The sequence below is a fragment of the Cupressus sempervirens genome, chromosome 10, assembly GCF_028749045.1.
Source record: "Cupressus sempervirens isolate cs-2001-9-10 chromosome 10, ASM2874904v1, whole genome shotgun sequence".
NCBI lineage: Eukaryota > Viridiplantae > Streptophyta > Pinopsida > Cupressales > Cupressaceae > Cupressus > Cupressus sempervirens.
Window position 1 is genome coordinate 510,280,269 of NC_143127.1, and position 144,179 is coordinate 510,424,447.

At 36.0% G+C, this 144,179-nt stretch overlaps 5 protein-coding genes across 5 annotated transcripts; 1 reads left to right on the forward strand and 4 right to left on the reverse strand.

The window, feature by feature from the left end:
• The first annotated feature begins 21,085 nt into the window (after positions 1-21,085).
• Positions 21,086-107,057, forward strand: LOC149534897 (Ribosomal protein L31). The gene is made up of 2 exons (XM_089806792.1): positions 21,086-21,468; positions 106,828-107,057. The coding sequence occupies exon 1, from the start codon at positions 21,226-21,228 to the stop codon at positions 21,454-21,456; it is 231 nt and encodes a 76-aa protein (XP_089662918.1). The 5' UTR covers positions 21,086-21,225; the 3' UTR covers positions 21,457-21,468; positions 106,828-107,057.
• LOC149534898 (uncharacterized) lies at positions 66,497-68,081 on the reverse strand. The gene is made up of 3 exons (XM_089806090.1): positions 67,851-68,081; positions 67,343-67,748; positions 66,497-67,211 (listed from the first exon to the last, which is right to left on the reverse strand). Exons 1-3 carry the CDS (start codon positions 68,079-68,081, stop codon positions 66,625-66,627), a joined length of 1,224 nt encoding a protein of 407 aa, XP_089662216.1. The 3' UTR covers positions 66,497-66,624.
• On the reverse strand, positions 68,129-69,191 carry LOC149534899 (uncharacterized). Its single transcript, XM_089804388.1, has 4 exons — positions 68,953-69,191; positions 68,598-68,814; positions 68,341-68,489; positions 68,129-68,251 (listed from the first exon to the last, which is right to left on the reverse strand). Exons 1-4 carry the CDS (start codon positions 68,995-68,997, stop codon positions 68,240-68,242), a joined length of 423 nt encoding a protein of 140 aa, XP_089660514.1. The 5' UTR covers positions 68,998-69,191; the 3' UTR covers positions 68,129-68,239.
• LOC149534900 (uncharacterized) lies at positions 74,204-75,557 on the reverse strand. Its single transcript, XM_089806091.1, has 3 exons — positions 75,513-75,557; positions 74,965-75,370; positions 74,204-74,830 (listed from the first exon to the last, which is right to left on the reverse strand). The coding sequence occupies exons 2-3, from the start codon at positions 75,314-75,316 to the stop codon at positions 74,376-74,378; spliced, it is 807 nt and encodes a 268-aa protein (XP_089662217.1). The 5' UTR covers positions 75,317-75,370; positions 75,513-75,557; the 3' UTR covers positions 74,204-74,375.
• LOC149534901 (uncharacterized) lies at positions 75,412-76,514 on the reverse strand. Its single transcript, XM_089804685.1, has 2 exons — positions 76,055-76,514; positions 75,412-75,913 (listed from the first exon to the last, which is right to left on the reverse strand). The coding sequence occupies exons 1-2, from the start codon at positions 76,197-76,199 to the stop codon at positions 75,486-75,488; spliced, it is 573 nt and encodes a 190-aa protein (XP_089660811.1). The 5' UTR covers positions 76,200-76,514; the 3' UTR covers positions 75,412-75,485.
• Positions 107,058-144,179: the final 37,122 nt, after the last annotated feature.

Below are 144,179 nucleotides of genomic sequence, written 5' to 3' on the forward strand. Positions count from 1 at the left end.
AATGTAGTGTTTTGAAAGCAATTTGTGGCACAAACATATGTCTTGAAGCAATTGGACAAGGGACAAAGCAACCTTGCCAATACAAACACTTGTGAGGTTTCAAAGTAAAAATCCTATGAAGACTACCATCATGTGTGTGTTTAATATATTTTGATGGGTCCAACACAAATTGAAAACATGCCAAGCAATATATACCCAAAGGTCATGGTTCATTACTCAATACTTTGGCCCAAATTGATGCCCCCTCTCCTCACACAAAATAGTTGCCCACACTAGTTATTGGATTTTTCATAGAAGTGTTATTAACACAACCAAAGGGACACATATGTGTAAAATATTGGGGTGATCTAGGTAGTCCACTAGGATTGATCCTTGCACCAAGATATCGAGTGGCTAAAAAAGGTGGCCTCTAAATTCTAAAGTGTATAGTAAGGGTCTCGTTTGTAACTCCCCTCTTGCACTGGTACAAGATGAATGCCTCACGACTACAAGAGTACCTTAAAAATACCCACCCAATGATTTCCTTATGGTCCCAATCCCACAATTATTTTCACTAAGTGAAGTCAAGTGTTACACCCCCTAAGGCTTTGGCCTTTGTCAAGGGGTTTGTGATTATAATGGGTTGGGTTAGCTAGGTTTTTCTTGTTCCCACTTTGGGTCATTCATATTGATATCTTTTCACCTATAGTAGACCCTCTAAAGGTATGACTCTCACTAGGAGATTTTAAAAAATGGATCCACACCAAGGAGGTCAAGATTTTTGATTCACCCTTTAGGTGAAGAGCATACTCTCATATTCCCTAATGTTTCCCCCAAACATACCAAGCAAGTTAATTAAAACCACTAAAGAGTGGAGCATACACCCATTTTTGTGATTCAATGAAGGGTCAAGATTTTTGATTTACCTATGGTGTAGGGGCACCTTGAGACATAGGGCCCTCACCAATAGAAATTTTGTTGTACTATGATCTAAGAGAGCTTTATAACTAAAATAAAGGTCTAAGGACCTAGTTTTGTGTTTCAACAATATTGGTTAGGGGATAGGAAGTTTAAAGAGTCCTAGGATGGGCCTTAGAATTAGTAAGGTAATCCTTTTCATGAAGTCCTGGGATAGGTCTCTAGCCTGGGAAAGGGTCTGTAACCTTAGAAAGCTAAGAGTTAGCTAATTTGGCAAGAAAAAGATGCCAAAAAGATGTAAACAAAAAGTTGCAAGGCACAAAAGTTGCAACTTTGCAACTATTGCTAAACAAATTTGCACAACCCCGTCCAAACATGGTGGAGACCAATGGAAACCCTAGTTGTGAAGGGAAAAAGACCTAAGAGGCAGTATATAAGCTTCTAAAACTCTAATGTTGCCAACATGTGGGTGTCAGTGTATGGATTGTATGTTGTAGTGTGGTTTTTTAATGTAAAAAGACAAAATAGAGAGCAATGAAAGCTTTGAGTGCTGAATTAATTGTTGTAATGGCTTAGCATTGTCATTTGTCTTGTTTAAAGTAGTTTTGTTTCAGCAGGGTAGGTATGTGTATGTGTGTGTGTGTTTTTTTTCTTGTTTGTAAATCTTTTTGTTTTTGCCAGTTCACTATCCTAAACCAGGCAGTTGACATTGGAAGACATGTAACTCATTATCTCACCATAGAAATAGTACAACCTCTTGGGGATAGTGAGTTTACTCTATGTACTACTAGCTTGTAGAAGGAAGGGCCCTCAAAAGCCATGGAAGCATTTTTAATCTCTTGCCCTAGGCGAGCCAATGCATGCTCGACTAGGGAAGATTGATATTACAGAGCTTATAAACATCAAGGTTGTGAAGATCATCAACAAAATGAGTATGTAGTAGGAAGGGTAGTGAGTTAAGACTCCTTAGGAAGAAGGAGATATTGGTGGAAATCTTGTAAGGCACTAAACCAATCCATACAACAGACAGGCCTAAGAAAGGTCAATAAACCCTTAAAAACCCTCAATTTTGTACAAAGGTGTTGTATGACCTTTTGGAGACCCAAAACCTAGAAAATATGTGTTAGTGAAATGAATAGGAGTCTTTGAAGGAATTTTAAGTTGGTTAGTGGAAGAAATTTAAGGAAATCCCTGATTTCTCGGAGCAAGAGGGCTAATTGGGGCTCTTTTCTAATAGCCCTATTTTGGTGGAAAAGTGTGGAATCGGTAAGGAAGGTAAGTGCCTTGAGTTGCCTTGGGAAATGAAAGAAGAGTGTTGAGAGGTCTTACATCATCTCCATGACCCTAGAAGATGTGTGTCAAGATTAGCCAAGAAAGACCTAGAATAATTTAGGAACCTTATGTGTTCTCCATCTAGCATGAAAACCTAGCAAGTGGATTGAAGAGGATTTTGTTCAAGATAGAAGAGTGGGGTCTGGGATTAGGGGATCTCTACATAAGAGGGATCCTATAGATCCATTTGGTGGACTTGGAAGTCACCTTAGGTCTCAGTGGGAAATTAGAAGCATGAACTAGTGATTAGTTCATCCCCTCTCCTATCAAGTGGTATCAAAGCCTTATAAAGGTGTGGGAAAAGAAATTGAAGAGCAAGGTGAATGTCGTCACCTACTAAATCTAGTAGATCTAGCAAGATGGTGACCAATGCTAAATTTTCCAAGAAGGTAGAAGAACGGGAGGAAGTCAATAAGTCTATGAGGGAATGATTAACACAACTTGAACAATTGTTAAGTGATGTCCAAGACACAACAGACAAAGTCAAGGACAAGATGGAACAGAAAGAAGAGCAGGAAGCCAAAGATAAGGAGATTGAGTTGGAGGAAGATGCCCCAACATCAGACCTTGTTATACCAGAGGAGCCTTTCTTGAAGGCACTAAAAGCAATAAATAGCAAAGCCTTGGAAGACATTCCTTTGTTCAATGGCAAGATGGATTTAGATCTTGTCGTGGAATGAATTGAAGGAATGAAGAACCATTTTGAGTGTGATGGTGTCTCTAATGCTCAAAAGGTCAAGGTGGAAAAGTCAAGGTTAAGAGATACTACTCTAACCTAGTGGAAATTTGTCCAAACAAAAAGGGAAAAAGAAGGAAAGAGCCCCATTATCACTTGGAAAGGAATGGTGGCTAAAATCACGTAGGCTTATATCCTTGAAGACTATGAGATACAACTACATAGGAGAAGGTAGAATCTTAGATAGAAGGAGATGGATGTGCACTCCTACACTAAAGAATTTCAAAAACTATGCTTAAGGTCCAAGGTGGTGGAAGATGAAAGTATTAGATTGGCAAGGTATTTAAATGGGCTCAAGTGATCCATACAAGAAGACATGAGTCATGTCACCCCTAAAATAATCCATCAATGTTACCAAATTGCTCTAAAGGTGGAAGAGAAGGGAAAGAGGAAGCAAGATCGTACCTCAAAGAATAGAGGAAGAGGTAGAGATAGCAGAGGACATGGAGGAAGTTACGGAGGTAGAAGAAATGATAGTAGGTCCCAAGGTGAATCCAAGATGATTGAACAAAGTGGAGAAACCAGTCAAAGAGGTGGTTCAAGTAGAGGTAGAGGATTTGGAGGAAGAGGCGGATCACTAAAGGAACGAAACCATCTTATTTTACTACTATGAAGTGTTACCACTGTCATTAATTGGGGCACCCTACCAATAGGTGTCCTAAAAAGGGATCAACATCACAAAGTGAAAAGAAAGTGGCATTGTACATGAAGATACTTCAAGTATGAAGTCACCTGATATATAGTTGGATTTAGAGAGTCATGAGAATTTGATGATAAAGAGGATTCTAATTAAGGAACCAGTTAAAGGAGAGCCCAACCAAAGGAGGTCGCTCTTCAGGGTGAGGTGTAAGATTATGGGGAAGGTCTATAAAGTTATCATAGACTTAGGATCTACTAATAACATAATTTCAGAAGAGGTCATAGCCAAGCTCAAGATTCCCAAAATACCTCATAGCACTCCTTACAAAGTCACTTGGTTAAACAAAGAGCAACATGTTTTAGTGAATGAGCAAGCATGGATTGAGTTCACCATAAGAGGATATAAAGACAAGATTTTATGTGATGTTTTACCCATGGATGCCTGTCACCTATTACTAGGTAGGCCATGGCAGTTTGATAGAAAAGCCATACACAATGGTGAGCTCAACTCATACAACTTTAAAAAGGATGGAGTCAGTTATAAAATTCAATCACTACTTGAATCAAACAACTAAGAAAGTGGACCTAATGTACTAATGTTGAAGGGAAAAGAGTTCATGAAAACTCTTGACAAAGAAGAAGGAGTGGGTTATGCTATTGTGGTGAAACCCAAGGAGGAAAGAGAGAATAAAAAGGATGACATACTTCCTAAAGTGAAACAAATTTTGAAGGAATTCAAGAGCATCATATTAGATGGAGCACCTGCCACCTTGCCACCTCAAAGAGCAATCAACCATCAGATAGATTTGGTCCCAGGGGCATCATTGCCAAACAAGAAACCTTACAAGCTAACTCCTGAATAGAATAGGGAAGTTGCTAAGAAAGTACAAGAATTTATGGATCAAGGTTTAATAAGAAAGAGCATCAGCCCATGTATTGTCCCTACTGTTTTGGCACCAAAAAAAGGAGGAACATGGATATTTCACATAGACTCCAAAGCCATTAACAAGATCACAATCTGGTATAGGTTTCCCATACCAAGGATCGAGGACCTAATGGATTGCCTAGGAGGGGCTAAGTATTATGCCAAGATAGACCTTAAAAGTGGCTACCATCAGATAAGGATTAAAGAGGGAGATGAGTGGAAAACAACTTTTGAAACCACTGAAGGACTCTATGAATGGCTAGTCATGCCATTTGGCCTCTCCAATGCTCCAAGTACATTCATGAGGCTCATAAATGAGGTGTTGAAGGACTTCATAGGTAAGTTCTTCATAGTCTATTTAGATGATATATTAAATTTTATCATGAGCAAAGAGGAACATTTAGAGCATATTAAGATTGTGTTGTCTAAGTTAAAAGAGGAACACCTAACCATCAGTCTAGACAAGTGTAATTTCATGAAGCAGGAACTAATCTATTTAGGCTTTGTTCTATCTCAAGGATATCTTAAAATGGATGAGACTAAAGTTGCAGCAATATTAAGTTGGCCAACTCCCAAGAAAGCCAATGAAGTGAGGATTTTCCATGCCCTAGCTCAATACTATAGAAAGTTCATCAAGAAATTTAGTGGGATATGTGCTCCCATGATGGATACTATCAAGGGTGGAATGAAGACCAAATTTGTGGACACTTATAGCAGACAAGGGATTTGAGACATTGAAGAAATAGGTAGTTACTAAGCCTATCCTGAGGCTACCAACTTTTAATGAACCTTTTTTTGTGGAATGTGATGCTAGTAACATAGTAGTGGGAGGAGTTTTAAGTCAAAGAAATAGATCAATGGCTTTCTTTAATGAAAATTTTAATGTAGCAAAGCAAAAATACTCTTCCTATGACTTAGAACTTTATGCACTTATTCAATTCCTTAGAAAATGGAGGCAGTATCTTTTGCCTAAGGAGTTTGTAGTGTTCATTGATAACCAAGCTTTGAGTTTTCTCAACTTCCAAGACAAAGTGAACCATAGGAATGTCAAGTGGGTGGAGTATTTGCAGTCTTACACCTTCACCACAAAGTACAAGAAGGGGCAGCTCAATAGAGTAGAAAATGCCCTAAGTAGAAGGCTACCCATTGTTCAAGAAATCCAAGTGAGGAGCATAGGATTGGATAACTTCAAGGAACTGTACCAAACTAATGGAGACTTTGCAGTAGCATACAAGGTGCGTCAAGAGCATCTAAATCACTTTCATTGTTAGTTTGCAGCATATACGTTGCATAATGGGCTACTCTTTAAAGGAGGGAAATTGTGTGTACCAAAAGGATCCATGAGGGAGAGCCTCATTCAAGGAAAACATAATGGAAGTTTGAGTGGCCATTTTGGCTTAAACAAGTCCTCAGAATTGGTCCAAAGATACTACTATTGGCCTAAAATGCAAAGAGATGTCAGAACTTATGTTGAGCAATGCATCATTTGTCAAAGAGAAAAGGGTACTTCTACAAATGTAGGACTTTATCAACCTCTTCCAATACCAAACATACCATGGGAATGTGTAAGTATGGATTTTGTCATTGGTTTACCTAGAACAAAGAGTTTGATAGCATCTATGTGGTAGTGGATAGATTTAGCAAAATGAGTCATTTCATTCCATGTAAGGTCACCTATGATGCAAGTCATATTGCTTATTTATTTTGCAAGGAAGTTGTGAGGATTCGTGGCTTGCCAAGTAGCATTGTATCTGATAGGGATAACAAATTTATGGGACACTTTTGGAGGTCCTTATAGAAAAGACTAGGTACCAATCTAGCCTTTAGTTCAGCCTACCATCGTCAAACTGATGGTCAAACTGAGGTGGTCAATAAAACACTTAGAAATTTGTTGAGATGCTTAACCAAGGAATATGGTTTGACATGGAACTTAGCCCTTCACCAAGCAGATTTTTCCTATAATGATAGCATTAATAGGACTACTGGCAAGAGTCCCTTTGAAATTGTCTATGGGATACATCCTAGGGGTGTATGTGAATTAAGAAGTCTAGACAGTCAAGTCCCTAATAGTGGCTATGTTAAAGATTTCAATCAATCTATGAAGGAAGTGCATGATCAAGTGAAATAGTTCCTCATTGAAAACACCAAGAAGATTAATGACAAAGCTGATCTCAAGAGAAGAGAGGTTTAGTTTGGTGTAGGGGACTTGGTCATGGTTCACCTAAACAAAGCAAGGATGGAAAAAGGTATTTCCATAAGCTTCAAATGAGAAGACTTGGACCATGTCCTATACTAGCCAAGTATGTTTAGAATGCTTACAAAGTTGGATTACCAAATGATCTAGCTATCTCCCCCAGCTTCAATGTGGTAGATCAGAATGTGGCAAAAAACAAGAAGGAAGCTTAAGCAACAAATTTGCCCACTATTCCCAAGCTACAAGTAGAGAAGATATTGGACTCTCGAGTTCATACAAAGACTAGGCATGGAACATATAAAGAACATGTTGTCAAGTGGCAAGGTAAGCTAAACTCAAAGGCTACATGGATCCCTAAGAATCGGTTCAAACTTCAGGGCATAGATCTCCACTTTTTGTCTCCAGAGGGGACTTAGCTTCTTTGACAGGGAGTATGGTGCAGGGGCACCTTGAGAAATAGGGCCCTCACCAATAGCAATTTCATTGTGCTATACTCTAAGAGAGCTTTGTAACTAGAATAAAGGTTTGAGGACTTAGTTGTGTGTTTTGGCAATATTGGTTAGGGGATAGGAAGTCTTAAGAGTCCTAGGAGGGGCCTTTGAATTAGTAAGGTACTCCTTATTGTGAAGTCATGGGAAAGGGTCCCTAAACTTAGAAAGCTAAGAGTTAGCCAATTTGGCGAGAAAAAGATGCCAAAAAGATGTAAACAAAAAGTTGCAAGGCACAAAAGTTGCAACTTTACAAATATTGTTGAACAACTTTGCACAACCCCTTCCAAACATGGTGGAGATCAATGGTAACCCTAGTTGTGAAGGGAAAAGACCTAAGAGGTAGTATATAAGCTTCTAAAACCCTAATGTTGCCAACATGTTGATGTCAGTGTATGGACTGTATGCTGTAGTGTGGTTTTTGAATGTAAAAAGACAAAACAGAGAGCAATGAAAGCTTTTGAGTGTGAATTAATTGTTGTAACATCTTAGCATTGTCATTTGGCTTGTTTAGAGTGGTTTTGTTTTAGTAAGGTAGGTGTGTGTGTGTGTGTGTGTGTGTGTGTGTGCGTGTGTGCGTGTGCGTGTGCGTGTGTGTGTGTGTGTGGGTGTGCGTGTGCGTGCGTGCGTGCGTGTGCGTGTGTGTGTGCGTGTGCGTGTGCGTGTGTGTGTGCGTGTGTGTGTGCATGTGCGTGTGTGCATGTGCGTGCATGTGCGTGTGTGTGCGTGTGTGTGTGTGCATGTGTGTGTGCGTGTGTGTGCGTGTGTGTGCGTGTGCGTGTGTGCGTGTGTGCGTGTGTGCGCGCGTGTGTGTGCGTGTGAGTGTGCGTGTGCATGTGCGTGTGCGTGCGCGTGTGCGTGCGTGCGTGCGTGCGTGCGTGCGCGCGCGTGTGTGTGTGTGTTTCTTTTCTTGTTTGTAAATCTTTTTGTTTTTGTTGGTTCACTGTCCTGAACCAAGCAGTTGGCATTGGAAGATATGTAACTCACTATCCCAACATAGAAACACTACAACCTCTTGGGGATAGTGAGTGTACTATATTTACTACCATCCTCCAGAAGGAAGGGCCCTCAAAATCCATGGAAGCATTTTTAAGCTCTTTCCCTGGGCGAGCCAGTGCATACTCAACTAGGGAAGATTGATTTTACAGAGATTATAAACAACAAGGTTGTGAAGATCATCAACAAAAAAAGTATGGAGTAGGAAGAGGAGTGAGTTAAGACTCCTTAGGAAGAAGGAGAGATTGGTGGAAATCTTGCAAGGCACTAAACCAATCCATACAGTAGACAGGCCTAGGAAAGGTCAAGAAACCCTCAATCTGTACAAAGGTGTTGTATGGCCTTTTGGAGACCCAAAACCTAGAAAATTTGAGAGTGTTAGTGAAATTAATAGGAGTCTCTAAAGGAAGTTTGAGTTGGTTAGTGGAAGAAATTTGAGGAAATCCCTAATTTCTCAAAGCAAGAGGGCTAATTGGGGCTCTTTTCTAGTAGCCCTATTTTGGTGGAAAAGTCTGGAATTGGTAAGGAAGGTAAGTGTCTTGAGTTTCCTTGGGAAATGAAAGAGGTTTTTTGAGAGGTCTTACATCATCTCCATGACCCTGGAAGATGTGTGTCAAGATTAGCCAAGAAAGACCTATAACAATTTAGGAACCTTATGTGTTCTACATCTAGCATGAAAACCTAGCAAGTGGGTTAAAGAGGATTTTGTTCAAGATAGAAGAGTGGGGTTTGGGATTAGGGGATATCTACATAAGAGGGATCCTATATATCCATTTGGTGGTCGTGGAAATCACCTTAGGTCTCAGTGGCAGACTGGAAGCATGAACTAGTGATTAGTTCATCCCCTCTCCCTATTAACCTAGAAGGTGAAGAGCACACTCTCCTACCAACAATGAACCCTTACTTCTAATTTTTATGTGCCTAATGAAAAGAAACAATGAGTTTAATGATGCACTTGAAAATAAAAGAATACACAAAAACATTTTTTTGTTTTTTGTTTTGCTTTGGCAACCCTGCAACAAATGTTAGTAGCTTTTTTTTTTTCCAATTTTTCCTTTTAGCAAAGCAAACAATAACACCTACAAAATAAGTGTTAGAGTACAATAAGGTTAGTAAAATCTGAAATATACCTTGCAAAACTACTTGCCAGGACTGTTAGGAAACCAAAAATTTGAAATAGAAAGCTTTAAAAATAAAAAATGCAAACTAAGATCCAAACTAGCTAACTGAAATAGGCTAGGTGATACTTCTGGTTGTAATAGGATTGTACAATACTTTGTTGTATGCCCATGTGATAGTTTTTACCAATGGGATACTCTGTATTAAATAGTGTGATAACATGCATAATAGAAGGGTGACATAATACACTGAGCCAGCATGACATAAAAATTGGAAGTGTATCGCACCACTATCAGAGAAAGTAACATATGATATTTATGTCTGTAAAATAAAAATGCCCAAAATAACAAGAAAAAAAGTGATGGAAATGCAAGATAAAGAGCTAGACAAGGTTATCCAACCCTATGGTGGGCACCAAAAATGTGTGCTAAAAATGTGTCACACTTCTCTAAGATATTACATCCAAGTGATCCAATAGATTATGAATCTCAAATGGAAGCTTAGAGCTCTCTATCCATCACATGCAAAGGTGCAAATATTGGAATGGTGGTTCTGAAATGAACCAAAGCTACGTAACCCTTACAAGGTGCACCATACAACAGGAGATTCAAAGAGTGGAGGCAATGAGTGCCAATATCCAAGAATCTTCAAGTGAGTATGCAATGCAAATGAAAAGTAAACTAAATGGAGTGCAAGATGCAAGCTAAGATAACAAGTGTGAGAGTTACAAGCCTTCCTATTTAAACTATGTGAGCTATTCTAAAGCATAAAACAAAGCTAAACTATATGTAAATAAGCTACAATGCAAGTGTGAGGGTGAAACATGAAAGAATGAGAATGTTCCAAGTCTTCAAAAGCACCTAGAAATTATGTAGCATAACATTGGCATGAGAATGTAATACTGAAGAATGAGGAGAGAGCCCTATCTTTTTTAAAGAAAAATGAACAGTTGAGATTAAAAGCCAAGAGAAGCTCAATAAAGGGTGGAGGATGTATCTTGAGTAATCCATGTGCACAAGCATCTCACCTAATCAACATCAACGGTGGAGTTAAAAAAGGTGAGAGATGTGTGGAAGAGAATGAAGATTCCATCCACCTTGGAAAGTGTGCAACTCATGTGAGACAAAAAGCCTTTTTCTTTTATTTTTAAAATATGAATAACGTTTTATGTGTGCACACTTAGGATAAGTGAGAAGTGGGACTTTTTATTTAATTCAAAAGGAGAAAGGTCTTTTAATTAAATAAGAGACTTAGGATAAATTAATCAAACCATAGGTTATAATCAAATAAACAATAAAGTGATGATTTGATCAAATATAAGCAATAGATAAATTATGTACAAATGCTAGAAAGGGGGCTCATAATCTAGAGGACCATTTTTGGGTGATTACAATTTGCACTCAACACCTCCAAAAATTTTATACTTATTAAAAGTACATTATATTTAGGATATACCATTTTGTATTTTAGTTTATTTTTTATGCATTACCTAGTGAGTACAATAGAATCCAGAGCACCAAATTTTTGTAATGCACTTAAAGTATAACATTTTGGTTGTTATAATAAATTTGAACATTCTTCGAGACATTTTGTAAAATATCCTTGTATCATAGAATCTGCTTACCAAATATACATCTTACCTTGTGCATTTTGAGATTGAGTGATGTCAAACTTTGTAAATGCTTCACAAATGCAAATGAAGGATCAAGTGTGGTAGATAGTAAACTTGATTTTCTAAATAGAACATCTTGATCTCTTCCTAATTTTTTATGTGTAAATAATAAGCAACATAAAAATTAGGCTAACATAGGAGCTTCGTAAGCTAAAGACCAATTTCATTGACATGGATAGAAAGATTTGTAGTATTTCCAAGTTTAGCTTGTGTGGGATGCATAGTTTGTCCACATCCATTTGCTTGCTTCAAAATAAAATTTTGGGTCTAGATGTGCACAATGAATGAAACTATAAATAACTCTTTAAGTTCCTTACTAATGCTTGGGCTAATTTGATGACCTAGTTTGGGTGCAAAATTAAATGATATTAAATGATCTATTTAATGATGTCTTGTTTATTTTTGGGCTTGATGTTGCTCAAGGCTATTGGTGCCTTTGGTTTAAACTCAATCATTTCTATGTTAGTGTTAAAGACTTGTTTTAGCTTAATTCTTCTAGTTAGGATAGCTTTATTTTGGAATAGTAGCTTTATTGCTCCTATGTTAGTTTATATAGTTAGTTTGGTGGTTGTTTTTATCTAGGTTACTTTATTGAAAACTGATTAATAAATTGTTAGTGTATTTTGATATTATTGGTGTGTTGTTGAGGTGTTATTAACATGCTTTTGATGTTATTATTTGTAAGACTTCTAGGCTTGATGTGTATGGGTCAACACCCTTGATTTTATTGCTTTTAAATATTAAAAATATTTAAAATAGGCTATGTCTAGGAGGAGATGGCATTGCAGAGAAAGTGTGATGAGAATATACATAAGCCATATGAAATATAGGGAAAGCAAAAAAAAACACATTGAAAGATAGATCATGAGAAGATTTACTTAATCCCATATATACTGTTACAGACTAAGACAAAAAAGAGAATAATAAATCATGTGTCGAATCTATAATGAAGGATATACTAGACATGTTGATTTAAACTATTGCAAAACTTTACCACTCAATAAGATTTAAATTCATTAATCTATATGACATCATAATCTAAATATTCATAATTAATAATCAAGGAATATTTAATATGAAAAGCCACACCTATAGAATCAACACAATCGTAATGTAGCAAATCCTCACCATGAGTAACGATGTCACCATGGAACAAATAACAAGGTAAAGAATTCTTGTTACCATAAATAAGAGAGGCTAAGTAATGATCATTATAAAAGTATGCCATCATTATGAGAGGCATGACTATACAAAAGATATCATGTATATGACTTACATTGGATGTAAATGACAAATAATAATCACTACCATAAAAAGAGAGGCTAAAGAACAATAATAAGAAAGTATATCATCATGTATAAAAGAAATGTCATGATTATGCATAAGAATCACATTGAATAGAAAAGAAGCATTGTAAGACATGCCATTATGTATAAAAGAAAGTGTATCTAAAACTTTACATAAATAAGATAGGTCAATTTAATCAAATATTGTAATAAGCATAATTAATCTAAATTGATTAAAGTAGTGAACTCATTATCATAATTATATATCTTCACATTTAATGTAAGAGGAGATATAATATTTAGCTTTGAGAATGATAATGTATATTGATGTTAATTTCATATTCAATTTTTTTGTATTGGAATAGTTCAACCAACATAGAGAATGAAACCATAGAATCACAATATAAGTCAACAACCAACCCTCAAAAATATGCGCAATTACAAAATTGAGGGAGGTGACCAAAAAGAAGAAAAGGACTTAGTTCTATCAAACTATACAAAGACCAAACATAAGTGCCTTATACAATTCAGTACATAAACCAAACATGACAAAATTTTGAAGTTGTTTTGATTGAATTAAGATCTCTACACACCATAATCCTACGGGAAAAAAGAAAAGTTTTTAGGGTCCATAGCAAGGTCCGCATGAACATGATTATTTGTCACCATTCCATCCATGCCCCCTTTAGAAAATTGACTATGTTCACCACTTTTGCTAGTTGAATCTAGATGCCATTTTTCTATGAGCATGTTGAGATCTTCTATCTATATTAGGGTAAGAAAACTTTGGTACTACACAATGTGTTGGGTGACCTTCACTTCATTTTTATAAATCTGCAAAGCTCCATCGTACATAAGCTTCATGAATTTGTACTTTGGAATCTCCAAGAAAAAAGAAACCTGAGACATTATGTAAAAATGGATGAGTTTAAGATTAAACTTAGAAGGACATCTTCTGTCATTTTGAAAATTTTCCTTGTTCCTTTCTTTTCAAAGAAGCCATAGGATTTCACCGTTTAGAGTAAACCAAAATATGTTAAGATATAGATCAAAAGATTTAACGGAGTCATTCAATATCTCACTCCAAGAAAAACTAGGTTTAGTATTCCAATCAATACGAGACCCAAAAAAATAGCCCAAATATTTTTGGCATAAATACATTCAAAGAAAACATGCTCAAAGATTTCAGGTTTGTAACACAAACTACAAACCACAGGTTCAACATTAATGGAGAATAAAATAGAACCAATAGCAAGCTTCTTAATCAACATCAACCATCTAAAGTGGGTGATTTTAGGTTCACAAGGCCCACTCCAAAAATACTCAAAAAAAAAGAAAAAGTGCCAGTTTTAGAAAGGGCATTCAAAACCCCAACACTTGGACACACACATAAGCACATATAACTACTTAATAGAAGTATTAGGAATATAGGTATCATCGTTCCATTTTCCATATCTAGTATATGCATCACAATTATGATTAAACCAATCTTTTCTTTACTAATCACTTTGGAAAAAAGAGTATATGTCTTCTTTTAAGATCTAGGAATGCCATATTTATTGGAAATCTCATCCCACAACCCTAGCCTATTGTTTACTAGCAGATCACTAATGAGAGAAATACCTTTTTCCATTCTGTTTCTTAGCAAGTTTGAGTTAGAGTAAGAGGTTTATTATTCAAATACAAACCACACCAAATTGACCTATCAATAACAACATGTTTGGGAGGGCCCCCAATAACATCCCTAGAGGAAATTAACTCCCTCACTTGAATCCAAGAAACTTAGAAAGAGTTGAACACTTCAGACCCAAAAATTTTCATCTTAAAATCCCCCATGATGATATCCCAGAAAGGAATGTTAGACCACTATTTTCCTTTTTTAATCACAGACTGCTCAATGTTATTTCTCACAAGAATCTTCTAGGGCTCATTACCCCAAAAAGCCTTATAAATTCACTTTTTTGCAAAGGAGATCCCTTGGGCCCTAATATCTTTTATCCTAAGACCCCCCCAAGTTTTTTGAGAGACAACACCATTCTCATTTAACATAGTGCCTCTTTTTTGAACCCATACCATCATACCACCAATTTTTTTAAAGAATCCTTTCAAGCAAATTGGATTGCACTTTTGCAAACAACCAAGTGGAAGCAAAGTAAAGATGATGGGAAGAAAGTACCTTCTAGACAACCTGCACTGTCCCAACAAGAGAGAAGGAATGAGTTTGCCATCTAAAATGCTTCCTCCTAATCTTACTATATATCCTCTCCCACATATCTGAAAAAGAGGGCTCTAAAGAAAAGGGAATACCCAAGTACCTGAAAATAGTTTTAGGCTCAAACCACGTCTAACCCATACTGCTCAACCAATTAGGGGCCAAATCCAACCAACCAAGGACAAAATATTTTTGCCAGGCTACTTTAGCTCCAAAGGCAAGGCAAAAAAAATTAAGTCTGGTGAGGGCCATAGAGAAATTCACTTCAGATAATTCTAGATAAAGAGTAGTATCATCAACAAATTGAGCATTAATCAATTCTTTAGAGTTTGGGAGAGTAATGCCTTTGATAGGGAAACCTAGAGAAGTATCTCTCAGAATGTAGAATAAAACATTTGCAACAATCACAAAGAGGGAAGGGGCAATAGGGTACCCTTGTCTAATAGATTTCTGAAGTACAATAGGATTAGATAGCTCACCATTCACATCAATAATAGTAGAAGAATTCTGAAACAAGATCTCAATCCATTTACAAAAGTAAACTAGGAATCCAAAAGCTTAAAGCATACCTCTGATAAAGGGCCACTCAACTCTGTCATAGCCTTTCTCAAAGTCTAAAAAAGTCATGGCCACATTCTATACTTTCACCTTAGCCCAGTTCATAGCTTCCCAACAAGTGATGAGATTCTCCATAATATATCTCCCCTTTATGAAACTAGTTTGAGTAATTGAAACAAAGTTCTTAGTAATATTTGCAATTCTTCTAGCCATTTTTTTTGCAATAATTGTATAAGACGATTAAGCAGAGTGATAGGCCTCCAATTCTTAGCTAGGGACTTATCCCCACTTTTGAGAAGTAATTTGATGACCCCTTTGTTCACATCACTTCCAAGAGAACCATACTCGAAGGCATCACTATAGAAGATCAAAAGTTCTTCACCAATTTACTCCAAATTATCTTTGTAAAATTCAATTAGGAGCCCATCGAGTACTGAACATTTGTCATTAGCCATAGCTTTGATGGCTTCATGAATCTCATCTACTATTATGTTTCTGCTAAGATTCTCCCTTTCCATTTCTGATATCTTATTGGGAATCATTTGCAAACATTTGTTCAAAGCTTGTTGTTGTTGTTGGCCAAACTTTGAGGAAAAAATATTAGAATAAAATTTAAAGAAAGCTTCTTTAATTAGAATAGGGTTAGAAGTTCTCCCTCCCTCCACCTCGATATCTTCAATCACTTATACCTTATGTTTTTCCATAATAATATTAAATAAATATTTTGAGCCTATATCCCCTTCTTTTAGCCAGTTCATTTTAGCTCGGATCCTTTGTCCTTGGATCTTAAATCTTTGCAAATATCTTAATTGTTGCTTAGTAGAAATAAGTTCATGTTCTAAAGTAGGATCTCCCCCTTTCTTTTGAAGTTCAAGTTCTATCTCATATAATCTAATTTGAAGGTCATCTCCTTCCTTACTCCTGTCCCTAGCTCTCTTTTTCCCATAATTTGGTAGATTTTCCTCCATGCCTCCATTGATTGAGCCCATTTCTTGACTAACCTCTATGATTGATTGCACATTTTGGACAAGAGCATCACCATACTAATAGCATCCTTAGTATCTGGATCTTTTAGAAGAGAGGTATTCAACTTAAACACTTTATCCCTAGAAGCAGACCTATTGCCTAGCCCATTGTGATTGAAAAGAATCTTACTATGAATGGAAGAGGATCAAAGATAGAAGCAGGAGAGTGCCGCAAAGTAGATTGAAAGGAAAAAAAAGAAGAATCGCCATATATTCTATCTAGTCTAAAAAAGAGTCTATTATTGCCTCCTTGTTTATTACACTTGGTGAACCATATATCCTTGAAATTATCCCTCTTCTTCTCAAGAGGATGAAGCAGGTTAAAACATCTTTTGAATTTTAGCCAAAAGTATTGCTCATTACCTTTCCAAGAGTGCTTTAATCCTCCCTGTCTATCACAACTATATTCCACCATATTGAAATCACCCACAAAAATCCAGTAGGCCTTAGGTAGCTAAGTGGAGCACCATTCCCACAATTTAGCCCTCTCCCTATAATCATTAGGAGCGTAGATGTTGCATAACCCAATTACTTCCTCATTCTCTTTAAAGATCACCCAAATTACTCTTTGACATGGTGAGCATCCATGGTGCACAATAAGTTCAACCCACTTAGGACTCACAAGAATGACAGCACCACCTTTCCCTCTATCATGATTTGAGTGAAAGCCTATGGATTTATCCCAAAGAAATTTTAGCATACAAGATGCTTGAAAAGCAACCACCTTAATCTCTTGCAGATAAATAATGTCTTAGTGCTGAAGGGATGGGGAGGTCGCCTTCTACCCTAAGTTCTACTCTCTCTTCTAGAACTCCTTAGACTGACTATTGAGCCCCTAGGATTACTACCTAGCCCTAGTACTGGAAGAACTAATCTCTTCCCCTTCTCAAGGCTTCCTACCCACCGAAAAGACTATTAAACCATCACTTATCATGATTGATAAAAATCAATCATGCACTCTCCTCTCACTTCTATCTCTTTGCAAGTTTCCTAATTGAGACATGCCTTGCTCACCTAGGCCTTGCTTGAATTTAGAGCTAGCTCTACGACACACATATACAAAAAAGAAAAGAACATATGTACAAAGGATTATTCTTGACTCCAGAAGTCTATTTGACTAAACACAAAGATCAAGAAGAATCCATTTATTAAACTACTCCTACGCAACACAATTCTACTCTACTAAACTCTACCAATAGAAGATAAATTACGAACTAAAACTGATTAACACACTTGAAATCTCTTTACTGAATTCACAAAATCATATTACATCCATGAAAACTCTATCTACTAGAAAAATAACTCTCTGCTAGCTTCTACAATACTAATTCTCCAACTCTCTATCTTCTCCCACTTTCTTGTGTGATTCGAGACCCTTCAGCTTTTATCTCCATGCCAACTTGTTCAACAAATCATCAAGATTCAATGTTTAACCACCTTTTTCAGTCTCTACAACTTCTTTCTACTTCGTAATAGCTTCTTGGCTAATGTGTCCATCTTCTTTCTCCACGTATTCTTTTTCCTCTTTTGACTTTTTTTGGGTGCAACATTGTGAACAAGTCTTTCTTGCCTCTTCACACTTCTTTCTTCTTTAACTACATTCCAAGTTGCAACGTTGCACCTGGCTATCTTCTTAACACTTTCGCACCTTTGCGACTTATTCGCTAATTGTTTGCTTCATCATTGTGATGCTGCAAACACTAGTCATGGCTTATCCTCTAACTGTCTGCTCATCGTTGCGACACTGTGAATACTAGTCGTGGCTTCGCACCTCTTTTCCTGATTGCTTACTCTACCATGCAAATGTAGACTTGCATGGCTTCACAACTATTCTCCTTAACTATCTCTTGACTCCTGCAACCTTGTGAACAATGGTTTTCTTAAGCTGCGACCTTGCAAACTTGTTTCATTTCCTTTGGTTGCTAGTTTGCTAACTTAACATCTTCTATTCATGATGAAGCAAAACTATCTATTTTGCCTTTAGTCCTACCTTCACTAGCTTACTTCGTGGTTAGTCATTGATAGTCACGACCATGTGCCAACCTTTATTTCCTTTGATCGTGGATTTGTTGTTGCTTTGCTGACTTAACATCTTCTATTCGCAACAATGTGAAACAACATATTTTTCCTTTAGTTGTTGCTTCACTACTGTTAGTTAGACTTAACATTTCTTGATTGCGACAGTGCGAAATAGTTTGCTTTGTTGTTCATTGCTGCTTCGTTACGGCTACGTTGCCTTAACCACTAGTGGTTGCGATGATGCGATCCATTGTCTTTCATTCCTTTGCAACTTTACTGGCTTCATTTATTGTTAGTTATTTCAAGTTGCAATCATGCATTGAGCTTACTTTTTTATTGTCTCGCCAGTTCACATGGTCATGGGATTATGTTGCCTAACTAACTATGACCTTGCAGATGTCGAATGAATGAAAGTTTGAAGTCTCTGTTGGCTTATTCAATGGCCCTTTATTTGATGTGATCCACTCCTCAATCACAAGCATGGAAATGAACTAGGGCTTGGAGTAAAACCCTAGGGTGCTCCACACCATGGAGTTTATTGCACCATCTTCTAATAGTGTATTTTCTATCTGCCATTTCCATTCCTCTAAAATTTCAACTTTGAAGGTTTATCATCATGGGGAGATTATTTGTGGGGAGGCCTCTGATTCTTATATAACTTGTTAAAGCAATTAGGAATAACATTATTATTACTGTCATTATTAGGGAGCGACCTCCTCTCATAAGTTTTTATCTTTTTCCTAACAACTTCAGTAAATTCCCCCCCCTCCCCTCCTCCCCCACCCCCGCCAAGTATGAGTTCAAGGCCTTTTGGGCCACAAGTGAGAAAGCATTGTTCTCCATTGGATTAACAATAGTACTCCTACGAGTACTAGCCCTCTCATTAATAGACCTAATAACAAGTTGGTGGACATTCAATTGAATGGGGTTCTTACCACTATTGCTCTCATTAGGAACTGCTAGAGCCACCATGTCGTGGGATGAACCTCACAAGAAATAGGACTAGATTGACCAAGAAGGATAACCTCAAAATCTCTATCATATAGAGGGTTATCCAAAGAAATAAAACCACCAGTATCAACCATTTCCACATCTGAAGGAACCTTCAAAGGCTAAATTGGTATACAATTTTCAACAATATTAACATTATCCTTTTTATTCTTATTATCAGGAATAGCCTTCTTGCTACCAACTTCAAAAGAGGAGATATTAGCACTATCAATATTAACTTTAGCCTTATCAAAATGGGTTTTGAGAATCGTGCAATTCTTCTTAATATGAGCATTACATCTGTAATGAAAACAAGCATGGAGATTACCCAATAGAGACACATCCCATGAAGTTTTTGAGAATCGTGCAATTCTTCTTAATATGAGCATTACATCTGTAATGAAAACAAGCATGGAGATTACCCAATAGAGACACATCCTTCTAGGTCAAGAGAGATAGTATCTAGATATTCAATATCGAGTGATAGGGAAACTAAAAAACTCGCATTAAGATGCGTAGGGTGACCCTAGATTCCTCAATCTGCAACACTGAACTTAGAGGACTTAGGACATGCAAGACAAAAGGCCATAACTTAGCCTAAAGATTCTTAATTTTCACCCAATTTGTAGTGGATCTTTCCAACACTTTATCAAAGTTTCCATTTGGTGACCAAGCATACGCTTGGAATAGGCAATGACCCACACTCCAAAACCCTTTCTTGAGAATTCTTTTTTGCATACTGTGACTTTTCAAGAAAATAACAAAAAGACCCTTTTGTATCATTCTGCAAAAACTTACATATAATCCAAATTTCTTTCCCCAAATTGAATTCAACCAATCATCAAGAAATTTATGAGATGGTAAAGCCTTAATGTCTAAACAAACAAAAAAAATAGCAATATTCTTTAAACGACTTTGTTTTTCCCTAACAACTTTAACCATATCTTCATTGGGAGATAGGGTTAGGGTTTTCAAATTGATAGAAGAAGTCCTACCATCTCTATCTCCATGCTCAACTCCATCTCTATCTCTAGAATCCCATCTATCTCCATTGGTTGAGGATCTTTAGCCTCCGCTAGGGACTTTTGAAGCCATTTTCCTTTCAAATCCTCCATCAAAACTAGCAAAGGCAGGATAAACTGGGATTCAATCTTCAATGAGAACAAATTTATATGAAGATTTCTTAGATTTATTTTCAGTGCCTGACTTACCATCATCGTTCTCAACAATATTAGCGATGCCATCATTTTTAGAACCCTCTGTATTATCATTGCTTGGTAAGATAGGATCACATACATCATTAGACCACACAACATCCCCCGACGGATCACATAATGGATCTGTATTATCATCCATCACCTCTGGCTCACACACGCAAGCCAACGAAGGGGTCAAACAACCCAACCCAAACTGCCATGACATACCTTAGAAAAGTAAAGGAAAAAAAACAAACGAAGGATGGGCCAATAAAAGGAACTCACAAACACCCAAGTGAAAAAAGATAACAAAAAGAACACAACAAATGCATAAAAATGAATGGACTAAGCCACACAAAGACACACAGGGCCACTGTGACCAATCGACACTCTTACACAAACTCTAATGAGTTATAGTTGTATAGAGTTGCAGACTAGTCCTCTCTCCGTGATGGTTCCAATGTTGTGAATGTTCAGAAAAGGCTCACCCGTTAATGTCATATACAATTTTTAAGTTTAAACATATGAATTTAATGATCTTTTATTGATATAAAATTGTAATAGAATAGACAATATACTTACTAGACCTGATTAAAATACTTAAATCTAATCTAAGGTAATAATAAAAATAATCTTGATTTTAAAATAATACTAAATTTGTCAGTATGAATATAAATGACAGTACAATTTTTTTTTCAAAATAATATACAGATAAAATCAAATAAAAAATATAAAAAATAAAAATAAATGTAAACGAACATTAAACCAACAAAATTGCTTCATGCCAATATGTGATGCATAGCAACTCCCGGGAAAGAGAGAATTTTGCGAGTTCGATATTTGAACAAAGCGGAGCGATTTTTGGAAGCGTTCAATTGCAGGAGGGGGTATCCATTTAATCCTTTAACCTTACTGACTATCGAGGAGGGCGAGAAAAAAAAATGAAGAAAGGGATACATCCTGCGCAACAGTGGGTAACAATGGTGATGCCATCTGGAAAAATCATACGCATGTTGGCCACTAAATTCACTAGTGGCCCTAAAGTCTACCACTTGAAGTCCCGCCGCCAAATTTCTGAGACAATCGGCCAAATAGCCAAGTTCAGGCGTCGTTATGGGGGTGGTGTCGAAGAAGAAGAAGAAGATAAACAAAAACCTCTGCCTCCCAACTAAACGCACACACAGGTCAGCTTGCTCCCTCTCTCCCTCCCTCCCACTCTCTCTCGGTTAATGCCACTTTGTCTTTGTAGCATTATCAAGTTCCAACGTCTTTCACCTGCTCAACTTGGTTGATTGCTAACATTAAAGGAGTTATAAACTTACCTGGACGAAATGAGTATTAAGGAGACTATTCATAATACGAGAGATAAGCTCTTCAAAATCACTACTTTTTAAATATGAGATAGAGATTGCTTTAAACTACACCGTTGGATCCGATCACACAACTTTAGAAACTTTATAAACTTTATAAACTGTGAAAACACCACTCACATGAAAATGGACTCATTGTATCAGAAAATTCTTGTCAGAGCTGCACTTGTCATAGAAGTACAGGGATCGATTTGGTGGGTTGCACTTTTCCTTTGCTCAAATAAACAGTCTGCTCATTACCCTTCTGGTCTACAAACTCCAAGCAGTTATCTCCTGTTCAATAGTCTTATTCGATAATTTGAACCAACGAGCAAACAATAGTTTATCAAGCGTTTAACATGCTTTATGAAAATTGAAGATGGGAGTCATCTTGCAAAGACTGTCAAATCAATGATCTAGAATGAGATATATGACACATTTTCCCACTGTTTCTGGATTAGCCGTGCTTGGTAAAATAAGCATAACAAAAGCAGTTAATCCAAAATTATTGAGGAAATTCTTTATTGCAAAAACGGTTTTGAAAAACCTTAAATCCAAAATAGATAGGTAGCATTTCAAAGTCCCCTGAGCTCATTGTCCTCCGCATCAGTACATATGGTGATACCCTCTACCATAACTTTTCGTGACAAACACTGAAACCTCAAGCTTCTCTCTCACACAGAAGAATGTATTACAAGGAATTTCACCTCGAACTTCTCCCTCTCAATCTGTTTCTTTTTATTATTATCAAGGTTACTTCTGATGGAATGCGAGGCTCCTTCTGAATCTGATATCAACCTTCAGACCTCTTCGACAAGGTTGCCACTGATGAAGTGTCAAACTCCCTCTTTATATAGGACACTCATTATCTCAATCATCAAAGATATTCCTTTCAAGAGCCTCACTTTATCTAGCCTTATCAAAAGATGACTAATGAATTCTAGATTACAACTTCTTTAGAGCTACTGTCATAAGATTGAGTCTGCACAATATTTGGCAGCATCTGTAAAGTACCAACCTTCTTTTCCTACAAGAACATCCTCAGACATAAAGGAAAAGATCAGGGCAAATAGCTCTTTATATTTCATATGCAAATAAGAGAGAGGCTATAGCGAGTACATAAATGTAACACATAAGGATAATAAATACTTTTATGTATATTAACACCCTGGATAGAAGTTGCTTCAATGAAGGTCCATCAAATCCTGAAAATGTCTCAACATAAGCATTTGTCAAACAATGGCAATGGGACATTGATTATTATTCCCCCACAATGTAAAATTCCCAAACTCATATCGTTGAACAATTTGCATCACATCAAATATGGCAAACTTCTTTGTGTTTAATAGATCTGAGAACCTTAGTCTATTTGACAGTCAATGTAAGCAAATCCTCTAGTTTCTCCCTCTGAATGTTGATTCCTCCTCTTTGAAGAAACTAATCACAATCTGTATAGACTCTTCCTCTTCGACAGATTTCTCGACTCAGTCCTTAAAGAAAACATAGGCAGGTCCCTATCTCTTCAATTTGAAGACAACCATCCTTCTATCATATCCAGTTGTCAAGACATGTTTCTGAATGAAATCCAAAGTAATTTTGCTCTGTAATATCCCAGACCATTTTTAACAAAAATTCAATTTGTGTTGCTATTTCACAAAATAAGTATATCATCGACGACTTTGAGTGCATTTAATTTTAGAATTCATCAGCTCAGTCTCAAATTCCATTAGTTCTGAAAAAGTTATTTGGACAAATACTCCTTATTGCTAGACATCCACCAAACTGGCACATTAGCTAGAATTCCTTACTCCCTCCTTAGGAATTTTATTAATTCTAGATGATAGTCTCATGGGTGAGTTGGTTTAAGCTACAAATTATACATGTCCAAGCCCATTTCCCATTGTGAGAGTGATCTATAATCCTTATATCATTTCCCAAAAATTTGATTACATAATCTGTAATTAAGTTGGATGACGGTCAACTTAGCTATATCACTTTTTCCAGACTTATCTAGTATCTTTGTGTTCACAGTGTTATCAGAATCATTTATGGGAATATAGAAATATTATCCAAGGCTTATCAATCTCTCTGTACTGTGTACTTTAAATAGATACCTGTCAGCATATTTATTTCCTCTACTGCAGATGAAATGAACTTGTGAATGCCTTAATCAGTTTAGTTACAGTTTCTTCCAATAGTTGTGTTTGATATTCACAATACTCCTTTCTGTGTAATGTCCCCTTGTCTGGGCCTATAGGATTTGGGACCGATTTTCCAATATTGATTATAAAAGACTTCTTCCTAGTTAATGACTCTACTTAAAGTATGTTTCTTAGATATACTCTATTCTGCAACTATGGATTCAATTCCCATTATTCCTCATGTTGACTGTATTAGAAGACCTTCATTATGTCGTAGTCTTCCTAAATTATGTACTAATAATATTACTGCTAAAAGACTTGGCTCAACACTTCCAGTCTTTCTTTTCCTAACTGGTGATTAATTCCTTCGTTTTGGAATATTGAGACATGTTGCCAAAGATATGTCTTAGTTTCATTCTACTTCTAATCGCACTGCTTCATTAATATTACCAATCAGACTTGCCTCTTTAGGACGACCATCTTCATTACTCTTATGTGATTGGTATGGACTAGTTATATATTTAAATAACTGATTGTGTCATACCTTTTCATAATAATATCAATTTATTGGGATTGCTAATAGATAATATGGTAGTTGATTTAAATTGTCATAGTTGCTACTTAGTCTTTTGATCATCAGTCATTTTCTTAATGTGTCATTCTTGATGTATGTCACCTTACTTTCTATCGCCAATTACTCCCATGTACATTATTCAAAGGCTGTATATTCTTTTACTTTAAGCGTTGCTCACTATACATTTTACCTTCAATGGTTGGCTCGTATATACATATTAAATGTCTGGACCACTTCACGTGTGAGTGTATAATTGGGTACGCACAATATGAGTTACTTTCAAGGTCATTGATTGGAGGATGCCCTTAACTGTTGACCAGAATCAGAGTCATTTGCTCCTTGGTATTGTTCTACACAATCCATTGGAAAAATACTCTAAGAGACCGTATTTCCTATTTCCAGACATGTGCCTGTATTCACCTTCTGTCTATTCTTCCTTCAATTTTGCTGTGATGCCTGCCTGATATGGAATATAAATATTTGATTGTCTCATTGATGTCTTATCTCATTTCTCATTAAAATATGTGAAATTCGCATGAGGGGTTGTAGTTATTAACATATTTTTCTTCCCTATTTCTCACCATATTCTTCCGCTGAGTCAGATCTCTTTCTTCGATCCACTTTACTTTTGGCAAATATGATTTACACCCTTACACAAACCAATCTCTTGGTGCATCTCGGGAAGAATCTCCCAGACATCATCATCTACTTTTTAAATTGCTGCTTCGCTGAGTCAGCAATGAGGAAGAGAAGTGGAATATCCTCCTGCAATTTAAATCGATTGTTTAGGTGAGGCAACATATGCAAACCCCAGTCCAAGCCCTGTTCAAGCTCTAGGAGTGGGAATTTTAGCGCCTTGCTTCCACATATTAGATAATAATCATATATCCATATGTGTGGAATCGGATCATCATACGCTCCCAGCACAACAATCAAATGATTCACATTTATAATCTTTCTACATAATAGACTGCAGGGAGAAGAAATGCGCATTATACATGATTGATCAATAGGGTTGTATATTAATAACCCTAAATGGTGGTAGACATTAGGTTTGAACAAACATATATATTTCTTTGTCAGTCCAAACTTAAGTATATCCTTATCCCATCGTTTCATTGGGATGTTTCAATAATTTCTTAATCTTTGATTGCAGATTATATGGAACTCTCAGTAAAATATCTCTAAATGTCTGCTTGGGGATTTCTTCCTGGAAATTCATTATTCCTAGTTTCTTCTTGATGGTCTAAACTCTTTCCAAAATTTGGAGAATTGTATTGTGTACTGTTTTTCGGGGGTCTTTTATTATGTTTCATCTGCTCTAACTTATTGAGGTTGCTGTGAATATGTGTCGAGGTTGGTCTTGGGTTTGCGTTCTTTGGCTGAATCTTTTGGGGCTTGATTATGCGCCTGCCCATTCCAACCAGATCGCTTATCATTCAAGCTTTGTTTTATCGTGAAAGTCCGAAGACCTGGGCTTCCAAAGTAGCAATCTCCATCCCAGTTTAGTTGTACACTTCAAACTCACAATTTCCTTGTCTCCTTGTCGTACAAACAAGTCCACTTAATATAATAAATCATGCCCTCCATCAGTCTCACTGTGAACATGAATTGAACCTTTGTTTTACGTTTCCAAACCCCTTTTTTGGGATGCTGCTTGACTGTATCTGCGCTGGATGAATTGTCTATGATGTGGTTTGATAATTTTATCTGTACTGTAAATGTTTCTCAGACTTCCTTATTGCTTAAAGTCTATTTGACTTGATGTCTTTCAGCCCATCCAAATGTCATTCATCATCTCTCCTTTTCATATTAATTCTCTTGCAGCCTGGCTCTGATATCATGGTAAGTTTTACAGGATCGTTTTCTTCAATGTAATAACACTGTCATTTATTTCTGTGTTCAAATGTAGATTAAATGTTATATAAATATGCATAGAAGAGATGTGTCTCGTGAAGAGACATGTCTCTATGGTAATTTATAAATTAATCATCAATTAGATAATATTAACATATATATATATATATATATATATATATAGATATACAAGGGTTTGTCTAATTGATGATTAACCAATAATTATAGAAGGATTATCTCTAGGTCAATCCAATCTGACTAAAGCTACAACATTAACAAAAGGTCCTTTCTCACGGTAGGATGAACTGAAATTTGCAATGTATTGGAAATAAAGAACCACTAGGGCTAGAGTTAGAACATGGTACATACTTAAAAAAACATTCACTAGCATTAACTAAAAAAACCATTCACTAACACTAACTCTAACATTAGGATATTTTGATATATTTTTAAGAGAACTTGAAGCTCCAAGTAGGCATAAACAAGACCAAACTAGAATTTTTGTTTACCTTGTCGACTTTGCCTTTCACTCAAATCCTTTCTGCTTAATAATCTTCCCCCTGTTATATTTTTCCTAGAGTCTTTACTCATTGTCTCCTTTATATAAAATTATAAATCTTTAACCATAATCATTAATTCTAGAATATTCAACATATGCACAAAACCTGCAAGCACAATGGCTCAATGAGGGTTTGAACCTTGGTGGCAGCCTCACCACCAAAGTGTTTCAACCGCTGCTCTACATGAGTCACCCCTCAAATTTTTCAACTTATGGGAATACTAAATCCTGAATAATCCTTACAGCTATCCCTTAAACTGTAATGATCTGGGCTTAAAATGATCAAAATAATTAAATCTCCACTTAGGGTATTTTGTCAAACAGTTGGCATGTAACCCAAGTCTGAAACTTTGATACTGCTGCCAGTAAATCCAACTCTAGAAAATGCAAAAATATGGCAAAAGGGACTTGCAAATAATGTGAAAGTATTGGAAGTAACAGTCCCGAATTTATATTTTCCTTCAACAGCAGACACATACACAATTTATCTATTTAAATCATGAAGGAGTAAGCTCTGAATGAAGTCCAATGTATTCAATTTGGTTTACATTACTACGCAAGTATACAAGCACAAACAAATGATAAAAGGGAACCTTATAACAATCGCAGCTAGTTGGGTTTCCAAGGTCTGCGTTAAAGACTTCGGTTTTGGTAGTGCCAACGCCCAGTCACTCTCACGTCCACACAGTTCAGACTTAGTGTCACGCCCTTGGCCTGTGACCTCCCTGCAGATGAAAATGTGGCTGCCGTAATCAATCTGCCTGCTTTTCTGATCGTCCACTCCTATCTGCTATCGCTGCACTGAAGGTGACCCGTGTGAAGTGTACCCGTGGCAAAGCTTGGAGTGCCTGTCTGCTGCTGCTCACGGTCATGTGCAAAGCTACTGCTGTCTCACTGCTAGGAGAACATAGACAGGGAAGACCTTGGATAATATGGAACTTGGCTCACACAAAGTCTGCCAACACTATCTCAGCTAGTATGACAGTCCATTCTGTCTGCCGTCCAAACTCCAAATGATCAGACAACGTCATATATGTGCCAAGCTGCTCCCACTCTGTGATGTGAATCAATGCCACTGTAAATGAATTTAACTGCTGTATTTACCTCTCAACTATGAACGTCTGCCTACCTTGCTTGCCAAACAAGCTCAATACTGCTGGACAATGTCCTATACGTGCATGAACTTGGTGTAGATTTCAATCTCCTGCTCTCCTTCCTGCTGTGGAACTCCAACTTTTTGTAGCTCAATATCAGTTTGAATCTCATTTCTGAAAACACAATGTGAGATACTAGGTTTGTGTCTAGTCTCACTCTTTTCCTCAAGGGGTTTCGTCCTTAGGAAATATCTAGTCACATTTAAGCAACCTTTAGGATTTGTAAAATAACATATAGTTGTGGTGTCAATCCCAATGTAGCTCCACACTTTTATAACCTCGATATGAGGGAAGACACAAACAACTAGGCAATGTGGGATTAAAAGCCAATTTCCTCTTTTAGTCACTTAAGTTACTTTATAACTTTATAACATTAATATATTTAAATAAATCACTAAGTCACTTGAACTTTAATATCTCTTGATATACTTGTCTGATTGTTATGCCATCTGAAATAGGAATCTCTCCTCACAATTCCCCGTGTGACCAAATACACTTTCTAAAAATAGAAAGGGTCCATCTCTATTGCCCCTGACTTACTATATTTAGTATGGCAAATGGAGTCCAAATGACATCAAACGAAGGCCAAATCCATAAATCGCTGAATGTTGGAGATGAATCAATCCTCATAAGACAGTCTAACCATCCTCATTAGCCTACGAGGATTCAATATTAGGCTAATCCCTGAAATTCTGATGTTGGCAACCAATGGGGACATTACATAAACAAAAATTAGTTTAGGGTTGGCCTTAATGGTTAGTATAAATCTAATTGAAAAATTCTAAACCCTATCCCTAAAATAACAATAATTTAGGGTTACCAATTAACCATAGTTCCCAAATTCGCAGCAAGTGCTGCAAGTTGTTCGAGTTGACAAGCTGTGCAGAGCAAAATTGTAATGTCTCCTGTGGAGTATCTTAAATTTCTCAATGAGGGTTTGTTTTGTAATGCCCATGATTAGTTATGCATCTCATTAGATTTAAGTTGTCTTCAACAGTCACATCCAACCTTATTACTATTTCAGCTAAAAAACGGAAGTAGGTGTTATCCAAGTTGCCTAGACACCATCAATGGATTCCCTCAAAGTTTATAGATCCAAGCCCTTAAACCTTTTTTGGGATGATCACCACAAGGCGCTTGGGTCATAGATCCCCACCCTATCTTTGAACAAAGATCCATTGCTTGGAAGTTATACAAGCCCCTCTTGAGAAACATTATAACCTTCGCTGCTGAAGCCAAATAGTAAATGGGTCTTAAGTATATAATATAATTGATATTATTCTTATTAATCTAAGTTGCCAGTTCAGATATGAGTTCAACATTCGGGTTCAAAATTCGCTCAAATTTTTTTTGGACTGGGTTCGGATTCGTTTTGGGTTTGTCCATACAAGTTTTTTTTGTACTTTATATATGTATGTATGTATGTATGTATGTATGTTTGTATGTAAAAATATGATGCAGAAAATAAGTTTATACACCACTATGCTAATATTAAAGCAATTTAGCAAAACACACCACCGTAACAATGTTTCAGTTAAAAAACTTTCAAAATATTATTGCCAACATTACCAATCACGAATCAGTAATCAGTCATATGTGATCAAATATCAAAGACTTCCCAGATTCATTATGGATGACTTCCCAGATAGCAATTAAGCATTTGGTCCTAGCAATTACAGTGTTCATTGCACTGAACAATTACCAGTCATTAGCACAGAATGGTGGGGATTTGCTTCTGCCTGGAAATGATACCATAATATCAAAGAATGGTACTTTTGTATTGGGATTTTTCAGTGCTAATGGGACAAATAATTGGTATGTTGGCATCTGGTCCGTGAGAATCTGAGAGACATGGCCGATGTTTTGAATTTTTCCACCGATGGGCATCTCTGAGTGTCTGATATAAATGGCCAGTCAGTTTGGTCGCCTGATATAGAAGGATCCAAGGCAACTTTAAACAAATTTGGTAATTTCATTATACTGGGTAACGAGTCAGAGACTGTTTGGGAGAGTTTTTCCCATCTGGGAAATAAATGGTTGCCTGGCTTGGAGTGTTGGAAAGGTATGACACTAATGTCCTGGAAGATTTCGGGAGATCCTAGAAGTGGGCTCTTCTCTCTTGGAACGTACATGACTCCGGGAAAGACATGGTGATGAACTATAACGACAGTATTCGATATTGGTCCACTGGAGAATGGCTCGGGAGCTATTTTACCAAGTATCCGGAGGGCAATTATTCAAGTTTCTACTTTTATATGTCTGCAGTCCCATGGGACAGTTCCTGACAGCGTGGATCGTGCAAAGCAATAACGGCGAATTAAAGGTTTTGTCTGCCAAATCCGCAGCAAAGTCTTGCAAAATTGACCAAGGTTTGACAAGCAGAATCTGCAAAGAATTTGCCAGTAAAACAGTGAATGTGAAGCGAATTCGAACCGACTACGAATTTGGTGGAATCAAATGTTGAATTTGGCCTTGCAGGAGCGAATACGGCAACTTAGTTATTAATAATACATATATGATATATATTAGACCCTCCAAGGTTCCTTATCATTACAAGGATTCAGATACATCCTTCTATAAATCAATAATAATCTCATAAATGTGTTACAGCATAGTTTGCTGTCACACAATACTTACCAGCATTGCAAATGATTTATCTCTTTCCTTATCTCTTCCTCATGAAGAGTGACAAATATACTTTTATGATTTTATCATTTCCAAATCAATAATCTAAAGATATCAGATCATCTTCCTTTTATATTTTTTACTGCTATATCTGATTAATGCCTCATGTGCCTGCAATGTCTTCAATGATTAGTTATAGCAAGTGTATTGTTGTGTCTGATCTAATCTTGAACGATGTGCAATATGATGGTTGTGTTTGATAACAATCTGAGTAACATACGTCATTGATTTGTCAAGAGGCAGTGTACTCAAAAGAGCAGATGGAATACTGGATATGTGAATAAGAAGTAATGTCCAATGATGCTGAATCGGGTGGGAGGGATCTTGTCCTTATATCTCCAAAATTGAATAATGACATCCTTTGATAATTGATAAGACACTCCTCCATAACTAATAGTTTACAAAGAGTACTAATTACATTTTATATTATCATTTTTTAACAATTCTATTAACATTGATTAATAGTAAATACAATTATAATATTGATTTTGGATTATCTTCCCAATTGGTCACATTGTAATTCTATTTGTTTATCCCTGAATATAGATTTATTATTTTATCTTTTTAATATTATTATTTATAAAATTCTTCTTCTTATTTAATTATATATTATTAACATTTATTTCTGAAGAGTGACATCACAGTCCTTCCCTCCCATAATTACTTGTTCTCAAGCAATCACATGTTTCTTCATATTATTCAATAGTAACTTTTGGTTATAAGTTTTCTTTCATTTCCTAGAGTTATTATCTTTAGTCCACATTATAATGGTGTCTATTGGATTTTCCTAAAAACCAAGTTCTCAAACTGATGCAGGCGCAATCTTTATTTTAAGCTTGTTTGTTAATCCAGAAACTTCTAGATAAATAATCTGAGGTGGTGAGACTCTCACAAACCTCGGAATAAATTAGTTCCAATTATGTGATAGGAAGTTGAGACATTATAGGGATGTAATTAGATTAGTTTCAAGCTTAACTTAGCCTATTTTATAGTATAAAATAAGCCTCAGTGCAGCTTGCAAGCAATGATAAGTAGTGTATGGTAAACCATAATGTAAATAAAGCTGTTGTTTTGCATCCTAATGTTTTATTCGGGTTTTTCCGTGGGTCTTTTGTCTCTGCTATCATTTTGGAGTGTATATGGTATTGCATTACAAATTGTCTCTCGCTAGCTTTTCTATTATTCTAGATGAACCAATTTGAAGCACCCATTGGATGTACTCTTGGAAATACAAATTGAATATACGAGTACACAAGGCATACATGAAGTATACACATTGATGCATGAAAACACGAAGCAACCACATTAATGAATGAAATCACAATGCATACATGGAGCATACACATCATGCACATTGTTAGATTTCTTATCATTGAATAGAATTATTCCTTCATATATCCCTTTACCTTGCAGGATGGTAGCATCAATGCTCTCATACCACTTGTAATGTCCCCTGTTGAGACTTTACTTAAATTATCTTAAATTTCTCAATTAGGATTTGGTTTCTAATGTCCTTGATAGGATTAGTCATGCATCTCATTAGATTTAAGTTGTCTTTAACACTCATGTCTAACCTTATTACCATTTTAAGTCAAGGACAAAAGGAGTAGGTGTTATGCAAGTTGCCTAGACACCTAAAATGTATTCCCTCAAAATTACATATGCAAGGCCTTAAGCCTTTCTTGGGACGGTGCCCGCAAGGCACTTGGGTCATAGATCCCCACGCTATCTTGGGACAAAGATCCACTACTTGGAATTTTTACAAGCCCCTCCTTGGAAACATTATAACCTTCCTTGCTGAAGCCAAATAGTAAATGGGTCTTGAGTATATAATATAACTATTATTATATTTATTAATAGATACATAGATGATATATATTAGACCCTCTAAGGCTCCTTATCATTACAAGGATTTAGATATATCCTTCTGTAAATCAGTAATAATCTCATAAATGTGTTACAACATAGTTTGTTGTTACACAATACTGATTCTACTGATCCCTTCTTAATTAAGGAGGACTATGAGTGGGTAGACAAGGGAGACAGAGAGGTTGAGGCTATGGCTATGGAAGAGGAGGATGATATAATACGATTGAGCACATGCACAACTGATGTTGATTATTGTGCCACCTCACAGGTAGAGACTATGGCCACTCAGTCATTGAGGATGTACCTTAGACGCCTTTGTAGGAGGCAGTTAGACTACTCTGAGGCTGAGGCTGAGGCTAAGGCTGAGCTAGAGCCCGAGCCATAAACTTCTTTATATTTACACATGTTTGGGAAATTATTTATGTCATGGATTTTATATACATTTGACAATATTTATAATTCTATATCTCTATGTTTTCTTTTTACTTCAGCTGCAATTTATGTGATGAATTTTTATTTATGTATGTGATCAAGTAGCTTCTATTTGGTGATGTTATAGTGTCTTTAAGCTCTATGCAACAATGGGTGAATGAAATGAGCTTTAAATCATTAAAAATCTCTAAATTTTAAGGGTTTTTTTTCCATTTTGCTGAGTTGTTGCCGAGTGACGAGTTGAGTCGGCCTTGCCGAGTCCGAGCTGGGGAACTATGTGATAAACTTTAGGTCTGATATTGAACCTTATATCTAAAATTCAAATAGAAATGGAAATGCTAAACACAAATTACTGACCCTGAATTAGACTTCAAAATTTATATAATAAAAGCTTGGAAAACAAAAAGCAAGACCTAGCCAGCCACCATATATTATTAATTTATTGAACATCAAAAAATGAACTCCAAACCCTGGTGCACAAGGCTGCAAGAAATAAAGCGACTTAAGTCATACCTTTTCACCTTCATTACTATTCCACAAAATGGCGACCAAACACTACCAAGTCACCATTACAATCTTGAAATTTGTTTTTTGAAAGACTCCACAAATTTTCAAGCTTAATCTTAAAATCCAAATGAACCTGAAAATCTTCTTAGGAACAAATGCACCATAAAAGAGGGTTATCATCACCACTCCAATGATCAACAACCTGTCAATCCCTATGTGGATCCAGTTTGGTGAAGCAAGAGGACTTCCCTCCTCCACTCCAATCAAATATTGCGGGTTTTGTCCCACTGGCAAGAGCGTGGCCAGAGGCTAAAACCCCAAAAATCTCCAAAGAGAAGTAAACTAACTCACAATCTTTTGTACATGGACTATGACTCCTTGACCTCTTTTCTAATCATCTTGGGAACTTTTGGAAAGTGCATTATGCAAACACTTTATAATTCAATTAATCCTTATAATCTCAAAAAGTGATTTATTTAAATATTTAATTATTCTGGGCACTGCAGGTACAAGGTTAAGCATCATATAACTTTCTCTCTCCAAGGAGCTGTTATACTGAGATGCCTGATAAATTATTTGACCTTGGTAACATTAATAAATAATGTTGAGTTTCTGGAATAGATTGTGTAGAGATTTTTCATCAAAATGCAGAAACTCAACATTATAAATCATGGATTGTGGAAATCTGATTGCATTAACATTAATAAAATATAGCTTAGAATTGCACCCGGTTGCAGAAATGATCAAAATGCATCACAATTGAAAAATGTCTGCACAAGAGTAGTACCAATGGTGAATGATGATAATTGGACCAGACTGGATGACTCACTATAAAGAGACACTCTCTCCAAGAATCTTGGAGCACACCAGAAGCCAAAAACAACCATCAAAAGTGCCCTTTGATTCCTCTAGGCCTTTTGACTTTGCTAGTAACATCAAACAACCACTCTGGTAAGGTCGATACATGTTCAGCAGGACAAAACCAACTACAAAGCAAGAGAACCTGAAAATGGGGACATTATAGTAAGGTTCAATCAAGAGATCTTTGTAATTTTGGGGGCGAAATGCATGGGATATGAGGTCAATTAATCCATTTTAGTTCTTGTCTCTGTCTATTGGAGAACTAAGATTGACAAAGGTTGGTGGCAGTGCAATCTGCGTTGCAGTAATAGTAGTGATTATTGTCGAATCTGCAGAGATAAAAACTGCCTTTTGATTTAGGTTAGATATTGACTTCCTTCGGTCTCAAATTATTTTAGATTCTAGTAGCATAGTGAGCACACTTGTAATATCTTTTAAGCTAATCACTGAGTAAAAATGTAACCTTTCATGCTTGTTGCCAACAAACAAGATGAGTTCAACTGCAGCCTATATGGACAAGACTTCAGTATAAGATGTCACTGTCATGCCCCCACCATGATAACAAATGCTTGGACCATTCTTAGTAGAATAAAATTGTCTCGTTTCAAATACTTTATAATTTTCTGAAATCTAAATTGAACCCAGACAACGGGCAAAGATGAAGTGATTGATATGACCTCGCATTGATATAAAGGTTGGTGTATACATAACGGTTTTCATAAAGCACATTCACATATGATATTATTTATGGTGAGGAGCAACCTCATCAAGTCAGTGACCTCGCATGATTACCACAGAGATTTGTAATTAGCTATAATTAAAAGCATTTCATTAAGGCAGCAATCTGATGTTTAGAACAGCAAGTTATTGAAAAGCAAAGGATGGTGTGAAAAGACAACACTCTTAGAAGGGGCTATGACCATAGGAAGGGACATAGCTATTATAATCGAAGGTAATAAAAAGGAGAACTCTATATGAAGGCAGCATCAAGGAAGTTTAAATAGGATAAAGGAACTCAGAGCAGATTATCTCTATTATAAGAGCCTTCATTCTCATTCAGCAATTTGGGTGATATAGTAAATATTATGGTATATTTAATACATATATTTTGTATAGCCAATAATATGAAACACTATTCCTTATTTTACTTATTTCCCCACAAGCAATCACGTGGAGGTACTGAAATACAAGGAAGGAGACCAGCTACAAATTCCCCTTTTAAGTAGGTCACCCCACGATGAATGGATGACATGCTACCACATGTGGGCTAAGGGGGGTGTAGTATCCTTCTCTTGGGCTTAGATAAGAGGAATATTTTAGACATTCTATTGCAGTTTCCTCTCCAACCTCTATGAATAGCTGATTGCTGGAATTGAATTGAGAGAAGTCACAATCATAGGTGGATGAATAAGGTGACACAAATTGAGAGAGAAAAGATGAGCTCACCTATTAGTAGACCACCCCATGTTGGATGGAAGGCATCGTGCCACATGTGGGTTGGGTGGGCAGCATGAGGGGGTGTTGTATCCACCCTTGGGGCTACCACGAGGGAACCTTTGGGCACCCTATTTTGCTTCCCTGATTCAACCCCTACCATGGTTAAATTCTAAAAATAAATAATAGACATTAAATGATTTATCTAAATGAATTAAGATGATAATTAATTAGTTATCCACGGGGATGCATCCTGACCCCTGGATTCTCACATTCCCAAGCTAGGGACACCACAGGATAAGGGGTAAGGATAGGGCATCCCCCCACTACTATCTGACTGCTGCTGGAACATAGGGACAAAACGACGTCCCTAGAATGATGTAGGTATTCATAGGTGCTCCTCAATCGTTCTAGGTATGTTTGCATGTTCCCCGGTGGCAAATGATGTCTTAAGTGGATTTACATGCAAAAACTGTAAAAAACATTGCATCTCCAAGGGAGTTCAAACATGTCAATTTTTGTGATAAAAAAGCTGCAAAAATGAAGAATCCAATGGTCTTACAAGAGGGAAGCGTTGTTTAGGGTGGAGGCATTAGAATACTATTATATTACTTTAATGGTCATCTTTTGTATTTTATGTAAAGTAGGATAGTGCACCCCTCAATACTATCTAATTGCCATTGGAACATAGGGACGACACTACGTCCCTAAAACGATGTAGGTATTCGTAGGCACTCCTCAATCATTCCAGGCACGTTTGCATGTTCCTCGGTGGTAGATGATGTCTTAAGTGGATTTGCATGCAAAAATTGTATAAATGTTGCATTTCCAAGGGGGTTCAAACATGTCAATTTTAGGATAAAAAAGCTTCAAAAATGAAGAATCCAAAGGTTGTACAAGAGGGAAAGCATTGTTGGGGGTGGGGGCATTAGAATATTATTATATTACTTTAATGGTCATCTTTTGTATATTATGTAAAGTAGGTAGATAAGATTGTTTCTACAATCTTTTTCAGTTTCTTATCAGAAACTTTCTATTTTGTACATTTGTATATTCTTTATAATGATCATTTTGTTAATACATGAAATAATTTACCTAATTACTTAGTAATATGGTATCAGAGATGAGGAATAAGAAATTCATTATTGTAATATTTTTTTTTTTTGACACTTAAAAATATTTGAAAAACATTTCTAGGGTCGTGGCTTTTTTCTTCATGCTCGAACAGGGTTTTCGTGACCATATCTTGGTAATTTATCATTAATATGGTATCAGAGCACACGTGTTTGATTATTGATTCTGCAACACACACTACTATATCTATTGGCATTGAGGATCCTGACCTATACAAACTTGTGGATACTGGTGATTCTCTTGAGCATGCCTTCGCAGCAAAGTCATCTTCTATCAGTAGCCTTTGGCATCAACGATATAATTTTTTGACATGAACTAAGGGGTCAAAACCTTGGTCGAAAAATGCAAGAGCCCTCGATGACGATGAGAGGCTGAACACAGTTTGTGAGAAGCTCTGAGAGGGCTGATTGAAGCAAAAAACATAAAGGGAGCCAAAAAAACTCCAAATGCGGGTGGATTGCAATAGAGCTATAGATCTTGTGCATAAATAGTGAGAAAAGACCAAAAGAATGGTCATTTTTACAAATAGGGGCTGTAGAAAAAATGTCTACAAAGAAAAACAACTGAAGAAAATAAAAAAACGCAGGACTGAGACCAAAAAAGATTACTAGAAATGAAGTTTTTTGGATTTATCTAAGGGTTAAAAGTAATTGAACATACAATATTAACAAAAGAATCCCTTGATCTCGTTGTCCAAGCCTCAGCATTGGTGAGAGGAGAAGCATCGACATAGGCTTAACCTTCCAACCGCGGACCATTACTTATCCGCACTCATCCTAGATTAATAGAACGACCCTCCCTACCTCGAGATTGGGCTTGGGATGTTCATAAGCCCAGCCATTTGAGTAATCAAGTGGGTTGAGTGTCCCAACAGTTATTCTTCAAAATAACTGAAGCGTCTGGACAAGCAACAAAGATCACATGTTCGACACATCTGCCTAATTTCTACCCTGGCCAAGGATTTCAAGTTGGGTCTACAAACTCGATCTCCACCACTCGACTTGACAACATATTTCATAACTGGAACATGCATGAACTATTATAGTTTTTGCTTATTATTTATTTTTTCTGATTCCATTCTTGTTTGTGCAGACTCTCTACACCTCCTCACCTTCTCAGGCTGCCATGCCGATGATTCCTAGGTGCTCACGAGTCATATCCACTATATTTGCTTTACATCTCTTCACCTATAATGGCATTATCGCCGGTGAATTCCTCGATGTTGAATACAATTTCCATCTTAGTATGGTATAAATGAATGTAGTAAATTCTGATCAAAATTGTTTATTCTTGGTTATCATTGCATATCCATCCCTTATGCACATGGTTGATACTCTATTATGAATAAAGATTATCAGTAAAATAATGGACAGATTAAATGGACTAGAAATCTATTCATATCCATCTCGATTTCAGTCTGTGTAATAGGCTTGCTGGATACCGATGTTCTTCCTTTACTCTTTGGCATTCTAAACACCCTACTACAAACTCAATTATTTCCCTTTTCATCCCCTTCCAGAAATATAAAGGTTTTATATCGGATAACATTTTCGTTACTCTTGGATGTCCTGAATATGGGGCTGAGTGAAATTTACCTAAAATCTATCTTTGGAGTTCACGGTCATTGGGCACATAGATTCTGTGGTGGTATCTTAATAATCCATCTTCTTCTAAGCTAAACTTTGAATACTTAGGATCTTGCGGGTCTCTGATAAGAGCCAAGCTGATTTCTGTATAAAGCTCATCATGTTCTAGGTGTCGTAAAATTTGATCCTTTAACCTGAAGTTTACATTAGTTATCGCTGAGATGTGTCTTCTCCGGCTTAGGGCATCTGCCACCTTGTTTTCCTTACCTTTTATATAGCTTATATCGAACTCATAATCTGCTAAGAATTCCAACCACCTTCTTTGTTTGGCATTAAGATTCCGTTGGGTGAAAATATGCTTCAAACTATGGTGATCAGATCTAAGCTCAAAAGGTTTTCTGATTAAGTAATGTCTCCACATTTGCAAAGCATGCACTATTTCTGCTAATTCAAGATCATGGGGTGCGTAATTCTGTTCATAAATTTTCAATTTCCTAGATTCATAAACAATGACTTGTTCGTCCTGCATTAACACACCTCCTAATTCCTCTTCAGATGCATCCATTATAACTAAGAACTGTTTTTGTGGTTCAGGTACCCTCAGAATAGGTGCAATAGTCAATTTTTCTTTTAGAAATTTGAAAGCTGATTGACACTTCTCTGTCCAAATAAACTTCTTTCCCTTTTTTTGAAGTGAAGTGATTGGATAGACTATCCTTGAAAAATTTCTGACAAACTTTCTGTAGAACCCAACTAACCCCATAAAGCTCCTAACTTCGGATACATTTCTAGGTATGGGCCATTCCTTAATCGTTTTAACCTTAGATGGATCCATTGCTATACCCTGAGCTGATATAATGTGCCTTAGATACTGAATTTCCTTTTGGTAAAAAGCACACTTAGATAGTTTCCCATATAAATTGTGTTCTTTTAGTCTTTGCAGAACTATTTCTAAGTGCCTCTGATGTTCTTCTTCGTTCTTAAGAGTATATTAAAATGTCATCTATAAAGACCAATACAAACTTGTCCAGACAATCCTAAAATATACTGTTCATTAAATTCGTGAAAGCTACTGGGGCATTGGTTAACCCGAAAGGCAATACTATAAACTCATAATGTCCATACTTGGTTCTGAATGCGGTTTTATGTATATCCTCATCTTTGATTTGTAGCTGATGATCTCTTGACCTTAAATCAAATTTTGAAAATACTGTTGCACCCTTTATTTGGTTAAAAAGATCATCTATCCTCGACAATGGGTACCATTTTTGATGGTGACTTTATTAAGCATCCTGTAATCTATACATAGTCTCATGGTTCCATCCTTCTTCCTTAGAAACAACACTGGGGCTCCCCATGGTGAGTCACTAGGCCGGATCATCTTCTTATCTAGCATATCCTGAAGTTGGATCTGTAACTCCATTAACTCTGTAGTTGTCATTCTATATGGAGCTCAGGATATGGGTTCTGCTCCTGGTATCAAGTCTATGGTAAAATCAAATGTTCGGGAAGGGGGTAGTCTAGGAAGTTCCTCAGGAAACACATCTTGATAATTCTTCAAATAGAGGTATTTTTCTTCGAAGGATTCTTTTAACTTTTGCTTGATTTTTCCATCTTCATAAGTGTAATCATCCCCATATGTGGTTGTTTTAGATTCCCTCGTATCCTCAATCCTAACTGCGAAAATCTCATAGCCTTTCTTCTCATATCTCTTAAGTTGCATTGCAGAAATCTGTTTTGATCTAATTTCATGTTTAATCCCTAAAATGCTTGTTGGTCTGCCTTGATCATCCACACCATTTATAGTTTTGGCAAGACAATCTACTTTAGCCTTATGTTCACTGAGCCAATTAATTCCTATGATAATGTCATATGACCCCAGCGGTGCTACGTATAAGTTCAATTCTGTTGAGAAATTCAGAAAGTCAACCCGAGCTTCAAATAGGCATTGCTCGACCTTATCCTTTGACTGCTTTACATATTCAATTGTCCATGGTTTTGCCATAAAACTAGATCTTTTCGAGAACCTACCTAACAACCTAGGTGATATAAAACATTCAGATGCTCCAGTATCAATTAATATGGACACAGGGTTCCCATAACTCTTACCCAGAGTTTCAATGGGGCCTACTGCTGCTCTGCTTTTCTATTATCTAGGGCTGCATGAATCCTTTGTTGAAAGGCTTGTTGCTGCTGCGGCAAAGGTGGTTGCTGTGGCTAGCTGATGTTGGGTTTAATGGGGCATTGTTTCATGAAATGATCCCCTCCACAGTTAAAACATCCTCCTGGTGGTCCCTTCTCATTATTCCGGTTGTTCTTATTCGTATAATAATTGCTTTTGACATCCCTTGCTCCATTGCCTTTTAATTTAGGTTTGTTATAGTCCTTAAATTGCTTTTTCTGAGGTCTGAAGTCAGCACCATCTGAATTCTAGGTAGTTTTCCTCTTGTTGTCTTAGATGGAGTCATCCTTTCTGATCTTGTGTTCTTGCCAGACAACCTTCTCTAGGGCCTCTTCCATGATTCGAGGAACAAGAACATCAATAGCTCCTCCTATCCTATTGTTCAACCCCATGATGAATTTTCTCACCTTCAGATTAGTGTCTTGTTGATAAGGTGGCACGTATCTAAGTAGTGTGAATCTCTCCCAATACTTATGTACCGACATGTCTCCTTGTTTTAAGTTTTGGAAATCTAAAAGCTTCTGATCATAAAAGGTTTGAGGCAGCCAATGTTTTCGGAATATGTTTACAAATTTCTTCCAGGTGATTTCAATTGTTCTAATGTTTTGTTCGACCTTGGTATTTCCCCACCAAGTTGTAGCTTCTTCGGTGAAATGATATATTCCCCAAACTGCCTTTGAGGTCTTAGGGAAATTCCTAATCTCAAAATATTGTTCCATCTTGGTTAACCATGCTTATGCTTCCTCCCCAAACTCAGAACCAGAAAACTTAGGTGGTTTTATTTTCTTTTTGTTTGCTGATAAATCAACTACTATTTCTTTCTTCTTTTGTTTTTCTGATTGCTTGAGAGAGGGAGTTTTGTCACGTTTAGAGACTTCTGTCTCTCCTTTAAAAGTGGGTGTAGTTTGTACTTCCTCACGGTTCTGCCCTATTTGGGCTGCCATTTCACTTATCCTTTTTTCCATGGTTTTTAACTTTAATTGTGTTTCTTGCAAGATCTGGAGTAGCAGTTCATTAGAAGATTGAGGGTTCTTACGTATTATATCTTGATTTACAATATTCTCACTGCTGTTCATTTTTATGTTTAGGATTCCCACCTGTTAATTTGCAATTATGTTAATTATGCGGAAAGATGAAATCTAATAGAGAGAAAGTCTTGCAACACATGTTTTCAAATAACTTAACTTCATTGCTTTACTAAGCAATTTTATTCACAAAATTTTCCTCTATTGAGGAGGTGTACATTCACATGATAATTAATCTTGCTTTACAACACTAGATTTTGGTTTAGACTAGTACATATCTTGCACCATCCATGACTTATGAAACTATAAAAGAGGGTTGCTCTACTGAGCATTCCAGCTTTGTATCAACTTGTTTCTATATGCTGCTTTGTTAGCAGGAGTCCACCTGACTCTTTCCTTCTTCATCCGTTGAATTGCTTGATTTAGGGTTTCATTATTTCAAGGTACAGAACAACAGGTGTAATCATATTTAGTCATGTTTCTAATGAGATAGGGAAAGATGGGATGCTGAGTTTTCTTGCGGGGTGTTTTACGTACTAACATCCTGTAGTCAATTCAAATTTCTATCAGGTTTTAAGAAGGTAGGGTGCCCTAGGTTTAGTGTCGAACCCAGTGCTCTGATACCATATGTAACATACGAAATTTCATAACAAATTTTAATCTCATAAATATTTAATTTTACAAGTAACTGATTCCATTTCACATGACGTTGATTTCTACCAACTGATTATAACTGAAAGAAACTCTAATTGTATTTCATATTCAGAGGAACAAAAAGAAATATTTGTGCATTGCTAACAATTTATCTACTACTAACATTTTAAATTGAAAATAAAGTAACGGCTAATTATATCAATTGAAATGCTTATTCAACATAAAAGTAAATGTTTTAAAGTATCTATCTATTCATCTAAGGGTTAAAAGTTATTGAACATACAATATTTATTACAATAATAGATAAGACGTCTATTATTAGTTAATGGTTATCTTGTAAATATCTTTAGCTTTAGTTAGCTTTCGTTTTTTGCTTTCTCTGGAATAGAATGTTTCTATTCTTTACGATCGTTTCCTAAGGAAACATCGTCTCTTCCTTTTGTATAAATTGACCTTTCGGTCTCTGTTATTAATAAGCAAGTATTTACCAATTACCTTGTATTATGGTATCAGAGCTAAATACTTAAATTTTTTCGAAAAAATTTATAATTTCTTCTTGAAATTATTTGTTCAAATTTTTCCAAAATTATTTCAGCTAATTTCTCCAAAACCCACCTAGGGTTTTTCTGCTTGGAGAAATTCTCGAATTACGGGTCTACAAATCGCATGGAAATTGTGGCCATTTTTTGGAGACTCGCGTTTTTGGGGTGAAAATCTGCATGTTTCTATATCAAATCTTCATGCTCTTAGCCGTCTCAGTTTGTCATCGTGCTCTGGGAAGCAGATTCGACCATTTTTCATCAAGAAATCTGAAGTTTTTTCAAGCTTTTTTCAGCTAGGTCCGTTTTTTTTGAAACCCTAATTTTTGGGGTTGAAATTTTTTTTTGTTTGCAGATTCTTGGTGGGTTTTTCGAGAGCTCAACTGGGTTGTCCGTTTTTTCTGGGTGCCTCGATTTTCGAGCCAGCGGATTCAGAAAACGACAGCAAATTCCTTCTGGGTTTTTCGAGCTCTCTTTTGGGTCATTCTCTGATTCTTCTGGGTCTTCCGTATTTTTGCCTCGAAGAACGTGCCTTCACAAATTTTCACAGTTTTTCATTGAAAAACGTGCCATGGCATCTCTGACAAATATTCTGCTCGAGCATAATTCCAAATTCAATGGTCGCAATTATGGAACCTGGAAGCAGCGCATCATCGCAATCTTCAAATATCGAAACACCGATCAACTTGTTCTGGGTGTTAAGCAGCGTTCGACTTCTCCAGGTCCTGATCAAGATACATGGGATCTGAACAATCGAGAGGCAGTAATGCTTCTCAAACTCTCCGTAGCTAATGACCAGCTTTCTTAGATTCCATTCGGCAAGACAGCGGCCGAAATCTGGACACATCTAAAAGGTCTTCATGAGACTTCCGACAAGAGCAGAGCCTTCTTTCTGAAAAACACTCTGTTTTCTATTGTCATGGATGAGCGCACCTCGCTCCAGGCACACCTGAATCGGATTCAGGAAATCCGTGATCAGTTACTTGCCATCGGTCGCAAGATGGAGGAAGAGGATATTGTGGTAATCACTCTTTGGAGTTTACCAAATTCCTATGAGCATTTTATCGAGACTCTCAACATCACATCTACTGGTGTTGATCTAAAGTTCACTGATCTCTGCACCCTGCTACTTCAACAAGATCTGTGGAAACAACAGTTCGGTAGCAGCTCCAGTTCCACCTCCACTGAGCAAGCCTTTGTTGCGAAATCTTTTCAGAAGGATAAGGGCAAGTTTCAGCAACCATCTCAACAGAAGTCTTCTGCTCTAGCATCCGATGGTACCAAAAAGAAGAACATTCAATGCAACTATTGCCACAAGTATGGTCACATGAAGGTTGCATGTCGGAAACGCTTAGCTGCCCAGTTTAAGCAATCAGGTTCGCAACCCAAAGTGAACAGTGCAGAGCACACTGAGCAGGTGGAATCTGCCTTTTATGCCTTCATGGCTAAAAGACCCGCAGATCATGTACAGTCATCTGCCTGGTACATTGATTTAGGTGCCTCTCGAACATTTCACTCACCGCAGAGACTGGTTTACTGACTACCAGCCTTATTCAGATTCTGTTATCTTTGGTGGTGGAGAAGAGTACACAGTTGTTGGTAAAGGCAACATTCAAATTCAGTCTGTTGGGAGGAAGCTCATATTCCTTGATGTGTACTACGTTCCAGGGATGGAACTAAATCTACTCTCGGTCAATCAGTTGCTGCGACATTCTCCACACTTGGCAGTCACCTTCAGTTCACATCAGTGCACCATCACTGATCGGGCGACTAAGTCTACTGTTGCAGTTGGTCTTGAGGATCATGGTCTTTTCAGACTTACTGATTCTGGTGATTCTCAGGACTTAGCTATGGCTGCTCGGTGATCTTCCATCAGCACACTTTGGCATCAGCGATATGGGCACTTAAATGTGCATTATCTCTCACAACTTGCTCGGGATGAGCTTGTTCTTGGTTTGCCAGAGATTCAAACGCAACACCTTGGAGTTTGTGACGCATGTCAGGCTGGGAAGCAACATCGCACACCTTTCCCCAGTGGCGATTCTTGGCGAGCTTCTCAAGTACTTCAGCTTGTTCATGCTGATATCTGCGGCCCTATGGCCACTCCTTCTGTTCTTGGGTACAGGTATTTTCTGTTGTTTGTAGATGATTTCAATAGAAAAATGTGGGTGTATTTCCTTAAAAAGAAATCCGATGCATTTATTGTATTTCAGAAGTTTAAACCCTTAGTTGAAAAAGAGTCTGGGAAATCTATTATTACTCTTAGATCAGACAATGGGGGGGAATTTTGTTCTAATGTTTCCTCTAGCTTCTTGGATACACATGGCATCCAACGCCAGTTCACCACACCCCACACGCCACAACAAAACAGTGTAGTTGAATGTCGGAACAGGACAATCACCGAGATGGCTCGTTCCATGCTCGAACACAGACATGTTCCGAAGCGTTTTTGGGCAGAAGCAGTTAACACTGCAGTTTATCTATTGAACCGGTCACCCACAATGGCGGTCAAAGGTAAAACTCCGGAAGAGGCCTGGTCAGGTCGCAAGCCCAAAATCTGTCACCTGAAGGTTTTTGGCTCTCTTGCTTTTGTTTGGATCCCTGATGCTTCACGCACCAAGTTGGATGCCAAGAGTCAGAAACTGATGCTTGCTGGATATAGCAGTCTTCACAAAGCCTACTGCCTTATTGATGTTGAGACATCTCGTCTCATATACAGCCGCGATGTAGTCTTTGATGAGCAGCGAGGACCATTCATGCCTGTTTCTCCTATTCCTGATCAAGCAGTCCAGCCTATGCAGGTTCATGATTTGGGAGTTCGGCTTCCATTAGGTCCACCTGATGGGAGGGCTCCAGTAGCTCCTACAGCTCCAGTCCTGCCAGTGATACCTGTACAGCCACCTCCGGCTTCTCCTGCAGGATCACCTCGTTTTGAAGATGCTTCACCTGAGTTTGATCCAGATTCTTCTGATCAGGATCCTGCTGATCAAGCATCTCCTAGTACTACTGTTGGTCATTCTCCTCTCCGGCCTAAGTGGTGGGCTAAGACACTTGCTGATCTTCATGATGATGAGCTCATTGAAAGGAGAACTACTCGGAAAAAGAGCAAAACTATAGATTCTGTTAACTTTGCTCTTATGGCCAACATTCACAGTGTGTTTGAACCTCAAACATATTCCGAGGCTAAAGGAATTCCAGAGTGGGAACAGGCCATGCAATCTGAACACCAGAGCCTGTTGAAGAACAACACTTGGGTCCTTTCTGATCTCCTCCAGGGAAGAAACCCATTAGCTGCAAATGGGTCTACAAAATCAAATACAAATCAGATGGTACTTTGGATAAGTACAAAGCTCGTTTAGTGGCAAAGGGCTTTTCTCAGCGTCAGGGCATTGATTATGAGGAGACCTTTGCTCCTACTGCAAAGATGAGCACCATCAGATTAGTCCTAGCCATGGCAGCACAATTTGGCTGGAAGGTCCATCAGATGGACGTAAAGAGTGCTTTCCTGAATGGTGATCTCCATGAAGAGGTCTACATGACGCAGCCTCCTGGTTTCAAGGTTGCTGGTAAAGACCATCAGGTTCTCAGATTGGTAAAAGCTCTCTATGGTTTGAAGCAGGCCCCTCGGGCATGGTACATCAAGATTGATACGTACCTCAGTGATCAAGGCTTCAAGAGGAGTTCTTCAGACTTAAATCTGTACATCAAGACTACTGACAGTGACATCATCCTTCTAGTTATCTATGTGGATGATCTGATCATCACTGGCAGTTTGGCATCTTTGATTCAGGGAATCAAACAACACTTATGCCAGTCTTTTGATATGACTGACCTTGGGCTCATGCATTATTGCTTAGGTGTTGAAGTTTGGCAACAGTCTTTTGGTATATTCATCTCTCAGTTCAAATATGCCAGGGCCTTGTTAGACAAATTCCGAATGCAGGATTGCAAACCTGCATCTACACCTATGGAGAAAGGTCTCAAGTTATCAGCCAAGTTTGATTCTCCTTCCGTTGATGATACTACGTATAGGCAACTAGTAGGCAGCCTCATCTACCTATTTGCTACTAGGCCTGATATCAGCTTCGCAGTCAGCTATATTTCACGCTTTATGACAGCTCCTAAGGCTGATCATTGGATGGCAGCAAAGCATGTCTTTCGTTATGTGAAGGGCACTTCTGATTATGGACTCCTGTATTCTCGGAGTTCTAATCCTAAACTCAGTGGGTTCACAGATTCAGATTGGGCAGGCTCTGTTGATGATAAAAAGTCAACATCTGGATATGTGTTCAGTTTGGGATCCGGTGCAGTCACATGGACCAGCAAGAAGCAGCAGGCAGTTTCTCTCTCTTCTACAAAGGCTGAATATAGAGGGACTGTTAAGGCAGGATGTGAAGCTGTCTGGCTTCGTCAGATGCTTGGGGATATGCAGATGTCACCAGCAGGACCGACTACTCTGTTTGTTGATAACGAAGGCGTTATCAAGTTAGCACGGAATCCAGTCTTCCATGAACGAACCAAGCATGTGGATGTTCATTGTCATTACATACGACAGCTGGTTGAAGACGAGACTATAGATCTGTAGTATGTTCCTACCTCAGATCAGACTGCAGACATTCTCACCAAGCCTCTTGGTCCTGATAAGTTTGTCAAATTCAGAGGACAGCTTGGTGTGTTAGATAGATTAACCATTAAGGGAGGGTATTACAATAATAGATAAGACGTCTATTATTAGTTAATGGTTATCTTGTAAATATCTTTAGCTTTAGTTTGCTTTCGTTTTTTGCTTTCTCTGGAATAGAATGTTTCTATTCTTTACGATCGTTTCCTAAGGAAACATCGTCTCTTCCTTTTGTATAAATTGACCTTTCGGTCTCTGTTATTAATAAGCAAGTATTTACCAATTACCTTGTATTAATATTAACAAAAGAATCCCTTTATCTCGTTGTCCAAGCCTCGACATTGGTGAGAGGAGAAGCATTGACATAGTCTTAACCTCCCAACTGTGAACCATTACTTATCCCCACTCATCCTAAATTAATAGAATGACCCTCCCTACCTCGGGATCGGGCTTGGGATGTTCATAAGCCCAGCCATCTGAGTAATCAGGTGGGTTGAGTGTCCGAACAATTATTCTCCAAAATAACTGAGGCGTCTAGACAAGCAACAAAGATCACATGTTCGACACATCTGCCTAATTTCTACTCTAGCCAAGAATTTCAAGTTGGGTCTACAAACTTGATCTCCACCACTCGACTTGACAACATATTTTATAACTGGAACATGCATGAGCTATTATAGTTTTTGCTTATTATTAATTTTTTCTAATTTCATTCTTGTTTGTGCAGACTCTCTACACCTCCTAACCTTCTCAGGTTGCCATGCCGGTGATTCCTAGGTGCTCACGAGTCATATCCACTATATTTGCTTTACACCTCTTCACCTATAATGGCATTATCGCCGATGAATTCCTCAGTGTTGAATATAATTTCCATCTCAGTATGGTATAAATGAATGTAGTAAATTCTGATCAGAATTGTTTATTAATGGTTATCATTGCATATTCATCCCTTATGCACATGGTTGATACTCTATTATGAATAAAGATCATTAGTGAAATAATAGACAGATTAAATGGACTAGAAATCTATTCATATCCATCTCGATTTCAGTCTGTAAATAAGTGGCATCAGTATTTTGAATATTATACAAAACCAGATACACGACTGGTATGGAAATAAGAAAGGAATACAATCATGGTTCGATGGTTTCTGTACTTGATTCTTATGATAAACAAGGCTCACAGCAGGCATAGCAATATGAAAGGAATTAAAACATGGTTCAATGGTTTCAGTACTCGGTTCTTATGGTAATCAAGACTCACACAGGCATAGTAATGTGGAAGGAATTAAAACAAAGTTTAGTAGTATCTTACATGACACTCTGTTTGCTCTTGAATCCTTGGGGCAGGAAGAATGACTCCGCTCCTTGCTTAGAGCCCGTGAATATGGAGACGTGGGGGCAGTATGGGATAGCAAAAGAGTAGAAAATGAAGTCGGAACCTATACTCAATTTCTCCTAAAACCTAGAGGGCCGAGAGCCACCGATAGTAGAGAAGGAAAAGATAGATGTCCGATACGATCATGAGACTCTAATATAAAAAGAATAACTTGGCTCTTCAGCTACCAATAGTTACAAGAAGACTTTTCAAATGCAAAACAAATCAAATTTAAAAAAAAAGGAAAAATAGAGGGAAAGAATAAGAAATTGAAAAGTTTGATTTTATTATTTTATTATTATTGTTCATTCTTATGTACGTTCATGTGTATGTATTGATAAAGTGGTATCATCAGATTATAGCTTATAATTTATTGGTGTCACCTTATTTTTATATACATATGTTCGTATTTGAGTGTGAATAATAATGATTAAATAATGAATTCATTAATAATTCTTCAAAGGTATGAATTATAGTTTTAATTTATATTATTTATTATATATGGTTCCTTTAATAGCTCATGCAGTTCCATAGTACAACATGTTGTCAAATCCTAGTATCCTTGCCAGGGTAGCCTTAGGTCAAACCTCTCGATTCAGATGATTGGACTATTCAACCATCCCCTTTCGATGATCTTGTTTAGCAATGCTTCCCCTTTCTTCAGTCTTCTTCTTGCAATCATTCAAGCAAACATTCTCGCCAAGACATTAATTCAAGATATATTAATTGTTAATTCAAAACCATTGTTGATCATCTAGTGACCGTTAGAGATTCATCAACATCTAAATAACTAACTCATTTCTCATTTTTCATGAAAATATCTCATTATCAGTTGATACAACATATATAATTCAACAAACTCATTTCACATGATTAGGAAGAAATAAATTGATACAACGGCTATAATTAACTAACTCACTTCACATGATCAGGAATAAATAAATTGATGCAACGTCTATAATTAACTAACTCACTTCACATGATAATAATTCGTTAAACCAACGACTATGATCAATTTAAAATTTAGGGCAAAAATTTGGTATGTAACACTAACTTACCTTGGCCAAGGATTTAGGTGGGCAGTGTATAAGCTTGATCACCCAACTTGACAACCAAAAAATACATATATTTGGACAATCATGAGCTGACCTGACATATCGAGATTAAATTATTCATGTATTCTCGTTACTGACATTTTAAGTTATTTTTGCAGGGACACTTCTCCCCACCCATTCGTGCTTGACCTTCCTAGTCTAGGGTGTATCCTAGGAGATTTCTATGTGTACAATGCATTTCAACATATCAATCACAATTACTTACTCAAGTTTGATTCTTGTCTCAATGGCATATGGATTATACCGCTGTACAAGTCAATTTGACGTTGCATGAATTTTATTAGAACTAGTTCTATCTATATGTTGTACACGATATGCATCTTGGGCTGTGATTGCTAAGAAATTAGGAGGTAAAAGAATGTCAATTGATCATGATTGTACGGGTTTGTATGATATCCACCACCCGATGTACATGAAAGGAAAAAGGAATATGAATGGAAATAAAATAGTTTTTTATGCTCTTTGAATCATTGTACAAAGCCTTCAAATAAAGCCAATATTGATTGTCCATGAATCGTGGATGCAAGATAACATTATGACCATTTACTAACATCGAATATAACCATCTTGGAGATAACCAAAAAAGACAGAGTACGTGTGAAAGTAAAACTTGGGCATATGGTAGCATGACTTGAGAATTGATATTCGCATTCAGTGATTGCGACACGTCACCACAAGATTCAATCATACGATTTGTTTTCTGAACTGTTAACAATCACTATGGCTAATTCGCAGCTTGGGGGTGTGGTATGTGCAACAAGAATGATGATATAGGAATGGCCGTATGATGGTATATATGCTAAGAACTCAGAGTCTTTTACTTATGAAAAGAGGAGCACGCCTGAGAGAGAGAGAGTCTTGCATTGGCAGCAGAAATGTTGAAATATATCTCCGCACGTTCCCTCAATTACAACAAAGGGAGTGACGTAGAGTGATGACCATCAATCACTAGTAACTCAAAAATATATAAAGTAATTTAAAAAAAAGAATATTAAGGCTGATATGAAGGTGGCAATTTGCTGAACGTGATGGAGCAAACAAAAGGTATAAAACTATACTTACTCAAGGTTGATATATATATATCAAATATAATATATATTGGCAACACGTTATTTGATGTTACCTATAATAGTACGTATACCTATGCCTATATATATATACACTTGCATGTGTAATTTAAATAATGTGATACTTTTTCTTTCAATATATTATTTTATACATACATATGTACATATATATGTCCATAGGTGCAATTATAGGTGTTAAAATATCATGGTTCAATATACATAGGTTTACATTCTTTCGACAATTTCATGCCACAAAAATAAAGAGAAGGTGACATCTCCCTTTTCAAGAATTGTTTAAATGTTTTCTTGCATTAAGAATCGACTGGTTAGCTCATGATTGTCCAAGGTATATTCTGTGTTGCCTAGTTGTTAAATCCTTCATCAAGGTTGTTAGAGCTCATACTTGATAATCTGTCAATGGACCTTTTGTTTTGGGTGCCCCATTCCTTAAATCCCGTTTAGCAATGCTTCCCCCCTTCGTTTGCTCTTGCATCCAAAATAATATTTCCATTATAATAAAATATTCCTACATTTTAAATTAGGATAGGTAAAAACAAAAATAACTCATAATTGTCACAACGACTAACCACCATTACCACTAACATTTATCTTAAAATATAAGCCTTCATTTTCAGTTGAAATAGCAATGAACAAGTAACAAGTCATTTTCACTTGAATCAGATGGTTAACCATAATTTCCATTTCACAAGATCATAACATCTGATTGTTTTAATTGACCAATTGCCATTCACATGAAAAGTAATACAATGGCTAAAATGTTATTTTAAAAGAGCAAGAATTTATGATGTAACATACCCTCCCCCTTGTGTTTCATTGTCCCCGATGGACTTTATATAATATAAGGATCAATACCCTACCTAAATAAACAATGCATAGCTTTTAAATAATAGTAAAAAAAATTATAGTTCAAATTCTGGTGGAAGAGGTGGGGAAATTTTGGGAAGATCTCATCGTAATCTTTCTAGGTAGCATTTTCCTCAGTATACTGGTCCCACTGGACCTTGCACTGGGTTAGGTCCCTGTTTCGTAAGCGAAGCTTATGCACCTCAAGTATTTTGAGCAGCTCTATTTCCACCACCCCTAGGTCTCGTACCCGCTAAAGGTTCCAAACAATTATATGCTTATGACGAGTGATATACTTCTTAAGATATCATACATAGAATACATCATGCATTTTGACAAGAGCTAGAGGTAGTGCAATCTTGAAGGCTACCTAGTTTATGACCTCTAACACCTCAAAGGGTCCCACGTATCTTGTGGCCAGCTTGGCGTTCTTACCAAACTTGATAGTACTCTTTTATGGTTTTAACTTCAAAATAACCTTTTCTCCCATTGCGAATTCTCGGGGTGTTCTTTTTGCATCTGCATAACTTTTCTGTCTATCATTTGCCTCTTTCAGTCTCTATCGGATTTGAACTACTTGTTCTTCCATTTCCAATAACATCTCTGGCCCAATGATGATTCTGTCTTCAATTTGGTTTGAACTTACGGGATTTCTACATTTATGGCCATATAGGGTCTCAAAAGGTGCCATCTTGATAGCAGATTGATAAGAATTGTTATAAGAAAATTCTACTAAGGGAAGATACATTTCCCATTGGTATTGTCGATCCATATTGTATACTCGTAGGAGATCCTCTAATACCTGATTTGCCCTTTCTGTCTAACCATCAATATTCGGGTGATAAGCGGAACTAATGTTTAGCTTGGTTCCCAAAGCTGAAAATAAAGTTTGCCAAAATTTGGATGTTATCCTAGCATCTTTGTTGGATATAATCTTCTTTGGGACCCTATGAAGTCTGAAAATTTCTTGGACAAACTTGTGAGCAATCTTCGGTGCTCCATCTGTTAAGTTACTAGGTATGAAGTGAGCCACTTTGGTTAGTCTATCCATGACTATTAAGATGGTGTTGTGTTTGCTCTAGGTCATGGGTAGCCCTTGAATAAAAACCATGGTAAATATTTGCCACTTCCATTCAAGAACCTTATTTGGGTGCAGTAGACCTGCTGGGTAATGGTGCTCTGCCTTGACTCTTTGACACTCGAGGCATCTTGCCGCGTATTCTGCTATTTCTCTTTTCATTCCCTTCCAAAAATACAAGGGTTTTATATTTGCCAACATCTTGGTCACCCAAGATGTCCAGAATATGGGGTTGTGTGGAACTCTTCTAAAATCATCCTTTGGACTTCCGGAACCTTGGGTATATACATCCCACCTTTGTATTTCAATAGTCCATCCTCTTCTACTTGATAACTTCCATACGTGGGGTTTCAAAGGTCTCTGTGAAGTGCTTGGCTAAACTTACTATAGTAAGTCATCTCCGATGAGGTGTTGCAATACTTGCTCCCTAGGCCATGTATTTATGTCCACCATAGTTGATATATGCCTTCGTCGGTTTAAAGCATCTACTACCTTGTTTTCCTTGCCCTTAATGAAGCTGATCTCAAAATCTTAATCTGCTAGAAATTCTAGCCATCTTCTTTGTCGAGCGTTAAGGTTAGGTTGAGTATATATTTATTTTAGGTTGTGATGGTCTGTCTAGAGTTCAAAAGGTTTCCCTATCAAATAGTGCCTCCACATCTGGAGGGCATGAATAATGGATGCTAATTCTAGATCATGTGGGGCATAATTTTGTTCATAGTTTTTCAACTTCTTGGATTCATAGGCAATAACTTGATCTTCCTGCATCAGGTACCTCCTAACCTCTCCCTAGATGCATTAGTTATAACCACCAATTGGCCAGGTACTCTAAGTATTAGGGTAGTAGTTAATTTCTCCTTCAAATATTCAAAAGCTGCTTGACATTTTTCAGTCCAAATGAACTTCTTCCCTTTCCTCTGGAGTGAAGTGATGGGGTAAGCTATCCTGAAGAAATCCCTAACAAATTGTCTATAAAATCTTGCTAGGCCCATGAAACTTCTTACCTCTATCACGTTCCTAGGTACAAGCCGATCTTTGATTGCCTTGATCTTAGTGGGGTCTACGGCTATTCCTTGAGCTGATATAATGTGCTCCAAGTACTAGATCTCCTTTTGATAGAATGAACATTTGGATAATTTTCCGTACAATCTATGTTCCCGTAGCCTTTGTAAGACTATCTCCAAGTGCTTTTGATATTCCTCATTTTGAGAGTATATGAGAATGTCATAGTTAAAAACTAACATAAATTTATCCAGACAATCCTAAAAAATCCTATTCACAAGATTGATGAAAGTTGCCAATCCGTTGGTTAATCCGAAAGGTAGTATGGTAAATTCATAATGGCCATATCAAGTTCTGAAAGCAGTCTTATGAATGTTTTCATCTTTAATGCGAAGTTGATGATAACTAGACCTTAGGTCGATCTTAGAAAATACAATTGCACCTCTCATCTAATCAATTTTGGGAAGTGGATACCTATTCTTGATAGTAACTTTGTTAAGCATTCTATAGTCTATGCACAACCTCATGGTTTTGTCCTTGACGAACAATACTAGGGCTCCTCAAGGTGAGACATTGGGTTGAATAAGTTTCTTATCTAATAGTTCCTGGAGCTATATTTGAAGTTCCATTAATTTGGTAGCGGTCATTCAGTAAGGTGCTCTTGATATAGGCTTTGCCCCAGGTACCAGATCTATAGTGAAATCGAATACCCTAGACGGTGGTAGACTAGGGAGCTCTTCTAGAAACACATCCTGAAATTTCTTAAGATATGGATAGTTGTTTTCAAAGAGTTCCTTCGAGTTCCCTCCAATTTCTCCATCTTCTAGAGTGTGGTCATTCTGATAGGTATTCTTTTCTAATTCCTTTACATTTTCTATCTTGATTGCGAAGATTTCACACCCTCGCCTACTACATCTCTTAAGTTGCATAGCCGAGATTTGATCTCATGCGAAATTCCTTTAATATTTACGGGGTTTCCTCGGTCATCTAGGCATTTTATTGTCTTGGCAAGACAGTCCACCTTAGCCTTATGTTCACTAAGCCAATTTATACCCATGATGATGTTGTAGGACTCAAGAGGTGCTACATATAGATTCATGTTTGTAGAGAAGTTTGGAAAGTCAACCCAGGCCTCAAATATGCACTGCTCTACCTTAGCCTTTGACCAGTTTACATACTCAGCAGTCTACGGGTTTGTCATAATACTAGTTCTCTTAGGAAATCTACTCAACAACTTTGGGGATATAAAACATTATGTCGCCCCTATATCAATTAATATAGAAATAGGGTTTTCGTAGATCTTACCCGGAGTTTTTATTGGGCCTAGCTGTTGCTCTGCTTGCTAATTATCCAACGCTGCATGAATTCTCTGCTGATAGGTGACCTACTGTAATGGTAATGGGGGTCAAGGTGGCTGGTTGTTATTGGACTTGTTAGGTACCCGTTGGCATAATGATCCTCACCACATGTAAAACATCTTGATGGCAGTCCTTTCTTTTCATTTCCTTTATTACCCTCGTTAAAGTTGGTGTTATTCTTGAATTCGTTGCCCCCATTTCCCTTAGGTTCTGGTTTATTGGGTTGGAAGTTCTTAAATGCTTTTTGTGTGGCCTTGAATCTAATCCTTCTGTGTTCTAGCTAGTTTCCCTCTTATTATCCCGGATAGAGTCATCCCTTTTTATATTGTGCTCCTGAGGGATGACTTTCTTGAGAGCTTCCTCCATAGTTGGAGTGAGGACTATTGTTCAATCCCATAATGAACTTTCTAACTCTTAGGTACTTGTCTTGTTGGTATGGGGGTACATACTTCAACAATCGAGTGAACTTTTCCTAGTACTTGTGTACAGTCATATCCCCTTGCTTAAGGTCTTGAAAGTCTAACAATTTTTGATCGTAGAAGGTCTGGGGCAATCATCGATTCTTAAAGATGGAGATGTACTGGTCCCATGTAACTTCAATTGTCTTGATGTTTAGTTCTATCTTAGTGTTTCCCCACCAAAGTAGCTGCTTCACTTGAAAAGTGGTATATTCCCCATATTGCCTTGGAAGTTTCAGAAAAAACTCTTGATTTCAAATTACTGGTCCATTTTGGTTAGCCAGGCTTTTGTATCCTCCCTAGATTTGGAACCTGAGAACCTAGGTGGTTTGATCCTTTTTAATATCCAAGGAAAAGTCACTAACTATCTCTAGTTTCTTTTGTTTCTCAGTTTGGGTGGGTGAAGCTTAAGTATCCCTTTCGCTGTGGTCAGAATTTTCAAGTTTAGTTTTAGATGGAAGTGAGGAATGTGTCTCCTCTTGACCTTGCCCGTTCTGGGCTGCCAAATCATTCATTTTCTTTTCCATGTTTTCTAGCTTCGTTTGCGTGTCTTGCAAAACCTAAAGCAATAGATCCGAGGGAATTTGTGGGTTGACTTCATTGGTCACTTCATTATTTATGGTGTTCATGTTGTTGTTCATGTTTGCTATTCTCTTTTTTTTAAAAGTCTCCTATAATGTAAATAAATTTCTTAAATCAATATCATGTTTGCACTTAGATGTATATATGATTGTTCAGAAAAGTACAAAGACAATAGAGATGTTTGCTAATTGCTAATTTTATTGAATTCATCAAAATTGCTAGTTACATCAGTAACAAATTTTATTTTAAAAAATCTCCTCTTCTAAGGACACTACAAAAGGGAATTTTAATTAAAATCCAAATACCCTATTCTTGGGTATTTTGTTCAGTTTCAATTTTGGGCTTATCTTGCCTTGTACATGTTTTACGATAAATCATGAGAGGATCAATTTGTTGGGCATTCCATGCCTCAATAAGTTTATTTCTCGGCATTGCCTTCCTGGTAGGAGTCCATCTGACCCTTTCCTTCTTTATTCGCTGCAAAGCCTGTGCTAGGGTTTCATCATCTCGGGGTATGGAACAATAGGAATAATCATGCATCAACATATTCTTAATTAAATAAAAGAATATGGGGTGCCGAGGTTTCTTTCGAGGAGTCTTCTGAATATACATTTTGCTAACATATAGATCCAAGTTTCACTTTTTATTTTTCTAGTGGTTAAGTTGGATCCCAAGGTTCAACGCTTTGATACCATATGTAACATATCATTTTTCATGTGGTGGAAAATAAAGATTAATTCTAGAGATAATCTATCCTGTATAATAGAATGACATAAGGCATTTATATTCATTACTTCATTTAGAAAGAAAAACTAACAACTGAGTTCAATGTACAAGAATATGTAAACAATAGTTAAGAAACTATCCTTTTCCTAGTTAAATGAAAGAAACTAATATAACTTCCATAACTACTACCATAATCATTTGATACTATGATGAACACAATTATATAAATATACATTTCAAGGAACAACATTAAAATAAGATGAGTGAACGTACATAAGATCAAGTCATACAAGTGTCGATAACTGTTAATGTGTTGTGCAAGCCTCGACATCTGGTGAAGAGCAGAAGCATTGGCATAGGCTTTACCTCCCAATCGTGGACCTTAACTTATTCCCACACAATCTCTTACGAGAAAGACCCTCCCTACCTCGGGGTTAGGCTTGGGCACTGGCTATCTAGCTGAAAATATGCACCGTCTAAATTCTCGTGCTCTCTTACCACATTTACCATACCCATCCGTTATAAATGCAGTTAGACAGTACAGAAAAGTAATGTGTGTGGATTCAAATAAAAATTAAAGGAATATGTAAAGATTATTATTATTTAAAAAAAATAAAAACTGCTTGTAAAAAATGAATTATTTTTAAATTGCTCCAGTTTCTATATATATATATATATATATATATATATATATATATATAATGAATGTTTTCTAAGTGTGAAAATAAGTAATCTCTTAATAGTTTTTAATTTTATATCAATAAAATTCAATACTAATTAAGCAGTTTTCGTTTATGTTTGTGCTATATTTAGTTAAGGTTAAAAAAATTAAATTTAATGAACTATTAAGAATTTTATTATTATTATTTGAAAAATATAAATAGATATATTTCAAAATTAATTTAAAATTAAATATATTTTTAATCTTTAATAATGACTTATACTTTAATACCTTAAGCACAAGGATTTAAAATGTGCAAAATCAGTTTCATATTTTTTAGACGTGATTTTAAGATATGCAAAATTGAAAAGATAGACATAGTAAGTTAAATTTTTTATTTTATTTTTAAAATTTAAAATTTAAAATAATATATATACAAAAATATTTAATGTATTAAATAATTTAAATCTTTATTCCATTTAAATCTCTATCGTTTTGATGAAGTTAAGAATATTAGTTGTATTTGAATTTGTGGTTGTTTAACTTCAAAATTTTTCAAATTAAATATAATTGATTTAGAATATTTTAATAAATATAAGTAATGATAATGAGTTTAAGTGAAAATATATATATATTAAAAAAATTTAGAGATGTAATTTTCATTCAAGTATTAAAAAAAATTATTCAAAATATTTGTTTCACTTAAATGTATTAAATGTATTGTATAGGTATAACAATCTTTAAATCTAATTCAAATATTTTTATTTTAATATAATACATTTAGAATATAAATGTTCAATAAATGTCTAACAAAATTTAGATTTTAGAATATTTAAAACAATTTAAAAAAAGTTAAAATATTTAAATTAATTTTAAAGATTACTATTTAATAAATCATCAATTTAGATTTTTTTAATGAAATTCAAATTTTAAATAATTAGCATTTATAGAATTAGATGAATATATTATTATTGAATCATTGATTAATATTTTATTTTAAAAGTACTTATATTTTTTCATACTATTTCTAAAATTATTTTATTTCTTTCTTTTTAAAAAATAATATAACTCATTAATATTTAAAAAATATTACTTTATACAAATTAGGATAATTTATTAAATATATATTTATTAATATTTTAAAATTTATTTTTATGTTGCTATTTTCATATTTGTACTTTAAATTTTTTTGATAATTAGGTTTTTATATTCATTACTAGCAAAATAAAATAAAATAAAAGTAATTTTAAAAAACTTTTATAATATATGTTTGAAAGAGGAATTAAACTATTCTAATGTTGACTATTAAGTAATTTGAGTATATATATATATACTTTTAATTTTTTTAATATCTATATAATAAAAAAATTCTTAATACTCCATTAAATTTAACTTTTTAAAAATTATCTAAATATGACATAAACATAAATAAAAAATGTTTAAATATATTTACTAATATTTTTAAAAATACTTTTTCTTTTAATTAATTTAAAATTACAAACTATAAAGATTACTGATAACTATTAAAGATTATTCATACGTCGAAAAAATTATTATATTTTCTCAAATTGAAAAGTGAATCATTTTGCCAAACAAAATAACGTTCTTTAGAGCGGCTTTAATGTTTTAAAATGTTGATAGTTTTAATTTTTTAAAATAATCTATACACATTAGTTAATCTCATTTGGGACCCACCCATGGTACTTTTCTGAACTTTCTGACTGCATTTATGGTGGATGGGTATGGTAAATATGGTGACATGCATGATCATGAAGAGCATGAGAATTTAGGCAGTGCATATTTTCGGCTAGATAGCCAGTGCCTTAGGCTTGGGCCACCATGGTCCTGCCATCTGAGCAATTTGGTGTTGTTAGAGTGTCAGCTAATCAGAAGACAAGACAGTGGATATCCTCCATCAACCTCCCCTCTGTCAGCTAGCACTCTGACTTCTAGTGATCAATTGCGGCAAGCATGCCTCTAACCTACCTTGGCCAAGGATTTAGGCGGGCAGTGTATAAGCTTGATCACCCATCACTCGACTTGACAACAGGAAAATACATATATTTAGACAATCATGAGCTGACTCGACATATGCAGTTTAGATTATTCAGGTATTCTCATTATTGACATATTAAGTTTGTCTTGTAGGAACACTTCTCCCCACCCATTCATGCTTGACCTTCCTGGTCTAGGGTGTATCCTAGGAGATTTCTATGTGTACAATGCATTTCAACATATCAATCAGAATTACTTACTCAAGTCTGATTCTTGTCTCAATGGCATATGGATTATACCACTGTAGAAGTCAAATTGATGTTGCATGAAATATATCAGAACTAGCTCTATATATATGTTGCACACGATATGCATCTTGGGCTGTGATTGCTAAGAAATCAGAAGGAGGTAAAAAGAATGTCAACTGATCATGACTATACGGGTCTGTATGATATGCACCACCCAATGTACATGAAAAGAAAAAGAAATATGAATGGAAATAAAATAGTTTTTTATGCTCTTTGAATCATTATACAAAGCCTTTAGACAAAGCTAGTATTGCTTATCCGCGAACTGTGGATGCAAGCTAACATTACAATCATTGACTAACGTCAAACATAACCATCTTGGAAATAACCAGAAAAAGACAAAGTACATGTGAAAGTAAAATTTGGGCATATGGTAGCATGACCTGAGAATTGATATTCACGTTCAGTGATCGCGACACATCACCACAATCTTCAATCATACAATTTGTTTTTAGAACTGTTAACAATCACCGTGGCTAATTCGCAGCTTGGGGGTGCCGTATGTGCAACAAGAATGATGATATAACAATAGTCGTATGATGGATTCTATGCTAAGAACTCAAAGTCTTTTTCTTATGAAAAGAGGAGCACGAGAGAAAGAGAGTCCTACATTGGCAGCAAAAATGTTCAAATATATCTCTGCACGCTCCCTTAGTTACAAGAAAGGGGGTGACGTAATGTGGTCATTCATCGGTCACTAGTAACTCAAAAATCTTTAAAAGAATTTCAAAAAAAAAATTAAGGCCGATAAGAAGGTGGCAATTCGCTCAATGTTATGGAGCCCACAAAAGACAAAACTATACTTAGTTAAGGTTGATATATATATTAAATATGATATATATTGGCATCATGTTATTTGATGTTACCTATAATTGTATGTACACCTATGCCTATATATATACATGTGCGTGTGTAATTTAAATCATGTGATTATTTTTCTTTCAATAAATTATTTTATACACAGATGTAAATGTATATCTACATACATGAACGTGTGATTATAAGTGTTAAAATATCATGGTGTCAATATATATAGATTTACATTTTGTCGACAACTTAATGCCACAAAAATAAAGAGAAGGTACCATCACACTTTTCAATAATTGTTTAAATGTCTGCTTGCATTAAGAACTGACCGGGTAGCTCATGATTGCCCAAGGTATATTCCGTGTTGTCTATCTGTTAAATCCTTCACCAAGGTGGCTAGATCTCATACTTGATAATTTGTCAATGGACCTTTTGTTTTGGGTGCCCCATTCCTTAAATCTCGTTTAGCAATGCTTCCCCCCTTCGTTTGCTCCTAGTTCAGAAAGAATATTTCCACAATAATAACACAGTCCTCCATTTTAAATTAGGATAGCTAAAAACAAACTAACTCATAATTGAAACAACAACTAACCACCATTACCACTACCATTTATCTTAAAATATAAGCATTCATTTTCAGTTGAAATAGCAACAAACAACTAACAAGTCATTTTCATGAATCAAAATGGTTAACCATAATTTCCATTTCACAAGATCATAACATCCCATTGTTTTAACTAACCAATTGGCATTCATATGAAAAATAATACAACGACTATGAGGTTATTTTAAAAGAGCAAGAATTTGGGATGTAACAATATTCCAACACTATGATATCAAGGATGACTTCATCAAGTCTCCAAAATCATATATGGAGACCTCATTTTGCCAAAAAATAGTGCTCCATCACAGTGGAGGGCATTGACTGTGATGAGATTTTTGCTCCTATTGCCATGCCAAGATAAGTACAATGTCTTCTTCTTGCCATTGTAGCTCAGTTTGAATGGAAAGTCCATCAGATGGATGTTAAGAGTACCTTCCTCAAGAGTGAGTTACATGAAGAAGACTATATGACACGACCTCTTGGTTCCAAGGTTGTTGGCATAGAAGACTTAGATAGGTCTTTCGAGTGTGGTACATCAAGATTGATTAATACTTGGTTGCTTATGGTTTTCAACGTTGCTATTTTGACAGTAATTAGTATATCAAACACTTTGGTAATGATGTTATCTTTCTTGTTGTCTATGTGGATGACTTGATCACTAGTGACAGCTTAACACATTTGATTTCAGAAATCAAACAAGATCAATGCAAGGATTTTGATATGACAAATTTGGGGCTTCTTCATTATTGTTTAGGTGTCGAGGTTTGGCAAACTGATGGTAGTATCTTTATTTCTTAGTCTAAATATGCTAGGAACTTGCTTGACAGGTTCGAAATGCAAGATTATAAACCTGCTTTTATGCCTATGGAGAAGGGGTTGAAGTTGTCAGCCAAGTCTGGTTCTCCGCATATTGATGAAACTATTTACAAGCAACTAGTAGGTAGTCTCATTTATCTTATTATTACTAATCCTGGTCTCAATTTTACAATGAGCTAGATCACGCTTCATGACAACCCCCAACGCTGATCATTTGGTTGCAATAAATCGTGTGCTGTATCATGTGAAGGGCATCTTTGATTATGGACTACTTTCCACTGTCATTCATGATCCCAGACTCAGTGGGTTCACAGATTCTGATTGGGCAGTGTTAAAATTTGTAGGATTGTTTTCTACAAATGTTATAACACTCATTTATTTCCGTGTGTTCCAAATACAAATTCAAATGTATACAAATATGTCTAGAAGAGACATGTCTCTATGGTTTATAGGTTAATAACCATTTAGACAATATTAACATTATATATATAAAAGAGTTTGTCTAATTAATGATTAACCTATAACCATAGAATGATTATCTTTAGATCAATTCAATTTGACTGAAGCTACAACATTAACACTCCCACTCCCCTTAGCTAGGGAGGATTGTTATAGAACACATTATGCTCTTAAGCATATATAGAGGTCTCATCTCAATATGATATATGTCAAATGTTTCCATCAACTTAGATGTTATCTTCCAATATCATCTGAAGTATGATTCAACAAGAAATATCAATCATATGATATTCATCATACGTATATTATCTCGGTATGTGCATTGGCATCATGGTCATGATGCCTACCAAAATAATATGTTATATCCTAGAAGGATATGAGTTATCTGATTTCCGACAGACTCCAAGACAACAACTGAATGTAGTCTATCAGATAACAAGTAATCAAAATGTCATGATCTCAATCATGACAAGTATCATGATCTCCGACACTCTGGGACAATAACTTAATGTAGTCTATCATGATATGTTCGTTATTATGATATTCAACACTCTGGGACAGCAACTTAATGTAGTCAATCATGATAACAGGTCAAGCCATTGTCAAGATTGTCACCTTACAATAGTGACCTCACAAATACATCAATGAAAGACAGTGACCCACTGACCTTTCATGACATAATTCACATATGAAAATAGTAACTCTCTTGATATCCACCATGAACCAAGTCAGAGGGTGGGTCCACCATTGCTGCACATAGAGGGTGGAGCAAGAGCTTTCACCTCAAGCTTCTCTCTCACGATTTGTTGACCTTTTTCAGTTCAAGGTTGCTTCTAATTGGAATGTCACACTCCCTCTAAATTTGATATCAACCTTCTGACTTACTTGTACAAGGTTGCCTTTGATAAAGTGTCAGACTCCCTCTTTTTTATAGAAGGATACTCATAATCTCAATCATTGAAATGATTTTCACTTCAAGAGTCACACTTTATCCAACCTGATCATCAGATGACTAATGAATTCTAGAGCACAACTTCTTTGGAGCTACCATCATAAGATTGAGTCTGCACAATATATGGTAGCATCTATAAAGTACCAACCTTCTTTTCCTGCAAGAACATCCTCAGACATAAAGGAAAAGATCAAGGAAAATAGCTCTTTATAGTATGTATAGAAATACAAATAAAAGAGAGACTACAATGGGTAGATAAGTGTAATACTCAATGATAAGAAATACTGATCTACACATGAAGGTCCATAGACATTAAATCAGATTTTTTTTTCTTACATTATTTGGGAATGAAACATCTCCCCTTCGAAGATGGTTCAAGTGGGAATGAAACATTGATTATTCCCCCCCCCCCCACAATGTAAAATTCCCACCGTTATATCATTGACCCATAAGATCCACTTCAGTCTTGTGTCTATATCTTGAGTAGAATTATGGTGATGGGTATCATACCAAATTTGATGTGTTCAATGGAATCCTTTGAATGTACTACAAAAGTTGCATACATGATAGGCTTGTCAACATACAACATCAACTTTTCTTCCCTAATACTTGAAACATTATGTCCAATAACTTTGTGCTAGGAAAGTATGCATCTTCAATATCCACATATAATGTACCATCTTTCTCATGCATTACAACAATTATTACAGGAAACCCCTCTTATAACTTATCCAAATATTCAAAGAGTGCAGAAAAAGTTTTGTGCATGTATGACTTAACTCTCTAGCTCAAATGGACCCATTACTTGATCGACAAATTAAAATAAGTTCTTCACACTCTCCTATTATCACTGCTTATTCTATTAATTGCTTTTGGTATATCAATTAGTGATCCTTGTCAAGCATCATACTCTTCACTGAAATTAATTATATTGCATTTGAAATTAATTAATATAATTATCATTCCATATTGCTGTCGATATATTGATAGCATTCACTGTTGTATTAATGTTCAAGACTATTCTTACTTTGCAACCATACATCAATGGTTCATTCTAGCTGGCATTGTCAATCCTTAACCTTTGATTGCTTTGATTGTATCTTCTAGTCTGTATTGTACAGTGCTGATATGCTAATCATATGTACCACTGTAATGTCCCATGTCTGGCTAACTGTAACATCCTCTTTTTTCCATTTTCATAGGAAGACAGTCATATCAGTTACGTTCATGCGAATGAGATTAACGGTTACAATTAGTTAAATGAAATTCCATAACTAAGAATTGAAAACACCATCAATGAATTTACTATGGAAAATTAAAATCTACATACCATGGAATTTGAAACCGAAATCAATCTAGGGATGCTTCTGCAAACTCCCAGGTTAGTCCACAAAGGCCACTTAGGATCAAATGACGATTACCATCCAATACCACTATATCAAAATCAAATGACGATTATCATCAAATACCACTATATCAATATCAAATGACGATTATCATCAAATAGCACTATATCAATTAGGGCATCACATACCGCGGTATCAATTAAGGCATCTATCATCATTGGATCATTTAGGGCATCACATACCACTGTGTTAATTAGGGCATCAATTACCATTGGAGCATTTGGGGCATTAGATACTACTATATCATTTGGGGTATTAGATACCACTGTATCATTTGGGGCGTCAGATACCACTGTATCATTTAGGACATCAGATACCATTGTATCATTTGGGGTGTCAGATATCTTTGTTTCATTCCTCTTTTTCTTATTGCTAACTGTGGCAATAACATAAGATTAGAAGATATGCTCGTAATCATTAATCTTACAAATGAAAGATTGAAATAACAATCCTATAGATATATTCCATATTTAGTTGGAAGGTCAACCGATCTAAATGGTTACCAATTGCATTGACGAGAAAGGTTGCTTTCATCAAAGGAAAAAACCAAATTCAATGATATAAATTAATCCATCATATCTTCTACTTGTATAAATATCATAAAAGTAAAAATACCTGTTACCAATAAATGTTTGAATGCTCATCTTTATCTAATGCATGTCCTGACATTTCGTGGAGAGGGGAAACATTGTCAAGGGCTTAACCTCCCAACCACAGACCTCAAATTTATCCCCACACATTCTCTAATTAGAAAGACCCTCCCTACCCGGAATAGACATGGAACACCTTGTCAGCCACTGAGCATCCTGGTACTTAAACACACGACTCGACTTAACAACAAAGAATGAATTGGACATGCATGAGCTATTAAATATTCCTTTTAAGAATAATATATATTGTTATGTTACATCTGATTCTGTTTCATGTTATTGTAGATCTCACCTCTTCACCCTTTTCCTTGGCCATACAGCCGTGTGAGTCCCAGGTGTTTAAATATCAGAGCAAACCAACTCATTTTGTTGATCCTTAGCTAGTGTATGAATCATAGTAACGTGAATCGGAATCGTATCGGAATCGGCACGGCCGAATCGAATCGTGAATCGGGGGTGAATCGCCGGTGAATCGGCGATGAATCGGCAAATTTAAAAAAACCCTTTAAATGTAAAGATTTTAACAATTTAAGACTTATTTCATGCACCCTTTATTGAATATAACTTAAAAACACTATAACATCATCAAATAGAATCTAACATACATAAACATGAAACATAAAATCCATCACATACGTAACTATGTTATCATTATATACTAAAATGTAAATTGTATGCTAGCTGAAGTAAATAAAAATCAAATGATCATAATGATTCAAATCATAGAATCAGTAAGATGAAATCATGAAGATCTATAAGATATCAAATCATAAATGTATGTATAAATCTAAGATGAAGATCCATGAAAGTTTGAAACATATGTCTATCAGTGATTCAGTATCACTATCAATATCTATACAGTGTAAACAAAATATAAAAACAAGGCTCCAGCTCAAGCCTCATCATCCTCATCATCATCCTCTAGCTCTGCTGCAGCCTCAACCTCAGCCTCTGAGTATCCAGTTTGCCTATGAGAAAGGTGTGTAAGGTAGGTCCTAGAGGACCGCCGAGCCATGTTCCCTGCATGGGCAATGGGCTCATGAATAATGTCGCTAGGGCCTGCGTCTGTGCGTGCGCGTGTGCGTCTACCAATGCCTGAACGTGCTCTAGCTGCCTCCTCTGCCCTAGCCATAGCCTCAGCCTCTACATCCACTTGGTCAACCCACGCGCGGTCTTCCTCAGTGAAGACTGGGTCCACGGTCTCTGTGATCCACTCTGATTCTGGATCAATCTCCTCTAGAATGATCGGAGAGGAGTCAGCGCCCAAAATCTGTCTAATCCTAAGACGAAGGTTGTAATGAACAAAGACAAAATCATTCAACCTCTGCACTGTCAACCTGTTTCTCCTCTTCGAGTGGATGTGCTCGAACATGGACCAACTGCGCTCACATCCAGAAGCGCTGCTCGGCTGACTCAGAATGCGGATGGCAATTTTTTGAAGGTTTGGGGTTGTGGCCCCAAACATTTGCCACCATCTATCTGAAATAAGGAAAAAACAAAAACAATTAGTCTCATTTACAAATTACAACTCTAAAATTAATGCATTATATAATCAACTTTAAGTTTAGAATCTAGATTCATGAACATTGAATATATTATTTAATTTTTACCTGGCTGTAGTGTTGTTTGAGCATTTATGGCCATCCTGCCAGAGAAAAGTGGCCCCTCCTTATTGTTGAACTGGTCTAGCTCAACAATCGCAGCAGCGCTATTTTCATCGCTACTCAATCTCTGAATCACTGTGTATAAGCCAGTGAGAACCTCCGCATCCGCCTTGAACTCAGGACGGAAACGAAATGCCGGATTCAGATAGTAAGCTGCTGCGTGGATGGGTCGATGGAGCTGATTTTGCCATCTCCTATCGATGATGTTCCAAATAGGGCCATACCTCTCCTGCACTCCTGCATATTGGGCTCTGATGGCCTCCTTGGCCCTATCCATGCCCTCATAAATGTAGCCCATAGAGGGCTTCTCCCCATCAGCAGTTCGTAGCAAAGCTACAAGGGGCTCAGTGACCTACATATAAAATAAAACAAAAAATTTGAGTCAAAATTTAAATATAAAATAATAACTTAAAGTAAAAGAAAAATACTAAATGTTAAATTGCAATAAATTTACCTTAAGGATTTCTCTAACGGGTTTCCAAAAACCATCCTCATCAAATATGCAATCTGCCACATCTAACCCTATAGTGGTCGTAGCATAGGAAGAGCAAATCCACTCCTGCCCAACAAACATGCTCCTCAATCCATCCCTTGATGTCAACAAGGACTGCAAGCTGATGAAATTCGAGGCAAACCTCGTGATACCTGGGCGAGCTAACTCCTTGCCTTTTGTGTACTTCTTCATTGTGCTAAGGACAAATGCATGATTATAAATGAATTTGCATATATTTTTTGCCCTTTCCACACATGACTTGACAAACTCAAGTTTGCCAATTTCCTCCAACATGAGGTCAATGCAGTGTGCCGCACAAGGGGACCAAAATATGGTGGGGTGCCTCTCCATCAAAAGTTTACCTACAACAATTTTAAGTCAATTAGAAACTCAAATTTCAAAATTCAAATAAATTTATTTTCAAAACTTGCAAAGTTAAAAGTTTACCTACTGCAACATAATTTGCTGCATTATCCGTCACCACCTGGATCACATTTTGTTCTCCCACCTCTGCTATAACTTCCTCAATAGCCTCACATAAATATGTGGCATTTTTCACATGTGCGGAAGCATCAATGGATTTTATGAACATGGTATATCCTACAAGTAACAAAACAACGAATTATAATATTAAATGGATCATTAACGAATTAGCATTCAACAAATCAAAATTTACAATGTATGTAAGAAAGTAGAATGATCAATCACCTCCACAGGATACAAGAAAATTGAGGAGTGTTCTATTCCTCCTATCGGTCCAACCATCAATCATGATGGTGCAACCCTTTGCAATCCATTCCTTTCGGTTCTCCTCGAGGTCAACCCTCATGTCCTCTACCATCTCATCCAGGAGGTATCCGCTCAACTCAGCCTCAGTTGGGGCTTTAAACCCCGGACCACAAATAGCAACCGCATCTATCATATTCTGCCAATAAGGAGCCCTGTCACAAATAAAAGTTTAGATGTCAAAGACTCAAATTATAAAACAAGTAGATATAATTAAAGTTTTACTTTTACTTTTAATTTTAGCTTTAAAGAAAACAAAGAAAAAAGAATCAATTACTTGGCTGCAATAAATGGAATGTTGCAAAAGTACCAAAATTTGCATATCTCCTTTCTGGCAGCATCATGAATCTCCTTGTTCAAACCCATGCCCTCAAGCGTGGGTTGGGAACCAGGAGTAGTGCGGGGCACAAAGTAACTATCCATTCTGTTTTTCCGCACTCTAGGCTGCAATAGGTTGGTGTGGGACTCCGTCTCAGTATGTGACCGACTAGCACTAGCACTAGCACGAGCAGAAGAACTAGGATAAAAAAGGAGGCCTAGAAGAACCCTCTCCAACACAACTTACGGATGCGGAAGCTGATGCAGATGCGGATGTGGCTGCGGATGCGGGAACATGGGAGCCAATACCCCTTAACCCTTCAACTTGCATTTTCCTATTTGCTTTGTCTTTTTCAATTTTTTCTAATGCCATTAAGCAAGTGCGTTTTGCCTCAGGAGTTTGGTGAGTGCAAACTGTAACATCACGTCCAGGTATAGCAGCAATGTGGAATTTCAATCTATAAATACCTCCGGAAGTTATTTTTTCTTTACAAAACATGCATTTTGTTTGATATTTGGTTCTTCCAGGAAACTCTTCATTATATTTCCAACATTCATCTTTTTTACCCATTGGAATTTGCGAAAAATAAGAGCAAAGGCTGCTGCAATAATTTTTTTAATGTAAAATATCAAAGTTTGAAGCTAATAAAAATTAGAAAACAACAAACCCTAGCTTGCAACTTAGTAAAAATAAAGAGCATTCAAGATTTACACTAAAATTCTTGAAAACTATAGAAATTTAACAAAAAACGCATAATACACTAAAAATTTAACAAAAAATGCATAATACACTAACATGCAAGAAAAAAAAAAGCACTTACCTCTTGCAAATGAGTTGAGGAGTGTTGATATTGGCTCCTTAATGCTCCCAAAGCAATTGATGGGCTCCCCAAATGGCCTGCTGATCTCTTTGGTGCTCCTCCTTGCCGGTTGGAAACCTATGGCTTTTCTTTTCTCTTCTTCTCTCTCACTTTTCCTCTCTTCTACTCATGCTTCACAAATAGAAGGCCCTTTAGGGTTATAACAAAGAGAATAGGTCAAAAACAAAGTGAAAAAAACAAGTGATTTAAAAAAAAATTTCAACTTCCCTTTTTACATGCCGCGGGCGATTCATAGCCGATTTTTTAAGGCGATTTTGGCGATTTTTTCATGAATCGCCTGAATCGCCGATTCAGGCGATTCATGGCCTAGAAATCGGCGATACCGATTCACGATTCAAAAAAAATCGCGCAGGATGAATCGGGTCGTGGAATCGCCAATTTAGGCGATTTTCATTACTATGGTTTGAATATTACATGTTTTAGTATATCACAACTTTTATGACTTGAGAAAATAATCTTAAGACTTGCAAAAGTACAATTTGATTCTGTCATACAGCAATAAAATAAAGATGTTTAGACTTATCATGAAAAGTTGTTCTTGACTCAATACGGAAAGATTAGTCTCATTGATAATATAGTACAAATTTCTCATGGAATTACTTCCTTCTGCTATAGTTTTGAATGCAGGAATAAAAGAATGAAGATTTATCAGTTGAAAAGGAAATGACCACTTAACCTAGTCTGATTTAATAGAAACATGAGCCTTGGCTTGATGTTAAACAGCCGGTTCCCTCATAGAAGCAATCCATATGCAATTTTCAGAATATTTCTAAATTTTGACCTTCAACAAGGGGGTAGGACATAAAGTAATAACGTGGAAAAATATGCAGAAGTAAATCGTATGGAGACAATATTCATCCCCTGCCTTCTCTTGGCTTGGGAAAATTCAGACTCTCTAAGGAACTATTCAATGTTATATAACATAAATGATGTACGACATCCTATGGAAAAAATTCTTACTGCTGCAAATACACGCACAGTAATATAGAAAATAATGCTATGTTTCATTTGGAAATGGTATGCCGACCACATAACTTGATTAGCTTGTGAGAAAGAAGAGCTTTTGCTGGACGCTATCAACTAGTCCCTTTGTAAAATATCCTGAACGCAATCTCAGAGTGATTAACAATCCTGATTTTCAGCGGAGGTAAAGAGAGGGATATAACGTGGCTAGAAATTCAGAATTAAATTCGTGAAGGAGAAGAATACAATTCATAATATGAGCCCTGGTTTCTCACGGCTTCCAAATAGATAAGGAGGCATTTGATTTCTTAAAGGCTTCCAAGAAGCCGTAACTCTTAAAGAAATGTTTCACCTTCTTGGACACTGATATAATATGCCAAGTGTGCATTTCGGTTTCAAGTAAAGAATTGAATAAATAAGGAAAATAATTTGAAGGTTATAAATCAAAAGAATATTATAAACATATTTATTTACTTGCACGTAAATATATCTTATTAAGATGGCACATGGTAATTGTTTATCCAAGGTCGTATCTTTTAAATAGGTATGTCTAAATACATGTTTCATCTTAGAAGATTTATTTTATCTTCGTGTACATGCATTTACATTTATGTATTAAATAGATAAAATCTTGTATATAAATAATATTATGATGTCACCTTTAATTTATATCTGTGTACGTACATAAATATGTATTATAATAATGTGATGGAAAAGTCAGCTAAAAGCCATTTGAGGTACGCATTAATTAAGTTAAAATGATTAATATTTTAAATGTTTATTTAACAGCTCATGCGTGCCTAATGTGTGTATCTTGTTATATAGTCGCTAGGTCCTCAACCATGGTGATTCACGATTCATGCCTATTTGCTCAGTGATGATGATGCTACTATGCCGAATTCTTTTCTGATAATGCTTCCACCCCTTTGACGTGCTCCCTACAAAGAAATTCTCCACAGTTAAATCATATTACCATAACAAGTTATTAATCATAAATACTCATAACGGCTAACTGCTTTTTCAATTCCATGAATTCATGATAAATAATCAATTAGGATGTTATCTTTAAATGAAATCATATCAATTAACCATCTTACCATTTTCTAGGATTATAACAAATTTAACTATCAATTGACTTCATGTGAACCTCAATGACTATATGAACATTTTAAATTGGGTCGAAAATTGGGATGTAACACTAACTTGGAACATTTGGGACAATATTCTCAAAATCAATTTGCAAGCTGGGTAAAAACTACTAAAATAACACTCAACGATTGTATATTTGGGGTTGTGACATCCATGTGTGTACTCTTAATACTTTATGAGTCCCTCCCTTCACCGCTATCATCTTCTTATAATAACTGTTGATTTTAATTAATACACATATTTGACTATTACTGGGTCATAGAGGCCTAAACCTTATTCATATCATCTTATATACTTATAATCTAATTATTGTATATAACCATAACTTGGTACCTTAGTCTACTTACACAGATTAATTTATAATGATTGTGTATTCTCCTATTTTGATTGCTAAATATAATGAGTAATATGCCATTCATTGATTTTATCATTCCACCTTAATTGATTCCATCGGTTTGTGGTCTTCGAGGCAATGCATTGCTGCGAGACTAAGACCCTCGGCTGTTAATCACATCCCTTCACCATTGGATGATTATCTATTATCGGTAACAAGTAAGATCCACTATATAAGCATTGATTCTTTTCATGCTGGACTTCCCATCATTCAGGAAGAGTATAATATCTTGTACTTTATTTACGGTGAAGAATGTCTAAGGCTTAATAGCCTAGAAATCTTAGTGACCGAAGTATTTTTTGTTTTGTTTTTGTTTGTTTGTTCCTTATCCGCTGCTATGTTGGTGTGCCAGTCTCTTAATATTTAAGACACTGTCAATCCTTACATGTCACATGAATCTAATATGTTCCTTTCCATTGCTGAGTTCGATTTTTAGTGGCTTATGTACTAGACTGGTGATCCTTTTTATATCTAGATTATTTTCTTCTGATCGGTGACTATCGATTTTCAGTTATGGAATCCTCTGGCTACAAATTTTATATGTCCTTATTCCCCTTAGATTATATTGCTCCTTATAATGTTTTGTGGTTACGGGTCATCGACCGTTGTTTCTACAGATTTGCCAGAAAGAATGTTTGTGACTATGGGTTTAATCAATTTGTATTATTCCTAACAATTCTTCTTGAAGATAACTCGTCTCTCTACTTTTTCAGAGTCAGTTATATCATTTGTTGTATATGAATATCAATCAGCATTGGAAAATATGTTTTAGAGCCCTCATTCATTCAATTTACTGCTTCGTTTATACATTTTTTGCGAGAGATCTTTGTATGTTGTTCCACTACACTGATGCTTACTCCGCTTGTGAGTGTTTTTCCTCTTTCTATGATTAATATCATCTAGTATGAGTGTGGATTCCCTGAGCTAGCATATTAATTGCATAAATAATGTTCCTTGACATCCAAAGGTGTTGCGTAGGAATCTCCAATCTTTAGTGACAATATTTCTACTCCCTCATTTTTGTATCTGATCTCTGTAGTGTTATATTTTCTACATAATTTGATGTATCATCTTCACATAAAATTCTTTTCTTTATGACGTGGTTTTATAATTTTATTTGCACTCGTGTATCTTTCTTAGACTCTCTTACTGATCCATTTTTACACTTGCAGCCTAGCTCTGACACCAGTAGGACCATTTTCTTCAATGTAATAACACTATCATTTATTTTTGCATGTTCCAAATGCAGATTCGAATGTCGATAAATATGTGTAGAGAAGACATGTCTCTAGGGTTTATTGGTTAATAACCATGTAGACAATATTAAAAAAAAAAAAAAAAAAAAAAAAAAAAATATATATATATATATATATATATATATATATATACATACATATCCTTATAAGTAGATATATTCAAAGAAACGTGAATCGGAATTGGCAAGGCCGAATCGAATTGTGAATCGGCAATGAATCGGCGATGAATTGGCAAATTTGAAAAAACCCTTTAAATTTAAAGATTTTAACAATTTAAAACTTATTTCATGCACCCTTTATTGAATATAACTTAAGCACACTATAACATCATCAAATAGAAGTTAGAACTTAACATACATAAACATGGAACATAAAATCCATCACATACGTAACTATGTTATCTAAAATGTAAATTGTAGGCTAGCTGAAGTAAATAGAAATCAAATGATCATAATGATTTAAATTATAGAATGTATGTAAGATGATCTATAAGATATCAAATCATAAATGTATGTAAGAATCTAAGATGAAGATCCATGAAAGTTTGAAACATATGTCTATCAATGATTCAGTATCAATATCTGTAAACAAAATATAAAACCAAGGCTCCAGTTCAAGCCTCAGGCTCATAGTCATCATCATCCTCAACATCATCCTCAAGCTCGGCTACAGCCTCAGCCTCAGCCTTTGAGTATCCAGTCTGCCTAGTAGCAAGGCGTCTAATGTAGGTCCTAGAGGACTATCGAGCCATATCTCCCGCATATAAGATGGGCTCACGAACGTCGCTAGGGCCTGTGTCTGTGCGTGCACGTGTGCGTCTACCAATGCCTGAAGAACGTGCTCTAGTTGCCTCAGCCTCTATATCCACCTGGTAAATCCACGCACGGTCTTCCTCAGTGAAGACTGGATCTACAACCTCTGTGAGCCACTCTGATTCTGGATCAATCTCCTCCAGAATGATCAGAGAGGAGTCAGTGCCCAAAATCTGTCTGATCCTAAGACGAAGGTTGTAATGAACGAAGACAAGATCATTCAACCTCTGCACTGTCAACCTGTTTCTCCTTTTCGAGTGGATGTGCTCAAACATGGACCAACTGCGCTCACATCCAGAAGCGCTGCTTGGCCGACTCAGAATACGAATGGCAATTTTTTGAAGTTTTGGGGTTGTGGCCCCAAACATTTGCCACCATCTATCTGAAATAAGGGAAAATAAAAATAATTAGTCTCATTTACAAATTACAAATTACAAGTTAACTCTAAAATTACATAATCAATTTTAAGTTTAGAATCTAGATTCATGAACATTGAATATATTATTTAATTTTTACCTGGCTGTATTGTTTCCCGAGCATCTATGGCTACCCTGCTAGAGAAAAGTGGCCCTTCTTTATTATTGAACTTATCAAGCTCAATAATTGCAGCACTGCTATCCTCATCAGTACTCAACCTCTGGATCACTGTATATAATCCGGTGAGAACCTCCTCATTCACTTTGAAGTCAGGACGGAAACGAAATGCCGAATTCAAAAAGTAAGCTGCTGCATGGATGGGTCTGTGGAGCTGATTCTGCCATCTCCTATCAATGATGTCCCAAATAGGGGCATACTTCTCCTGCACTCCTGCATACTGAGCTCTAATGGCCTCCTTGGCCCTATCCATGCCCTCATATATGTAGCCCATAGAGGGCTTCTCCCCATCAACAGTTCGTAGGAGAGATACAAGGGGCTTAGTGGCCTACATATAAAGTAAAACAAAAATTTGAGTCAAAACTTAAACATAGAATAATTCAATAATATAACTTAAGGTAAAACTAAATCATTAAACAATTAGCATAGTAAACTGTAAAATATTAAATGTTAAATTGCAATAAAATTACCTTAAGGATTTCTCTAGCAGGTTTCCAAAAACCATCATCATCAAATATGCAATCCACCACATCTATCCTTGCAGTGGTCGTAGCATAGGAAGATGAAATCCACTCCCGCCCAACAAACATGCTCCTCAAATCATCCCTTGATGTCAACAAGGACTGCAAGGTGATGAAATTCGAGGCAAATCTCGTGATCCCTGGACGAGCTAACTCTTTGTCTCCTGTGTACTTCCTCATTGTGCTAAGGACAAATGAATGATTATAAATAAACTTGCATATGTTTTTTGCCCTTTCCACACATGACTTGACCCACTCGAGTTTGCCAATTTCCTCCAACATGAGGTCAAGGCAGTGTGCTGCACAAGGGGACCAAAATATGGTGGGGTGCCTCTCCATCAAAAGTTTGCCTACAACAATTTTAAGATAATTAGAAATTCAAATTTCAAACATGTTAGAACTTAGGAAACTTAGAAATTCTAAGTTAGAATTAGAAAAAGTTCAAAATTCAAATAAATTTATTTTCAAAACTTAAAAAGTTAAAAGTTTACCTGCAGCAACATAACTTGCTGCATTATCCGTCACCACTTGCACCACATGTTGTTCCCCCACCTCTGCTATAACTTCCTCAATAACCTCACATAAGTATGTGGCGTTTTTTACATGAGCAGAAGCATCAATGGATTTGAGGAACATGGTATATCCTACAAGTAACAAAACAACGAATTATAATTACTATTAGCAATCAACAAATCAAAATTTGAAATAGTCAATCACGATTCAAAATTATGTATGTAGGAAAGTAGAATGATCAATCACCTCCACAGGATATAGGAAAATTGAGGAGTGTTCTTCCCCTCCTATCTGTCCAACCATCAGTCATGATGGTGCAACCCTTTTCGATCCACTCCTTTCGGTTGTCCTCAAGCTCATGCCTCATATCCTCAACCATTTCCTCCAGGAGGTATCCACTCAACTCAGCCTCAGTTGGGGCTTTAAACCCCGAACCACAAATGGTAACTGCATCTATCATGTTCTGCCAATAAGGAGTCCTGTCACAAATAGATAATGATATTGATTAGAAATTTAGATGTCAAAAACTAAACTCATAAAACAAGTAGATATAATTAAAGTTTTACTTTTACTTTTAAGTTTTAACTTTAACTTTGAAGATAACAAAGAAAAAAGAATCAATTACCTGGCTGCAATAAATGGAATGTTGCAAAAGTACCAGAATTTGCAAATCTCTTTTCTGGCAGCATCATGAATCTCCTTGTTCAAACCCATGCCCTCAAGCGTGGGTTGGGAGCCAGGAGTAGTGCGGGGCACAAAGTAACTATCCATTCTGTTTTTCCGCACTCTAGGCCGCAATAGGTTGGTGTTGGACTCTGTCTCAGTATGAGACCGACTACCACTAACACTCACATGAGCACTAGCACTAGGATGAAAAGGAGGCCTAGAAGAACCCTCTCCAACACAACCTACGGATGCGGAAGCTGATGCAGATGCACTTGCAGATGTAGATGCGGTTGCGGATGTGGGAGCACGGGAGCCAATACCTCTTAACCCTTCAAGTTGCATTTTCTTAGTCAACTTGTCTTGTTCAATTTTTTCTAATGCCACTAAACAAGTACCTTTTGCCTCAGCGGTTTGATGAGTGCAAACTGTGACATCATGGCCAGGTATGCCAGCAATGTGGCATTTCAATCTATAGATACCTCCCGAATTTATTTTTTCTTTGCAAAATATACATTTTGTTTGATATTTGGTTCTCCCAGGAAACTCTTCATTATATTTCCAGCATTCATCTTTTTTACCCATTGTGGAAATTGGAAAATGAAAGCAAAGGGCTGCTGCAATAAAAAAATTCATGTAAAAAATCAAAGTTTGCAACTAATAAACAAAAACTACAAAACAACAAACCTTAGTTTGCAATTTAGTAAAAATAAAAAACATTCAAGATTTGCAAATGAACACTAAAAAAATTTAACAAAAAATGCATACTACACTAACATGCAAAAAAAAAACCAACACTTACCTCTTGCAAATGAGTTGAGGAGTGTTGATATTGACTCCTTAATGCTCCCAATGCAATTTATGGCCTCCCCAGATGGACTTCTGATCTCTTTGGTGCTCTTCCTTCTTGCCGGTTGGAAACCTATGGATTCTCTTTTCTCTTCTTCTCTCTCACTCTTCCTCTCTTCTACTCATACTAAGCAAATAGAAGGCTCTTTAGGGTTATAACAAAGAGGAAAGTCAACTTAGAAAACAAATAAAACATGTGTTTTTTTTTTAAAATTGAACTTTCTATCCTTGCTACCACGGCCGATTTCTTGACATTCACGATGGCGATTTTGGCGATTTTTGCCATGAATCGCCGATTTTGGCGATTCACAGGAAAAAATTGCCACCAGCGATTTCCGATTCCAAAAAAATCGGGAGCCATGAATCTTATTGTGATTTCGGCGATTTCATGGCAGTTTTTGGAACTATGGATATATTAGAGTTTGTCTAATTAATAATTAACTAATAACCATAGAATGATTATCTTTAGATCAACTCAATTTGACTGAAGCTACAACATTAATAGATAGGTTCGGTTGATGATAAGACATCAAACTTTGGATACGTGTTCAGTTTGGGATTTGGTGCAGTCACTTGGACTAGTGAAAAGCAATTTGTAGTCTCACTCTCCTTCACATAATCAAAGTATAAGGAGCTGTCAGCACAACTTGTGAGGCAGTTTGGCTTTGTCGGATGCTTGTGGATATGCAAATATCTCAAGTTGTTCCGACTCTCTTACTCTACTAATAATTAAGGAGTTCTTAAACTAACCAAGAATCTGGGTGTCCATGAAAGAACCAAACATGTGGGCATTCATTGTCATTACATTTGGTCGTTGGTTGAAGACAGAACAATTCAACGGATTAGACTATAGACATTCTCAGCAAGCCTCTTGGTCCAAATAAGTTTGCTAAATTTAGGGGGCAGCTTGGTGTTGTTAACACATGGACCATCAAGGGAGGGTATTAGAATATTATTATATTACTTTAATGGTCATCTTTTTTGTATATCATGTAAAGTAGGTAGATAAGATCATTTCTACAATCTTTTTCAGTTTCTTATTAGAAACTTTCTATTTTGGACATTTGTAAATTCTTTATAATGATCGTTTTGATTATTTTGTTAATACATCAAATAATTTACCAATTACCTCTCAGTAATAGTATTGTGGTGCTATTTTACTTCTTATACATCTTTTCATAACTAACACTTCAAATACTATATGCACATACTATATAGTATATATGGCATTGACACCCCATTGTTGACCTGCCCACCATCCCCTTGACACCCCCAAGGATGATCATTGGGTTGCAACAAATCGTGTGCTATGTTATGCGAAGGGCATCTCTGATTATGGACTTGTGTCCACTAAGAATCATGATCCTAGACTCGCTGGGTTCACAGATTTGGATTGGGCAGGTTCGGTTGATGATAAGACATCAACCTTTGAATATGTGTTCAGTTTGGGATTTGGTGCAATCACTTGGACTAGTAAAAAGCAATTTGCAGTCTCACTCTGCACATAATTAGAGTATATGGAACTGTCAATGCAACTTGTAAGGCAGTTTAGCTTTGTTAGATGCTTGTGGATATTCAAATATCTCAAGTTGTTCTGACTTTCTCACTCTACTGATAATCAAGGAGTTCTTAAACTAACCAAGAATCTGGTTGTCCATGAAAGAACCAAACATGTGGGCATTCATTGTCATTACATTTGGTTGTTGGTTGAAGATGGGACAGTTCAACAACAATGGATCAGACTGCAAACATTCTCAACAAGCCTCTGGGTGCAGATAAGTTTGCTAAATTTAGGGGGCAGCTTGGTGTTGTTGACACATTGACCATTAAAGGAGGGTATTAGAATATTATTATATACTTTAATGGTCATCTTTTTTGCATGTCATGTAAATTAGGTGGATAAGATCATTTCTACAATCTTTTTCAGTTTCTTATTAGAAACTTTCTATTTTTAACATTTGTAAATTCTTTATAATGATCGTTTTGATCATTTTGTTAATATATCAAATAATTTACCAATTACTTCTCAGTAATAGTATTGTGGTGCTATTATACTTCTTAGTTCTTATACATCTTTTCATAACTAACATTTTGAAGTACTCTATGCATACTATATAGTATATGTTGCGCTGACACCCCATTGTTGACCCCCCTGCCATCCCACTGACACTCCCAATTTTAGGCTCTTTGTCACACATCCCAGAAACCCGTCCTGATGTCACCATGCCCCCTAATCCCCAGTGGGTGGTGGAACACTGCCATTAATATATATGCACTTATATGTTGTTTGATCCTTAACCCTTGTAGAAATAATTGGTCTCATGAATTATATTTCCAATTTTTAATAATGTGATTGCAAGATTTAATCCAAGATTTATCTTGCTTAAGATATTTGAATCAGTAACCTTATAACTTTAACTATATTTCATTGTTTTCTTTAATTAAACTTGCGATTTCAGGGCAAGAGTTTGGGCAATCACAAAAGGGGACATTACAGTTTGTTAGTGAATAGATTGTCTTTTGAATTACACAATGATAATTTTCTCTATGCCGAAGACTTGGAAAGCACAAAAATGTTCACAACAACTGAGAAAACTTCATGTTATTTGTTTCCTCTCTGTATTTATAGGTACAACTTCCTTTATGAGATCTATTAATGAATTAAAAACCAATTTCGCACTTTTTCCAGAAAGTGCATAAGGACTCTCACATACTCCTAGGTAGTGAGGTGATAATTCATTCATACAATAAAGATAAAATAACTCAATCTTTTCACCGTAACCACCTATTCAAAGAAAAGAATGATACAACAACTTCATAATAACCATTCGAGAAATGTGATCAATGTAAATTGTCGAAGAAACAACAATAGATATCTCAAATGATAAATCAAATGTTCGCAAAGTAAGAATGATTTAAGCACTTCAAACACCAAGTTTTAAAGTGGCATCAAAGATGATATATATATTTAAAAAACTTCTTTCCTGCACACAGCCATTCAAAAAGAAAATATATATATATATGCTATATATCTATTGCAATGCAAAAAAGTACCTATTTTATTAGTCTTTCCTAGCTTTCTATTCTAACCCCTTGTTAGTTCAATCCCCTAGCATTTATAGTCTTATTACATATTCGAAAGGCCTCCATTAAAGCCTGACCATTTCGGTTTAAATAGTTACGATAAGAACAAAAACAGTTTTAAAAACGGTTGCCCAAAACATGACCTAAAGTAACTATCTCGATCAGACTTCATTGCCAGTCTTTTCCCCCTCGTCCACGGTTTGTCTTACCAGTTTCCAGCTTCTAAAGGTATTCATAAATTCTTGCATCGCATGAGAATGGGGGTTCTTCAAACTCAGCAACTTAGTCCTACAAGCATCTTTTTGCCATTTGAATTCTTTGATCTTTAGGCTCTGTCTCGGCATAAGGTTCCTGTTTAGACATAGCATGGATTCAATATTTGCTAGTGTGGTGAAATCACTAGCGGTAGGTGATTCATTGTCCTTAATCTTTGCAATAGCATCATTGAAGCTTTTTGTTAATGCTTCAGAATCCATGTTGCTATCATCGAACTGTAGAATTCCTATAGGATTCACTATATTCATATCTTTAAGAAGCTCCTCATGCATCCCGACAATCTTGTTTTCAATGGATTGCACTTCTTTAATAGCTTCTTTGTAGATTTATTCTTTCTAGCCCATATTATTTTTCATAATGAACAACATACAAGAATCTACAATTTTCATAGGGTTCTCACTTAGGAACTTAAGCACTCCATATTTTTCAACTTCAGTCACCTGGAACACAATAGCCTGACACTGACTCTGTTCGGTCTCCCACCCTGGAATAAGGGTTTGAATCTCTCCCAAAAGCGTTTCCCCTTCAGCATACACAGTGTTAAAATCCAAAATGAACTTATTACCTTCTTTGATGATGGAATTCACCCAATCCTACATTGCATCCGAAAGCAACTTCCCTTTTTGCATTTGTTTAACTAGTTGTTGGCTGTTTGCAGAATTAGGATCGAAAGATTGAGGAGTCTAAACAACTGGTAGGGTCCTGAGATTCATCAGTGAATCTATATAAGCAGCCATGGTCACCACTAAGGCTTTGAGTTCCTTCTTCTCCTTGCTATCCTTTTCTGACTGGGTTAACATATGATCAGCATAAAACGTGAAGAAGTTATTACTTGTATTTCTATTGATGGTCTCAAGTTCAACTGAAGTAACTTTGAAGCCTTCGCTATCAATTTCTCCAGATTCAGTTTTCTGTTTATACATGGCCAATTTTGTTTTGATTTTCCCAGTTACTGGATCTTTAATTAAATGGGCATCAGTTTTTAGCTTTTTAACTTTGGAACCACGTTCTGCATACTTCGTTACAATATCTTTCACAGGTGTACATACTGGCTACAAATTTCTTTTCTTACTAACTGAGTTTGATAACCAAGATGGGACAATGGGATTAGCAAAAATTGCTTGAGTGTCTAGGTAGAAGTCATGAATTTAGGTTGGTCCACCCTAGGAGCTTCAATAAATTGCACATCACCGTCTGGATTGTCTGAGAAACCATCACCTGAATCCTGTCCTTGGGTCAGCATCTTTTCCTTCTGAACTTCTTGCTGCATGAGAGCTTCAGACTTGGTTTTAGATCTGGTTCGAGGAGCCGTGTTCTGTGTATGAGTTGGCGACCTTTTCTGCTTACCAGGTGTCGACACACCACCTGCAACAGGAGATGAAACTTAGATGTCAGAGGTCAATGATTCAGAAAAGAAACCGTCTTTGGAGACGGTTCATTGACTACTTTCATGCTCTGCCTCCTTAGCCAATTATCTGTATGGGTGAGAATGGATCTAGTTCTTAGATTTATGTCATCTTCTTCTTCCTGATTCTAATCCACTTCCAGTTGTCTCAACTCACCAGCCTCTTTCCACCCTGGTTCAACAATGTCTGAACCATTTTCAACTATTCCTTCTAGTTGAAATTTCAATTTGAGGGAATTGATTCGTTGAAGTGTTAATCTTGAGTGGTCTCTTTTTAACACTTTTTCTTCATATATACAATCCTGCCATAAGTCTTCTAGGTGTGGAATTGTGGATAACTGACCCTTCAGACCAAGAACTTGAGCCGCAAATCCTTTACTATCAAAATCCCTTCTTCCTTGGTAAGACCCAAAACCAAAACCAAGCAAATTACTTCCTATGACTGAGGCGTTGATCATGCTGCTACAAGTCAAAGGACCAAGTTTGATAGGAAACACCAACTCCCAATTCTCTTGAGGTAGATTATCTTTAATGACAGAGAATAACTGGCTGCAAACTTCAGCTAAAACAAAACAATCAAGTGCATAACGTGATAACCTCATTGGCTCATCCTCGAACCCACCTACTCTCAAATAGGTGACTTAGGGAACTATATGTAATAGCTTCCATATTTTTGAATCAGTTTCTCAGCTTCTGAGGACAATTTGGGCATGGGTGCCTTCTTCAGAGATAAATGCACACTTTCTACCAATACATCATGTACTTTAAAATTTTTTTCTAACACTTTGTCTCTTTGAAGTAAGGGACAATATTGATAGACTGTTATTTCTTCACTCCAGATTTCATGAGGTAGGGAAGTAAGATTACTATCACAAGCAGTGCAGTATGTGAGATAGGAGGCCATATAGAAATTTTCCTTAGATTCCTTAGCATGTTTAAGCTGTGTTCTTAATGAGTTAGCAATTATTTCAGCCCAATCCATCCATTGTTCCCCTTTTAAAATGATCTCTACATAACGAAACATCCATTCTTCAAAAAGGAGGACATTAGCTGAACCCTTTACTCGGTGTAACAGCACTACAAGATCATGAATATGGGGTTTTAGATGATCTTTTGTGACTATCTTAGGTAGCCTTGAACCTCTGCCATAATTAGTTGCTATCCACTTCCTGGTTAGAATGTTACGGTATTCTTTTGGGGTTTCTCGGTACTCAGCTAGGGATTGGATGGGAGAAAATGCAGCGAATGTGCTTTCTGGTAGATGTAACACTGAGGCAATAGTTTCCTTGGAGATTGACAGCACAGGTTCTCCATCTTTATTTAGGATAGTTTTACTCCTCACATCATAATGATCAATACAGAGTTGGAGCAATTCAGGGCTTAACAGGGCAAGAGGGAACGCTGCAGCTTCAATCAAACCACTAGTCAAAATTTTCATACAACCATTCAATTCATCGGCTTGCTCAAGAAAATTCGACTGCAACTTTTCCAGTCTAACAACTTCTAAATTGGTATCACAAATAATAGGTCTCTTGCATTCCAAACTCGAAACATTCCCAAAGAAATGTAACACAGATTTCATCTTAAACAAAGAAAGCAAGGCTCAAATTGATTCTATCTTGAAATGCACATAGACGGTAGATCAAAAAGAAGGTTTTTCTGTGTTCTCACCTGCGACTTGCCAAGAAAAATGACCTCTTTTCTTGTCCCTTAGTAGCTCCTTCTTTAGATCCACTTTTCACATGATAAACAAAAGGGAAAACTATGCTCTTTTTAAGGGAAAGAGAACATACATGTGAAAGTACAGCCTCATTATGAGGCATTCATGACAAATCAACTGTGGCTAGGTTCACACGTTCAAAATCTCTCGACATGACCTTTTTATTAAATACTTCCCTTTGTAGTTGTACTTACAATGATTAACTTCATCTGACACCCAATCCTTCTTTTTCGGCGAAAGATTTTCCACTTTAAATCATGATGACGATTTCCCATGCTTGAAATTAAAGCATTTTAATTTTTTTTTACCTCTTGACATGGTAATTAATGCCATGGGAAAACGACGACTTCAACAACCTACAATCAATTTCTCCCAAGGAGCCTTAGTGATTGAACCACTTTGAACTGCTTCAAACTAAGATTCAAAGGGGTTCGAAGTAGTTCAAAAGAACACATCGTAGTCTTTTGCGAATTACCTGCAGAAGATAAACGGTCAGCATGAAACCCTTTGATTGAACTACTTTGAACTACTTTGAGCCGAGGTTCAAAGTGGTTCAAAGAGGTTTGGACAAACACAATGAATGATGGGAAATTACAGAAGGTTTTATACAATATTTTTGATAACCAGGAGAACACGAAGTGACAATAGGAAGCTTCAATAACTAGATGGGCAATTTAGGAAAAGTTCAAAATAGGGCGACTCACAATATGACTAACACAGTCACAATATTTGACTTCATACAATTACAATGTCCCATATTGCCATCAACTATTATCTTAAATTTTTTGTTGTGGGTAATGTTTTTAATAATATTTTTCCCAACCTCTTGAATGAGATCAATGTGATTGTGAGTGTTTCTTAATATATATTCTAAATAACTCCAACAACTCTTCAAAACTATGTCGCTAGAATTAGGGAAATGGGTAACTGACTGGAAATGTCAATGATATGAGTGACATGATCAAAAGATTTAGGGCACAAGAAATGAGGGAGTGACATCAAAACTATGTTGCCAGAATTAGGGAAATGGGTAACCAACTGGAAATGTCAATAATATGAGAGACATGATCAGAAGTTTTAGGGCACAAGAAATGAGGGATTGACATTTTCTGGTGCCTACTAGTATGCATGACCAATTAATTACTTAAGAATACTATAAGTTAGCAGGAATCCAACCATTCAATTAATTTAACAAATGTGAAAATGACTATATTCATGAATCGTATTGCAACCATCATTGGCTTTACATGTTAAGTAATCATATTGATACGATGAGTCCAGTGCCATGAATCAAAGCTATAGATATTAGAAATTTTATAAAAGCACTCTCAAGTCTAGAAAAATATTTTGTGCACATCATCTGGTATCTAATGATAAAGTATCAAAATACATAAATAATGGTAGAAAATGCAAATAGAGCAGGCAGTGTAATTTAATTTGTAATCATGATCCCTGTGGTCTTCAAGGCGAGTTAATGTGGGTTTGATGAGAAATGAACTGAACCCACTACACTAACATTGTAAAAATGCTTGTAACTGTAGACTTTAGTACACTTGTTACATTCTCCTGCATCATCTTTAAAGAAATTCATTCTTTCCATCATTTTGAAACCATCATAAATTTATTGAGAGTTGGGTTGATGATGTCCTTTGGTGTTATTTAATGTTGACACATGAGGTAAAGGCTTGAGTTAATGCATCTGTTGAGCCTACATTTATATTATTGACATCAGAGATTGCATGAATGCTGTCTTATATATATCTATATGGGAAGTGTCAAACAGAAATATGTGCTAAGAAAAGGCTATACGAAAATATATGAAATTTAAAACACAGCATAGATCAATTTTTGATTTATCAATTTTTCATAACAATTGATCAAATCAAACTGCTATTTACCATTTTAAGGTAATACCTATTCAAAATATTCATTTTATCCTGAATTCAGCCAAAAGTTGTGCACAAAACTATTTATCACTAACAGCTCTACCAAATTCAGGGGACAGTTATAAGTATCAGAAGAACTTATGGGCTGCTGAGCATCATCATGATCATCTCTTGCATCAGTAGTAACTTTGGTAAACACTTATGGACCACAGAGAGAAATAAATGCATATTGACTTGAATCTCAGTATAGCATGAATGTTATCGAAATAAACTTCCTGTCATGATGAGGTGGAGAAAAGCAAGCCCCCTAACAATTTTTCTCTCTATACAGGTGAGCAGCCAGAAATTATAGGCTGCTACTTGTTTGCTGTATGACATCCGAACATTTCTTTGAGGAGCCTGTAGTCACACCCTTGTGCTATTGAAAAGCCTCTCTTTAGAGATTTTCTTATATCCATTTCATAAATTTGAATGTGATGAGAATTATAAAAAACAAGAAGATGACTTAGTTTGAGAACCAGTGGAACTGTCTACTTCTGAATCAGTACCCAGTACCTTTTCAGAGAGGAAGGTTAGTTAAGCCAAAAGCACCATCTACAATCCCCATCCAGGCCATCTCCATTGCTGAATCAGTTTCCTTAACGTTACTCTTTTGGCACTGAGTAAATCATCACCAAGGATAAAGGTGATCTCTTACTTCAGAAGCCCATATTCTGTCAACCAACCATCAATGCAAAACAGTAAGCACGTAGTACATACACACACATCCATATTTATAGGCTTTAGACATTAAATAGGCGAATCATGGGCATATACCTTATCAATGCATCTTTGATTATCGCGTGTTTTAGACAATTTCCTTTCTTTTGTTTTCACAACTTTTGTGTCTGTGCCTTCCATTGCAGCATCCTTCTTCTGGTGGACTTTTTTTATTTGTTTAGTCTTTTCAGCTCTTTCCTCTTAAGCCTTCTGGTTTGATAGGACAGTAAATTATCTTCCTTTGAGTGATTACTCGGAATGCTTGTGCCAAGGAATTATTTCATTTTTGAAGCTCCTTGTGCCATGTGAATTCTCGTCTTGGTCTGATTGGTCATTTGCTTGGTGGTATGATCAGCTGGGTAGCTTATTTACTTCTGTCCATTATCCTTGGGCTTTAGCTGACCATTGCTTGGTACAATCAGTTTGTTCATGCAGTCCTTAACTCTTGACATCTTACTTTTTAATGAACACTAGGCTGCTCTTTTTTTCCCTTTACGGGGTTGCTCATGCACTGTCATCAATTATCAATCCAAATTCCCTAGAGCTGTTATTCCTGCTTCTACTTGGTTGGTTTTATCAATGTCAGTAGTCGATCTGCATGCTCGGCAATGCATTAAAGGACATTCCATCTTTAAAAAATAGTTTGAGAACCATATTTGTAATAATTTCTGGCTTGACCATGAATCAAGATTAACTATCAAATTCAGATAAACTGTTAACTAATTGGGCCTGATATTAGTTTTATATTACCTCTAAGGGCTTTTCGTTGCCCTGAATAAAAGAATTCTGAAACTATCTTTAATTTAATTGCTTTTGTCAAGTGAAACATGTGAATTTATATTTATCATGGCACAATAACAAGGTTAGGACTATGGCGGGAAAGGGAGAGGGAACGAGAGCTGAAACTGGTCCAGGCCATGGTGCTGGACTGAAAGATGGTAGCTCGGATGGTCGAGCTCAAGACTTTTCACTAGGCAAAGATGGTGAGAAGAGATTGGATCAAAAGGAATCTTCTGTCATTACTTTCTAACATTGCTGGTAACTTCAGCTTTCAAGGATCCTCTTATCCCAAAGCATGTGGGCCTGAGTAAGGAACAAGCTGGAGGCCAAAACTTCAAAAAGTGTGCACAAATAGAGACTGGTCAAACTTCTGGTATAGGGAATAATAAATCGTCAAATCTGGGTGAGGGTCATGGTAAGTGGTTGTCCCTCTTTGGCATAAAACCATCCGGTAAATCCATTTTTCCGGACATCAATAATATTTCAGAACCTTCTAAAGGGGTATATGCTATTTATATAACTGATTCACTCATAGACCATTCGGTTTTGGGTATGGCCTTGACTCTTGTTGGAAAATTTGTTGGTTCTTGACCAAATATAGATATGGTTAGAAGCTTCATTAAGAGAAAATGGTATCTAAAGGACCAGGTGGAGGTCACAGCAATGGCCTAAGGTTTCTTTTCATTTGAGTTTTCAAATGATGATGACCTTTCAAATGTTTTGTGCGGCGGTCCCAGGATGATGGGAAAAGTCGCCCTAGCTCTACAAAAATGGTCTACGAATATGGATCTGAATGAATCCTTTTTCTCCTCTGTACCTATCTGGGTTAGACTCCCTGGCCTTTCTCTGGAGTACTGGAATGAAGATGTCTTTACGGGTTTGATGAGCTTGTTTGGAGAACTCCTTTCTATTGACCCAATGATTGCGGCTAGATTGAGGCTTGGTTTTGCTAGAATCTATGTTAATATTGAGCAAGATACTGATCTTTCGCAGACTATCTTCCTCCATTCTAAACTTGGGCAATGACCGCAAGCTATTGAATACGAATCGTTGCCCTTCACCTGCTTCTTTTGTAAGAAGGCAGGGCACTGGGAAAAACAATGTCCTCTTAAACTCCTAAAGGAAAAAACAAAAGAAGTGACCAAGTTAGGTAGCAAAAAAAGTTTTGAAAGAGAAACCTCAAAAGGAGACAAAAACTTAAAGCATGAGGAAGCTGCTGGAACAAAAACTAATGAAGAACTAGATCCTCAGGTGAAGGAGAAGACAAACTCTGGATAACAAATAAAGTTAGCTGATCCTGAGAAAAGTGATTCTAGTGGGATTAGGGAGGGGGAACAAGAAAAGTTAGAAGGGGAAAACTGACCCAAAAGAGGTTATTTCTATTGAAAATATACTTGAGGAAGAAAAATCGAAGTAGTCCTTGGCAAGGGGAGGCTGTGATACTGGAGCTTGTCAGAATACAGTTTATGAAGATCAGAATTTAGCTAAGCTAAATAATATGGTCGCAAATGGTGGTCTGGATGGATGAAGATAAAAATCTGAAGGAAGTTGCAGAAAGTGAATGGAAACCTGTCAAAAACGAGAAAAATGGAGGAACTAAGTCGGTAGGAAAAAGGGGGAGTTCTCAAATGAAACCCCGCCCCCCCAGGAAGGGATCATGACAAGACAGATGAAAGCAGATGTAGGAGCACAAAAGCAAGGACTAGGGAGATTGTTTGCTAAAAAGCAGAGGGAGATAGCAAGAAAACATAATATAGTGGATGGAAAGCAAATGACCATCCACGAGGCATGTTGAACTAGTAAAAGATGAAGATTATATCATGGAATATCAGAGGACTAAATAGTCCTCATAAACAAGTTATGCTGAGAAACCTTGTGCATGATCATAAGCCTAATATAGTGATGATTCAAGAGACCAAAATGTCTAAAGAGAAAGTTGAAAAAATTGAACTCTTTAACAATTGTGGGGTGGAGGGCAGTGATTCTGAATGAGCGTCTGAAGGCATTGCTACCTTTTGGAACCCTGACCATATAGAAGGTAAGCCTATTTTCATTGGTAATAACATTATAGTTGTTAAGTTTAATCATATTCAAGATAAATTTGAATGGGTAGCAACTAACATTTATGCTCCCAACACCAAGAATGGTAGAAAAGCTTTTTGGAAGAAGATTGGGAGAGCTAGATCTTCATCATCTAATAAGAGCTAGATGATAATGGGGGATTTAAACACCCCTTTAAAAGATTCTGAAGGAGGTTCTACATCACAAATTGACAACAGACTAGACCTCATAAACTTCATTAACAATCGGGCTCTTATTGAGATGGATCTTCAAGGTTCCCAATTCACTTGGTCTAATAGGAGACTTGAAAAGGACCTTATCCAAGCTAGGGTTGATAGAGCCCTTGTTTCTCTTGATTGGATGACTTATTATTCCTTTAATCTTTCTTCGTTTCCTTGCATTGGTTCTGATCACTTTCCCATTTCTTTCAATGCTGACCCCTTGTCTGGTAAAGTTAACTACCCTTTCTATATTGAAAGAATGTGGTTGGCTCACCCTGATTTGTATTCTAGAATCTCTGAATGGTGGAATATTGATGTGGAAGGAACTACTATATTCAAGATCACTAAAAAATTAAGTAATGTCAAAGTCAAGATTAAAAAATGGAACAAAGAGGTGTTTGGAGACATTTTCAAAGAAAAGTCAGAGATACTTGACGAACTGAAAACAATTCAAAATCAAATCCAAGATAATGGTTTCTCGACTTCATTGATAAAATCTGAAAATGAGATACTGCTAAACTATCATGATATTATCACAAAAGAAGAATCCTTCTGGAGGCAAAGATCGAGAGCTCTGTGGTTGGAAGTTGGGGATAGAAATACTAAATTCTTCCACATGACAGCTCAAATATTTAAGGCAGCGAACATAATTAACTCTTTAAATACTGTCTCTGGGAAATTTGTTAAAGATCAAGATATTATATCTGAAATGGTGGGCTACTTTCGAATCTGCTTTCTGTGGATTTGAATCTTAATCACCCTTTTCAAGATGATCTTCCGTCTTCAATTCCAGAAAATATCACAGATCAGCATAAATAAAGTGCTACGTGCTATCCCTTCTCAGAAAGAGATCAAAGATGCTACCTTTTCGTTTGAAGGGAAAAGTCACCTGGTCCTGATGGTTTCCTTATGCTGGTTTTCCAGAAATCTTGGCACATTATCTCTCATGATGTTTCCAATGCGGTGAAAGAATTCTTTGGCTATCAAACTTTACTTATGGAAATCGATTCGACTTCCATAGCCCTCATTCCAAAAAAATAAAGAGCTGATTCTGTGGATGGGTTCAGACCAATAAACCTTTGCAACTCACTTATAAAATCACTTCTAAGGTTCTCACTACAAGATTATTATTGATTCTCCCGAGTATCATTTCTGATCAGCAGAATGGATTTGTGCCAGGAAGACATCCTTGATTCCATAATTAGAGTTCATGAAAATATCCGTTGTTTGAAAGTGTCTAAGAAAGAGGGTTTCATTATGAAATTGGATCTCTCTAAAGTGTATGACAAAGTTAACTAGTCCTTTTTATGCAAAGTTATGAAATCTTTTTGTTTGGCCTCTTCAATTTTTTTCAAACCCTCTAGGGGGCTCAGACAGGGAGATTCTATATCTCTTGTCCTATTTACGATCACCACGGAATCGATAGGTAGGTTTATTGGTAAATTTGTTTAGGAAGGTAAAATCAAGGGGCTCTAACGTTCTTCTGGTTCCCAAATTTGTTCTCATGAGCAATTTGTGGATGGCATGATGTTAATGGTGTGTTCTACCATTTGAGGAGCAAGAATGTTTAAGGAAGCTTTAACTACGTATACTACAGCTACAGGGCAGCTCATCAATTGGACTAAGAGCTCGATCTTCTTCCTTAATACCCCTGTTGTAAAACAAACGGGAATGTTGAAGATTCTAGGGTGCAAGATTGATTCCTTCCCCTCCACCTATCTTGGGCTCCCCTCGGGTCCTAAACTATCAGATTCCTTCTGGAATGAGTTAGTTGACAAATTCAACTTCAAACTCATTGGATGGAAAGGAGCTCTTCTCAGTCAAGCTGGAAAGATACAACTTCTCAATTCCACTCTTCAGAATATGCCTGTATATGCTCTCAGTTTATTTTTTATTCCCTCAAAGCATGCTAATGCAATTAAGAAAATCCAAAGATTTATTTGTAAAGTTTCTGCAAATTCTGAACTTCCAATACTGATATAATGCCTTTAACCTTACCGAAGATGGTCTTTATTAATACCAAATGGTCTATTAAATGTTCTTGCTATGATGTATAGTTCTGTAATATAATATTTATTTCTGCTATAAATCGTATGAGGTTGTAGATGCTAAAGGAGCAGACTTGTGTTTCAATGTGTGTCCTTTATCCACATTTACACCCTACATAAATATAACCACCAAGGGGCATGTCCTTGAAAGGACATGTCCCTCTCTAGGTCGGCCTTTATTCCATTTCAAGAAATTGGTGGCTATTCATGGATGACAATTAGTTAGTAACTAAATTAACCTAGTTTATCAATTTAGTCATTAACAATATTGCCTCAAAGAGATGCCGATCATTGTCAAACGAAATAACAATTATATAGGCCCGTTTTACCTAAGGGATTTCTTGCGTAGACTGATCTGTTCGATCTGCAGATTCAGATCAGTATGATATCAGAGTTGCATGATATAAAATTAGTACTCCCTCTTAACTTGATAATCATACTAAGAGATAACAAATCTAGTACCATCAATTAAGAGGAATAAGCATAGATTGATACTCTATATCTATTTGAATCTTCTAAGCATGTGGTATCATTGAACACATGATACTATGTCATATTAGTATACTAGTGATATGACTTATCACTTATACTTGTGATAACAGTATTGCATGAAATGCAATATACATGATAAAACCCGGAGAGTGATTAAATTCTCCCTTTAGCGAAGTTGTGACTCATAGGTATTGACAGGTCTATATCACAATATGATCCTGAGTTAAGATCTGCCAGTACACAGGATAAAGTTTGGGAAATAATTAAATTCTCCCTTTATCTAAGTTGTGATTCATAGGCATAGAAATGTCTATATCACAATTTGATCTTGAACTCATCCAGATTTGATAGTAGTTCTCTAATGTTCAGTACATTATCTCAGAGATCGTCATCTCTCATAATGTCTTTTATACAAGTGTTCATTATCTCAGAGATTGTCACCTCTTAGATAATGAATACAAATGGTGAAGCTTATAAAAGTCAATAGCTTGACAATAATAATTTTAACTCAAAATTATTTCATTAATAATTAAAGAATACAAATGTATTATAATTTAACCATACCAAGTCTTTTTCTGAAGTGATCCATCTTCACTCGAGAGAGAGGTTTGGCAAGAATATCTGCTGTTTGATCTGCAGTGCAAATGTATTCTAACTTGACAGTTTTCTCGTCTACCATATCTCTTACATAATGGTAAGGAATTTCAATATGCTTGGACCTGTCATGAAAAACTGGATTCACAAAAAACTTGATGGAACTTTGATTATCAGAGTGAATAATAGTGGGATTCATGGGTTGACCAAATAATCCCACAAGTAACTTTCTAAGCCAAACTGCTTTTGGAGAAGCCATTGCTGCTGCAGTGTATTCAGCTTTTGTGGAACTCTGTGCTACTGATGCTTGCTTTTTGCATATCCATGATATCATTGCTGAGCTTAAATTGAAACAACATCCAAAAGTGCTTTTCCTATCAGTAACACTTCCAACCCAATATGAATTTATGAACCCATGTAAGTCCAAATCAAATTTCTCATTCTTGAGCCCAAGATTAAGAGTGCCTTGTAAGTATCTCATAATGTGTTTGACTGCAACTAGGTGAATCTCCTTTGGCTCACATAAACTAACTTAAGGCATTAACAACATATCAAATATTAGGTCTTGTATTTACCAAGTACATAAGGGACCCAATCATCTGTTTGTAAAGAGTAGAATCTATGGAAGGTGATTCTGCAGCTGCTTCCTTAAGTTTGTGTAGATTAGTCTCCATTGGGGAAGACATAGGTCTGTAGTTCCACATTTCAAATCTTCTCAAGATGTCTAATGTATACTTTCCTTGATTAAGTATGATGATGTCAGAGTTCTGCCACACTTCCAGTCCTAAGAAGTAATGGAGTCCTAAATCTTTCATTTCAAATTCTTTGATTATATCTTTCTTGCATTGATCTATAAGATGATCATCACCTGTTATTAATAAATCATCAACATATAGTATCAAAATTATCATATCATCTTTATTCCTTTTATAATAGAGATTTGGATCAGCTTTATTTTTAAAGAAACCTAAATTGGTGAGATATGTATCGATTCTTTCATACCATGCGTTGGGAGCCTGTTTAAGCCCATAGAGAGCTTTCTTGAGTCTGCACACAAATATTTTAGGATTATGAGTTTCAAATCCTTCAAATTGTTCCAAATATACTTTTTCTATAATCTTTCTATTCAAAAATGTTGTTTTCACATCTATCTGATGTACTTTCCATCCTTGCAATGCTACGATAGCTAGGACTGCTCTTACAGAGGTGTATCTGGCAACTGGAGCAAAGGTTTTTTCATAATCAATTCCCTCCTGAGAGAAACCTTTGGCTACGAATCTAGCTTTATACTTTTCAATGCAAGTTTTCCTTCAGGCCTTGGAACAATTTCCCAAACATCATTCTTAATAATGGATTGGTATTCTTTAGTCATAGCATCCTTCCAAGCTGTATGTTTAATAGCATTTGAAACATTGGTTGGTTCTAATTTGGATAAATCACTCATGTTTGTTGCATAGCGTGAAAATCTTTTGGCTCTTTTGCTTTCTCTGAAGGTTCCAGATGGTGCAACAACGTCTTGTGCTTCCTCTACAGTCATAATAGCCCAAAGTGGTCTTTTCTTAGGATTTTGAGTTTCCTCAAGATTGAGATTTTGAATTTCATCTTCAATTTCTTTAATGTTCTCCCTTTGAAACTCAGATTCATGTTTTCTTCAGAACTAGGTATATGTGTAGGATCTTCAGAACTTAGTGCTCTTTTGAATGCTAAATCTTCTTCAAATATTACATCCCTACTAAGTATAATATTTTTTTGACTAGGTATGTTGACTCTAGATGCTTTAGATGTTTCACTATACCCGACAAAAATACCTTTCCTCCCGGAGGGTTCTAATTTAGTTATATTTTCTTTTGGAACATGTATGTATACAGGGGTAGGAGTAAAGACTTTTGTTTTGAATATAGACAACAGTACAAGAGGCTTCTACCCAAAGATAATACTCTAAATTTTGATCAAGTATCATAGCTCTTGCTGCTTCTATAATTGTTCTATTCTTCCTTTCTGCTACCCCGTTTTGCTGTAGGTTATAAAGAACAATATACTCCCTCTTAATTCTTGCTTCTTTACAAAAATCTTTAAACAAATTTAAAGTGTATTCCCCTCCATTGTTAGACCTAAAAGTTTTAATTTTGTATCCTGATAGGTTTTCAATTAAGGATTTGAATTATTTGAATCTCTTAAGGATTTTTTCTATTTTTTTACATTTTAAGAAGTAAATCCATGTTTTCCTAGAGAAATTGTCTATAAAATATTAACAAGTATATATTACCAGAATCCTCCAAGGGAAGGAACAGACATAGGTCCACATAAATCTGAGTGGACTAATTCTAAAACATTGTTAGTTTTTCTAGTGCTATCTTGAAATGGATTTTTGTTGTTCTTACCTAAAGCGCATCCTTTGCATATGCTCGAATGATCTTTATTCAACTTAGGTAAATTAGTAACCATCTTCTCCATAGTAGATAAGGTTTTGAAATTTAGATGTCCTAACCTTCTGTGCCATATTTCATTTATATTAGTAGCTTCATGAATTAAGGCTTGAATAGATTGACTTGGTTCTGTATTTAATTCATACAAGTATCCCTTTCGTTGAGCAATTAACTTTGATTTCTTAAATGGAGAGTTCTTAGACCAAGTCATTATTTTACCATCCATGAATGCAACTTTGTGTCCATCATCTTCAAGTGCTGTAACAGAGATTAGATTCCTCTTGATTCCTTGTACATATTCTCTGTAATGTCCCCTTTTTCTGGGACATTATAATTCTGTGTTGCCAGCTTACTTCGCCTAGGTTTTGGGGGTGAAAAGGTTCTTTACGGGGTTCAGTTCGAGATTTGGCATAGACATTTTTAGTTTCAAACTCATCAGAGCAATTTTGGTAGGTTGTCCGGATGCTTTCTATTTTTAGTAAGTAAACAAAGCTTAGTATTCTTGATATCCCAGTGTTGGTTTGGAAGTGTCTTGTCAAGAGCTTTCCAATGAGCTATAGCACGTGCTTATCCGAGTTTGTTTGGTCAGTTATTTTAATGCCTGATGATTATATGGTTTACTGACTAAGTGACTATTAAAGTTCATTTAACTTGTCACTTTTTAAAAAAAAGGTACTATGTTCACTTAAGTAACTAAATGACAAAAAAGGGTGCTTTATCCCACATTGCCTAAAAGGGCGTGCATCACATTGGGAAAAGTGATAAAGGTACAACAAGCTCAACATGGGGAGTTATGAGGATTATAATATTTAGAAACAAATATTAATCTGGAGCTGGAAACAGTGGCTGGTTATTTCTTTAAGGACGTAAACCATTGAAGAAATATTTGGAGGTTGGACGCAAACCTAACCTTCTCATAGGTTTTATCTACATTGTCAATCTGACTTTTATTTCTATTTATAAGATTGGATTTTTTGGATTGTTGCATGTTATTGAATTGCTGTTGTATAATACAGTAATGTTATTTGGCAACCATTGGTGATTAATTACTGGTTTATACTTCTGAATATTGGAGGAATCACATAAGCTTTTCTGAGTTTTTTTGTATGCATATCTACTGGTTATAAATTGATTAAAGTTCTGGAATTTATATCAAATATTGGTTTACTGTTCGGTTTAAATCTGCAAGTTTTATATCAAGAGTTTTTTTAGTAAATATCCGGAAAGGGATATAACAGTGGTATGAGAGCATATCTAGGTTGTGTGAGAACTGTTTGACAAGACTCCTCTTAGCTATACATTCAACATTTTGATTATAAAATTTAAGTTCAGATTATTATAGTGGTATCAGAGCTAAAGATCCTGCCATCCTGTGGAAGTTTATTCAAAAAAAGAATCCTTTGAAGTTACAGGTCTATTACAAAATGCTAAAGGAGAGTTTAAACATCTGAAGGGTGTAGCTTATCACTTTTTGGGCCCTGTCTTGGAAAAGCAAACCAAAATTTCTTCTACAGATTTGGAAAGAACGCATCTCCGACATGAAGCATTGAAATCCTTAGAGGAAGCTAACTCTTGGGAAGGCATCAGCCATCAAACCTTCTCCTACGATAGTGAAGAGAAAGAACATAGGTGGAGTTCACACATGAAGGCTCCATTTCCCCCACACCGACGTTTACAGATTGATGTGCTGAAGGTATTTTGTGGATTTCGAGTAAGAGAATTATTGGGATTGTTCATATTTGGAGTGGTCAGACTGGAAAATGTGTTTCAACATTTTCAAAAAATTTGGTTGTGGCATTGAAGAGATTTAAAATTGAGTAATTGTGGGCTACCGATTTCTATCAAAAGGGCATCATTTCTTTTTGTTGTGACACATTGGGCACATCTTGGGCCCACTCGTGAACCTAGAGGCTGAGCGGCAATTGCACTTGGCCTATGAAATTATTTGATGCCCACGTGGAGGCCTGTTCTGCAACTGCAGGTGTGTTGGCAAGGTCAGCGAACTACTTCCTAGGGTTTGCGATCTGCTACGGGATCGAGCATTCAGTTGGTATTGGTCAACGCTTCATTAAATTCTACCTGTGATTTGTCTTAAGAGGCTGCCGCTAAAGCTTGTGCATCATCGTGGAGCTAGAGGAGGCAATTAAATATTCTTTCTCAATTGTTATCAGCACACTTGTGGATCAGATTGAAAATTTGGATTGGAAGCTTTGTCAAGACTAAACAATTTTCTATTTCTAAATCAGGTTGTCAATGATATCTACATTTTTGCCGGCATGAGAAATATAACTAGTGAGTAATGATGTAGTGTTGATAGCGCGTATATTGACTCAGTCATCTTCTCCAGTTCTTGCAACTAGATATTATCTCTTTATCCCATGGCTAAAAAGAAGATTTTTCAAATTTATTTGAGCCAGTGTCTAGTTATAGGAAGTATCAAATTGCATTTTTGAGAGGCAACATTTCAACTTTGAGTCTACAGACTTCATCACAAGGGCTTGTGATCATATATTCCCAGCCCTACGATATGATTTGGCACCTACAGTTACCATTTGGGGGCCCATGTTGATTGTTCATGATACTCCTGCACTCTGCTAGTTTGTATTTGCTCATTCTGATCCGTTCTTGGCATTAGGAAAGGGTTGCGATTTGATGTGAGGAGTTGATTATCGAACACTTGCTGCAGATCTATTTTTGAAGAAGCCGAGCAGTGGGAAAGTCTGGTGCCGTTTGTTGAGAAAGGAAATCACGACAGTCCTCGATTTGTTTGGAGAAGCATATTCATCAAAGTTACACAGACAAGATACCCGAGATTTGGCTGTATGCCAAATGTTTTCAATAATGCCCTTGCATTATTAGTGAAGGTCGAGATCGTATGAGTGAGCCGAAGTTAATGATTGCAGACTACTGCTGTTAAAAATTCCAAACCGCTATCAGTTGCATCAGAATTTAAGTTTATTGTAAAAGCTTAAATCTCGCATGGACATATGGTTGGAGATTTAAATTTGGATTTTAGTGTTGCTGGGATAAATTGATTGTTGGAATTCGTCTCACAGATTGCCTGCACAGGAAGTGATAATCATAAATGCATTATGAGCAGTTTGTTCATCATTGCTGCTGAATGGCTCGAAGTTATGTAAATGATCTCTTCTGCTCATGACTATGGAGCCAAGTCTGGAAATAGTTCATGCAAATTTACAACCTTCGAAGGAAGACAACAGAAATTTGTAGCAAATCAGAAATTTAGGAAACCTAAGACTGCTAAGACCAAGCATTGGTCTTAATAAGAAGTCAAAGGTCCTAACACATCAGCCTTCAAAATCTTAAGAGAGAAGCTATGGGAAAGATGCACAGTCTGGGAAAAGATCTTATTAAAGTACATAAGTAGTTAGCCCAAAATTTCCAATCTAACATGAGGATTGAAATAATGAGCATATATGATGAGTACAACAAATTCCCTCCACAGATTCAAAAAGAATTTTCTTTCATTGATTATGTGGACTTTCAACTAGAGCTGCAAAACAAGACGGATATGATAAGAAACAAATGCTACGATTTGGCTTGAGATCTCCTTGCAAAGGTCAGTTGCAGAAATTTGCATAGGGAAGATATTAATCAACTTGATAGTAGTGCTAAAAAAGAAGAGCAACCTTTGCATGATAATATGCAAAATACTAATAATGACACAAGTATACTAATAGGTAATTGGGAGATAGAAGTATCTTATGAAGCTGTTTACACTAGTCCTTCTGATGAGCATGTTGATGGCCCATGTAGAAGAGCTGACCAAACCGCCAACATTGGCAACTCCCCATCTTATTTAGACATGGAAAAGTTGAAAACACTAGCATCTTATTTGGTGACATGAAAATTAACTTGGATTTTTATGGTGATACTAGGCTGGAAATTATGTCAAATTTTGAAGAGCAAATGGACCGCAATGTTGGCAGTATAGATGAACTAGCACGCGTTGAGTTAGAGGACATCTTTGAAAATGTTGTCTCCTTAGGTGATGAAAAATCAGAAAATTCTATGGAGAATAGCCCACTTGTGTTCGACGGAAATGGTCAAAAACCATTATCACTCCTTGACTTATTGGATATGCTTTTGGTCAAAGAGGACAAGCTTGTCCAAGTGTTGACGAGGATGGATAAAACTTCCAATTTGGTTGAGGATCTAATGCGGAAGATTGTGATAGAAGAGACACATGGGAATGTGTGTGGTGTCACAAGTCCTCTTTTACATATTATTTTTGAAACTTTGAAAATGATAAAATATGATTACTTGCAACTATTAATGGATAGAGATCTAGCAATAAAATTTGGGAAGGACAAGGATAGTGAGGTAGATGAGCTATGCTTTCAATTGAGCTTAGCACATTACTCCATCCACAAAGCTGAAAATCAAATGAGTGGGGCAACCACTCGTGAAGAAGATAACCATGGTTCAAGGGCACACAAAATCACACAAATCATTGAAGGAATTCATAAAGTGGGTAGATGTGAAGGAAAACAATGTAATTCAATCACATGTTTCCCGTTTGAGACTCTATGATGAGAAAAATTCTATGGACCAGCAAGTTGATGAGTCTGGAAATTCTGATTTTTATGACAGCAGCTGTACATTTTCACATGAGCACATGGTTAGTGATACAAGTGAGGATAATTCAGAGATTTCAATTAATGGTTAACCTTCTTTTTATGAAGACTTTGACATAAGCGAGGGTACTTATGGGGGAGTAGGAAGTTTAGATTTATCCTTAGCACGCTTTGAGAGATTTTTCAGCTTACTCAAAGATTTATCACCTAGCTCTTATGAGATGGCCACAACCTACTTGTTGATTGGCGAATTTACTTGGTATATTCCAGCTATCAGTGATTTGCTTGCGTATGTTAGTGGTATAGTCACTGATTCTATTTGGCCTTCCAAGGTCAATGAGTTATTTGTAGATGAGTGGGGAGAACATACATTACCCTACGTTCTACATGAGGTGTCTACATTTTTTATTCAGCAGCATATTGAAGACAGTGTTAGCATTCATGATGTTGGTGATTCACTAACCACTCTTTCCTTTACCCAGGATCATGTTGATTGGGTGATCGGAGATCTAGGTATTAATAGTATCTTACATTTGGTGGATTGTGCTGTGTTGTTACACAGTCATAGGACTATGATTTGGGTGTTTCAGCCTTCTGACACATCTGAGTTTCAGAGATTAGGATTACCCCGTTTTCACTAGAGTGGTATGGTGGTGGAGTCAGATTGGCCGTATCCGTCATTGTCATCAGTACAGATATTATAGGAGCTGGTCAGTGGTATCTCAAACAACGTACGAGTTCTCATTTGGGATTCAGGTGGAGCATCCCTATGTATTGCTTTTTATCGAGGAGCTAGGTGGAGAGTTTGGTTGCTATCATTTTGGGGTGGATATTGGTATATAGTTGAGCTCCCATCCTCACTTGACAATAGAGGCTCGCAGGGTCACTCATGGAGTGAGGCATTTATTTTGACTGAGGGTATTGGCACACAGGGCAGCAACACATGGTAGTTGGTGTCCCTTTATGGTGAGACTTGGAATCTTGGCATTCAGTTATTTGACACATTGATTCCTATTGTACTGTTTCACCATTCTGAGTTTGGAAAGATGCATGCCGTGGTACATTGGTTGAGGAGTAGAACGTCATTCTCGAGGTGAGTATGGGATCCTGGCATTTGGTTTCTACAGGTATGAGCAGATTGCTTGAGGGCAAGCAATCTTTGAGAAGGGAGGCTAAATAATGTCCCCTTTTTCTAGGACATTATAATTTTGTGTTGCTAGCTCATTTCACTTAGGTTTCGGGGGCGAAAAGGTTCTATACAGGGTTCAGTTTGAGATTTGGCCTAGACATTTCTAGTTTCAAACCCATCAGAGTAGTTTTGGCAGGTTGTCCGGATGCTTACTATTTTTAGTAAGTAAACAGAGCTCAGCATTCTTGATATCTCAGTGTTGGTTTGGAAGCGTCTCACCGAGAGCTTTCCAACGAGCTATTGCACTTGCTTATCCGAGTTCGTTTGGTCAGTTATTTTAATGCCTGGTGATTATATGGTTTACTGACCAAGTGACTATTAAAGTTCATTTAACTTGTCACTTTATTAAAAAAAGGTATTATGTTCACTTAAGTGACTAAAGGACAAAAAATGGTGCTTTATCCCACATTGCCTATAAGGGCGTGCATCACATTGGGAAAGTGATAAAGGTACAACAGGCTCAACATGGGGAGTTATGAAGATAATAATATTTAGAAACAAATATTAATCTGGAGCTAGAGACAATGACTAGTTATTTCTTTGAGGACGCAAACCCTTGAAAAAATATTTGGAGGTTGGACACAAACCTAGCCTTCTCACAAGTTTTATCTACATTGCCAATTTGACTGTTATTTATGTTTATAAGATGGATTGTTGTGTGTTATTGTATTGCTGTTGTATACTACAGTAAGGCTATTTGGCAACCATTGGTGATTAATTACTGGTTTATGTATGTACTTCTGAATATTGGAGGAATCACATAAACTTTTCTGAGTTTTCTTGTATGCATATCTGCTGGTTATAAATCGATTAAAGTTTTAGAATTTATATCAAATATTGGTTTACTGTTCGGTTTTAAATTTGCAAGTTTTATATCAAGAGTTTTTTAAGTAAATATCCGGAAAGGGATATTATAGTGGTATCAGAGCATATCCAGGTTGTGTGAGAACTGTTTGACAAAATTCCTCTCAGCTATACATTCAGCATTTTGATTTTAAAATTTAAGTTCAGATTATTACATACTCTTTTGAGATGAATAGACATGCCTGATTTTAGTTTCAAGGTGCAGTTCCCAATTCCTTTGATAGGATGAGTGGAATTATCACCTATGGTAACTTTGTCATAAATTGCTTCTGATAATGAGTCTAGTACTTCTTTGTATCCTGCAATGTGTCGAGATGATCCACTATCAATTACCCAGGCTTTGCTTGATAATTCAATTGTGTTGAATACAATACACATTTCTCAGGATCATAATTTTCATCTTTCTTAGTAACGTTTGTATAGTTTACTTGTTGTTTCAAATTTTTAGGGCAATTAGATTTATAGTGTCCGAATTTTTCACATTTGAAGCATTTTATTTTGGATATATCTTTCTTAGATTTGTCATTTCTTTGATTACCCTTCTTCTTCTTGAAATGCTTCTTCTTACCTTTATAGGAATTTGTGTTGAGAACATGAAGTTCTTCATTTTCAGTTTTCAATATTCCTCCTTTCTTGAGTTGCCTAGATTCTTCTCGAAAGCAATCACCTTTAAGTCTATTGAAGTCTGGAAGTTTGTCTCCAGCACTTACTCCTTGTTAGAATATTTCCCATGAATCTAGTAATCCATCTATTGCCATTAATGTTAATTCTTCATCATCAATTATGTACCCAATGTTTGTAAGTTCATCTCTTAGACTAGCCACCCTTAGGAAGTATGAATTTATAGATTCTCCCTCCCTTATTTTTATATGATTTAGTTGCCTTTTTAGTGATAGGATTCTTGTTTTATTAATAACCTCATATGCATTGATTAATGCACTCATCATTTTGAATGTCGTCTGAAGTTGCATTAGCATAGGTACTATTTCATTATTGACTCCATCTAATATGATTCTCATGGTTTTCCTATTTCCTTTGATCCAAGTAGTTTTATTAGGTTCAATATCAGGTTTCTTGGATTCCTTATCAATGAACTGTGATACATCATTTTTGTCAAGAGCCATCATAATTCTGAATTTCCATGCAATGAAATGGTCTTTTCCATCAAATCTATCTTCGGGTCTGATTGCATTAGTTGTTGCAGCCATTGAGTGTAGAAGAATGATGATAGATATGTATTAAATCTGATTACTGGTTTGACTAACGAGGCTTTGATACCATGTAAAGTTTCTGCAAATTCTAAACTTCCAATACTGATATAATGCCTTTAACCTTACTGAAGATGGTCTTTATCAATACCAGATGGTCTATTGAATGTTCTTGCTATGATGTATAGTTCTGTAATATAATATTTTTTTTTGCTATAAATCGTATGAGGTTGTAGATGCTAAAGGAGCAGACTTGTGTTTCAATGTGTGTCCTTTATCCACATTTACACCCTACATAAATATAACCACCAAGGGGCATGTCCTTGAAAGGACATGTCCCTCTCTAGGTTGGCCTTTATTCCATTTCAAGAAATCGGCGGCTACTCATGGATGACAATTAGTTAGTAACTAAACTAACCTAGTTTATCAATTTAGTCATTAACAATATTGCCTCAAAGAGATGCCAATCATTGTCAAAGGAAATAACAATTATATAGGCCTATTTTACCTAAGGGATTTCATGCATAGACTGATCTGTTCGATCTGCAAATTCATATCAGTATGATATCAGAGTTGCATGATATAAAATTAACTTTTTTCTCTAGTCGGGTGTGGAGGTGAAGAGTCGTTTTCCTCTGGTTCAATGGAAAAATGTCTGTAAGCCTAAACATAAAGGAGGTGTGGAGATAAGATTGATCAGATTGATCAACAAGACCCTCCTTCCTAAACAAATTTGGAGGATTTATGAAGGGGAAAACTAACATCATTGATAAAATAAAAGTTTTAGCTCAAAGTTTTAGTAATTTCCATATAACCCACGACTATAGGGAAACTTTGTTCCGATAAAATGGTCAACTTAGGAACTATAAGTGAAGAAATTGCTACTTGGAAAGGTACTACAAATATAAGTGATGATTTAATTAATACTTTTGATGAGGAAAAGATCAACCTCAGAGCTAGTGTCATCACTAGTACCAATGGAAATGACAATTATGGGTAGGTTGATGATGTTGAGTATAGTTGCAATCTAAATGTATCTCCTTGTGAATGTGGTAAGTATTATTTCCCATGCTTTATGGGTTCATATCTCTATGAAATCGCACAAAGTTTTTTCAAACTCTGCAAACAATGGCCTTTTTGCAAAAATGGGTGGAGACCTGCATTATGTTGAGCTGAGCACCTGTGAGTGGAAAAGTAAAAAGAAAGTGTGGAAATCCTGGAGAAGGGCAACATAACAACTTACCTTGAGAAGCGGGATGGTCCTAGCGAGGAAATCACTCAAGCCTTTGTTGATAGTTGGAGCAATGGGAAAGTGATTTTGCATAACAAAAATGTTGAGTTAACTGTGGACCTGGTTGCAAAAGTCCCTGGCATTTGGAACACTGGTAAGAAAATTTTCAGAGATGTTGAATTTTCTAACGAAGCAGTTAAAAAGTTCCCTAAAAGCAAGAAAGAAAGCTTGAAACTGGTTAAAAAGAATTTGAGTTTTCATGGGATGAATCAAATTAAGTCTTTGTGGAGGAAGGTTTTGAAAGCTATAATGAGTACATCGCTTTAGACGGTAGATTCAGCAGAGCTTGCAACTTTCCTTTTGTGATTCTTAATCATTTTAGGCACAATATGAAAATCTCTTTACCAGTTAATCTGCATAGCTCTTTGGTTAACAATCTCAGTAAGCATTGCAAGTATCCGTTCCAAAAGGAAAGAAAGCGGCACCAAAGCCCTCCAGATGACTCCAAGTCCAAGGAGGAAGAATATGACTCGGAGGAGAAAGATGTTTCTTCGGATGACTCTTCCTCGAACTCTGAAGAGGAAAACCAGAAAAAAAAGAAAATTGGTAAAAAGAAGAGGATTTTGATACTGAGGATAGCATGAAGAGTAATAACGCTGATGACAGTGATAACTCTGAGGGCTCTGAAGAGGAGGAAGCTGAAAATGATGAAGAAGAAACAAAAAATCTGGAGGTAGAAATTAATGTGGAGGAAAATCTGGAAGAAATTGTGGTTTCTATTCTACACAAAATTGGGGAAAATAGGGCTAATGAGGGGATTGGGAGAAATGAGGAGACGGTAAATGAAGATAGGGTTTCCAACCAGTAGATCACTGGTGGCGATGAACTTAATCCTTCGAAGGAAAGGGAAATCTTTGTTCATTCCCACTTTGGGGTGAAGGAGGATTAACCCTTTTCTCCCAATGCTGAAGCAGATGATGATGGAATGAAGGATTCTTCTATCAACATGGACTTGGAGGATTTCAATGATAACGGGGACAACATGATGGAAATTCTCCAAACTACGAAGGCAAAGTATACGTATTCCTTTAGGATCGACAAGTGGATGGTGGAGGAGATAAAAAAGCTCAATAATGGCCTGTAGGAACTTCGAATTAAAATGGAAAATTATCAAAAGGGTACCAACATCAAGGATTCTGAAGAAGGCACCTCCGTTGGCCTTAGTGTAGGACCTAGTAACAGCACTAGAGAGAGTCTGAGGAAGAAAAACGAGACTAAGACTAAGGAGAAGCCAAAAGAGAATATTGATCTCACTGAATCTTTTCAAAGGCTCAAGAACTTGGAGAAGGAAACTGAAATCCTTCCGATGCAGTTGATTTAGTACGGTCTTTGTCTGTTTGATTTTGGTTTCCAGTGCTGGTCTATGTTGGTTTTTGTTGTGGTTGTTAGTTTTGTGTTTCAGCAGTTTGTTTTTTTGGTCTTTTGGTTGTGTTACTTGTCCTTTGGGTAACTGTTGTATCAGCAGTAATGGTTGAATATCTATCTTAAAGAGATTGTAAAGGGTTCTAGGGCCCCCTTCAAAACTATTTTTATCATTAATCGAAATAAAGTTAGGATTATAATCTTTCAATTCTTAATCACCAACCAGATTCAATACTAACAATTTAACAAACATAGAATCATCATTTTTTTATCATAAATGTATTCAAATATCAAGATCTACTAAAGTCGTCAATGTATAGAACAAAATTAATAAAGTCAATGATGTTCAAGTTTTACAAAATCCTTCAGAAAATTATCCAATATCTCGCTTTTGCAAGAATTGAGAGCAGTGGGGTATTATGGAGAGTTAGTCCATATTTTATAGTTAAAAGAAACTGTGTTTAATGGCCATAGTACTAGTCAACATGATGAAGAAAGTCTCAAGTTATACATGAATTGATGTTCCTCCTATTGCACGTCAAGCCAAATGGATTTTTGCAAAATACTATTCCCTACAAATAAGTATGAAACTAAAATGGTGCCATAATGTTTGCAAGGTCAACTTGGCCTTAAATCTCAGATTAATCATTTGAATATAGAAATATTAACAGAAATGCTCCACCCTAAAGAATCAGGAAATACATAATGAAATATATCCTCCAAAGTCAACCTTTTCTGAACTTCACTGTGAAGCGTGATGAAAATATATATTTTAATTGTAAAACAAATGCATTTCTTAGAATGGTAGGCACTCACTACAAGCTTGTTTGTTTTTATTATTATTTTTCATGCCTTGTGCTTGGTCATAGCTTTGCAAGGGGGCCTTCTTTTTCATTTGTTTTTAAATAATGTTTATGGGCCTTAATCTAATGCCTCTGTCATGTTATTGACATTCACCTTGTTTGTTAATGGCAGGAATTTTGAGCTACTAATCCATTTTTGCTGGAAGGATAAGCTAAAACTCTGCTAGGCTTGAGTGAATGTTGCTACTATAAACTTGCATGACATCTTTTTGACGTTATGTGATTTTCTTTTCAACCTTTTGTGTTGCTTTAGAATTTTTTCAAGTGCAATGATTTATTAGTTTTTTCTTGTATCTTTATATTCGAGAGATCAAATTTGGGATGGAAACAAAACTTTTTAAACATGCATCACAGAAGAATGTCCAAACTATCTTGAATATTGTCACGTCTCCAAGCTCCAAACTACTTAGTCAGAATGATGTGAAATTAAAACTATGACTGAATTTCAATATCATCATGGTATCATCAGTAGACTGAACTATATTCTGTTTTGTCCAAGATCTGGTATTATCTTGTACTGTTGCAGGGTGAATTAAATATATGAATATGTTACATGCATATATGATGGTAGTTTTGAACTGTTCAGTCATGCTTAATAACCAAATTGCTTAATTGTCTTCAGTAGAAGTATGCAGAATTTCGATATGATAAACCTTTGTAAATTGAGTACCTGTAGAATATCTCCTCCATTTGTCCTTGTGATCTGGCAGAAAGAGCATGTTTTCTAATTCATAATAATGTTCAGGTTTCTTTCAGCATTAATCCCTGTGATAATTCTCGTTCTTAAAAGGTGTTGAATGGTCCAGGGAACTCGTTCCTTAAAGCAGTTAGTATAGCATAATCAGAAGCATGGTGTAGATAGCTGATCTCCTCCAAATGCAGTGAGATAGTTGGATGAGAGGGTTAGAGGAGAGAGTTGGGGAAGTGGGTTTATTACTGGGGAAGTAAAAATTCTGTGAACTGCTCAAACCTGAAGATGCACCCTATTCTATGGTCAGTTGAATGGCTCACTAGAATATGCCCATGGTTCATTTCTCATCTCCCAATCCTTCAATGGACTGGGTTCATGTCACGATGGAAGGGGTAAACCCTTGCATAGGCAGGTTTCTTCCACTTCTATAGCCTCCTTGCTTACTCTATGAAGGGGACCTGCAGAGGATGTTTGATTTTTTCACATTGTCTGTAAAGCTGTTGCTAAATCTAGGATAACTCAAATCCTCTGTTCCTAACCTTGCCTGCCTCAAGTAATTGACCTACTTTAGTGGAGAGAAAGTTAAGTAGTATTTTTAAAGGGAGGTCAGTCTAGGAGAATGTCTTTTTATTGGTTGAGTCAATGTTGGTTGATGGTATGGACATGCTTATTAATGTTGAATTGAACCAATTTGTATAGTCCTACAACTACCTTTGGCTGCTTCTACAAAAATGATTGGTTGTAAAGATTTGTAGGAGTGGTTTTTGCTGTCTAACAAGTCCATCCTTCTAACCCATAGAGAACCTACCATCCAGAGGTTTACATTCTTATACCAGGAATCTGCAGTTCCTTACTGTGTCTTGTTAACCTGTTTGCTAGCTTTCCTCACTATCGAAAGCAAGGGGCCTTCCTATTATTCTTCTAATTGTTAATTTTCAAACCATGTAAGCAGCATGTGCACTAAAAAAAATTGTATTAAAACTAAGTAGCCCAAAACTCTAAACTTGAATCAAAATAATAATCTTTGACCATGCAATCTACAAATACATGCCGCTGAAAATGTTGATAAATGCATAATCTATGAACTGTCATGTCCCTACAAAAATAAGAAATCATTTAGTTTAAGTGAGAATAATCAAAATAAAGAAAACAATTTATGACATCAATATACTAAAATAAAAGATAATTAGAATGTAGTTAAGGCTCAAAAGTTGTGACTTTCAAAAGGGCAAAATAATTAAAAGGTGAGACTCCTCCCTCATATGGGAAGATATAAAAGGGGCAATGATTCATTCAAAACAGGCAATCTGGAAAGGATCAATAAGGAATCAAATTGGAAATTTATCTCTCCTTATCCATAAGGATCAATATATCTAATAGGAGAGAATAAGACATTCAATGATTAGGATTGATGATAAGGAGAGAATCAAGGAGTTGGGGTTTTTGTTAACTATTAAATTTATTGAGATTCATTAATTGTTTCTTAGTTTAATTTCCATAATAATGTATGTTAATCTTTGGGAACATTACAACAATTGAGTTAAGTTTCCATTTCCTAGTACAATCCAAGCTCGAGTTGGGAAATTTTAGGGTAAATCAAGTAAAGTCCCAACGAGGGTTATCAAAGCTTTGATCCTGCCATCTTATAGGATAAAAATAAAATGACAGTATACTTTATACATTCTTCAAAAATAACATCAAATACTTTGGAAAGTTAATGTTGTACTTGACCCACCCTTATCTAATAAATTTATCAAAATTCAAATAAGCACCTCCAACACTAAATATAGGGGAAAAATAAACAACACACCTCAATGGAGTATCTCCAAGCACGAGTTTGTTCAATGAAATTGTTTTAAAACCAAATGTAGAAAAATGGTCTTATTTTAGGTTAATCATTCAATGAAATTGTTTTAAAACCTAATGCAGAAAAATGGTCTTATTTTAGGTTAATTTGGCCTATTGCAAGTTAGACTCTATGTATCTTTCATTGTAATGACCCTCTCTATAAAGGCCACTGAAACCCTCAAACTGAACTAAGGAATTTTGTCAAACACTTGGCGTGTAATGAATAATAACAGTAACAATATTCAGAATATGGCAATTTCAGATTTGATACTTTTAGAATATAATCACAGAATTACAATATATATAAAGCCTTTGAACGATATTTCAATTACAATGCAATAAATTCTGAAATTGTTTTATTACCAATTCTGGACTGATTATTACAATGACTGTATGACAGCAAATTTACCCAAAAATTGACATATATTTCAGAATGCAAGAACCTGGTTTGAAGAACTATGGAAGAACACCAAGTTCTGATGCAAATCGTTGATGAAGACCTCCAACCGCACCCCCAAACTGTCCTTAATTTGCAGCTGCTGCCCAAACTAGCAGGGCCGTACCAGGCCGTACTTGTACGGCTGCTAGATAAAAATAATACCAGGGTTTTGGGACCCCCAAATGCAAGGAAAATGGGCGCCTAGGGTTAGGTAGTAACTCTGTAAAACCATAAAAAATAACTCCAAGGGGTTGAGGAGATATGAGCAATTATGTGGTTCCGAACCCTGCTTTGCCAATTCTGAAAAATGCACCTATTCTGTCTTCAAACTCTTGTCAAATGCTTCTCCAATGATAGGGCAAGTTTGAAATCCTTATTCCAACCAAACAAACCCTAACAACGAATTCTCAATAAGCTCCAATGAGATGGCTGAATACCAACTCCAATTATGCAACAATTCAGGTGATATTTCACACCCTCAAAGTCGCCAATCCAAGGGAGTGATTCGTTCCCAAAGATCGAATAATAATTTGCAGATCCAAAGTCCACAAATGTCTTCACAATGAAGAAGTAGAAGAGTTCTCAAATCCAAGCATGTCCAAATGAGAGGCCCAGCCCTCTATTTATTCACTTTTCTAAGAAGTTGCTAGAACTTCTAGAAACATCCTTTATAAATTCTCATTATAATGCACTTTTTATAATAAAGTAATTTTATAAAATAAAAAGTGCAACTCAACTTAAAATTATAACATGTAGGCCCCAATATCACATAATGATAAAATATAACCTCTTAACACTTCTTCAAGAGCAAGATATGACCATCTGATCTGCAGAATTGACTCTCTTTCCACACCATTTGCCTACGAGAGTCTGGAATAGGCAAATCCATGATCAATGCCATGTCGAACTAAAGAGGGGACATTACAGTCTGCCCCTCCTGAAATTGCTTGGCCTCAAGCAATCTCAACGCCGGGTGCTGCAAAATAGCCTCCCCCTCCCAAGTAGCATCCTCAACAGGTAAATCTTTCCAGTTAACCAAGTATTCTCTGATCACCCTTCTACGAAGCTGCTTTTCTCTGCTCTCCAGGATGGATTCTGGTACTAAAATCAATTTTCCCTCATTGTCTAAAGGAGGTAATACTGCAGAAGGCACCACATTCTGACCCAACGCCTTCTTGAGGCGTGACACATGAAACACATTGTGCACTCTGCTGTCTGCGGGAAGCTCCAACTCATAAGCCACTTCACCAACTCGCCTGATAATCCTGAATGGTCCATAATAGCGTGGCTTAAGTTTCTCTGCACCACTCTTCTTAAGAGTAGATTGTCTGTATGGCTGCAACATGAGGTAAACCATATCATCTACCTCAAAACTACGCTCAGTTCTCTTCTGGTCTGCATACTGCTTCTGCTGGTTCTGAGCTCTTGCAATATTGTCTTTGAGGGTAGCAACTATATCCTTACTCTCCTGTAATAATTCACCTGCACTGGGTACCCGGCTGTCGCTCAACAACAAATCCAAGAAACTAGGTGCTTCATAACCGTAAAGTGCCATGAAGGGTGTCATCTGTATAGTCATATGATATGTAGTATTGTAACAATACTCGCAGAGATATATCCATCTGACCCAAGCTCGCTGTTGAGCTGTCACATAATTCCTTAAATACCCTTCCACCCATTTGTTCACAATTTCTGTCTGACCATCGGTTTGTGGGTGATAGCTAGTGCTGGGTGTAAGCTCCGTGCCACATAACCGGAATACCTCCTGCCAAAAGTGACTCATGAAACGACTATCCCTATCACTCACAATGTTCTGAGGCAAGCCGTGCAATCTGAAAACCTCTCGAAAGAAAACCTCTGCCACCTGAGCTGCTAAGTGTGTAGTGGTGATAGGAAAGAAATGAGCATATTTCGTTAATCTATCTACCACCACATAAATACAATCTCGTCCTTGTACCTTGGGCAAACCTGTGATAAAGTCCATGGAGATGCACTCCCACTTCCTGTCGGGAATCAGAAGTGGCTGTAGGAGCCCTACTGGATAGCTGTGTTCTTGTTTGTTTTGCTGGCAAACAAGACACTCTCGAACATACTGCAAAACATCAGCTTTCAGCCCCTTCCAAGTGAACCGCTCTCGAACTGACTTGTAAGTCTTGAAGTACCCGGGATGGCCTGCTGTCGGTGAGTCGTGAAGTGCTCTCATAATCAGTTGCTTAACCTTCGATCCTGGGACTAGGTAAATCCTGTTCTTGTAAATGATCAAATCATCTACAAGTGTGTATCTGGTATCAATCACTATCCACTCTACTAAATCGGAGGCCCATATATCCCTGGCATACTCTGCTATAATCAAGTGTCGCCAATCCTCTGATATCTGAACCATAAGAGTGAGGTGTGGCCTTCGAGATAGAGCATCTGCAACAACATTCTGAGTTCCCTTGACATATGAGATGCCAAAATCATATGCCTGCAACTTACTTACCCACTTTTGTTGGCGATCATTCAGGTCCTGCTGTCCCAAGAAATGCCTCAGACTGTTATGATCAGTTTTAATACAAAACTTGCTACCCACAAGATATTGTCTGAATTTGGCCAAAGCATGCATGATGGCCAACATCTCCTTATCATATATACTGAATCAACGCTTAGGGCCTCTGAGCTTCCTGCTCTCATAAGCTATGGGGTGCTTATTCTGCATAAGTACAACACCTACTCCCTCTCCAGATGCATCACATTGAAGCTCAAATGGCTTCGTGAAATCAGGTAATGCTAGAACTGGGCACGTAGTCATTATCTCCTTAAATCTCATAAAACAGTCCTGTGCCTTCTGAGTCCACACAAATTCCCCTTTTTTCAGTAAATCTGTCATGGGAGCTGCATGTCGTGAGTAGCCACTGACAAACCTGCGATAAAAACCACATAAACCAAGGAACCCCCTCAACTGTGTAAGGTTCTCTGGTGGAGGCCAATCAACAATAGCGCGAATCTTTTCAGGATCCATCCGCACTCCCTCTGCACTAATGATGTGTCCTAAATATAACAGCTCGGTCATCCCTAAGTCACAGTTGGACTCCTTTGCATACAAGGACTCCTTCTGTAGAATGCTCAACACCGTCTCCAAATGCTCTAGATGCTCCTGCCATGATCGGCTATAGATCAAAATGTCATCAAAAAACACCAGCACGAATTTCCTCAACTAATGGTGGAAAACTCTGTTCATAGTGAACTGGAAAGTGGCAGGTGCATTGGTTAGGCCGAAAGGCATGACTACAAACTCAAAGTGCCCACAATGACATCTGAAAGCAGTTATCTCAATATCCTGTTCACGGACTCTGATCTGGTGATATCCTGATCTCAAATCAATTTTCGTGAAATAACAGGCCCCATGCAATTCATCTATCAACTCATCAATGCGAGGAATAGGATACCTGTTCTTAATGGTTCTCTTATTTAATGCCCTGTAATCAATACACATCCGAAGCGTTCCATCCTTCTTTTTTACCAAAACAACAGAAGATGCAAAAGGTGACTTACTGGGTCGGATGTGCCCCATCGCTAGCAACTCCTCAATGGTCCTTTTGATCTCATCCTTGAGTCGCTTTGGATGTCGATATGGTGTGATCATGATAGGTTTAGCACCTTCCTCCAGCTCAATAATATGCTCAATGCCTCTGTCCGGTGGCCTGCCTGGTGGAATCTCACTGAATACCTTTTCGTACTTAATCCTCAACTTCTGAATATCAGGATGATATTCCGCCTTATGTTGCTCCTCCTGTGTAGGTATCAAAGTACAAACTGCTGCCCACTCTATATCATTATGCCTAGTTAATCTCTCCAGCCGCCTAAATGAGATAGTCCTGATGTCTCCATTACGGATAGCCTTTAGCACATGAGTCCTACCATTCATTTCGAATTGTATCTCCATATCCTCTAATCTTAGGGTAACCACCTTCAATGAATGTAGCCACTGCATCCCAAGTACTATGTCCATGTCACCCATGTTGACCACATGATAGTCTGCCTTAAACTCATAGTTGTTCAAGCGCAAAGGTAAGTCTCGTACCATCCTGTCACAACGAAGAGTGTATCCATCAACTACCTTGACTCTTAGTCCCTCGAACTCCTCAGTAATGAGTCCACGCTTCTCTATGAATCGTGCATCAATGAAATTATGCGTGGCACCTGTGTCCAACAATGTAATAACCTTCTGCCCAGCCAAGACCCCCCGAAGTCTGAAAGATCCCTCTCTCTCTTCCTGTAAATGTAGCTCTGTTTCCTGCTTTTTCCCTGCACTGTCTATCTCCTGCTCTCCCTCTGCTTCATCAGGATCCTCATCATGATGTTTTGAACCATTTGAATCTGAGCCTTCGTAATAAGCCCACATTGCCCGGTTGGCCTTCCCTTTTGGCCTCATAGGACAGTCATGGCCGTACTCATATGGGCCTTTGCAATAGAAGCATAGCTTCTTCCTACGCAAGTCATTAAGTGTCTCCTTGTCCAGCCTCTTACTTTCTTCCTTAGGTAGCTGTGCCTCTCTATGAAAGGGTTTCCTGTCCTTATCTTTTCCTGAAGGGAAACTCTTTGCCTGAAATTTGTTTTTTGAAGCTGAAGAGGAATCCATGTCACAAGCTTTCTTAATGGCTTCCTGCAAAGTGGGAGGGTTGAGAGCTTTAATCCACCCTCTCAACGGATCAACTAACCCATCCATAAATAAAACCAATAGCTTTCGTTCAGATACATCTGTTACTAACACTGCAAGTTTCTGAAACTCTGAAATGTATGTTTCCAATGATCCCCACTGTTTAAGCTGGGCTAATTCCTTGAAATGGAGTTCTGGATCTTTCTTATCAAAACGTTCAATCAGTCTCTCCGTAAACTCCACATATGAGGTAATGTGTGCATGACCCATAGTGATCATACCATGATGCCACCACTCGTGTGCTAACCCATCCAGGTGAATTGTTGCATACTTAATAGCTTCTTCCTCAGACATAGGGTTCAATTGAAAGTATGTGTCAAGCTTTTGAACCCAAGCTCTTGCTGTAGACTTCCCCGAGCCATCATAATATGGTAACTGTAGTTTTCCTACTTTCTTTCGTAGCTCATAGCTCTGAGTCCTGTCTTGTCCACGGGGCATATGCTTCATCCGCACATCCATATACTCTCTAAAGGTGATTGCAGCTGTAAAATCTGGACCTCCTGCTTCCCAATCTCTCCTCAGCTGATCCTGTATGTCAGTGATCTGGGGTTCTGGTACCGGCTGCTCTGGAGCTCTAGGAAGGAACGTAGGAATCATAGGCCTCGAACTCACTGTCCTAGCTTGCTGGGGGGCATGACTGAAATTGTTCCCAATTTGTTCGCCTCCATTATGTATCTCATCCTGATTATTCCCATTCTGATTGTGACCATTCTGATTATTTCCTCCACCTATGTTAGCGTTCAACCCCATTTGTCGAGCCATCATCTGCATCATAAGCTCCATTCTCTGGTTCTGTTCCTGTGCTCTCTGTTCTGCTAATCGCTGTCCCTGTGCCAACGTGTCTAATAACTGTAAAAATCTTTCCTCTCGCTGATCTGGACCAATATTCCCACCTCTATCCATATTGTAGTCGCAGTCTTGATCAAAGAATACCTCCCCTGTGTCAGTATGACTGTATTCTATGTCCATCTGGATAAATGAGCTAGACTGTTCACTCTGCAGGTCTGAAATCCTATCTTGTCTTGCTTTGGTATTGCGGAAATTATAAGGCCTCTGTCGCATGCTCTGATTTTAGTGTTTTGACATTTCGTCAAACACTTCCCCAGCTGTTCCAAATTCCCTACAGGATGGCAGGACTTTGGCTCTGATACCACTGTAATGACCCTCTCTATAAAGGCCACTGAAACTCTCAAACTGAACTAAGGAATTTTGTCAAACACTTGGCGTGTAATGAATAATAACAGTAACAATATTCAGAATATGGCAATTTCAGATTTGATACTTTCAGAATATAATCGCAGAATTACAATATATATAAAGCCTTTGAACGATATTTCAATTACAATGCAATAAATTCTGAAATTGTTTTATTACCAATTCTGGACTGATTATTACAATGATTGTATGACAGCAAATTTACCCAAAAATTGACATATATTTCTGAATGCAAGAACCTGGTTTGAAGAACTATGGAAGAACACCAAGTTCTGATGCAAATCGTCGATGAAGACCTCCAACCGCACCCCCAAACTGTCCTTAATTTGCAGCTGCTACCCAAACTAGCAGGGCCGTACCAGGCCGTACCTGTACGGCTGCTAGATAAAAATAATACCAGGGTTTTGGGACCCCCAAATGCAAGGAAAATGGGTGCCTAGGGTTAGGTAGTAACCCTGTAAAACCATAAAAAATAACTCCAAGGGGTTGAGGAGATATGAGCAATTATGTGGTTCCGAACCCTGCTTTGCCAATTCTGAAAAATGCACCTATTCTGTCTTCAAACTCTTGTCAAATGCTTCTCCAATGATAGGGCAAGTTTGAAATCCTTATTCCAACCAAACAAACCCTAACAACGAATTCTCAATAAGCTCCAATGAGATGGCTGAATACCAACTCCAATTATGCAACAATTCAGGTGATATTTCACACCCTCAAAGTCGCCAATCCAAGGGAGTGATTCGTTCCCAAAGATCGAATAATAATTTGCAGATCCAAAGTCCACAAATGTCTTCACAATGAAGAAGTAGAAGAGTTCTCAAATCCAAGCATGTCCAAATGAGAGGCCCAACCCTCTATTTATTCACTTTTCTAAGAAGTTGCTAGAACTTCTAGAAACATCCTTTATAAATTCTCATTATAATGCACTTTTTATAATAAAGTAATTTTATAAAATAAAAAGTGCAACTCAACTTAAAATTATAACATGTAGGCCCCAATATCACATAATGATAAAATATAACCTCTTAACACTTCTTCAAGAGCAAGTTATGACCATCTGATCTGCAGAATTGACTCTCTTTCCACACCATTTGCCTACGAGAGTCTGGAATAGGCAAATCCATGATCAATGCCATGTCGAACTAAAGAGGGGACATTACATTCATAGTCCCCTCAATTTACAATAAATATATAAAACTACTTCACTAACCTTAACATTCCCAAACCTCTTTTCTAGGCCTCCAGGATTGGACTAGGGTGGTTATCACCCTAGCCCCACTAGACTATATTACTAAGTTACAGTGTCCAGTAAAAAAGGGCCAATTCTCAACATGTTACCGATCAAAATTTGTTGAGTAGGAAAACATTATTAATATTGTCTTAATTGGGTTTATCAACATGTTTCATGAGGCTCATTATAAAAGATCTCGCCCTCTCATTCAAAGAAGACACTACAAAAAAAATGATCTCTCCATTTTGCAAGTATTTCAGTCATTTTATGACATTGAAGGATTTAAGCATTTAGTATGGCATTCATGATCTACTTTATATGATTCCTCCATGAGTGAAGACATACATGAGCTCCCGTGATTGCATCAACTACCTTTCTCGAAGGATAATTCATTAGAGAAGGTATATCACTGTGATTCAACATTCTTTACTTCAAATTCGATGTTTTGTTTAGGCATTATTATTGAAGGGAAGGTTGAAACCCTTAAGGATAAGACTTACACAAGCCCTTATGCAATATAAATAGCATTTTTCCTCCATCTTATGTGTTGGCTATCAAATCTAGGATAAAAGTTTTGTAGATCTAGATAAGATGGAATGAGACAAGAAGATCCAAATCATGAAAAAGAGAGGAATATTGTTAACTATTAACATAGTCAATGGTTAGCATTTTTTTTGACACATATTTTTGAGATCTTTTAGAGGAGGCATCAGACCAACATCTTGATTCTAGATGTGTGAATAATATAATTTTTTTACATCTCTAGGATAATGTTGCTAATTGAATTAGTCCTACCTTTTTAAACCCAAAGTTTAGTGGAAGGTTCCTCTTGAACTCTCCTTTCCAAGTATATACTCACTACAATTTTATTAGATGTGTCTCTCTCTATTTATACTGATTACTATCCAATTTTATGCCTTTTAACTAGTTCTTATTGCATCAAATCAATCCATATCAATAAAGATGATAACATCAATCCAAATGTTTTGTACCCAACTCTTACCTACCTCAATTGGTTTCGAGTAGGGTTTCGTAATCTTCTATCCTGATGAAATGATTGATGGAAGTGGCCTTGCATGGTGTTAGTGAACATATTTGTCTTCTTACACAAACTAATTAGTTAGACTCTATTACCCTCCCTTTGAAGATAAAGTAGATTCACTACAGTTGGATAAGCTTTTACAATTCACTTCCCTCTAAATTATGTAAGGTACATCTCCCTCATTAGATCTTCAATGAATTCCTAACCTGAATAAATGAATGTACCTTTAACTATAGATTACGAAGGTTTCTCTCCATATTCTTAGATAAGAGGCTGCTATTAAATAGTTTTAGAATAATCTTAAGAGTAAGAAAAAGAACAAAGTTCTCAAGTTCTTGTGAATTACCATTCATAATGAACTTACAATGCTAATTGAACGTAAAATATCAACATACTTTGGAATAGGGCATGAAATAAAACATTCACCAAGAAATATTTCCTTCATAAATCTGAATACAATAGATTCAAATCATTCCCTGTATCAACTTGTATTATTAGAATTCAAAGTTCTAGATAAACCATGTAAATGCACTGGTGAACTTAGTCACAGACTGTAATTTATTCACCTTTAGAATACTGGTCTTATTGTCTTCTCTTACATGTATAAGCGGTCACAATGCCAAAGTTAATATTCAGACTTGAGGAGTTAATTCTATAGTTAATGCTTTTATTGCTTCTGATATCCAAATGTAGATATAGAACTATTATTGTTTTTTGATGGTTCTATCACTTGCAAGTATATCCACATACATATCCCTTTAAAAGGGCGGTCATGTCTATTGTGAAAGAGGAGGCATGGCATTTCCATTTGATTAGTTATCAACCCCGATCCTAATTGGGAGTTTGGCAAACAAACTAATTAACACCGATCACATTAAGTGTTAGTTTGAATAACTATTGGAGATGAATCTATATATAAGGAAATGCATATTAATACCAATGCTTTCCATTTCAAGAGATAATCGAGCGATACAGTCAGATCGTTGATGCAAAGGAGTAGATGTTGGTTTATATGTATAATTTTGTATGTATGCATGTATACAAGTTCACTAAGTGAACTAGTATCCATGTATGCATGTCTAGTTATCATATTGACACCCTTCCATACTAACCAATGCTACCATATTTAGCACTCCCTCTTAGCCAGAGAAGACAAGGTATGAATAAGTTTAGATGTCACCTGACACGTTATATCAAGGAGTATACAAAAATGTCAAGTCAACATGATACTTGTATATCCTAGTTATGGTATGTACATTGACACAATGTTGCCTAATGTCTACCATAATATGCCATGGCATGCCCACAGATAATACGTGACATAATGTCCACCATGATTATCTCATTAAGACCAAATGATCTGCAACAAATACCAAGTCAACATGATAACAATCAATTAGTCTGAGAGATATAAACTATCAAGTTAGCAAGATAGTGGACACTATAAAGTCATCACCTTACAATGTTGCATACAAGTGTACATTATTAGAAAGATCATCACCTTTTAGTAGCATACACAGGTGAGGCCCATAGAGTCATAGAGTCACACATATGAAAAAAGAGTTTACACATTAAACATCTTAAACATATATATTAGTACAAAAACATAAATTTTGAAATTTAATTTCAACGAATTACATTTCAACCATACCAAGTTTCTTTCTGCGGTGCTCCACCTTAACTTTGGAGAAAGGCTTAGTAAGGATATATATTGTTTGATCATTTGTACAAATATATTCCAACTAAATTGATTTCCTTTCAACCATATCCCCGACATAGTGAGAAGGGATCTCTATATGCTTGGATCGATCATGGAAAACATGATTGACTGAGAGCTCGATGCAACTTTGACTATCATAATGGATAGTGGTAGGTTTCAAGAATTTTCCAAATAATCCCACAATCAATTTTCAAAGCCACACTACTTCACTAGCTCTCATGGAGGCTACAATATATTATGCTTCAGTAGAACTTTGTGCTACAAAAGACTGCTTCCTGCTTATCCAAGAGATCATGGTTGATCCCAAACTAAAACAACATCTAGATGTCCTCTTCAACTAGTCACACTTCCAACCCAATCTGAATCTAAGTATCCAAGTGATTCTTGATCAACATTCTTATAATTGAGTCCATATCCAATAGTACCTTGTAGGTACTTCAAAATGTATTTAGTAGCAACAAGGTGTATTTCACGTGGTTCACACATAAACAGACTCAGGGCATTCACTGCATAGGAAATGTTAGGTCGTGTGATCTGCAAATTAGGATTCAATTGCTGCATCTTTCAACTTGTGTAAGTTTCTTTCTATAGGTGTGGACATAGGCCTACAATTTAGCATTCCAAATATTTCAAAATATTAATAGTATATTTTCCTTGATTTAGAAGGATACCGTCAGGTTTCTGCTAGACTTCCAATTTTAGAAAGTAGTGTAGTATACCTTCCAATCCCTCTTGCATTGAGCAATGTCTCCTATTATTAGTAGGTTATCAACATATAGAATTACTATTAGCATGTCACCTTTAATAATATTAAAGTACAGATTTAGATCTGCATCATTCTTAGAGAAACCTAGTCCCATAAGGTAGTCATCAATTCTCTCACGCTAGGCTCTAGGAGCCTATTTGAGTCCATACAAGTCTTTCTTCAATTTGCAAACATGGGATGTTGCATGATGAATTACAAAACCATTGGGTTTTTCTAGATAAACTTCCTCTTCGATAGTCTCGTTCAAGAATGTTGTCTTTACATCCATCTAGTGTATCTTCCAGCCCTTAGCTACAACAATGGCTATAAATACTCTAATAGATGTATATTTGGCAATAGGTGCAAATGTCTCCTTGTAATCAATTCCCTCCTTTTGTGAGAAACCTCATGCAACAAAATGTGCCTTATGTTTCTCTATACTGCCATCTACAACATGTTTAATTTTGAAGAGCCATTTAGAGGAGACAATAGACTTCCCTTTAGGTTTAGGTACTATATCCCACATGTCATTTTTTAGAATGGACTGATACTCTTCTGTCATTGCATCTTTTCATACTTAGTGTTTAAGAGCTTTAGTTATACTAGTAGGTTTTGAATTTATAATCTTGTTCATTAGTGCCATGTAGTTTGATAGTATATTAGGCCTCTTACTTTCTCTAAAGGTGCCTTTAGGTGCAACAAAAATTTGTGCTTACTCAACAACCTTTCTATCCCAAATTGTTGTTTCTTTTTGTTTACATTTATGATATTGCTCCCTCTGAATTTTAGGATCAGTTTGGTTTTCGTTAGAGATTTCTTCTAGTTGCTCCCTCTGAGGCTGAAAAGTAGGTTCTTCCTCCATGTTCTGAGGTGAGTCCTGGATTACTAACTAATCTGAGCTCTTTGACCTTTAAAAGACAATGTCTTCCTCGAAGGCAACATGTCTTCTTAGCTCTACTTGACCTTGATTAGGTAGGTATATCCTATAGCCTTTAGAAGTTTGACTGTAACACACAAAGATCCCTTTCTCCCAGAAAGTTCTAATTTTATCCTTTTCTCTTTTGGTACATGTATGTATACAGGACACCCAAATATCCCAAGATGGTTTATATCAGGTTTTATTTTGGTAAACGCCTCTTCTGGTGTTTTATTATCAAGATGTGAGTGAAGATGTCTATTTTGTATGTAGACAATTATTCTTGAAGCTTCTTCCCAAAATAAAGTATCAAGATTTTGGTCATACATCATTGACTTTGCAACTTCAACAATGGTTATGTTTTTCCTCTCAGCTACCCCATTTTTTTGGGTATTATAGGGTACAATGAACTCCCTCTTAATCCCAACATTAATACAAAATTCTCTAAAGTTTTCAGAAGTGAATTCTTCCCCATTGTCACTTCTTAGATTTTTAACTTACTTTCTAGAAGAGATTTTTGTTAGGGTCTTAAATTCTTCGAATTTCTTAAGGATCTATTCTAACTCTTTGCATGTCAGGAAGTAGATCTAGGTCTTTCTGGAGAAAGCATCCACAAAAAATACATAGTATAGAGATCGTCTCATTGATGAGGTTGATACAGGTCCACATAAGTCTGAGTGGACTAACTCCAATACATTTTCAATTTTGCTTAAACTATTTTGGAAGGATCCTTTAGTGTTCATCCCAAAAGTACATCCCCTACACATTTCATTATGGATTGCATTTAGTTTGGGAAGTCCTATCACTAATTTTTCTGTGGATTTTAGGGCTCGAAATGTATATGCCCTAATCTTTTGTCTCAGATTTCATTGGAGTCATAGGTTACACAAATGAGTACTTGTTTTAACTTAGTGTAGAGTTCGTATAGATATCCATGTCTTATGCCTATTGTTTTAGCCTTCTTAAAAGTAGCACTCTTTGGCCATGCCAAGAATTGTTCATTCATGAAAGTGACTATATCCATTATCTTCTAGTGCAGATATAGGTAGTAGGTTTCTTTTAATTCTTGGTACAAGTAGTACATCTTGTAGTTGAATAGTGATACCCAAATCTAATTTGATGTTACAGGTCCCCACTCCTTTTACAAGATGTGCAAAGTCATCTACAATGGTTATCTCTCCCTCAATTTTTTCAACCAGAGTATCTAGATGCTCTCAAAATCCAATGGTATGTCTAGATGAGCCACTATCAATTACCTAAGTGTTGAGTTTATTTGATAATGGATTTGATACTATTGAATAGAATAAGAACTTCTCAAGATACTCTTTTGTATGTGTTTTCTTGACTTTAGCATATGATGCTTGTTTCTTGAGTCTATTAGGGCATTTGGTAACATAATGTCCATATTCATCACACCTAAAACATTGGACTTGTGAAGCATCTCTTCTTTCCTTGAGCTTTCCATGATTTTTTTTTCCCTTTCTTTTGAAGTTCTTCTTTCTTTCCTTATGATGGTTGGCATTCAAAACATCTAGGTCTTCATTTATGGATCATACCTTACACAGTCTAACTTTGGGAGTTTTGACCTTGCACTTATGCCTTGCTTGACTAATTCCCATGAGTTGGGTAGTCTACTTAGAGCTATTAAGGACAATTTTGTGCTTTCTATCTAATTCCTAATTGATGTTTGATAAATGATCCCTTAATTCTATTATTCTCATGAAGTAGGCCGTCACAGATTCTCCTTTATTCATACTTATATGATTCAGTTGTGCTTTGAGTGCAACGTTCTGCTTGTTTTATTAATCTTGAAGGTGCTCTCTAGATATTTTAATATGAGGTATGCAATTGTCTATTTTTCCAGTATAGATACTACGTGGTCTCTTACAGAATCCACTATTAATTTCATAGCTTTCTTGTTATTTTCAATCCATCAGGATTTTTCTGGCTCATCCTCAGGTTTTGTCCTTTTATACTTTCCATATGAATCTACTTTGTGCTCATGTAATACCATCATATTTTTTTTATTTCCACACTATGAAGTTGTTGGCTCCCTCAAGGCAATCCTCAAATATGATTGGATTTGTCATTTTGAATGATGGAAATGTGATATAACTTTATCAACATAGGTAGTCTGATTTCTCAAGTTTACCTTGTATCTTCCTAACTTAGCTCTAATACCATGTAAATGCATTGGTAAACTTAGTCACAAACTGTAATTTATTCACTTTCAGAACACCGATCTTATTATCTTCTCTTACAAGTATAAGCGATCACAATGCCAAAGTTAATATTTAGACTTGAGGAGTTAATTCTAGAGTTAATGTTTTTATTGCTTCTGATATCCAAATGCAAATATAGAACTATTTACTAGTTTTTGATGGTTCTATCTCTTGCAAGTATATCCACATATATAGCTCTTTGAAAGGGTAGCCATGTCTATTGTTAAAGAGGAGGCATGGTGTTTCAATTTGATTAGTTATTAGCTCTGATCCTAATCAAGCGTTTGGAAAACAAACTAATTAACATCAATCACATAAGCGTTAGTTTGAATAACTAATGGAGATCAATCTATATATAAAACAATGCATATTAGTAATAGTGCTTGATCGATTTCAAGAGATAATCAATAGATTCATACCTCACAAAATATCTACACTCAGATTGTTGATAGAATGGAATAGATGTTGTTTTAACATATATAATTTTGTATGAATGCATGTATACCAGTTCATAAAGTAAACTAGTATACATGTAAGCATATTCAGTTATCATATTTACATCATGTTGTCCTCAATTTTAGCTTCACAAAATTGGGGAAACCTTACTCAATTTTCCTATGGATTTGTAGGCACATTTTCTTAGTTTTAATGTGTTGATAAGGTGTCATGGAATAATTCGTTATCCCTGAATTATACTCTATGTGATCCTATCTCTGCATTCTTTTTGAAGGTTTATGTTGAGTTGAATCCCAAATTGTTTGCTAGTAAGAGTTTTTCTTCTCTTAATGCAAACACTTTCTTTTTGGCAAACTTTTGCATTTTTTTTTTGTTTTTCTTTGTGTTGTAAATAGTTTTTAGTCTTGTTTTTTACTTAGGTGAGTAACCCTTGGAATTTTGCTTGTGTTGAGCTAACTTAGGTCAAAATCAGAGTTTTCTAGCTGAAGTGTGGGGTTTTTAGGACAACTGCATATCTTGATTAAAAAGCCTCATAGAATTGTGCTTTTTATTGGTGAAAGTATGATATACAATTATATTTAATATTTAAAGTGGATAATGTGGTCCATTTTAAAATTTCAACTTATTCTGAGTTGATTTGACAATAGTTTTTTGAAAATAGCCTATTTCAAGACTATTTTTCATGGTACTTCATTAAAAACTATATTTAGATATTAAATTTAATTACATAAGACACTTCAATGCACTTAAAGTAGGGTTTTTATTACTCATTGCATAGTCTAAAAACTCCCTTCCAATAAATTGTAAGTCCATGCATTAAATTAAATGGATCTTTTATATGCACTAACACATTTTAATGTGTTAAGTGAGTTTTTAATATGTATTTACATATTTTAAACTTTTTAAATTAATGTAAGTGAAAAAATCTAACTCATTTACATATGTTGTTGCATGTATAAGTTTATTTTAAATATATGAATGTATTTAAGTGAAAATTTTCTAACCCAAATACATATACATCTTTTGAAATTACTACTTAATGGACTTTTAAATTTAAAATACATGTTTCAATAACATGTAAATACACCAAGTGGCGATTTTTGATCCGATTATGTGTATGTAACATTAAAAAACTTATTTCACTTAGCCTAAGCCAAAGTGACATTTTTTTGGCCCAACTACATGCATTTTAAAATGTGTTTTTATGTTTTAAAAATCCCAACAAGCCGAAGTGATTTTTAGCTCAACCACATATTTTTAAAATACATGTAAATGGGCATAAAAAGTGCATTTTTAATTATTTTAATTACCACTAAGACCATGGTGGTGATTTTATGTTCAAATACATATTTTCAAGCACATGCAAATGATCCTAAGAAGTGTGTTTTGCACTAAATCATTAACCAAAAGGCTAAGTGGCAATTTTTTGGTTGAAAGCATGTGTTTTTAATACACACATTTGCTCCTAAAAAATGTGTTTTCCTCTATGCAAGTCATGAAGGTTATTTTATAAGCCTTAGCATGCTATTTTTAATATGTATTTTCCTTCCAAAAATGTTTTTTCAAGCAACAAAGACTCCTTCAAAGCTAAGTGGTGATTTTGGAGAAGAAGCATGTCATTTTAAAACATGTTTTGCATGTCTAGAAACGTGTTTCAACTTCCTACCTTATTTTGAGGAGATTTTTGACATTCTTTTCATGTATTAACGCCGTCTAAAGTTGTGTCCATGTATTAGCAACACATTGTCAAGTGCTTTTCTTCAAAAAAGTCACATTTTTTTACCAAAAAAGAAGGCATTTCTAGAGTTTTCGAAGAGTGGTGAATATGGGAGTGAAAGCATGTTCTTCAATATATACATTTGGCCAAAAACAACCTGTCTAGGATAAGATAAGATAAGATAAATTTATTAATGTCCAACAGGAGACCAACGAGGGTCTAAGGGACTGGAAACAGTACAAAGGTCAAATACTAGCAGGGGGAGCACCAAACGGTGTCTGCAAAAAGAAAATGAAAGAGAAACAACAAAAGAACCAAGAAAAGGAAAAACAACTAAGAACTCCTCACAGGCGAGAAGTAGTCCATAATGGAAAGATGGGCATTAGAGAATTCAAGTACTTTGGAAGGTCGTTGTCGAGTGTGATCTCTGTGGGATCTCACAGATCTGGTGTGATCCAAGATAGTATAGGGAGGTCACTTCAATCCTTGGGCAGGGACTATAGGACTGAAGAAAGAGGTGATGAGCTGCGTAGGGGTCGATGTCAAGCAAAGCTAGAGCTGTATAGTGTGCTTTTGAAGCTGCATGGTCTCCTGACGGTAGAGTGCAAGACAATGCTGGTCAATATATCTGAAGAATAAGGGAAGAGACTGATACACTCTAAACAAACAATAGAATCTCCCTCGGATCTCATAGGGCACATTTTCTACCAAAAAAGTTGCATCTCTTGGTGATTTTTGGTTTCCAATCACTCCAAGAAGACCACGGTATGTATCCCGACCTCCAAATTGTTCTTCATCGTTTCCAAGATTAAAATGATGCCCTAGATGACATTTTTTAATACAATTGCATATGACATTGATTTGGTCAAAGTTTGCTGCAAGTTTTGGGCATTTAATCTCTCTAACTGTCTCCACATGTCCAAATTTGAATCTTGACTATCACCAATGTTTGAATTTCGAAATCTATATAAGTCTTGTGATATTAAAAAAATCTTAATCCAAAATCTCTTGGATTTATTTTCAGATTTGTCAAAGATTTGAAAAAGACTTGTAATTTTTGCATTTTTAGATTTGCATGTTTTTGTATATATGTTGTCTTTTTTTTTTTTGTCTTCTTCTTCAAGTTGCATATGCAAGTTCTCATTTACTTGCATATGAAGTCAGGGAAAACTACCACTCTTATATGAAGGCAAGTCCCTCTTTTCCTGCATGAGAATGTAAGTGCAAGTCCCACCAATATGCATTCTATGAACCTCCATATAGCTTCCTATGGTTGAAGTAGAATTTCTCACATGCTTGTCAGATACATAGTATGACTTACACCTATATAAGCATAATCCTCATTTGCTATTTTAAAGTTTGATTTTTGCATTTGTCATGCACCCAAAAAAACCCATTTTTGGCTATTCTAGCCATTTTTGAGTCATTTTGAGCTTGACCCATAATCGTCTATCTTCATGTGTGCTACATTCGTATCTCAAACCTCATCACTGTAAAAAGTTATTTGTGATGGTGGGATGGAGTTGTGGTATTGGTCATACTAGTACTTCATTTTTTTCTTATCTTTTCCTTTTGTTTTAGATTAAGGTAAAAGCAGGTTTTGAAGGGGCCCCTAAACCCTTTACATCAAAGAGAAAGATAAACCATTAAGTATAACCGGGTTTTTAATTTTCCTTTTGTTGATGCAAGCTCTTTTGACATTGCAGAGTGATGTACCTATGCAATTGTTATATGGAAATTCCATAATGCAAGAACATCGTCATATGAGGAGTCCATAGAAAGATTTTCTTGTGTAGCAAACATGAATTTGAGTATTCATGCTTTGCTCAAATTCATGTTTGTTACACAAGAAAAGCTTTCTATGGACTCCTCATATGATGATGTTCTTGCATTATGGAATTTTCATATAACAATTGCATAGGTACATCACTCTGCAATGTGAAAAGAGCTTGCATCAACAAAAGGAAAAGATAGGAAAAAGATGAAGTACTAGTATGACTAGTACCACAACTCCATCCCACCATCACAAATAAATTTTTATAGTGATAAGGTTCGAGATATGAATTTAGCACACATGAAGATGGACAAATTTCTCATAAGAGTCAATGCTGAAGACACTAAGAATATGACTTGGATAAAAAAGTCATATTCATTTATTACTACCTTTTCCTATGGCAGCTCATGAACCCAAGTTCATCCTTACATACACTTGACATTTCGATTGAATCTCTAGAACTACTAGGGTCTAAGATGGTAAAACCATCATCAATATTGATCCAGAGACTATTGATCAGATTTTTCATGTTCCTCACACTCTATTTGTCGCAAGAATCACTAGACAAAAATCTTTGGAGTGATGGAAAAAAGATAGTTCTTACTACATCAAATTCATTATTGGCAATTGATTGATTCAAAGAGGCCAAATCTTTCCCTAAAGGAATGCAGAGGTCACAGTTCAAGGAGGAGACCAATGATCTTATCACATTGCTTAGCTGCCTAGCTGGGCTAAAGGATTCAACTTTTTCACATGCTTTAAGTAAATGGAAGTAGGAAGGTTACATGTAATGAGCAATTGTGTTGTAAGTGTAGGATAACATGTCCCTGTACAATTAATTCATGTAGTCAAGTTGCAACTATATTAGGCATGCAACTTTGAATAAGTCAAATTAGTTAGTTAAAAGTTTGTTAGAATAAGTCAAGGTCATTGAGGATTTCCTCTTTTCCCTCCACCTTTCTATCTCCTATTTCCTTATATAAAGGAGGGAGCTCATTGCAAATAATCATCTTTTGGCAAGGCAAGAAAGTTCGGTCAGTTTATATGTGCACTTTAAGACTTTGTACTTGGATGTAAATCTAAATTGCTATCAATAAAACAGGCAAATTGCTTTCAAACTTCGTGTTGCTTCAAGTTGTTATGTAATGACGGTTTTTGGATATTGATTGTGAGTATTGGAGCTTTGATCAAGAGGTATTTGAATTTAATTGTCCAGACTTTGAGCTACCTATTACACTAAAAGCCAATTTGAACATTTGAAGACTTTGTGTTGCAAGAGGACAAATTGCAATATATAATAGTCATTGTAATCACTTAGATTTGAAGACTTTGGGCTTCAATTGTAAGTGTTTTTATTGAATTTGAGAAAATCTAGTAGGAGACTTTGTGCCTTACTGGTTATTCTTCTTGAGTCTTCATTCAAGACAAATGTAGGAGACTTTGGGTTCTTATTTTTATTTCAAAAAATATAAAAAGTAAATTGTTGCCCTTCTTGTTGTTCTTACATCAATTTCAGGGTCATCGATATTATCATACCAATAAGGCACTTTTTGTTAAGTTGGAAAGTTATAGTTGTATGCAAATCATTCCTAAGAAAAGAGGAATTGATTAAGAGAACCATCCTTTTTTTTTTTTTTTTAGTTAAGTTCCTCTTGAACCCACCTATGATAAGAAGGGAGCCTCCCCTATTGTTGAGAGGAGAGAGAAATATCAAAAAATGTTGTTTAAAGTCACAATTTTGTAAGTCATAGTCAGTGACCTACAAATTTTTTAGCCAACAATTTTGGTGACTCTACTGAGGATACAACGTGCATTTGAGAGCCTCACACTTTCATTTGGAGCATAACCGTGACCTTTTTCATTCTAAATATTCATTGTAATTTTATTTCTTGTAGTTTTTTCAAGCTTTTACCAAGGATGTGTAAATGCCTCAAGGTCCTTGGGAAAATGCTTTTGGACCATTGTATCTAGCTCTGCCTCTACATGCTCTTCCTGATGGCTCACGAAAGAATTTCCCAAAGTTCTTTGGTGATGGAAAACAATATTGTTGCTTTCTACATCGCATGCGATGTTCATGGTATTGAATATGAGGATGTGTCTATAAGGTTGTTCGTAAAAACTCTACAATGGCTATTGACTGGTTTTATCATTTACCACCACATACTATCACAAGTTGGGCTACTCTCATAGATAAGTTTGAAGAAAGATTCAAGCTTCTTGAAGATTCTCATGCATTGTTGGCTCAATTGAATTAGCTTAAGAAGGAATCTCACATGCCTATGCATGAATTTGTTGCTTATTTGAACAAATTGACACAAAGAATTCTTGTTGTTGATCAAAAAACAACTGCAAATTTGAAGTGTTTCTTTGTCAATGCTTAAATTCTTGAAGTCAGTTTTCTATTAAGAAGAGCAACCTTAGCTACTCTTGTAGCTGCACAAACATTGGCGATTAAAATTGAAGATGATCTTACTCTTACTGGGAAGATAAGCATTGAGACAAGTAAGTTTGAGGAAAGCCATATTCCTTCTAATTCATTTTCTTCCATCACAAGGAAAAATCCCGCACTGCAAAGATTAGAAAATGACTTACTTGTTCTAAAAGAGTAAATAAATTAAGGTATGTTTTTCGTTCCTCACGAAGATGTACATATGAAGCCTCTTCCAATTGTTGCTTGTAGTTCTATTATTGGGAATCAACAAAATTTAATTTCACCGTCAAGAAAGCTTGTAATTGAGGCACCATTAGTAAAGGTAGAAAAACAACATCCTGTATCTAAAGCTAGTGATCTTGCTATTATATTTCAAGAAACTGAAGAAGACATACCTAGCGATATTTGGTTCACATAGTTTCAAAAGGTCGGGGATGAAAAGTTGAGGAAGGAAAGTTTTTCTTCCAATGTTCAAAATGACCATGTCATAAAAGTGGACATTCAAGAAAGTCTTTATCAAGATGAAAATGATGTAGTTGTGTCTCAAGGTCATGGACTTAGGTGCACTTTGCATGAAAGTCCTACCTTGTAGCTTGAAAAGGAATTTATCATAGACTATAAAGACTTTCCCAAGTCAGAAGTTTGTGAGAAACATGTTGAGGTGCGTAGCATAGTCACATCATTACCATAAATACATGAGCATTGTTTTCCAAATCATCTTGAGGTACATGTGATTGATGAACTAGTCAAACATATTGCAATTGGCAAGAAGAGTCCAGAATTTGCTCAATCAAGGGGATGCCCAATAAGGCATTTGGCTTGGCTGGAGGCCAATGGAAATCTAGGCTTTCCACATGTACTTGAACATGATGATACAATTGAAGAAGAAGCCAAAGAACCATGTTCGGTTCAACAAGAGCACTTTGAATTCATGGACCTATCTTGGAGCAGCAATGCATATGATTCATCTCAAAAAGGTGAATTTGTGCATCATCAAGCATTGATATCACTTCTTTGTTGTTTGTGTTCCATCTATATGAAGTTGACTATGAACATGCTAGGTACTACAAGTTGCTGAAAAAATAGCTATTTTGTTAAGTTAGCAAATGGTTTTGTCTAAAAAGTTGCATTTTTGGCTAGTTTTAATTAGGTAGGTTTTTCTTTGTTTTTAATAAGCACACTTGCATATGTTTGTTTTAAACTAAGTTTTCTTTGTGTTAGTCACATTTGAGTATTTTTGTTTTTGGTCGCCTAACTCTATAGCCCAATGGAGTAGATAAAGGAAGTTAGAGGTCTAGATTCTACATCCCTCATTGTTTCTAAGAACAAATGAGGTACGATCCCCAATTAGAGTTGGCCATTGTCCTCAATTAGGCTTCACAAAATTGGGGAAACCCTAAGCAATTTTCTTATGGATTCATAGGTGCCTCGTCTTTGTTTTAATGTGTACATAAGGTGTCATAGAACAATTTTTTATCGTTGAATTGTACTCTATGTGATCACATCTCTACATTATTTTTGAAGAAATCTGTCAAGTTGATTCCTAAATTATTTGCTACTAAGAGTTTTTTATCTCTTAATACAAATGCTCAATTTTTGACAAACTTTCACGTGTTTCTTTACTTTTCTTTTGGTTGTAAATATATTTTAGTCTTATTTTTACCTTTTTGGAATTTCGTTCATTTTGTGGTAACTTAGATCAAAATCAGAGTTTTCTAGCTCAAGTTATATGGCAAAAAGTGGGGGTTTTAGGATAAATGCATATCTTGATCAAAAGACCTCATAAAAGTGGGCTTTTTACTGGTGCAAGTATGAAATAAAATTATATTTAATATTTAAAGTGGATAATGTGGTCCATTTTAAAATTTCAACTCATTCTGAGTTGATTTGATTATACTTTTTTATGTTTTATGAAAATAGCCTATTTCAAGACTATTTTTCATGCTACTTTATTAAAAACTATAGTTAGATATTAAATTTCATTACATAAGACACTTAAATGCACTTAAAGTGGGGTTTTTATTAGTCATTGCATATATCAACATGCAAAACACTATGTGAAAATCCCTTCGAATAAATTATAAGTCCATGCATTAAATTAAATGGACTTTTTATATGCAATAACACATTTTAATGTGTTAAGTGGGTTTTTAATATGTATTTACATATTTTAAACTTATTTAATTTATGTAAGTGGGAAAATCTAACTCATTTACATATGTTGTTGCATGTATAAGTTTATTTTAATTATACTAATGCATTTAAATGGATTTTTTCTAACCCATTACCTATACATCTTTTAAAATTGCTACTTAATGGACTTTTAAAGTTAAAATACATGTTTTAACAACATGCCAATATAAAAGGTGGCAATTCTTGACCCAATTGCATGTGTATGTAATATTTTAGAAACCCATCTCACTTAGCCTAAGCCAAAGTGGCATTTTTTTGGCCGAACTACATGCATTTTAAAATGTGTTCTCATGTTTTAAAATCCCATCAAGCCAAAGTGATAGTTTTTAGCTCAAGTACATATCTTAAGAATACATGCAAATGGCCATGAAAAGTGCATTTTTAATGGTTTCCATCACCACTAAGACAATGGTGGCGATTTTAGGTTTAAATATACATTTTCAAGCACATGTAAATGACCCTAAGAAGTGCATTTTGCACTAAATCATTAACCAAAAGGCTAAGTGGCAATTTTTTGGTTGAAAGCATGTATTTTTAATACATGTGTTTGCTCCCATAAAAATGTGTTTTCTTCTATGCAAGTCATGGTGGCGCTTTTATAAGCCTTAGCATGTTATTTTTAATATGTGTTTGCCTTCCAAAAATGTGTTCCCAAGTAGTATAGACCCCTTCAAAGCTAAGTGGCAATTTTTTCAAAAGTAGCATGTCATATTAAAACTTGTTTTGCATCTCTAGAAATGCGTTTCAATTTCTAGTCTTATTTTGAGAGGATTTTTGGCATTATTTTCATGTGTTAATGACATCTAAAGTTGCATCCATGTATTAGCAACACATTGACAAGTGTTTTCCTTCAAAAAATTCACATTTTAAACCAAAAAAGAAGGCATTTTTGGGCGTTTTTGAAGAGTGGTGAATTTGGGAGTCAAAGCATGTTCTTCAACACATGTATTTGGCCAAAAACAACCCATCTAGGACATGTTTTCTACCAAAAAAAAAAACCTTTCTTGGTGATTTTTGGTTTCCAATCACTCCAAGAAGAAGTCCAGGGCATGTATTTCAATTTCTAGCTTGTTCTTCATCATTTCCAAACTTAAAATGATGCCCTAGATGCTATTTTTTAAAGCATTTGCATATTGCATTGATTGGCCAAAGTTTGTTGCAAGTTTTGGACATTTAATCCTCTAACTATCTCCACATGTCCAAATTCAAATCTTGACTATCCCCAATGTTTGAATTTCAAAATCTATATAAGTCTCATGATATGGAACAAATCTTAATCCAAAATCTCTTGGATTTATTTTTAGATTTGTCAAATATTTGAAAAAGACTTGCTATTTTTCCATTCTCAGATTTGCACATTTTTGTATATATGTTGTCTCTTCTTTTTCTGTCATCTTCTTCTTCAAGTTGCATATGCAAGGTCTCATTTACTTGCATATGTAGTCGGGGTAAACTCCCACTCTTATATGAAGGCAAGTCCCTCTTTTCCCGTATTGGAATGCAAGTGCAAGTCCCACCAATATGCATTCTATGAACCTCCATATGGCTTCCCTATGGTTGAAGAAGAATTTCCCACATACTTGTTGGATGCATAGTATGACTTACACCTATTTAAGGATGCTATTTTTTTTGTTTCATTACAATTTACTTCTCATTTTCACATTTTAAAGTTTTTTGTTCGCATGTGTAATGCACCTGTAAAAACCCTTTTTGGCTATTCTAGCCATTTTTTGAGCCATTCTGAGCTTGATTCATTTTCTCATTCACTCTCCACATTCATCTCCTACACTTTCCCTATTCATACTTTTCTTAAATGTGTGTTTGTTACACAACAAAAGCTTGGTATGGACTCCTAATATGATGATGTTCTTGCACTATATAATTTGCATATAACAATTGCACATGTACATCACTCTGCAATGTCAAAAGAGCTTGTATTAGCAAAAGGATATATGAAGTACCAATATGACCAATACCACTTCTCCATCCCACCATCACAGATAAAATTCTACAATGATTAGGTTTGAGATAAAAATGTAGCTCACATGAAGATGAAAGATTTTCTCATAAGAGTTAATGTTGAAGCCACTAAGAATATGACCTGGATCAAACAATGTCATATTCATTTTGTATCTACCTTTTCCTGTGGAGGTTCATGAATCCAAGTTCACCCTTGCATGTGTCAAATATTTTGATGCAACCTCTAGAACTATTAGGGACTAAGACAACAATACCATTATTAATCTTGATCTAGAGACTATTGATTGCATTTTTCATGTTCCTCACACTCCATTTGTCACAAGCATCACTAGATAGAAAGCCTTGGAGTGGTGGAGCAAAGATATTTCTTACTACATCAAATTCATTAATGAAAATTGAATGGCTCAAAGGAGGCCCAATATTTCCCTAAAGGCATGCAGAGGTCAGAGTTCAAGGAGGAGATAAGTGATCTTATCACATTGTTTAGTCTCCTAGTTGGGCTCAAGGATTCAATTTTTTCATATGCTTTAAGTAAATGGCAATAGGAAGATTACATGTAAAGAGCAATTGTGTTGCAAGTACAGGATAACATGTCTGTGTACAATCAACTCATGTAGTCAAGTTGCAATTGCATTATACATGCAGCTTTGAATAAGTCAAGTTAGTTAGTTAGAAGTTTGTTAGAGAATAAGTCAAGGTCATTGAGGATTTCCCCTTTTTCCTCCAGCTTTTGTCTCCTATTTTCTTATATAAAGATAGTTATCTTTTGATAAGGTGGGAAAATTCTGCCAATTTATATGTGCACTCTAAGAATTTGTACTTGGATGTAAATCTAAATTACTATCTATAAAAGAGGCAACTTGCTTTGAAACGTTGTGTTGATTGAAGGTGTTATTTGAAAACATTTTTTGGATATTGATTGAGAGTTTTGGAGCTTTGATCAAGAGGTATTTGAATGTAATCATGCAAACTTTGAGCTACATATTACATTCAGAACCAATTTGAACTTTTGAAGACTTTGTGCAACAAGAGGAAAATTTGTAATAGATAGTAGTGGTTGTAATCACTTAGATTTGATGAATATGGGCTTTCTATTTTGTAAGTATTTTTACTAAATTTGAGAGAATCTAGTAAGAGACTTTGTGCCTTATGGGTTATTCTTCTTGAGTCTTCATTCAAGACAAATGTAGGAGACTTTGGGTTCCTATACTTATTTCAAAAAATATAATAACTAAACGATTTCCCTTGGTGTCGTTCTTACATGAATTTTAGGATCACTGGTATTATTGTACCAATAAGGCACTTTTTGTTATGTTGGAAAGTTATAGTTGTATGCAAACCATTCCTAGAAAAAGAGGAATTGATTAAGAGAGCCATCCATTTTTATATTTTAGTTAAGTTCTTGTTGAAGCCTCTTACCATATGAAGGGAGCCTTGTTAGGATTAACCATAAACAGAAATAACAATCACATGCAAATATAAAAAATATCAGAAAATATTGAATCGCATAGAAGAGAACACAAGACACCAAGATTTAATGTGGCTCACCCAATCCCTAGGCTACGTCCACAAAAAAATAACTCCAATATTATTATGATCCAATGATTACAACCTAATTATAATCTATAATCCCTTACAACTCAATACTACTGCAAGAAACAATTATTGCATAACACATAATGAAAATCCTTAACACTAAGCACTTTTATACAAGTATTTTTGCCACTTTAGGGTTATAATTAATTACAATGTGTTGGCCCAAAATTTCTTATAAAATAGGGCTGAAAGAATTATGAAGTATGTATAGTATTTCCCCAATCAATAACCACAAACTACTAATCTCCCACTTGGGGATTGATCAAGCTCCACACTAAACAACAATCTCCCACTTGGAGACTGATCCTATAGCAATATCACTACCACATGGGGCTCCCATTGGATCAAACCACCCTAGCCTTTGTTGTTCATTTATTCTTTTCAGTCTAGAAGACCAACCAAAGTTGAAGAGGAGTTCAACTTCTCCCTTATCACTACCTTGGTAAACATATCTATTGGACTGTCATCTATATGTATCTTGTCTAGCTTTAACTACCCATCATCCAAAATTGACCGAATGAAATGGTATAACAACTAAATGTGTTTTGTCTTTGAATGTAGAGTATAATTTTTTTCAAGATGAATGACACTCTAGCTATTTGTAAACAAATAGTTATCCCTCTATGGGTGTTGAGGCCATATCATCTCCTTGACTACCTCTGTAGCAACAACATACTCTGCCTCTATAGTGGATAAAGCATTAACATTCTGCAATCAAGAAACCCAACTCATTGTTGCCCCACTAATAGTAAATACGTAACCTATAATACTCCACCTGGTATCAATATCCCCTTCCAAATATGAGTCAACATATCCCTATAAATTAGTAGTAGAGCCCCCAAAATGTAGACACTTACTGGATGTTCCTCTTAAATATCTAAGAATCTAGTTTACTGCATTCCAAGCCCTAGATGACTCATATCCCTGCTAATGACTCCCATTGCATGTGCAATATCTAGCCTTATACATACCATAGCATACATCAAGCTTCCTATAGCTGAAGCATAAGGTACTTTAGACATCTTGTCCTCTTCTTCTTGTGTATTGGGACACATCTCCGTAGTCAACTTCAAATGACCAAGTAAAGGTGTGCTGACAACTTTAACATTCTTCATAGAGAAATGTTGCAACACCTTCTCAATATAATCAACCTAAGATAATGTCAAATTTTTGTTCTTCCTATCTCTGCAAATTTTCATACCAAGGATTTGTTTTTATGCCCCCAAATCCTTTATAGCAAATGAATGTGCTAACTGACATTTCAACCTCTTAATGTGATCCATGTTAGACTCAACTACAACCATAGCATCAACATATAAACATAAAATAATGTAGTTACAATCATCCAACCTCTTAATGTAAACACAATGATCTGAATGACACCTACTGTATCCATGCTCATGCATAGAATTGTCAAATTTTTAGATACTATTGTCAAGGTGCTTGCTTCAAGCCATATAAACTTTTCTTCGATCTACACACTAAATTCTCCTTACCTTTGACCTCAAATCTCTGTGGTTGTGCCATATATATCTCTTCATCCAAATCACCATGAAGGAAGACTATTTTAACATCAAGTCACTCTAGTGCAAATCTTTAGTAGCCACAATACTTAAAATAGTACAAATAAAAGTCATTTTAATAATAGGAGAGAATATCTCATCAAAATCAATGTCATTTTTTCGTGTGAATCTTTTTACAACTAACCTAGATTTAAATATTTTCTTACCTCCATCCTCTTTTTCCAACTTGTAAACCCATTTATTCTATAAAGCCTATTTACCTGCAAGAAACTTGCATAAATCCCAAGTCTTATTTTCTAGCAAGGAGTCCATTTCATCTACCATTGCAGACCCCATTGAAACTTAGTATCCACTTGCACAACTTCACCATAACATTTAGGTTCACTAGCATCTATTAGTAAAATAAAAGCACAAAGAAGAAGAAAATATTTTTGGAGGTCTACTTAGCCTTGTTGACTGTCTGACATTCACTAGGGTGTGTGGTATTTGTTGTTGTGGTTGTTGTAGATCATGAGGAATTGCTAGAACATCATCTTTTGGAGTATCATCCAACACTACATAATCATCTTCTTTCTTCTCATGTTGCTGCAACAAATCTTTGTACAACACTTTCTCATTGAATATGACATCCCTGCTTCTTACAATTTTACAATTTTCAAAATCTCAAAGTCTATAACCAAATTCATCAATGTCATATCCAAAAAATACACATTTCTTTGACTTAGCTTCCAGTTTGGTCCTATTTTCAGAATCTATATGAGAAAATGCTTCACAACCAAAGGTTTTGAGAAAAGAATAACTCATCTTCTTACCAGTCCATGCTTCCTCTAGAATACCACAACCCAAAGGAGTAGAGGGACCTCTATTAATCAATTATACAACAATATTGATAGCCTCTACCCACATGTTTGAGGGTAACCCTGCATGCAACCTCATGCTCCTTGCACACTCCATTATAGTCATGTTCATGCGCTCAACCACTCCATTTTCTTATGGAGTCCTTGGAATAGTTTTCTGTCTACAAATACCATTAGTGGAGCAATAAGCTTCAAATTCATGACTGAAATACTCACCACCATTATCAAATTTGAGACATTTTAATTTCTTACTAGTCTCATTTTCAACCAAGCATTTGCATTTCTCAAAATTTTGGAATGTGTCAAATTTTTGTCTAAGGAAATAAATCCATACTTTTCTAATCAATAAATGTAATATAATAATTAGAGCCACCAAGGGAAGATACCTGACCTGGTCCCTATACATCTGTATGGACAAACTCTAATCTCTCACTTTTCTTTTCCCTCCCACTCTTCACAAAACTCACTCTCTTTTTTTTCCATACACAACTTTCACATAAATCCATGTTAACACATTTTAGACCTAGTAAAACTTTTTTTGAATGAAGTAGTTTCATACCTTTCTCACTCATCTGCCTAAGTTTGTGGTGCCATAGTGCTGTATTGAAATCTACAACATTTGTTTGTTCTCCCTGCTCAACTACAACAACTATTCCTGAACATTCATCTTTCTCTAAAACAATCAAAGTAGAAAGAACATTATGACCTATACAAAGATATATGGTGCCTACTTTCACACCTTTTGCTACTACAAGGGAACCTTTTGAAACCTTTCAATTTTTATCATTAAAAGTAACTACACAACCCTCATCACTGAGTTGCCTTGCTGAAATTAAATTTTTACTCAACTTTGGAACATGTCTTACCTCATGTAGTAGCCAATAATTTCCATGCAACTTAATATTAACTTTTCCCTTTTCAAAAATTTGACAAGGTTCATTATCCCCAAATAAACAAGCCCAAAATCCCCTTGGACATAATCAATAAGATAACCTCTATGAGGTGTAGCATGAAATGAAGCCCCAGAATCTAAAACCTATAAATCATCAACACTTTCTAAAGAAAGAAGCAAATCATCCTTTTCAGATTTGTTACTGACCACATTTTCCTCCTTGATCCCTTCTGGTTTATCTCTTTCATTTTTCTTTCAAGTCCAACAATCTTTCTTCTTATGCCCTGGTTTACCATAGTACCAGTAATCTCTTGGTCCTTTGGATTGAGACCTCTTTCCCTTTGACTTTCCTCTTGATTTCCCATGATTTCCAAAATTATTTCCTCTCTCAGTCATTTTGCCTCTGCTTTGTGTGTTTAAAGCACTTCTTGATGTAGATCTACCTGAGGTTTTTCTACGAGTTTCCTCACTCAAAATAACACCAATCACATCATAATATTTTAGGGTATTAGATTTAGAAAAATAATTAGTCACAACCATTACCAAGCCTACTTTTAAGCAAAAAAACACAAAATCAAGAGAGCCCTAATTTCTTCATCAAAATTAATACCCACAAAAGATAATTGACTAGTAACAATATTAAACTCATTTAAATGATCTAAAATAGATCCACCTTTTTCCATCTTCATATTAAATAAACACTTAATGAGAAATACCTTATTTGAAGCAAAGGGATTTTCATACAATTTTGCTAAGTTTTCCATCAACTCTTTCGTCATCTTCACTTTTGTAATGTTAAATGTCACCAATGGTGCCAGGCATAATTGAATGCTTCCAAGTGCCTTTTCTGTCTAATATCTCCCAGTCCTTAGCTATCATAGTTCCCTGTTTCTTTGTTTTTCCTTCTAATGGCTTCCATAAGTCCTTCTGATAAAGATAATCCTGCATTTGCATTTTCCATAACTGAAAGTTCTACCCATTAAACTCCTCCACCTTTGGCTTACCCTTGTCTACCATTGTTCCCACTCAACCATGAGACTCACACTCAACTGTGAGACTTTCCTAGAGAGGATAACCAAAAGAAAACCTCACTTTGATACCACTTGTTATGATTAACCACATACAGAAATAAAAATTACATGCAAATACAAATAATATCATAAAATATTGAATCGCATAGAAGAGAACACAAGACACCAAGATTTAACATGCTTCATCCAATTCCTGGGCTACATTCACCAAACAACAAGTCCAATATTATTATGATCCAATGATTACAACCCGATTACAATATGTAATCCTTTACAACTCAATACTATAGCAAGAAATAATTATCACATCACATATAATGAAAATCCCTAACCCTAAGTACTTTTATACAAGTATTTTGTCCCGAGCCCCAAAGAATTATGAAGCATGTACAATACATCCTTGACCAATCACCATAAACTAAGAAGCCTCCCTTATTTCTAAGAGGAGAGAGAAATATCATGAAATGTTGCCGAAAGTTACAATTTTGTAAGTCGTAGTCAGTGTGTACAAAAGTTTTAGCCAACAATTTTTTACGACTCTATTGGGATACGTCACACATTTTAGAGCCTTATACTTTCATTTGAAGCATACTCGTGTCCTTTTTCATTGTAAATATTCTTTGTAATTTTATTTCTTGTAGTTTTTTCAAGATTTTACCAAGGACATGTAAATGCCTCAAGGTCCTTGGGGAAATGCTTTTGCTCCATTATATCTAGCTTTGCCTCTACATGCTCTTCTTGATGGCTCGTGGAAAAATTCTCCAAAGTATTTTGGCGATGGACAATAATATCCTAATGAACATATTGTTTTTGTCTACATCACATGTGGTGTTCATGGTGCTGAATATGAGGAGTCTATAAGGTTGTTCATGGAAACTATCCAAGGCATGACTCCTTACTAGTTATATCATTTACCACCATGTACTATCACAAGTTGCGCTACTTTCATAACCAAGTTTGAAGAAAGATTCAAGCCTGTTGAAGATTATCATGCATTGTTGGCTTTATGCACTTGGCTTAAGAAGCAATCTCACATGCCTATGCATGAATTTGTTTCTTATTTCAACAAATTGACATGAATAATTCTAGTTGTTGATGACCCACAACTGCAAATTTGAAGTGTTTTTTTGTCAATGTTGAAATGCTTGAAGTCATTTTTCTATTAAGAAGAGAAGCCACAACTACTTTTGTAGCTACATAAAAAATGATGATTGAAATTGAAGATGATATTCTTCTTGCCAAGAAGATAAGCATTGAGGCAAGTAAGTTTGAGAAAAAGCTATCTTCCTTCTAATTCAATTTCTTCTATCACAAAAACAAATCTTGCAGTGCAAAGATTAGCAAATGAGTGACTTGCCCTCAAAAAGAAAATAGCTCAAGGCATGTTTATTTGTTCCTCACGAAGATGTACACAAGAAGCCTCTTCCAATTGTTGCTTGTAGATCTATTATTTCAAATCAACAAAAGTTAATTTTACCACCAAAAATCTTGCAATTGAGTCACCATTAGTAAAGGTAGCAAAACAACATCATGTATTTGAAGCTAGTGATCTTGCTATTCTTTAAAGGAAAGGAAGAAGACATAGCTCGTGATATCTAGTTCACATAGTTTTAGAAGGTTGGTGATGCAAAGGAAGAATTATTTTTATTCCAATATTCAAACTAGTCATTTCATAAAAGTGGACATTCAAGAAAGTCTTTATCAAGCTGAAAATGATGTAATTGTGTCACAAGGTCATGAACTTGGGTGCATTTTCATGTATGCCCTACCCCATGGCTTGAAAAGGAATTTATCATAGACAATAAATACTTTCCCAAGTTAGAAGTTTGTGAGCAACATGCTAAAGTATGCAACGTAGTCATGTCATTACCAAAAATACATGAGCATGGTTTTCCCAATCAGCTTGAGGTACAAGTGATTGATGAACCAGTCAAGCAACTTTTAGTTGGCAAGAAGAGTCTAGAATTTGTTCAATCAAGGAGATGTCCAATAAGACATTTGGGTTGGTTGGAGGCCAACAAAAATCTAGAATTTACACATGTACCTGAGCATAAAGATACAATTGAAGATGAAGCCAAAGAAGCATGTTCGACATTTTGGTTTTTCTAGTCTAACTTGGGTTATATTGAGAGTTATATTTGGAAGCCCCTCTTTCTCTTGTATTGAATGTTAGTGGAAAGTGGGAGCCTTGCATTTATATACCTTATTCAACACTTCCATTTTACAACTAAATAAATCCTAATATTTTCTCAAGTATAAATCCCATAATTACGTTGCTCTTAATAGGGTGAGCAAGATCCTAAATGGTCTGAAGATTAATTCCCTTAATTGGGTAGCTAGTTAGATTGAGTTAGAAATACTCAAAAGAGGTTACTCATAATAGGGCTAGAGTAAAATTATTTAACTTGGTGACTCCTAATAGGGTCTGCTCCTAATAGGGCATTAGTGTAAGCTCCTAATAGGGCTAATATTTCAACTAGGTGCATTTCAAAAGAGTGCAAAACACTTATAGGTACTAATTCCCATTGTAGTTTTTACCTCTGACCAAGAGTTTCCATGTGAAAAATATCAGTGTCCTTTTGTTACCTATGTGGATGTTTTATTATTTGTCTTATAGTTTTACAAGTTTACATTGTGTGCATGTGGTGAATGGTTAAGATCTATTTTGGTTGATCTTGATTTGATTAGTGATTAAAGTTTTTGAATCTAATAGGTTATTGGTTCACCCCTCCCCCCTCTCAGTAATTAGGATCTTAAGTATATTAATAATTGGTATCAAAATCTAGGTCCTCTCATTGAAACTCCTAACATCTTGAGGTAAAGACAAGGATGATGAGAAAAGAAGGTCCAAATCTTCTAAGAAAACCTTCTCCATATGGTGCGATAGGATGGAGATCTATATAAGAGGAATGGGGCTAGAATATTGGACACATATTGAAAAGCAATATACCAAACCCAATGGGATACTTAGTACAAATTAGTTGAAGGTGGAGATAAATGACATACTAGTATTGGATGTCATTGTAAGTACTTTATTTAGTACTAAATTTATTGATATTTGTGGACTTAATATTGTACATGATGTTTGGAAAAATATTAAGTTAGCATATGGTAGGGATATGTAGGTTCAAAGAGCTAGGTTTGATATCTTGAAAGGGAAATATGATTCATGAAAATGTTGCTCAGTATGGTCATTGGTTAAAAGAAATGGTTGTTGCAATTAGAATTTTCAATGGCATCATAGATGATGAAGAAGTGTTAATTAAAATGCAAAGAACCTTGCTACCTATTTATTCTATTAAAGTTTTTGTAGTTCATGAGTTAAGGACTTTTGATAAAGTGTCAACTGTACACTAATTAGAAATCTTACTGCATTTGAGATGAATAGTTATGATAATAGTATCCCCAAGGTGGAAGCAAATTTCAAGGCCTCCTTATCATTAACTCTAGGAAGAAAAGGAAATAAGTTAGAGAGATTGATTCATTTCTTGATGAAGAAAAGAAACAAGATGAATTTGAAGACCTACTTGAAAGGAAATTTCTTAGAGGTACCAGTAAGTATAAAGGTAAAATACCTCTAAAATATTTTTCATGCAAAAATATTGTTGATATAGCTGATAAATTTCCTAATATTGATTAGATGGAGAAGTTAAGAAGATTTAAGGATAAAGGAAAGAAGCAATGTATTATTGTAGAAGATGAAGGAGTGATTGATGAAGAATTGATAGAAAAGGATGAAGAAGTAGTAGTTTGTATTGATGTCAAGGAATAGACCATGAAAGGTAAAGGTGAGAAGGATCTTGTCTCACATCTAGATCATACTAATTATTGGGTTATTGATACTATATTTTCACATCACATGATCAGCCATAGATGAAATTTTATAAAGTTTGAAGAGTTTGATGGCGGAGTAGTCAGATATGGTAGCAATACTCCATGATTGGTAAAAGGTAGAGGTTATATATCTCGAATGGTAAGAGTAATGTTGATTATGTGTATCTTTTCTAAGGTTTAAAGAATAATCTTCATAGTGTTGGTTAGCTAAATGATAAATTTTATCATCTAGAGTTCAAGGGATGTGTGTGTAGCATTCTAAGAAGTTTAGGAGATTTGAATGCTACTAGGTTGAAAAACTTTAAGATAGTTATCTAAGGAATCAAAGGTGTTTCCATGTGAAATTTGATAACTTGGTTAAGATAATAAAGACTAATGTAATTAGAGGATTTCCTCCACTAGTGCATTCGAA

Excerpts from the sequence above, each read along its gene's own strand:
- LOC149534897 (XM_089806792.1), top strand. The coding sequence starts at position 21,226 with ATGAAGAAAGGGATACATCCTGCGCAACAGTGGGTAACAATGGTGATG.
- LOC149534898 (XM_089806090.1), bottom strand. The coding sequence starts at position 68,081 with ATGAAGAAGTACACAAAAGGCAAGGAGTTAGCTCGCCCAGGTATCACG. Across the intron at positions 67,749-67,850 it reads CCGTTAGAGAAATCCTTAAG|GTCACTGAGCCCCTTGTAGC; the intron begins GTAAATTTATTG and ends TTTTATATGTAG. Across the intron at positions 67,212-67,342 it reads TCAAACAACACTACAGCCAG|ATAGATGGTGGCAAATGTTT; the intron begins GTAAAAATTAAA and ends TCCTTATTTCAG.
- LOC149534899 (XM_089804388.1), bottom strand. The coding sequence starts at position 68,997 with ATGCAAATTTTGGTACTTTTGCAACATTCCATTTATTGCAGCCAA. Across the intron at positions 68,815-68,952 it reads ATTCCATTTATTGCAGCCAA|AATATGATAGATGCGGTTGC; the intron begins GTAATTGATTCT and ends CCTTATTGGCAG. Across the intron at positions 68,490-68,597 it reads TTTTCTTGTATCCTGTGGAG|GATATACCATGTTCATAAAA; the intron begins GTGATTGATCAT and ends TGTTACTTGTAG.
- LOC149534900 (XM_089806091.1), bottom strand. The coding sequence starts at position 75,316 with ATGGGCTACATATATGAGGGCATGGATAGGGCCAAGGAGGCCATTAGA. Across the intron at positions 74,831-74,964 it reads TCGGGAAACAATACAGCCAG|ATAGATGGTGGCAAATGTTT; the intron begins GTAAAAATTAAA and ends CCCTTATTTCAG.
- LOC149534901 (XM_089804685.1), bottom strand. The coding sequence starts at position 76,199 with ATGTTCCTCAAATCCATTGATGCTTCTGCTCATGTAAAAAACGCCACA. Across the intron at positions 75,914-76,054 it reads AGCAAGTTATGTTGCTGCAG|GCAAACTTTTGATGGAGAGG; the intron begins GTAAACTTTTAA and ends AAATTGTTGTAG.